General features: G+C 40.9%; 1 protein-coding gene and 1 pseudogene across 1 annotated transcript; one reads left to right on the top strand and one right to left on the bottom strand.

The window, feature by feature from the left end:
- Positions 1–49,754: 49,754 nt before the first annotated feature.
- On the top strand, positions 49,755–65,111 carry LOC113126242 (uncharacterized; annotated as a pseudogene).
- Positions 65,112–71,734: 6,623 nt separating this feature from the next.
- On the bottom strand, positions 71,735–143,411 carry nxph1 (neurexophilin 1). The gene is made up of 2 exons (XM_026300530.1): positions 143,358–143,411; positions 71,735–72,514 (listed from the first exon to the last, which is right to left on the bottom strand). The coding sequence occupies exons 1-2, from the start codon at positions 143,409–143,411 to the stop codon at positions 71,759–71,761; spliced, it is 810 nt and encodes a 269-aa protein (XP_026156315.1). The 3' UTR covers positions 71,735–71,758.
- Between the last annotated feature and the right edge of the window lie 768 nt (positions 143,412–144,179).

The following is a 144,179-nucleotide window of genomic DNA, read 5'->3' as shown; positions in this document are numbered from 1 at the left end:
CTTTTTTGATTTTGGCAAATGGCTGCAATGACACAAAATCATGAGGAGTACACTGAATGGCATGCTGCATATTAGCAGGTGCCCAGACGATTGGGGTGCAATCCGTCTTTCCTGAAGAGTGAGGGTTGATCCCAGAAGAGATTAAAATTATAAATAAATCCAAGACTTGCAGGCAGACAGGAGCCAGGTATGAAGGCTGAGGATTCTGCTGAAGCACCCTATTCCTCTGCCTAAGGTGGGAATTTGGCCAGAAATAAGACGGACTTGCCACAGGACTTTAGAAAGCTAAACAGGGCATTAAAGTGTTTCTTAATCAGTTCAGAGTGCTGATGAGTCATATCAAAGAATCCCACATGAACAATCACCCGGACAACGGAAGAAGGAAGTGAGTCTAACAGACCTGGGAGTTTATCCAGGATGGCCAGGACCGTAGCACCAGGGAGGCAGTGAGCGACCACGTTGAAGAACTGAATGTGTCTGATTATGAAGTCTCCAAAAATAAAGTGGTTGGAGAGAAGAGAGGCTGAGGAGAAGGTGCCGGGCTGCGACCACTGGAGTTGTGTTTACATTCAGACTGCACACCATGCACTTGAGATAGGCACTGTGGCGGAGACACGGGAGAGGTGGAGCATGGAGGGCATCCGGCTCCGACCCAGAGCTCAGGTGCCCTCCGAGCATCTGAGTACCACCTCCTTCACGATTTTCCGGCTTGCAGACGTTGTAGAAGGCTGCGAGCGTTGTGCCAACTGAATGCTAGTGGTGTTTTGGGGTGGGCAGTTTGCATAGACAGCGGACATCAATGCTGATTGAAGATTGAGATCCGATGGAGCTGGGGCCGAGGGAGCATTCACTGGGTGATTCAGAGCATTGGAGTGGAAGATGCCATCATCTTCTTAATGCACAGAGCATACTCCCATAAACCAGTTCTACTTGTCATTGTATACCGTCCACCTGTCCCTTACTCAGAGGTTTTAACTGAATTTCCAGACTTCCTGTCTGATTTGGTGCTTAGATCAGATAAAGTCATTATAGTGGGAGATTTTAACATTCATGTAGATGTTGAAAATAATAGTCTCAGCACTGCATTTAATTCAATATTAGATTCAAATGGTTTCACTCAAAATGTTAATAAACCCACCCACTGTTTCAATCACACCCTTGATCTTGTTCTGACCTATGGTGTCGAAATTGAACATTTAATAGTTTTTCTCCAAAAACCTATTTTGTCAGATCATTCTTTAATAACTTTTGAATTTAAGATGATGGATCATGCAGCATTTGGAAGAAAATTCCACTACAGCAGATGTTTATCTGACAATGCTGTTAATAAATTTAAGAAAATGATTCCATCTTTATCTATGCCATGTGCCAACACAGTGGAGGGCAGCTGCCTCAATCCCACTCCCTATCAAATTGATCATGTTGCTGACAGTGCTGCAGCCTCAATGCGTGAAACGTGTGATACTGTGGCCCCTCTGAAAAAAAATGAGTGAATCAAAGAAGACTGGCCCATGGTATAATTTACATATTCGTACCTTGAAGCAGGCATCACAAAGGCTGAAAAGGAAGTGGCGTTCCACAAATTTAGAGGAATTTTTTCTAGCCTGGAAAAACAATCTATTAACATATAAAAAATCTCTCCGCAAAGCCAGAACTGCATACTATTCATCACTAATAGAGGAAAATAAAAACAATCTCCCAGGTTTCTTTTCAGCACTGTAGCCAAGCTGGCAAAAATTCACATCTCTGTTGAGCCCAGTGTTCCCTTAGCTCTCAGCAGTGATGAATTTATGAGTTTCTTTACAAATAAAATCACAACTATTAGAGATAAAAATTCAGCAGATGCTTCCTATACCTGCAATAAATGAAAATTCTACTACAGTAGCTCTTGAATCACCTGTAAGACCTCAGTTATGTTTAGACTGCTTCTCTCCCATAGATCTCTCTGAATTCACATCAGTAGTTGCTTCATCTAAATCACCAAAGTGTCCCTTAGAGCCCATCCCGACTAGACTGCTTAAAGACACCCTGCCATTAATTAACTCATCTTTATTAGACTTAGAAAATGTATCTCTAGTATCAGGCTACGTACCACAGGCTTTTAAGACTGCAGTAATCAAACCCCTACTCAAAAAGTCTAGTCTTGATCTAGGAGTCTTGGCTAATTATAGACCAATATCAAACGTACCATTTATTTCTAAAATCCTAGAAAAAAGTTGTTGCTAAGCAGCTATCAAACCACTTACACAGGAATGAACTATTTGAAGATTTTCAATCAGGATTTAGAGCATATCATAGTACAGAAACAGCACTGTAAAAAGTCACCAACAATCTTCTCTTAGCCTCAGATAATGGACTTGTTTCTATACTTGTCCTCCTAGACCTTAGCGCTGCATTCGACACTACTGACCACAGCATCTTATTACAGAGATTGGAGCATGTGACTGGTATCAAAGGAACAGCATTAAAATGGTTCCTATCCTATTGATCGGACAGATTCCAGTTTATTCACAAAAGTTAGTTATAGAGTTCCACAAGGCTCTGTGCTAGGACCGATTCTGTTCACCCTGTGATTACTGTAACTCATTACTATCTGGATGTCCCAGTATCTCCATAAAAAGCCTCCAGTTAATCCAGAATGTTGCAGCCAGAGTCCTGACGGGAACTAGCAAGATTGGCTTCCCATTCCCATTCCTCATTGGCTCACTGTAAAATACAGAATAGAATTTAAAATCCTTCTTCTCTCATACAAATCCCTTCATGATCAAGCTCCTTCATACCTTAAAGGGAGTTTTTCCTCTCCACTGTCGCCAAGTGCTTGCTCATAAGGGATTTGTTGGGTTTTTGGTTTTTGTAAGGTGCCTTGAGATGATTTGTATTTGGCGCTATACAAATAAAACTGAATTGAACTGAATTGAATTGAGAGGCAGGGCAACACTATGAGAGTCATGTTCTTTGACTTTTCAAGTGCTTTCAACACTATTCAGCCCCACCTGCTAAGTGCAAAGATGCAGGATATGGAAGTTCCCGCAGACATGATGGAGTGGATCAAAGACTACCTCACTGGGCGGCCACAGTTTGTTCGCCTAGATGGCTGCATATCTGATGTGGTGATGAGCAGCACCAGTGCACCCAAAGGAACTGTACTGGCACCATTCCTGTTTACACTCTACACCTCATACGTCTGCTACAACTCACGAACCTGTCACCTCCAGAAGTCCTCTGATGACTCTTCAATCATTGGATGCATCAATAATGATAACGATGAGGAATACAGACACTTGATAAAAAGTTTTGTTGATTGGTGTAACAACAACTGTCTAAAGCTCAATATCAAGAAAACCAGAGAACTGGTAGTAGACTTTAGGAGGAGCAGGAAGACCCCAGTCCCTGTCTCCATCCTTGGAGACGAAGTAGAGATTGTGGACTCCTACAAATACCTTGGAGTCCACATTAACAACAAACTGGACTGGTCAAACAGTACAGATCCACTCTTCAAGAAAGGACAGAGCCGACTGCTCTTCCTCAGGAGACTCTGTTCCTTTGGCTTGTGCAACAAGCTACTGAAGATGTTCTATCAGTCTGTAGTAGTGAGTGCACTGTTCTTTGCAGTTGTGTGCTGCGGAGGTGGCATCAAGGCTGGTTAGGCCAACAGACTAAACAAGTTGATCAGGAAGGAAAAATCTGTTGTTGGACTGAAATTGGACAGTCAGGAGGTTGTGGCAGAGAGGAGGATGGTGGACAAAATCAACTCCATACTGGACACACACTTCATGAGGAACTTTAGCGATTGGGAAATTTATTCAGCCATAGACTAATTCCTCCTAAAGCCAAGACAGAGATTCAGAAAGTCTTTTGTGTCCACGGCCATAATACACACAAACCCCCCAAACCCTCCTCTTTGCCTGCACCAACACCTCAACATGCTCAGAAAATCTAAGCTAATAGAGCTCAAGCCTACCTCAAGTTCAGACCAACTGTCAAGAACCTTGATGTGACTTTTGATAGTAGTTTTAAATTTGATAAACAGATTAACAGCAAGCTTTTTCTGAACTACGTCTTTTGTGCAAGGTCAAACCATTTTTGAATTGCCCTGATCTTGAGAAAGCTATCCATGCTTTTATTAGTTCAAGAATAAATTATTGCAATGCACTTTATGTTGGTGTTTCACGGTCATTCTTGAGTCGTCTCCAGCTGGTGCGAATGCTGCGGTTCATATTTTAACCAACACAGGTAGACATGAGCACATCACCACAATTCTCTATTCAATCCACTGGCTTCAAGTTTCATTCAGAGTGGATTTTGAATTGTTATTGTTTGTTTTTAAAGCTCTGATTGTCCTCGCCCCACCTTATCTAACTGAGATGCTGGCTCTTCATTGGCCAATCAGGGCCTAGAGGTCAACAAATCAACTTTTACTGGAAGTTCCAATGTCAATATACAAACACTGGGGTGACCGGGCTTTCTCCGTTGCCGGGCACAGACTCTGGAAGAATCTTCTTCCCGATATGCGCATCATCTGGGTCTTTTTAAATCTAGGCTTAAAACGTATTTATTCGTATTGGCTTTTAATACCTAGTAATGTTGTGGCATTTTTATGCATTGTATTGTTTACCATTTTACATTTTTATTATAGTTTTATGATTCAGTTTTTTACTCTTTTGGAAAGAGTGTTCTTTTGAGTGTTGTAAAGGGCTATATAAATAAAGTTTGATTGATTAATTATTAGGTTTTTATGAGCTCCTCTTGTGTTATCTTCTGATTTATAATAATAATAATAATAAATTTTATTTCATGGCACCTTTCAAAGTCTCAAGGTCACCTTACAGGCAAGTAAAAACAACATAAAACATACTGCATGAAATACATTAAAATGCCTTAAAACAACAAAACAACAAATAGCAGCGCAACAAAGTTATAAAAGCAAAAGGTGTAAAGGACATCTGAGAAGTGGTCGATAGATGTAAAAACACAGAAACCACAAAGATAGAGCGACAATAAAATAATAAGCAGAGGGTAGAGAGCATTGCAGACTAATGATCAGTGAGTCAGAAGTTGAGAAAGTTAGGTGTGGAATGCTAGGCGGAACAGGTAGGTTTTGAGAGAAGATTTAAAAGTTGGTAAATCGGGAGATGACCGGACACTGTGAGGGAGAACGTTCCAAAGGCGGGGTGCAGTGTGGCTGAAGGATCTAGAACCCATGGTTGACAGGCGAGCCGTGGGTGTGCAGAGGAGAATGGAACCAGAGGAGCGGAGTGTACGAGGCGGAGAGTAGATATGTAGGAGATTAGTGATGTATGGTGGGGCTAGAGAGTGGAGGGTTTTGTAGGTGAGAAGGAATATTTTATAGTTTATACGGAAGGACACGGGGAGCCAGTGAAGTTGTTTGAGAACAGGGGTGATGTGGTGTGAGGATGGGGTTCTGGTAATGATCCGGGCAGCAGAATTCTGGACACGTTGGAGTTTGTGAAGTGATTTGAGGGGTAAACCAGTAAAGAGTGAGTAATCTAGTAATCTAAACGAGAGGTGACAAGGGCATTAACAAGTATGGCAGTGCTGTCGGAGGTGAGTGATGAACGGATACGATTGATGTTACGTAGATGGAAGTAGGCCGACCGGGCAGTGGTATTGATATGCTGAGAAAAGGAAAGAGTGCTGTCGAGAATGACACCCAGGCTCTTGACTTGGGGGGAAGGGAGGACAGGGCTGTCATCAATTTGTATGGAGAAGGTGCCGGTTTTGGATATTGTGGATCGGGTGCCTACAAGAAGAATTTCAGTTTTGTTGGGGTTGAGTTTCAGGAAATTGTGGGTGAACCAGGTTTTGATGTTGAGTAGGCAGGTAAGGAGCGAGTGAGGGGGAAGGGAGGGAGTTGGGGCTGCAGAGAAGTAGAGCTGAGTGTCGTCCGCATAGCAGTGGAAATTGATATTGTATTGCCTGAAGATACTACCAAGCAGAAGGAGATAGATAATGAAAAGGAGGGGCCCCAGGACCGAGCCCTGAGGCACGCCATAGCTGACAGTTGAGGACTGGGAATGAAAGTTCTGGAGGTGGATGGACTGGGTACAGTCTGAGAGATAAGATGTGAACCATGCGAGACCGGTGTCGGCTATGCCAATGGAGGCAAGGCGATGGAGGAGGATGTTGTGGGAGATGGTGTCGAATGCTGCAGTTAGATCGAGGAGGATGAGTATGGAAAGAAGGCCAGAGTCTGAGGCTGACAGGAGATCGTTGGTGATTTTGACCAGGGCAGTTTCGGTGCTATTGACTTGGCAGAAACCAGATTGGAACTGTTCATATAGGTTATTGGTGGAGAGATGATTATGGACCTGGTGGTGGACAATTTTTTTAAGAATTTTGGAGAGGAAGGGAAGATTGGCGACGGGTCGGAGGTTATTTAAGTCTACAGGATCAAGACCAGGTTTTTATAGAACGGGTGTGATGATGGCAGTCTTGAGTGAGGGGGGTATAATGCCAGAATTGAGGGAAGTGTGAATAATGTGGGTAAGATGCGGAAGGAGGGACGGGAGACAGAGCTTAATGAGATTGGTTGGTTAAGTTTACAAGTAGAGGGTTTAGAATTGAGGGTCAAGGAAGAGATAATAGTAGTGGGTGGGGTGGTAAAACTAGAAAGCAGTGAAGATATGGGTGGACAGGGTAAGGCACAGTGATGGCAGTCCGGAATATCGCAGATGGGGGGGAGTAGCTGATGTATGTTTTCGATTTTTGATGAGAAGTCCATGAAGTTATTACACAAGGTGATGGAGAGTGTGCAGGAGAGCAGAGTATCGGGCGGACGCAATAGATTTTTGAGAGTGGAAAAAAGAGAACGCGTGGAACTGGAGGCAGATTCAATGAGTGAGGTGTAGTAGGCAGTTTTTGTTTCAATAATGGTTTGCTTATATTTCAGCATGTGGTTTAGATTTAAGTCCTTATGGATGGATAAACCGTTTTTTTTGGAGAGACGCTCAAGGTGGCGGGCTTGGGTTTTGAGGAGGTGGAGTTAGGGTGTGTACCATGGAGCAGAGTGTGTAGGAGACGGATCTAGTTTTGAGTGGGGCGAAGGTGTCTAGTAGATTATGTGTCTCACTGTTAAAATTGGATAACATGTTGGGGAGGGAGGGAGAATGATTAATACATGGAAGATTATTAAGTGCAGCTGTGAAGGAGGAGAGGTCGATGTTCTTTATGTTGCGGAAAGTGATGGTACAGGAGAGGTGGGTTTTAACCCTCCGGGGTCGACGCACGCGCCGGCGCGTTTTGACGCATCTTTTTCTGATAAGGCCGAAACAAACTTAAATTACTCCGTCAATTCTGATCGTACAGATAAAAGAAGTATATCATTCAAATCTGTAAAGGGTCTAGTTTTAGTGGTATACCATCATAATAACAACAAAACGTTGTGCTTTTTTAAAATAAAGAAAGCCGACAGGGTGCGCTCTCGGCCTTTTCTGTCTCTGCCATTTCTCTTCACAGACGCGTAAATAAAACAACCAGAATCTCAGCGAATACTTGGCTCATAAAAATAAGAATTATATGGCTAGAAAGCTTGAAATGTTTTCTTTTAAGTGAAACAATTCAAGTGGAAAACAAATCATCACTTTTTATTTAATCCGTATGAACGTAAGGAGAAGTCCGTTTTTTCCTGTCTCACCTCATTACAGGTAATGTGGTCTCGCCTTGTACACTGTCCATTGTTCACATGTAAATAATCTCAGGTGAACCAGGTAAATATGTGCACACCCCCGAGAAATGACATAAAACGTCAAACTTCATCATAGAATTTACTCACTTTTTCTGCGCGTTTGGATGATGGCACGTCACCGGCGTGAAGAAGCGCTTCTTGTATTCCACACAGAGACAAATAGTTTAGCTTGTCCTCAGAGTAAAAACACCGATTTTAACTCAAATGAGGATCGTTTGGCTCCTCATTGTGTTGTATTGTGCTGCACTAATCCGTCCCATCTACATTGACTGAAAGGCTCATTATGCGCGTCTTTGTCAGGTCGTTCAGTGCGTCTTTTGTGTTCTCAGGTAAATCACATGACTATTCATCCTCAGACACACCCTCTTGCATATGGCCTTTCTGGACAAAAAGTGTTTTAGAAAATTTAAATCAGTGTATTGTTTACTGTGAATGTGTGAACAAGATGACATTCACAGCACTCTGAAGTAAACACTTTAGCCTACAACATGCTGGTCTCCAAAGTCTTGTGAACCAATGCTCTGTTTGTGTTTTATGGTCTTATTTCAGTAAAAAAATTGTAGTTTTTCACTAACCATGCATAAACACTTTTTTCTCAAAAACACAATCATGTACAAACTTGCTGCTCACATATTATTGTAGCCAATTTTGTGCTGATTACAGTGTTATTAGACTTTAGACATTAATATGTTTAAAAGACACTAAAAAAAGCACAAATGTCAGGACATGTCAAAATTTGTCCAGGCCCCCAAAACCCCCTCAGACCCCAGAGGGTTAAAGAGAAGTAGTGTGGACTTAAAACAGACTAGTTTGTGATCAGACAAGAAGGTGTTGAGGATAGAACATGACCGAGCAGTGACACCAGAGTAGCAAACTAAGTCAAGGATCTGATCATGAGAATGTGTGGGGGAGGTGATGTATTGTTGGAGCCCAAAGCTGTCCAGACAGGAACTGAAGTCCTTTGTTGCGGTGTTGTTGGGATTATCAAAGTGGATATTGAAATCGCCAAGAATTACATTAGGTGACGTTGAGATGAGGTTAGCAAGAAGGTCAGACAGTTCGTCCAGGAATATCGGGTTGGGTTTAGGTGGGCGATAGATGGTGACCAAGAAGGTTGGTGTGTGACCATGAATACGAACTGTGAGAGCTTCGAAAGACTGGGAGGTGACAGTGGGGTGAATGGATATTTTGTATTTGAGGTTGAACAGTATAGCAATGCCGCCACCGCGTCCCAATTGGTGTGGATAGCTGAGATATGTAAAACCAGGAGGAACAGACTGATTAAGTTTAGCGAAATCGTTGGGCTTCTGCCAGGTTTCAGTTAAGCACAGGATGTCTAGGTTATGATTTAGTATAATATCAAAAATAAAAGAAGGTTTTTGTGTGAGGGAACAAACATTCAGTAGTCCAAACCGAGGGTGTAGAGTCCATGTTTCTGGGGAGGTTAGCTAGCACAGAGTGGGTGATCAGGCGAATACCTGATTTCCTCTGCCGAGGTCGGGAGGCTGACCAGATGGAGGGGATTGGTTGAAAGGAGTCCGGTAGTCAGTCATGTGGGACAGAATGAACAGCATGTTGAATGTTGGTAGAAAGCATATGCGAGCCCAGGCGGTGAGGATGCAGACCATCTCCTGCAAAGAAGGCAGGTCGATTCCAGAAGAGGTTGAAATTGTCGATAAATTGGAGATTGTATGAGACAGACTTGAGCCAGGTGTTGAGGCTGAGGATTCTACTGAAGCGGCCGGAGCCTCTTCCAAGTGTGGGGATGGGACCAGAAATTAAGATGGACTTACCACAGTTGCTTAGGAGGTTGAGGAGAGAGATAAAATCCTTTTTAGTCAGTTCGGACCAGTGGAATGACGTGTCACATGTTCCAATATGTACAATCACTCTAATGATGGAAGACAGAAGTGTTGGCAGTAATCCAGAAAGCATGTCCAAGATGTCCAAGGCTGTAGCTCCAGGGAAACAGTGAATAGTGGCGTTGAAAAAGCGTACATTCCTTATAATTGAGTCTCCAATGATGAACGTGGTTGGAGGAAAAAGGGGACGAGAAGAAGATGCCAGTCGTTGACCGTTGGCTTTTGTTCTGAGATACGGAGCTGCACTTGCAATTCAAAGATCCTCACCTCCAAAGTTACCGGAACCTTACATTTATTACAAGTATCATCACTAAAGGAGGTAGAGGAATAACTAAACATGTGGCACACTGAGCAGGAAACAGAAGGAGAGGGAGAAGCCATGCTACTAGCTAGCTAAGCTAACTGGTAGGTTAACGAGCGCTAAGTCTAGAAAGAGCAAAAAATACTGGACAAAACAGAAAGGTACTTGACTACTACTGTAATATACATAGATAGATAGATAGATGGATAGAATTACTTTATTCATCCCAAACTGGGAAATTCCGTTGTTGCAGCAGCAAATTACGGGCACTCAACAATATACAATAAGTGAGCAGACAATATACAATAATAGAGAGGAGACAGGGGCAGCCTGAGAGCTAAACCAAATAGGTGTTAAGATCGTTAGCTCTCTCCCTGTTACCAGCAGACTGTCTGCCTTGTTTGTTTCATCAATTTGTCACTGACTGTAACTTTAGACATAAAATATAACTGCAAATCAACCAAAATGGTAACGATAATGGTGATTATATCTTACACGAAATTGTAGCCATGTGGTGAATCCTTGACAATTTTATTGAATAAGGTAGTAGGGTTTGGACAATAATATGTCAAAAAGAGACAACGAACATGACGGTTAAAAAGTAACCTTCGAACTACAGCTGAGCTATGGGTAGAATGTAAATCTGAATCCTATAACCCTGTCTTAAATCCAGATTCTTATGCTTACTCGATACACGATTGCTTAATTACTTTTTCAATTGTTAGGCATATGGAATAATGGCGGTGTAAGGTGTCATCGCATTGTAAAGCTGAAATGCAGAAAACCACCATGTGCTTTATGCCCTGTGGAACATACAGTGGGTACGGAAAGTATTCAGACCCCTTTAAATTTTTCACTCTGTGTCATTGCAGCCATTTGCCAAAATTAAAAAAGTTCATTTTATTTCTCATTTATGTACACTCAGCACCCCATCTTGACAGAAAAAAACAGAAATGTAGAAATTTTTGCAAATTTATTAAAAAGGAAAAACTGAAATATCACATGGTCATAAGTATTCAGACCCTTTGCGGTGACACTCATATTTAACTCACATGCTGTCCATTTCTTCTTAATCTCCTTGAGATGGTTCTGCTCCTTCATTGGAGTCCAGCTGTGTTTAATTAAACTGATTGGACTTGATTAGGAAAGGCACACACCTGTCTATATAAGACCTTACAGCTCACAGTGCATGTCAGAGCAAATGAGAATCATGAGGTCGAAGGAACTGCCCAAGGAGCTCAGAGAGCGAATTGTGGCAAGGCACAGATCTGGCCAAGGTTACAAAAGAATTTCTGCAGCACTCAAGGTTCCTAAGAGCACAGTGGCCTCCATAATCCTCAAATGGAAAAAGTTTTGGACGACCAGAACTCTTCCTAGACCTGGCCGTCCAGCCAAACTGAGCAATCATGGGAGACGAGCCTTGGTGAGAGAGGTAAAGAAGAACCCAAAGATCACTGTGGCTGAGCTCCAGAGATGCAGTAGGGAGATGGGAGAAAGTTCCACAAAGTCAACTATCACTGCAGCCCTCCACCAGTCGGGGCTTTATGGCAGAGTGGCCCAACGGAAGCCTCTCCTCAGTGCAAGACACATGAAAGCCCGCATAGAGTTTTCCAAAAAACACATGAAGGACTCCCAGACTATGAGAAATAAGATTCTCTGGTCTGATGACCAAGATTGGTCATCTTTTGGCATTAATTCTAAGCGGTATGTGTGGAGAAAAGAAGTACAGAGATATCCTGGAAGAAAACCTCTTCCAGAGTGCTCAGGACCTCAGACTGGGCCGAAGGTTCACCTTTCAACAGGACAATGACCCTAAGCACACAGCTAAAATAACAAAGGAGTGGCTTCGGAACAACTCTGTGACCGTTCTTGACTGGCCCAGCCAGAGCCCTGACCTAAACCCAATTGAGCTTCTCTGCAGAGACCTGAAAATGGCTGTCCACCAACGTTCACCATCCAACCTGACAGAACTGGAGAGGATCTGCAAGAAAGAATGGCAGAGGATCCCCAAATCCAGGTGTGAAAAACTTGTTGCATCATTCCCAAGAAGACTCATGGCTGTACTAGCTCAAAAGGGTGCTTCTACTCAATACTGAGCACAGGGTCTGAATACTTATGACCATGTGATATTTCAGTTTTTATTTTTTAATAAATTTGCAAAAAATTCTACATTTCTGTTTTTTTTCTGTCAAGATGGGGTGCTGAGTGTACATTAATGAGAAATAAAATGAACTTTTTTGATTTTGGAAAATGGCTGCAATGACACAAAGAGTGAAAAATTTAAAAGGGTCTGAATACTGTCCGTACCCACTGTAGGTACTAGGAATCATAAGTACCGTGGAACATAGGAAGACCCCCAACATATCAGCTTCCAAAAATATTCAGCATTGCATGTTAGCATTCAGCATTTTCTAAAATGCATTTTAGCAATTTTCGGCAAAGCTGGACAACAATTTTTAGCTTTCAGCATTCACATGTATTCTCTGCAGAAAATGCATTTTTCTAGTTAATAATTGAATTTCCTCTTTTAATCTTGATTTAATGTTTTTAACACAAATATTGTTAGACAGCAAGACAGGTGATACAATTCTTATCGAGTCCACCCCAACAAATTTCACATTTCTATCAGAAATACAAGAAAACAAAAAGGGTGGTGGTGTCTCTGCCTTTACAAGTAATTTTAACGTGGATAAGACCTGTGACAGAAATGCCAAAGAACTTTCTGCTGTCCTTGAAACCTTTGGCCATAGTCAACATCTTAGTGAGCCAACCCATATCAGAGGTCACACTCTGGACATAGTCATCATTAATGGTGTTAACATTTAATATGTCACTGTGATTGATGTTGCTTTGTCATCATCATTTTTTTTGTCTTGCCATAAAAAGGCCAAACAAAATGGCGTAAATCAAAGCTCCAAGTTCATTGACATTCATAAACAAATGTTGTGTGTGTTCAATGAAGCTTTGCCTAGAAAAAGAGAAATGTATTTTTTCAGAAATTATCAACAACATCAATAACAACTCCTGGCCTGTTTGGTACAGTGCTAACAAATCTGCCATCTCCATTGCCATCAGAACTAATTTCAACATCTAAATGCAAATTCATTGCATTATTTTTTAATGACAAGGTTCAGGGTATTAAACATGCAATAAACTGCACAAGACAGATAACAACTCTGCAGACACTTGTTAGAACTGACACATTTTATACCTGTGACAAAACAGTTGAAGAGACCATCTCCAGTCTGAGTTCATCCACCTGCTGCCTCAATGAAATCAGTTCTAAGGAGTTTGTTACCACAAGTCACTCAATTATTTAAAAACTCATTACAGTCTGGAAAATTTCCAAGAGCCTTGAAAATTATTGTCATAAAGCCTCTCCTGAAGAACAGCAGTCTTGATGCCACAGTACTAAACAACTATCAGCCCATATGAAACCTGCCGTTTTTAGGTAAAGTACTTAAAAAGTTGTTTACCAACAATTTATTGACTTTCTCCTGCTAAACAACTGCTTTCATGATTTTCAGTCAGGTTTTAGGTCCCATCACAGCACTGAGACTGCACCCATCAAGGTGACAAATGACATTCGGCTGTGGCCCAGGAGGTAGAGCAGGTCGACCATGAACCAGAAGTTTGGTGGTTTGATCCTTGGCTTCCCTGGTCCACAGGCTGAAGTGTCCATGAACCAGAGGGTTGGTGGTTCGATCCTTGGCTTCCCTGGTCCACAGGCTGAAGTGTCCATGAACCAGAGGGTTGGTGGTTCGATCCTTGGCTTCCCTGGTCCACAGGCCGAAGTGTCCTTGGACACTGAACCCCAAGTTGAATGTGTGAGTGAGTGGGTGAATGGAAAAATAGTGTAAAAGTGTTTGAGTACACTTGAGTGTAGAAAAGAGCTATACAAGTATAAGATCATTTACATTTGTCTGAACACCAATGCTGGCAGAGTCTCTGTCTTAGTACTGTTGGATCTAAGTGCTGCTTTTGACACAGTGGACCATGTGACCATCTGGTACTGCCTTTAAATGGTTTAAGTCCTATCATGAAGACAGGAAGTACTTTGTTGAAATTGGTAACTGTGTCTCAGACCAAATGGCCTTGACATGTGGGATCCTCAGGGGTCGATCTTGGGAGCGCTTTTGTTCAATCTTTACACTGTTACAACCCAATAAAGTCTAGGGTAATTTTATGGAAGTAACATACTATGCCAGATGTAAGAAAGGCAAATGATATTTATTTACAGGTCAAGGAAAACAAAGGTACCTATGGTTTCTTTACAATGCTGCACAGAAAACAGGGTCGACACTGGAGATGAATGCTCTAACAGAAACGAAACGTAAACAACAAGGAAATCCAAAAACAAATCAAAAAACTCCAGGTCTTAATAACTACAGTCAACATAAGAACCAACATAAGGGGAGCGGGGTGGCTGACTAGACCGACCCGCATTACAGCAGTAGAACGCTGTGTACGTAACCAAACAGAAATAGTTAAAACTCACACAGTAGTAGTAGCAGCTAAGCCGCCACGCAGTGTACAAACCTAACAAAAGCTAACACACAGAAGTCTGAGGAAGAGCCACCACACCAAAGGTGAACTGACCATGGGTAAGGCACAGCACACCCCGAGCGGTGGACACTACGGGGTCTAAATACGTGATGTGCTGAGGTGTGGATAGTTGATTGGTGGAAGGCTGGAGCGGTTGGCCAATCAGGCGAAGAGGTGCGGTCCATGGTTGATCGTCTTGCAGCTGCGGATTCGCGACTCCATCGGCCAATGACAAACCACAACAGCTCCACCATCCGGTCGGAGGTGGTAGTTACGGATGCCGATCTTCTTAACCATGGCGGCCCCAAACGGAACACACAGGAAAACAACAACACAGCGGAGGGGATGAGAAACATGTAGGCCGGTGGCCGTAACAACATGATTCCTTTTGGCCAGTTAATATGCAACAATAATGTGTCCTATCATAACTATACATATGACACTCAGATTTACATATCACTCACAGCAGGTGAATATGGACCCGTCGATTCACTGTGCCACTCCTTTGAACACATCACTGTGTGGATGCAAAAACCACTTTCTCCAACTAAACAGAGGCAAGACTGAAGTAATCATCTTTGGGCCACAGAAACAAATAGAAACTGTCAGCAGTCACCTCGAGGCTCTTTCTCTAAGGGGAAGGAAATCCAGGGGTAATCATGGACTCAGACTTGAATTTTAACAGTCATATTAAATATTACATCATCAGCTTTATACCACGTCAAAAACATTGCCAGAATCAAAGGAATTATGTCTAAACCGCACTTGGAGAGACTCTTCCATGCATTTATCTCAAACAGGTTAGATTACTGTAATGGCCTGCTCACAGGGCTCTCAAAACAAGCTGTAAGGCAGCTGCAGTACATTCAGAACGCTGCTGCTCGGGTCCTGACTGGAACCAGGAAGTACAACCACATTACTCTTGTTCCCCGATCTCTGCACTGGCTTCCTGTCGCTCAGTGAATAGACTTTAACACAGCACTGCTTGTGTATAAGTCTCTTCATGGCTCAGCACCACAGTACATCTCTGACATATTGGTGCCATATGAACCATCTTGGACTCTGAGAATATCAGGGTCAGGCCTTCTGCTTGTGCCCAGAGTCAGGACTAAACAGGGGGAAGCAGCATTTCAGTTTTATGCAGCTAATGATGTTAGACAAGCCTCAACTCTGACAATGCATGCTTTGTCTTGCCTAGTAAGATCGTCACTGACTTCACCATTCAGATTAAAGAACCAAAGTTATTAATAATTTATTAACTGCTGGTTGACACCCTCCATCAAAGAGTCTGGTCTGCTCCTGAGTTATTAAAAATTTCTTATGATATTAATTTATATTTATAAAGAAAAATTTATTCTTAATGCAACCACAAGGGGGCACAATCCAGTGTCTTCATGTGTCAGTCCCAAGTCCGTGTAAATGCAGACGGTTGTGTCAGGAAGGGCATCCGACATAAGCCAAATCATACATGTGAATCACAAATATGACTTCCATACCGGATCGGTTACGGCCCGGGTTAACAACGACTTCCACTGGTGCTGTTGACCTACAGGGTGCCAGTGGAAATTGGACTACTGTTTGGTTGAAGAAGGAGAGGAGGAAGGCATGTTCGTAAGCAAAGAGAGAAGAGGGAGGGCAGGAGTGTAGGACTTAGAGTAGGGACTTTGAATGTAGGGACTTAGTCAGGGAAACTAGTGAGTTGGCTGATATGATGGAGAGAAGAAAGGATATCTTGTGTGTTCAGTATTCTTCTTACAATGTTTTATGCTGCTGCAAAAAGCTGGTTCAGTGACTAGGATGAGGCTGGACTCACTGGAGGCTATGGTGGAGAAATGCAGACAGAAAAAGGTAAAGGCCATCCTGGAATACATTGATCATCCTCTTCACAACATCCTGATGGAGCAGAGAAGCAGCTGCAGTGGACGACTCACATCACTGAGCTGCAGGACTGAATCCTTCATCACCACTGCCATCAGGCTCTACAACACCTTAGCTAATTGCAGATGACTAACCAACATGAACTGGACTGTTACTGACTACTTATTCACTCTTGATCTGGCAACATGCGCATGGCTTGTCCATCAGGATAAAAAGCCTCTGTCACAAATATTTTCAAACTGGGACCAATTTAAAAACAGCAAGGACTTTCTGATGAAATGCACCCCGATTTCAGCTGTTACAATTTTCTGTAATCTCTTTTTGTTCTAGAGATCTCAAATATAAGATGTACCCAAAGAAAACAAAGCAGAAAAAGAAAGGTGATGGTAATATTTTAAACTAAATATGTGGTATAAGTTGTAAGCAAACACGGGCCTGCAGAAAACAGACCTTTGGGCAGATACCTCGGCGAACCTATGGGTGTCAAAGTAGAGAAGCTATGGTGTGAGTACAGAAGTGGACCAGTTCACCTTAAGACTCAAAATACAGCTTGAGAGCGATTTCTAACCCTGAGTCAGAAGACATCTAATTGCTAATCTATAATCCTTTTAATACGCTTTTGCCTTTTTCCGATTGATCCTTTTCCAACCGGAACAGCAGCACTGAGGGCTACATTAATCCTGTTATTGAAAGCCTGGAGTGTGGCTGTAGAAATCCAAATAGCTCTTTTACCCTTGTTACCCATTCTTCCCACCCAACAGCACCCTGTTATTGACTGTAATTGATAACTCCATCGAGATGAGAAAAAATAAACATGACAAGAAGGCCTTTGTTAAGCTGCAGAAGAAAGATTTTTTCTTTGCACTGTATCTTTTAACATATATTCAATATAATTTATGACACTTGAATACACACCTTATTATGTCATTTAAAGATATGCAAGTTTTCCATTTATTCACTGTGGTTAGGGACTGCAAATTACCGGTATAGGGAGGAGATTGAACCATTGAAAAGGGAAAAACCATTTTCAATGTTAAAAATATTTCTTGCAACTCTAATTTAACTATAACATTCTTGTGATCTGTGAGTAATAGAGCACAAAAAGCACATGCTTTGCATTTGTAGTTCCCTAACTGTAAAAAAATGACACTATGTCATATGAGTCAACAGGTTATTCTGACCAACTATTATGTGCTGTAGTTGGGTGGCACCTAGTTGCAATAATAATTATCACATGAGCAACAGAGGAAGTTTAGTGTCAGGAGTAGGGTTACGATTGTGGATAAGTGGGTCAAAAAATGTAGGACTTTCGCCAAAGAGCCTGCAGTTGTATTCCAGTGTGAGGCTATGTTTAAGCAACTGTAATTCTGTTAATAGTTGTAATCTTGACAAGGTAAACCCCAACCTTGATTTTGTTTCTGCCAGGATCCTGGTATTTCAGACTTTTATTCTGACATTCAATTCCTGTACTCCCTTAGTCTTTGGTAACTTGGTTTTCATTAGCCTGATTGGTTTCAGCTGTGTTGGCTCTGCCCAGTAATTACAAGGATCTGCTTCACCTGTGGCTCTCAGCTTACTATGGCAACTTACACTGTGAAATAAGCCTGGTCCAGGGCAGGCTTACTGTCAGGCTAAGCCATTAGTTGGTATGAATTTCTTGGTTCTCTGATATCTCCTCATGAATCATATCTAGTTTGGAGCAACTGCTCTGCATTGATTGTAGTAGGTAACTTGTAAGGTAACTTAGTTGTTGCTTAACTGGAGTTTGCTAATGTTGATCTGTGTTTTTTTTTTTGTTGTTGTTTTTAATGGAAATGAGTCAAATTAAATCTAATAAATTATTAGAGACAGAGTTAAAAAAAGGTTACATGTGATTTGCTGGTTGACATTTTTAATGAATTAATGATCATAGGTATAAATATAGGGCACTCAACCCATGTCTCAGACTTTAATAAGCTTCCTGCTTCTGAAGAGTGCAGACGCACTTCTGCTTGCTCCTGCTTCTGCCAGTTTTACTTTGCTTTTATTCCATTTTACTTCATGCATTCTTACCCAATGATTTTATAATACACTTTTTAACATTATTTTACCCCTTTTTTTTAACTGCATTTGGAATTTTAGTGAGGATTTTATTTTTACTTTTATTTTTGATCAACCTCCGATGACCATGCCTCCCTTCCCTGAGGACGATTACAGCAAACTCCTACAGAAAATCACTATGCTGGATACTAAAGTGCAAAGGTTAGAGATGTACAAGGAGACACTACTCTACCACTCTACCATAGTAGCAGACAAGAGCATGCTAGTATACAGATAACTAGCATTAACAAGACCGAGCAACAGGAGGGTTGTGTCCGGGTAAATAAAACTACTGGTATCAGTCCTCCTTGGAACACTCTCGGAGCAAAGCCAAGGACTAAATCAGGACAAGCAACAGGTAGAACTCAGCGCCCAGAAATCTGTGATGCGACAGGCTGGCCAGCGTTATCATCCTCGTCAACTCCTGTGCAGAGGAAAGCACAGCCATGGATAACAGCTAAAGGGAAAAGGAGTAACAAAACTCCTAAGGAACTAACTGTACAGCTAGAAAATAGATTCGCTCCACTACTGCAGGACCCTGGATCTTCATCTGACCACTTGGACAATCCCCCACATCCACAGAGAGGGGTAAGGTCTGAAAACACAACAGAAGACTAAGAGGAAAGCTAACTGAGCTTCAGACTCTGATTGTGGGCGACTCTGCCATAAAATATGTGAGACGGATGTGCAGTCACAACACAAAAGTGCTGTATTTCCCAAAAGATATGGTCTCTGACACTACTGACAAAATCCTGAGCATTGTTGCAGAAAATCCAACTGTGAAAAACCTCGTACTACACACAGGGGCAGGTGATATTGTGAAGCAGCAGTCCGAAATCCTCAAAAAGGACTTTAATAATCTGCTAAACACAGTAAGGTCACTAAATGCACTAAGTTTTTATCAGTGGACCTCTACCACCAGTTAGAGGTGGAACCGAGAAATTCAGCAGGCTACTAGCACTGAACACATGGCTTTCAACTGCATGTGATGTCCACTCAGTACATTTTATTGATAATTTTAACCATTTCTGGGATCGCAGGCATCTTTTTAAGGGAGACGGATTGTCTCTAAATAAATCAGGAGTAAAAGCTTTCACCTCCAACCTATTTTTCTTCCTGCACCACAATCTTCCCTCTGCCAAGGACAAGATACGACGGGATTCTAAACAAAATGAAGAAACATCAAAACATCCAAAGCCAACACCCCCCCCCGAATGCTCTAACATGGAGAGAAGTCAGAGCAAAGATGAGGAGGCCACACCCCCTTCACTAGCAGACACTGCCTGTGAGGATTCACTTCCCACAACCCTGCAAACCCTACCTAGTTCACCATCTTCCCGGGGCATCCCATTCCCTATCACCAAGAAGCTCGCCAACCTGATGAAGCACATCACTACTGGGCCCAAACTGACCTCCTCCCCCAGTGTCATTTTCACCCCCAGAAACCCCTCAAAGCGACATGCCCCAGCAATTCCTCAGCAAGCTCTGCTGCAATCATCACAACTGCAGCATCCACCACCCCCTCCTCCATGCCGTCAAAGAAATCATTCTTTGTCTCCACAGCCTGATAACAGCACAGGAAGCTCTAACTGATATGTGCTGGGTCCAGGCTGAAATACTGTTAGCCATGGTTCTCTCCAGGAAAAGCCGGGGCCCAATATGCAAATAGCTGTTTCAATCCCAGTTTTGATAGGTAACAGAAAAAGTTTGGTAAATCTACAGAGAAATAAAATTTACCCAACGCATTCTGCAAATTTATGTATCCCTTGCCAACCACAGTATGTCCCAGAACATGGGGAAGACAGTGTTTTTAACACACTAAATTTAGCTCTTTTAAATGTCAGGTCTTTGGTAGGCAAATCATTTTTAGTCAATGATTTTATTATTAAGCACAAGCTTGATTTTATGTTTTTAACCGAAACATGGTTAGGACAAGATAATAATGCTGCAGTTCTTATTGAATGAACCCCTCCAAATTTCAGTTTCATGAGTGAAACAAGAATACATAAGAAAGGAGGTGGAGTTGCCATTTTATTTAGTGATAGCCTCAAATGCAAAATCATATCATATGGAAAGTTTGACTCCTTTGAATATGTTGCTCTTCATACCAAATCCTCCTGTCGAGCAACATTTGTAACTATTTATAGACCCCCAAAGTACAATGCACATTTTTTTTTGACGAGTTTGCTAAATTACTATCTATTGTATGCATTGATTTTGATTGCATTGTTTTAGTGGGTGTCTTTAACATTCATGTTGATAATCTCAATGATGCAAGTGCAAAAGAACTCTTGAACATCCTGGAAAACTTTCTCAGCATGTAACAGATCCAACACACATCAAGGGACACACACTGGATCTAATAATCTCTAAAGGTTTTAATATTTCTGAGGTGGAGGTGACCGATGTTGCTCTTTCTGATCATTACTGTGTTTTTTTTAAAACAACCACCCCTGCTGTTTTGAACACAGGTGAAACAGAGGTAGTCAAAAAGCGGAATATTAACGAGAAGAGCTGTGCATTATTTATTCAGGCTTTTGCACCATCACCAACCATGCCATCTGCCCCTGTTGATGATCTTGTAAGCAGTTTCAGTTTCAAAGTTATGACTGTTATTGATTCCATTGCCCCAATTAAGACCAAGGTATTGTCAGCAAGAAAAAAGTCAAAGTCACCTTGGAGAAAAGCCACAGTGGTTAAAATTCAGAAAAGAATATGCAGAGAGGCAGAACGCAAGTGGCGAAAAACCAAACTCCAGGTTCATTTCGACTTGTACAAAGAGTCTTCACAGCTATAACCAAAAATTAAAAAATGCAAGGCAATCATTTTTCTTAGAGGTTATCAATAGGAACAGACTCACAACCCAGCACCCTCTGTTCCTTCTGAACTGCTGTCCAAAAAGTCATGCAACGATTTTGCAGCTTTTTTCACAGACAAAATATCAACAATAAGACAAACTATATCTAGCTGCAGTCCAAGGAACATGACAATATCACCTGTGCCTCTCCAGTGAATCTAGAACATTTTGATCTCCTTGATCACAGTGCTCTGGCAGAAACGCTTCTGCAATTAAAATCTACATCAACCTGTTTACCAACAAATTTTTTAAAAAATGTTTTCAACAGCTTAGCTCCAGATGTATTGCAGATTGTCAATAGTTCTCTTCAGTCAGGGCAGTTTCCCCAGGCCTTAAAAACTGCTGTTATAAAACCTCTTCTTAAAAAGCCTAATCTAGATGCTTCAGCAGTAAGTAACTACAGGCCAATATCAAATTTTCCATTTTTGGGAAAAATAATTGAAAACAAATTCACAGTTTTATGTTGCAAAACAATCTTTTTAATGCACTTCAGTCTGGATTCCGCGCACACCACAGCACTGAGACTGCACTTATTAAAATTTTAAATGATTTACATTTGAATAATGATGAATCCAAAACCTCTGTTTTAGTACTACTGGATCTCAGTGCTGCATTTGACACAGTTGATCATGATGTGCTGCTGGATAGACTAGAAACATGGGTGGGAGATACTGGCACAGTGTTAAATTGGTTAAAATCTTACTTACAAGATAGAGATCATTGACTCAGACCTGAATTTTAACAACCACATAAAATCCATCACTAAATCTTCCTATTACCACCTGAAAATCATTGCTAGAATAAAAGAAAAAGATGCAGAAAAACTTGTTCACGCATTTATCTTCAGTAGGTTAGATTATTGTAATGGCTTGTTCACAGGTCTTAGCAAAAAGTCAATCAGGCAGCTGCAGCTAATCCAGAATGCTGCTGCCAGAATCCTTACAAACACCAAGAAACTGGACCATATCACACCAGTTCTCAGATCACTACACTGGCTTCCCGTTAGTCAAAGGATAGATTTTAAAATCTTATTGGTAGTTTATAAAGCACTAAATGGTTGTGGACCAAAATATATTCAAGATATATTAGTTCCCTATGAGATTTCCAAACCCCTCAGGTCATCTGGGACAGGTCTACTGTGTGTTCCCAGAACCAGAACCAAACAAAGTGAAGGAGCATTCAGTTACTATGCTCCTCACTGAACACCTGAGGTCTGCTCAAACTATCAGCTCATTCAAATCAGGACTGAAAACACTGTTGTTTACTGCTGCCTTCGAATAATTGTTCATCTTTGTTTTCTTAATGTGCTTTTATGTTTTATTTTAATTTACTTTACTTGATTTAAATTTATTTTATGTTAAATGTCTTTGTTTTTAAATGCTCTTTTCAATGCTTTTAATGTAATTATATGCCTTTGAATTGCGTAGTGTATGAAAGGTGCTATACAAATAAATTTGCCTTTGCCTTAATAATTAGGGCGTGTCCTTTCTTTGATGAGGTTGTGAATGAGGGAGCTTAAATTGTATGTGGGACATTTCAGAGAGAATAAACTTCAGGGATAAGTCAGACTCGTTGGCTTTTCCTGACAACTACCTGTATGAACGGTATAGGTTTTCTAGAGACGGAATTGTGTATATTTGTAGATTATTGAGCCAAATATTGCAAACAGAATAAAGCGCTCACAGTCCTGCAGACTGTGTGCATTGCATTTCGATTTTTCGCCTGTGGAACTTTTTTGAACTCAATTGGAGATACCCAGAATATCAGCAAAGCAACTGTTTGCCATTCTGTACGAATTGTGTACCTGTCTTTAAAAAGACTACTAAATGTGTTCATTGCTTTACCTGGCCACAGAGTGATTTGTACCATTAAACAGGCTGTCTGTAGGATTGCTGGTAAGTTAAAATAACTCAATAAAAGGCAGAAATATTTTGTCATATTTTATGACCTTTTTAAGGCTCGTGGATGCATAGTAACGGCTTTCAGGCTCATCAACTCAAGATTTGAGTGTTTTAACCACCTTGGAGTGTCACCACAAAAGGTGTGTGACATTGTAGTTGCATGTGTTGTGCCACATAACATTGCCTGTTTGAGGAGAGAGGGGCAACCAAGAGTAGTTGGAAAGGAAGACTGGGGCACTGAGGATCATTTTGAAGACGACACTGGCAGTTATGAGAGACATTTATGCCAATAATTATTTTGGCTAAAAATACACTCCAAACCATGTTACGGCCAGTCTTTAATATAAACTGCACCCCCCCCCCCCAAATTGCCCCTTAATTTACCACAGACACAAGTCACAATAATTTTTAATTTCTCATTTTAAATTGAACAGTTCTACTTGTATTTCTCTCTAGTTGTTTAATTTCAAGCTCTAACTTTCTTATCTTTATGTTTTTATACTGGATGTCCCAATATATGGCTTCCATTTTTTGATAGCGCTTCGACACTCTTTACATTTTCTGGATTCTGTAGAAACAGAAATGTTTAATTAAGTAATTATATGATCTTGGCACTTTGGTGTAATATGTGCATGCTCACTTTGTCACATGTGGTTCAAGACTGAGAGCAGCCAGTAACATTTGGAAAATACAAACTATGAGCACCTCATCACACAAGTACATCTTCAAATATGTAACATGCAGTTTGTGTCTACCTCAGGCCTCCTTGAACATATGGACACTGTCTCCTCATCTTCTTCAACGGTGGATCGGCCTTCACCCTTAAATCATTAATCAAGCTCAGTTTAATAAAATCGCTACTTAACAGTCAAACACTGTCATACTCATGGGGCTCACATCTGGTGGATCCATGAGACACACATCACTATGAAACCGACCATGTTTAGGAAAATTACTTAACAAAAAACATTACTACTAATAATAATTATGATAATAATAATAAAACCTTTTATGTGGTCAGCCCTTGTACTAGGTGGGACAGATTCAGATGCAGTCCCCCCTCTATGCCTTGAATGACCAGCCTCCCTTTGTTTAGCTTTAAGGCCAGTTCCTCTGCTGGAGTAAAGTTGGCTGGTGGTGGCCCTCCCCCAGTACCAGCAACCTGAAATGAATAAACATCATGAGACGTTGGTTATGTATCGTAACAAAAGATTCTGTGAATTGGGTGCAGCCCTCTGTGCTGTCGCTATGGGTCATATCCCCTCTTCGCGCCTGCACATTGAAGAGAAATGTGTTTATGCCCACCTGGGGAGGGCCCCCCTTGCCCGTACCGAGTGTCCCACACATCCGCAGCTCCCAGATATAAGGCGGCGGTTCGGGCAAGCTCTTCCCTAAGAAATGAACTGGTCTTTTCTTCAGCCGGCTCAAGGGACCAGTGGGGCCCACAGTCCAGAGGGCTGTGCCCAATTCACAGATTCTCGGGTTATGATAAGTAACCAACATTCTGTCTCATTGGTGTGCAGCCCTCTGGGCTATCGCTATGGGTCAAAGCGATAGCCAGAAATACTCTACGCCTCACTGGGCCCAGCCACCCAGGAGAAGAGTACAAAAGAAATGCGAGTAACCGCCTGACCAGAAGTGAAGCAAGCACCAGGTGGGATGCGTAAGCACTGGTTTCATATAAAGCTGAAACATACTGCATCCGTGTAACAAAACACACCTCCCGACCTTGCCAATCTAAGAGGAATGAGCTTGCAACATCCTGCAAATAGAAACGCACAAAGGAACACAGGGAGGCCCACAAGGCTGCCACGCAAATGACAATGACACTGAAAACCCATGCAGGGGAGCTGTGGAGGATGACACTCCTCTAGTGGAGTTCAATTCATTTCAATTCAGTTCAATTCAATTTTATTTGTATAGCGCCAAATCATAATACAAATCATCTCAAGGCACTTTACAAAAACTAAAAACTAGGTCCCAACAAATCCCTTATGAGCAAGCACTTGGCGACAGTGGAGAGGAAAAACTCCCTTTAACGAAAGAAAAAACCTCCAGCAGAACCGTGCTCAGTTTGGGCGGCCATCTGCCTCGACCGATTGGGGTGAGTGGATAGAGGAGAGAGAAAAGAACAGCAACAATAAACAACAAATAGACGGGTTACCTCAGGGTTACCTGAAGCCAGCCCTAACTATATGCTTTGTCAAAGAGGAAGGTTTTAAGTCTAGCCTTAAAAGTACAGAGAGTCTCGGCCTTCTGAACCCAGACTGGGAGCTGGTTCCACAGGACAGGAGCTTGATAGCTAAAAGCTCTGCCTCCCATTCTGCTTTTGGAAACTCTGGGAACCATAAGTAGACCTGGACTCTGAGAGCGAAGTGCTCTATTGGGATAATATGGTACTATGAGGTCTTTAAGGTATGAAGGAGCTTGATCATGAAGGGATTTGTTTGTGAGAAGAAGGATTTTAAATTCTATTCTGTATTTTATAGGAAGCCAATGAAGACAAGCTAATATAGGAGAGACATGATCTCTTTAGCTGCCATAAACATTATGTCATTATTGAAATTCTGTTTAAGTAGATTGTTTATTTGGTTCTGCTGTCGAGTATTTTGTTTGTACTATCACCACTAGGAACTATTATTACGTTCCGCTGTGCTATGTTTCACACGGACCTGTTTTGTTATGCTGCTGGTAAGAATCACGTGAAATCGATGTTTAAAAAAAAAGGTTAAAGAAGTGCTCAAGAAAGGTTAAGTCATGGCAAGTGAAGAAGAACTTATTCCCTCTTGGTTATGTGCAGCCAGTGAGGTATATTGTTTGTTATCTTTCTTTTGCTGTGTATATGTGTGAAAAGGTTACCTCCTTTTCATTAGGCCGGGAGTTCCTAAATGTTAATTATGGTTAATGGATTTATTTGTGATTATTTGAGTTATGTGTTTTATAGTTTCAGGAGCAGGACCTGGTGGAGAGGAGTGGAATTTCCCTTGGGGCAGTGTCAGGTGGGATGGTGGTTGAGTTAAGGTAGGGGGTGCAATTAGCCCAATTAGAAGCAGATGTGCATCGGTAGGCAATCGTAGCTGGGAAATACCATTTTGAGTTAAGGTAGGGGGCTTAGTTGTAGGGAAATTTAGAATGTATACATCTAAGAGAGTTGTAGGCATCACACTGTTTGTTTGTGGTAGCTGTATGGAGTAATAGGTGGGAGAGATAGATTGGCTAGTATTGAAGGTAATGGGAAGGGAAAAGGTAACCGAGCTCACCCTAGGGACACCGGTATAGTTGGTATGGTCTAGTGGAGGTGAGGTATTAAGGCCAGGTAGTCTGGATAGGTGGGGAAAAAAGAAAGGACAGCTTGCTGTGAGGCTGCAATTTTAAGGCACTTTTTTTCTTAATGTTTTGTAACCTGGGATTTGGTTTGTTTTTGTTAGTTTTGTTAATAAATGTCACTTTTTGTACATACTCCGGATTGCTGAGCTGTTTCTTCAAACAATCCCTTTTTGGTCATGCTGAGTTTCCTCTTTTATATGGGGAGCGCGGTGTGACAATATGTATATTTAGTTTACAGTTCGTTCATGTCAAACGTATGTGTGCTTATGTGTATTTGGTCATTTGTATAGTTTGATGGTGAATTTGACGGTGAAGTGCAACAAGTGCAAGAAGAGAATATTAAATCCATCAGTGATATCTACGGTGTCGTTTATTTCCTGGAGGGAGTAATAATCTCTTTTGCTAGTTCCTGTCAGGACTCTGGCTGCAGCATTCTGGATTAATTGGAGGCTTTTTATGGAGATACTGGGACATCCAGATAGTAATGAGTTACAGTAATCTTGCCTTGAGGTAACAAATGCATGGGCTAGTTTTTCTGCATCATTTTGAGACAGGATGTTCCTAATTTTGGCAATGATGCGCAGATGGAAGAAGGCAGTTCTAGAGATTTGTTTTATGTGTGAGTTAAAGGACATGGTCAAAAATAACTCCAAGGTTTTTCACAGTAGTGCTGGAGGCCAGGGCTATGCCATCTAAAGTAGCTATAATTTTAGAAAAGCTACTTCTGAGGTTTTAGGCCCAAATACAATAACCTCTGTTTTCTCTGAATTTAAAAGTAGAGAGTTACTGGTCATCCAGGCAGTTAGACAGGCTTGAACTCTGGTTAACTGGCTTGTGTTAACAGGTTTAATAGATAGATACAACTGTGTGTCATCTGCATAGCAGTGGTAATTAATGGAGTGTTTCCTAATGACATAGCCTAAAGGAAGCATGTACAGGGTGAACAGAATCGGTCCTAGTACAGAGCCTTGTGGAACTCCATAACTAACTTTTGTGCGTGTGGAAGGTTCATCATGGAAATGAATAAATGGAACCATTTATTCATAAGGCTTTTATGAATAACTCCTCTACTGTTAACATCTGATTTATATGTTCGAGGGGCAGACACAATCTCTATGTGGTTTGAGGGGGGGGGAGGCTCTAAGGAAACTGCAGAGAGGCGTTTTAGACTCTGCGTCCCGGTCCCCACTCTGGATTGTCAGGCTGTCAGTGTGCACGGATGCCAACCAGAGGCTCCCTGCCCAACGCGGAGTAAGCCTGTGCAATGGTGTCATATAGCCAGTGAGACAAACATTCTGTAGAGAGGGGGGAGTCCAGCGAACGCTCTCTGTAGTGAACAAACAAGCACTCCGAATGGCGTAACTCCGGCATGCGTTCCACATAACATGCCAGAGCGCGCACCGGGTAGAGAAGTATGATCACTCCAGATCTGAAAGAACTAGTGATGCATTTAGGTATGTATCCAGGGTTGGGATGCAGAACAACAACAAACGCCAAGTTTCTCTCCAGTAATAACTGGAGAAAAGACAGAATCGCGGAGAGAGGGCATGCAACGGAAGAAACACGTTCTCATTTAACCCACAAACAATGCTGTAGTGGACCGGGCGCGCGCCCCATGTATGGTGGTGATGACGCCGGGGGAAAACCCCAAACTCTCTAAGTGCCTCCTCTCAGCAGCCAATCCCACAGGGGCTGCCCTATCACCGGAGGACTGACTATCATGCCCCCTGCCTGCGACAGAGCATCCAAGGGGAAGATGCCAGCATGCACTGCAGAAGGGGAAACCACAGGCTTGGATGGAGATGCCAGTCCTCTGCGCAAGGACTGCCACGTGACATGATGTCCGCGGCCACTTTGCATTCTCCTGCAATATGCACAGCTTTCATAGAGAGAAGATGCGTGAGTCCACAGTAACAGGTGACGAGCGAGGGAGAGGAGACGTGCCGAGTGTACACCCCCTTGCCAGTTGATATACACCACAGCTGTCATGTTGTACATTCAGACCAAAATGTGGTGACCCTTCAACAGTGGAAAGGAGTGCCAGAGAACTTTCCACACTGTGAGCAGCTCTAGTTTGTTTATATGCACCGTCTCCCTGAGCGTCCACTCCCCCTTTACTGTCCGGGAGAGGCACGTCCCTCCCCAACTAGACAGGCAAGCATCCATGAACACTGACACGTGATTCGACGGAATGCCCAGGGTAACCTTTTGCGTCAGAGTGTGGGTGGTTTTCAGTAAAGCAGATCTGGGCCCACTGAATGGGGGAGGGATAGTATGCACCGCTGGTGACGTACTAGGTCGAGCCTCAGTCGGATGAAGCAGCGCTGAAACAGCCTTGTATGCAATAGGCCGAGCGGCACCACCAGATGAGCTGCTGCCATCATCCCCAGAAGGCACATCACGGATGGAGCCGTGACACGTCTACATGGAGCGAAGTGACGCAGTAGAGAGGAGAGATCTCTCCTCCAAGAGTCGGGCCCTCATTTGTAATGAGTTCAGTTCCACCGAGACATACACTATGGACTGAGTGGGCTGGGGTGTGCTCTTTTTCCAATTTATGGTAAAACCTAAAGCGCTCAAGTGATCCACTAGTTCCGCTGTCTGCTGCCACGACTCCTTAGGGGAGTGGGCCAGCAGAAGCAGGTCGTTGAGGTAGAACAGGACTCTCATTCCCTGTCTCCGAAAGGATCCAGTGCCAGGAGCACTGTGAAAGTCAGTCCTCCTGTCAAGCCTCATCTCTGAGCTCAAACCACAAAAAAACCCAACAGTTTCTAAACCTAAGTAGTTTTGTTTCCTGCGCCTCAGTAATTTTAGTGCCTAAATAGATTTTATTGAACAGTGACAAAAAACTAAGATCGCAAGGACAATTGATTTCACCCCTTAATAGAACAAGTTAAGAATAGCTGTTCTCCGTGTAGCCATGCAGGTGGGTTACTAAGATGGCAGAGCGGAGTTCTGGAGGGTTACAGAAGGGCTGAAAAACAGTCTGGAGAGGCCCACCAATATCCAAGAGGGAGGACTGTGTTTTATTACTTTCAGATATAAGTCTCTCTTTACAGAAAAATTTCAACATTTTGGAAAAGGAAGGTTTTCTTCTTTCTTCTTAATGGCTCTAAAGGCCATTAATTAACATGTATCTCTGGAGTTTAATACATATAGAACTTGAATGGTAATTTGACCTTTTATGGGGTGGGGAGGTTGTTTTGTGTTTCATGAATGGGAGCAGTTGACAGGCAATCAGCAGGAATTCCAGCCAATAAAATCTGGCACGTCAATCTGTAAAATAATGAATTGTTCTGTACTCAGATTTTTGGACAGATTAAACAAATGAGACACAGCATATTAATTAGTGAGCTTTAGAGATGCTGGTAGGCAGTGTGATGCCTTCTGACTGGCTATTACCTCCTGTTTCCAATCTTTGTGGTAAACTAAGGTAACCAGCTGCTGACTGCAGCCATATATAGCGATGTGTTCTGTTGAACATGAACATGAAGGCACCAGATCCTTTAAATGGTGGATCAACCAATCAATTAATGAGTAAAACAGGATATCAGTCTACAATCTGAGGGAGAGAAGTCTGCCGGTGGGTTTCCAGAAGAGATGTAGGCGCTCCCAGGAGTCCTGGGCTGCAGGCCTGGAGTCCGTTCATCGCCTTTCCTCGCTCTCTGTCTGGCTTCTGCAGGGTCATCCCATGGTGTTGGTTGATGGTCAGCTGGATGGTCAGCTGGAAATGAGCTCTAGGGCAGCCACATGCAGGGAGAATGTCTTTGTTTCTCCTTTGCTGGGCAGTAAAAGCAGTCTCTACCTCATCTTCTCTTTAGAGAGAGAGAGAGGGTCTTGATGTGTCTGGGAATATCTGTCCATTTCTGTTCAGAACTCTCTTCTTCAGGGTTTGTTCATTTTCACTCTTCTTTCCAAGCGTTCTCAGATGTGTCTGTCTTCTGTGTCTTGCTGCACTGGGCGGGGATTAGTCTGATTAGTCCTTCATTGTGCATAACACAATGAGATTGGTCCAGGAAGTGCTCCATATTTGGTTCAGTGATGGGCGGTCTCACTAATCTCTGTGAATCAAGAGATTAACCTATTTTGTAAGTGTTGTAAGTTTTAAGACTGTTTCCTAAGATGGGAACATTATTTCTTTTTTCACACTGCAAATATAAACATATGAAAAACTTAGTAACTAATCAGAGTCAATGTTAATGAAAATCAATAAAACTTCACATAGTTATATGGATTAACTACAAGCACAAATAACAAACAATAACACAGCTTCTATATCACAATGTAGTCTGACAGTGATGCTCTGTATAAATCTGGTCACACGTTACATATTTAGCAATCAAAGCAGAAATATAAGAACAGGATATTAAGACCAGTTCATAAGTCATTGTATAGGTTTCAGGTCTTGCCTGGAAAGGGAGTAGTTTCAAAGTATTTACAGCAGGATATAAAGCACCAAAAAGGGGGTTTCTTTGTGAAGAGCCAGTGATCTGCTCTTTATCAAATGGAGTCTTGATAGTGCAGTACTTGTGGGAGAGGGCCTGTCTGCCCTGTTGTTTACCTTAGTAGGTCACTACCTTAGTAGGTCAGTTTCACAGAGTTTCACAGCCATAACTTTTCTAAAGGATATAAATTCTGCCTCAATCAGGAATGTGAACATATTCTGCTGCTTTAGGTCTGCTACACTATCATCTAAGCAGGTCACTAAAACAAATTTTGAGTCAGTGTGTAACTTTGCCAAAACAATTTGTTGCTGTTCTTTTCTCTCTGCTCTATCCACTCACCCCAACCGGTCGAGGCAGATGGCCGCCCAAACTGAGCCCGGTTCTGCTGGAGGTTTTTTTCTTCCGTTAAAGGGAGTTTTTTCCTCTCCACTGTCGCCAAGTGCTTGCTCATAAGGGAATTGTTGGGTTTTTAGTTTTAGTTTTTGTAAAGTGCCTTGAGATGATTTGTATTGTGATTTGGCGCTATACAAATAAAATTGAATTGAATTGAATTGAATTGAATTTGAGGTTTTAGGAGGTCACTGAGAGGTTCATAGCCATAAATTGTCAGAGGGAACAAGTCTTGGAATGGAACATATTTTCCTGCCTTAGGTCCACTACACATATAAATGCATAATTAACTGTATAATTGGAACTGTATACCTAACTGTCATCATAGTTTATGATATTAATAGTTCAAGATAGTAATATTAATCTGAATCCAACTACAGAGCCAGAGGGAAAATTGAGGTAAAAAGGTAGGATTAACAGTAAACAGAAATGCTACAAATGCTACAAAAAACTAAAAGAATAATGCACAGATAATAAAAAGTAAACAAATTACGGATAACTTATGCGTTTAAGAGTTGGATGGCCTGAGGGAAGAAGCTTCCTTTGGGCCGGGCTGTCTTGATGTTTTGAGCTCTCAAGCACCGGCCAGAGGGTAAGAGCTGGAAGAGGTGGTGGCTCGGGTGAGTGGCATCCAGAGTGATTTTCTGAGCTCTTTTTCTCACTCTGGAGGTGAATAGGTCTTGGAGGGTGGGTAGGGGAACACCGATGACCTTCTCAGCGGTCCGAACTGTCCTCTGGAGTCTTCGGATGTCTGATTTAGAGGCGAAGCTAAACCAGACAGTGATGGAGGAGCACAGGACAGACTCGATGACCGCTGAGTAGAACTGGATCAGCAGCGTCGGTGGAAGGTTGAACTTCTTCAGCTGGCGCAGGAAGTACAACCTCTACTGGGCCTTTTTCATGTTGGAGTCGATGTGCAAGCTCTACTTCAGGTCCTGAGAGATGGTGGTGCCCATGAACCTGAATGACTCCACTGATGCTACATGATGGTGAGAGGGGGGTGGGTGGCTTCATTTCTCCTGAAGTCCACAACCATCTCCACTGTTTTGGGCATGTTTAGCTCTAGGTTGTTGTGACTGCACCAGAAAGTCAGCTGCTCCACCTCCTGTCTGTATGCAGACTCTTCACCAGATCCTTTAACAGTGGATCAACCAGTCAGTTAATGAGTAATACAGGATATCAGTCTACAATCTGAGAAAGAGTTTTCACAATTCAGTGACATATTTACTGTGTGAAGTAACATTATTGAGACCAGTCATAGTTATCCTTTTAAGATTTATTCAGCTAATATATACATGCTATTTACCTAGGGGGAAATGGGGGGAGAATTGATCAGAGAAACCAGCTGAATTAACGAATAAAACATTATAATAGTCTAACAATAGGTTGTTTGCAGTGGTGGAAAAGAAATCTTTAAATGAATTTATGTTCTTTGTTTGAGTCTAAGGTCTAAACACAGTTTAGGAGGAAGCTCTAGTAATTATGGAGCCCAACTGCTCAGTGTGATACAACCATCACAGCCACAAGTTACTTGCTTGTCCCCAGTTTTTACTGAGGACAAGCAAGGTCCTTTCCCGCTGTGGGCTGGTCCTCTGCAGTCTGCCACGGGTTTCCAGGAGAGACATAGGCATTCCCCAAAGTCCTGGGCTGCAGGCCTGGAGTCCGTTCGTCGTCTTTCCTCGCTTTCCTTCTGGCCACTGCAGTGTTGTCTCGTGAATTTGGTTAATGTGAGATGGTCAGCTAGAGATGAGTGTTTGCTGCAGGAAATGAACAGTCTCTACTTCATGGTTCTTCTGTGCGGTGTGCTCTTTCTGAGAGTCTTTCTCCTCAGAGTGAGAGGATCTTGAGAGTCTGGAAATCTCTTAAATTTTAATCTGTCTGGAACTCTGTCCATTTCTGTTCAGCAGGTTGTATTCTTCAGGGTGTTCAGGGTGTGTCTGCCTGTCTAGTGTCTTTTGTCTTGCCAAGCTGGGTGGGGAATCCATCTGATTAGTCCCTTGACTGTGATGGTGCTGCATCCTTGCTGGTGATTGGTTAAATAAAACCACTGGTGTCTCTGAATCAAGAGAGTAACCTATTCTTTAAGCGTAGTAAGTTTTAAGAATGTTTTGCTAAAATGGGAATAATTTCTTTTTCCACCCAGCAAAGTTCAAACACATGCCAAACTTAGTAACTAATCAGAGTCAGTAGTTCAGCAACTGTCATGAGGCAGCAGTATCACCCTCCTGCCACGAGGGGCAATGCCACCTCTCCTTCTCCTTGGGTTTTCTTGTTTTTCATAAAGTGCCTTGAGATAATTGAATTGTGATTTGGTGCTATACAAATAAAACTGAATTGAATCAGTGATTAGCATCAGTGAAGCTAAGCTGTCACAATGTGCAGTCAGGAAATTAATCTTATTCACAAGCATTTTACAGTAGCTGTAAAATGAGATTATTAATTTCACTTCATCCAGTGGAACATGATACTTCTGCTAGTGCTGAGGTTATCAGACTGAAAGTTTGTAATGGGTTCACAGTAGTTAAACCGTGTGCTTAAATAAAGCCAAAGAGAGTAGAAAAGGTCAAAAAAGGTAAGGTGAGGAGGATTGTGTACTTTAGCAGGTAATTGATTCTCCTAGATGCTACATGTTTCATCAGACATTTTACAAAGCCCCAAGGCAGTGATCTTTCACACACATTCAGTCTTAATTAAATTGTTTTCCATAGTATAATTGATCTTTTAATAAGGATAACAAACACCCATTGAGAGCTCCTTATAGATGTCTCTCAAGTCCCTTGAGAAATGTATATTATTAAATATGAGGATAACCTTAATCTCTGTATTTCAGACTCACTGATCACTAGGTCTAATGGAATCTGGGAATGGGGCCAGGTCATAAAATCAAGTCAAGCTGCATTAATTCAGGTTATTCACCATGATGTGCCCCTATTATATGAATCAGAATCAGAAACAGGTTTATTGCCAAATAAGTGAGGGGTTCACATTATAAGGAATTTGTTTTGGTGAGATGGTGTACATAGAGCATAGACATGACGAGTTACATGTAACATATAATAAGTGTCCTAAATAATTAGCATAGATAAAATTAAATAAGTAAGGTGCAGTGAAATTAAAAATACTGTATGTATACTTTCTTATTTACAAGGTGAATTTACAGAAAGAGTAACACAATATGACTAAGTAGTGCAGTGGGATAAACAGCGCAAGAATCGTCAGGTGGATGACGGAACAAGGTACAGTGACTGTGCTAAAGTGACAGAGCAGAGCAGTGTTTGTTGGAGTTAATGAGTCTGATGGCAGATGGGAAGAAGCTGTTTTTATGGCGTGAGGTTCTAGTCCGAGTGGACCGTAACCTCCTGCCTGAGGGAAGTGGCACAAAGAGTCCATGTCCAGGGTGGGAGGGATCAGCTATGATTCTGCCTGCACGCCGCAGAGTTCTGGAGAGGTACAGGTCATCAATTGATGGGAGCTTACAGCCGATCACCTTCTCAGCAGAGCGCACAACGTGCTGCAGTCTATGCTTGTCCCTGGCTGTGGCCCCAGCGTACCACACGGTGATGGAGGAGGTGAGAATGGATTTGATGATGGTCGTGTACAACTGAACCATCATCTTGGCTGGCAGATTGAGTGTTCTCAGCTGCCGCAGGAAGAACATCCTCTGCTTGGCCTTCTTGATGAGGGAGCTGATGGTCGGCTCCCACATGAGATCCTGGGTGATGGTGGTGCCCAGGAAGCGGAAGGAGTCCACAGTGGATACTGGGGTGTCTGTCAGGGTGAGGGGAGTCAGTGGAACTGAGACTTTCTGAAAGTCAATGATCATCTCCACTGTCTTCTGGGCGTTCAGCTCCAGGTTGTTGTTGCTGCACCAGGATTCCAGATGGTCCACCTCCCTCCAGTAGGCAGACCCGTCTCCATTCGAGATGAGTCCGATGAGGGTGGTGTCATCCGCAAACTTAACCAGCTTGACAGACTAGTGGTTAGTGTACAGGGAGAAGGGAGAAGAGCAGAGGGGAAAGTACACAGCCTTGTGGGGTTCCGGTGCTGGTGGTCCGGGTGTCTGAGACACTCTTCCCTAGCCTCACATGCTGCCTCCTATCTGTTAGGAAGTCAGTGATCCACAGACAGATGGAGTCAGGCACGTTCAGCAAGGACAACTTGTCCTGAAGGAGAGCAGGGTGGATTGTATTGAAGGCAGAGCTGAAGTCCACAAACAGGATCCTGGCGTAGGTTCCTGGGGAATCCAGATGCTGCAGGATGTAGTGTAGGGCCAAGTTGATTGCGTCATCTACAGATCTGTTAGCTCTGTAGGCAAACTGCAGGGGGTCTAGGAGGGTGGCCGTGATGGTCTTGAGTTGGAGAAGAACCAGTCGCTCAAATAATTTCATGACTTGAGACGTCAACGCCCCAGGTCTGTAATCATTGAGACCAGTGATCCTCTGCTTTTTTGGAACTGGGACAATGGTGGAGGATTTGAAGCAGACAGGCATGTGACATGACTCCAGTGAGGTGTTGAAAATGTCTGTGAACACAGGAGTCAGCTCACCAGCACAGTGTCTTAGGGTGGAGGGGGAAACACCATCTGGGCTGGGAACCTTGCGGGGGTTCAGTTTCCTGAAAATCCTGTTTACATCCTCCTCCAGGATTGCGAGGGATGGAGATATGGAGGATGTGGTGGGGGGTGTGGGCGGCTTTGATGATGGGTCTTCTGGGTGGTGTGGGGAGGGGGTGTGAGTGACTGTGTTGATGGCTTGAGTGGAGGTGACAGGGCAGCCTGATGAGTCCTCAAAGTGACAATAGAACTCATTCAGGCTGTTGGCTAGTTGAAGGTCGTCAGTGGAGTGGGAGGATTTAGGCTTGTAGTTGGTGATTTGCCTAAGCCCCCTCCACACAGAGGCCGAGTTGTTGGCAGAGAACTGTTGCTGGAGTCTCTCAGAGTACAGTGATTTAGCTCTTCTCACCTCCTTGCTAAACCTGTACTTAGCACTTTTGTAGTTCTCTCTGTCCCCACTTTTAAATGCCAATTCCTTCTGTAGCCTCAGCTGTCTGAGTGCTGTGAACCAGGGTTTGTCATTGTTGTAACTCACCCTGGTTCGTGTTGGTAGAATACTGTCCCACAGAACTGTATATATGACGTTACAGTGTCTGTGTACTCGTCCATCTGTAGCAGCTCTGAACATATCCCAGTCCGTAGAGTCCAAACATGCACGAAGCTCATCCACAGCCTGGCTAGTCCACTTTCTAGATGTTTGTACCACAGGTTTGGAGAGCTTCAGCCTCTGTCTGTATCAGATGGATCATGACGTGGTCAGATTGTCCAAGAGCAGCACGGGGCACTGCGTGGTATGCTCCGCTTATTGTGGTGTAACAGTGATCAAGCGTGTTTTCCTCTCTGGTTGGGAATTTGATGTGCTGTTTGTATTTTGGTAGTTCTTTGCTCAGATTTCCTCTATTAAAGTCACCAAGGACGATAACTAAAGAGTTCGGATGTTCTCGTTCCACACGCAGAATATGGTCCGCGAGTACACACTGAGCCTCGTGCACGTCCCCACTCGGCGGGATGTAAACACAAGCGAGGATGAATGAATGGAACTCACGCGGAGAGTAGAATGGCTTGCAGTTAATGAGTAAATACAGTGGGTACGGAAAGTATTCAGACCCCTTTAAATTTTTCACTCTTTGTGTCATTGCAGCCATTTGCCAAAATCAAAAAAGTTCATTTTATTCCTCATTAATGTACACTCAGCACCCCATCTTGACAGAAAAAAACAGAAATGTAGAAATTTTTGCAAATTTATTAAAAAAGAAAAACTGAAATATCCCATGGTCATAAGTATTCAGACCCTTTGCAGTGACACTCATATTTAACTCACATGCTGTCCATGTCTTCTGATCCTCCTTGAGATGGTTCTGCTCCTTCATTGGAGTCCAGCTGTGTTTAATTAAACTGATTGGACCTGATTAGGAAAGGCACACACCTGTCTATATAAGACCTTACAGCTCACAGTGCATGTCAGAGCAAATGAGAATCATGAGGTCGAAGGAACTGCCCAAGGAGCTCAGAGACAGAATTGTGGCAAGGCACAGATCTGGCCAAGGTTACAAAAGAATTTCTGCAGCACTCAAGGTTCCTAAGAGCACAGTGGCCTCCATAATCCTCAAATGGAAAAAGTTTGGGACGACCAGAACTCTTTCTAGACCTGGCCGTCCAGCCAAACTGAGCAATCGTGGGAGATGAGCCTTGGTGAGAGAGGTAAAGAAGAACCCAAAGATCACTGTGGCTGAGCTCCAGAGATGCAGTAGGGAGATGGGAGAAAGTTCCACAAAGTCAACTATCACTGCAGCCCTCCACCAGTCGGGGCTTTATGGCAGAGTGGCCCGACGGAAGCCTCTCCTCAGTGCAAGACACATGAAAGCCTGCATAGAGTTTGCCAAAAAACACATGAAGGACTCCCAGACTATGAGAAATAAGATTCTCTGGTCTGATGAGACCAAGATTGAACTTTTTGGCGGTAATTCTAAGCGGTATGTGTGGAGAAAACCAGGCACTGCTCATCCCCTGTCCAATACAATCCCTACAGTGAAACATGGTGGTGGGAGCATCATGTTGTGGGGGTGTTTTTCAGCTGCAGGGACAGGACAACTGGTTGCAATTGAAGGAAAGATGAATGCGGCCAAGTACAGAGATATCCTGGAAGAAAACCTCTTCCAGAGTGCTCAGGACCTCAGACTGGGCCGAAGGTTCACCTTTCAACAGGACAATGACCCTAAGCACACAGCTAAAATAACAAAGGAGTGGCTTTGTGACCGTTCTTGACTGGCCCAGCCAGAGCCCTGACCTAGACCCAATTGAGCATCACTGGAGAGACCTGAAAATGGCTGTCCACCAACGTTCACCATCCAACCTGTCAGAACAGGAGAGGATCTACAAGGAAGAATGGCAGAGGATCCCCAAATCCAGGTGTGAAAAACTTGTTGCATCATTCCCAAGAAGACTCATGGCTGTACTAGCTCAAAAGGGTGCTTCTACTCAATACTGAGCACAGGGTCTGAATACTTATGACCATGTGATATTTCAGTTTTTCTTTTTTAATAAATTTGCAAAAATTTCTACATTTCTGTTTTTTTCTGTCAAGATGGGGTGCTGAGTGTACATTAATGAGAAATAAAATGAACTTTTTTGATTATGGCAAATGGCTGCAATGACACAAAGAGTGAAAAATTTAAAGGGGTCTGAATACTTTCCGTACCCACTGTATTCCAGATTCAGGAGAGCAAAAATGGGAAATCACAGTCACATCGGTACGCCAACCATTGTTAATGTAGAAACAGAGACCACCACTTTAGCTGCCATAAACATTATTTATGTCATTATTGAAATTCTGTTTTAGTAGATTGTTTATTTGGTTCTGCTGTCGAGTATTTTGTTGTATTATCACCACTAGGAACTATTATTACGTTCCGCTGTGCTATGTTTCACACGAACCTGTTTGTTATGCTGCTGGCAAGAATCATGTGAAATCGATATATAAGAAAAAGGTTAAAGAAGTGCTCAAGAAAGGTTAAGTCACGGCAAGTGAAGAAGAACCTATTCCCTCTTGGTTATGTGCAGCCAGCGAGGTATATTGTTTGTTTTCTTTCTTTTGTTGTGTATATGTATATTTAGTTTACAGTCCGTTCATGTCAAACGTATGTGTGCTTATGTGTATTTTGTTCATTTGTATAGTTTGACGGTGGATTTGACAGTGACGTGCAACAAGTGTAAGAAGAGAATATTAAATCCATCAGTGATATCTACGGTATCGTTTATTTCCTGGAGGGAGTAATGACCACCTTTTGCCTTGCCGGAAAGTTCCCTGTGAACGATCCGCTCGAAGTAGTTGGAATCCCTCCAGGTGTAGCGCGGAGTCCGGTGTTTGTTCACAGAGCCACGTTTCCATAAAGCACAAGACACAAGATGAAGAAAAGTCCCTGTTTCTTCTCATCAGCAGTGCCAGTTCATCCATTTTATTGCAGAGTGAGTGGATGTTGGTGAGGAAGATCCCAGGTAGCGGTGTGCGCATTCTCCGTAGTCGCAGATGCACAAGCGCGCCGGCACGCTTTCCTCTTGACCAAAACATGAAGCAAATCCGCAGCAGAAGCCAAAAAAACTGGATATAAGTCCGTGGGGGTGGAGTGTTTAGCCTTTAAGAGCTCTTCTCTGGTGTAAGAGCAAGCAGACACACAGTTAGCGCACAAAAACAAACAAAACAGGACGCAGCCACACACCAGGGCGACCGCACTCGGTGCCATCTTAGCAAATATAGTGGTCATTGTATGTTTAATAATTATTATGTCAAAACATACCACTTCCTTAAAGACTTCATATTCAAGGGATGTAAGCGATAATCCACTTGCCTTCATGAGACTAAATCACCAAATGAGATCTTCATAAATTCTGCTATAGGCCTAGACTGCCCGAGGACCATCGGTGCACTGAGCTCCCCTACCCTAACCCCCCCCTTCCCTTTTCCTCCCCTCTCTTCTCTCCTCCCACCTCATGTATATTCCACCATTGAATGTCACTAACCTTGTGCTCTCTCTCTCCCCTAGTTTGTGCTCTCTCCCTCTCTCTCTTTTCTCTCTGTACCTTCTGCAGGTATCCCTGGTCCTGGAGCTGTATATTGCTGATGTGTAGTTACTGGTCCCACCAACCTGCAGTGTATATTTGTTGTTTATTGTTGCTGTTCTTTTCTTTCTGCTCTATCCACTCACCCCAACCGGTCGAGGCAGATGGCCGCCCAAACTGAGCCCGGTTCTGCTGGAGGTTTTTTCTTCCATTAAAGGGAGTTTTTCCTCTCCACTGTCGCCAAGTGCTTGCTCATAAGGGAATTGTTGGGTTTTTAGTTTTAGTTTTTGTAAAGTGCCTTGAGATGATTTGTATTGTGATTTGGCGCTATACAAATAAAATTGAATTGAATTGAATTGAATTGTTCAAGCACTGTTTAGAGCCACAGAACTTTGGACTTTATTCAGGATTTAAATAATTAAGACCAGGAGTTGGAGAAAGGGGTATAAAATGTTACACAGTGGCAGGAATAAAATGATATCAGGGCCGTGCACAGACCTTTTGAGGGGCATGTGCTGAAACTGAAAAAGGGCACCCCCCCTCCCGTTTTTTTTATTGGTCACATCTTAATGACAATTAAATAACACAAAATACTAGTCTCAAAAGTTTTGTATTTATGCACTATTAATAACAATTAGAAATTGTTATACAATTTCAAAAATATAGATAATATATAGATATACTGGGTTTCAGTAAACCAGCAATGAAAAATTAATATTGTGAAAAGTAGGCAGAGACAAGTTTTAATTATGCCAGAGCTTTTACCCAGATGTATATTAGAGCTGTCAAAATTAACACAGTAATAACGTGTTAACGCAAACTCATTTTAATGGCACTAATTTTATTAACACGCGTTTGAGCTGTGGACTAGCCCGTAGTAGGAAAAATCAAAAATGCAGCTATTTACAAAACGATGTCTGCAGATACTTAGCCACACCTGCCACATCCATACCTTGTGAAAGGTAGGGTTTTCTTGTTTCTTGAAAAAATGAGCTGCCCTGTCATCCATCCATCCATCCATCCATTTTCTATACCCGCTTTTCCTGGCTCAGGGTCACGGGGATCTGCTGGAGCCTATCCCAGTTCTCTCTCGGGTGGAAGGCAGGGGTACACCCTGGACAGGTCACCAGTCCATCACAGGGCCACATATAGACACACAAAGACAGACAACCTCTCACACTCACACTCCTGCCCTGTCATGTCATCTGAAAATGTCAACAGGCTTGTCTGTTTGAGCAACTGGCTCAGTGCAGAGAAAGAGAAATAATGGGAACTTTAAGCTGTATGTTTAGGGTGCTCACAATACAAATCATCTCAAGGCACTTCACAAAAAACAAAAAAACCCAACAAATCCCTTATGAGCAAGCACTTGGCGACAGTGGAGAGGAAAAACTCCCTTTAACAGAAGAAAACCTCCAGCAGAACCGGGCTCAGTTTGGGCTGCCACCTGCCTCAACCGATTGGTGTGAGTGGATAGACGAGAGAGAAAAGGTTATCCATCCATGAAAGGTTACCTGTAAACTTTTTTTATATTGAATTACTGGTTGGTACAAAATGTCCACTTCATACAATTCACAAAATGCCAGAAAGTAGAAATGAAAAGAACACCTTCGCTTTACTTTTGCCCTTTAAAAAATATCATGCAAATATTCATGTGTCATTTTCTTGTTCAGTCACAGTCAGGTATTGCTCAGCGACTAAAGCATTCTGCTGATGGAAGAGAGTGGACAAGCCCCTTTTGGGGACAAGTGTGACAGATGCAGAAGGACACAACACAGATGTACAAAGAGCCTCCATGTAGTGAAGGTCAGAGAGCTAGGAGAATTCAGAAATTTTAATCCTTTTGAACTTTCCTGTGGTGAATAGTCCTTCAGGGACCTTTATCACAAAACTTCCACAAACCTTTTTAACTTACCAATCTAATAAAATCAGCCAGCAATAGAAAGTAGAGTTTGTAAATTGCAGCTGTTCATTTTACTCATATCACTCATCATTTTAGTTCTATGAAATTAACAAACATTTCAAGAAATGAGAAATAGTAATTTGTGTAGCCTAAGCTAAAGCTTTTCTTGTACTCTCTGTCTTGGCCTGCATTGTCCTAAACCATCCAGGAAGCAACAGGTAACAGAGGATCTGTAATGTCTGCTGTCTAACTGTGAAGATTCAGAAGTGATTAATGAAAACTAATATTTCATGCAATTAAAATGATTAAAGCTAGAGGGCTTTTTGCTGTTAGTCTAAATTGCTGGAGGAAAAAGGTGGCAACAAAGCTGAGAATGAAATTTCATTAGCACGTTGAGGAGAACTGTATTAAAATGCAAATGTACAGCTGTTAATTGTTCTTCAAAAACCAATAATCCCCCACAGTCAGTCATGTGTCAAAATGGTTAATGGAAAAATATCCCAGAGGCACGCAGGGTCCTTTTTCCATTCCACTTTTGATTAATGCAGAAATTTTGTTAGGGGTAAAACCGCAGGTTAGGTCAGGTTGAGATTGGCAATGATGGCTTGATGTGGGCACAATCCCAGTCCCATTGTTCTTATGTTCTGATTTTGTAGACATGTCTTCTCACGGGAGGAACCCTTATCATGAATGAAAGGACACTGGTCTACATATTAGATCTGCAGTTATTACAGGCATTTATCACACAGCTGAGTGGGACACTTTCACAGCCAAATACTGACATGAAATAATGTTACATGATGTGCTGCCGAATGGAGAGGGTTAGAATGTGCAAGTGGAAGGACCGTTACTTTTCTTAGTTATTGTTACTGATATAAGTCATAAATACAGCTATAAGTCTTGTATTTTGTATCAGGACCTACAGACCCTTATTTTTTGGGTTATTCCTGTGTTTTCGGTATTGGTTATCTGTAGCTTTATATTTTCATTGACTTTTATTGCTTTCACCTGGTTCTGGTTGGTTTCCATGTGCTCTATTCCTTGTTTCCCCTCCTTTCTCTGTCTCCATGTGTATGTATGTGTTCTGTGTGACTGCCAGCGAATGAGACACAGCTGGCTCTCACTGAGCCATAAGAGGGAGCTGTTATAAGACAGCACTTTACAACACATCTTTGCCAGATTGTACTGTGACCTTGGATGGTAACAGTGGTTTCACCATGCTCCCTGTGTTCTCCAGAAGGTTCTGTTGTTTTAGTTTCCATGTTCCTGTTTCCCAATGTGTGCTACTCACTGATTCTCTGTGTTTCCTGGATCCCTGTTTCCCAGCTAGCACTACTCTCTTGCTTCTCCATGTGTCATGGGTCCCTCTCTCCCATTTCATGCCACTCACCTGTTTCTCTGTGAATCCTGAATTCTAATCACTCAGCTCATGCAACTTACCTGCCTCTCTGTTTTCCTGGATCCTTGTGTGTGTATATTCCCGCCTGTGTGAAAAGACTCTACCCTGCATATACCTTAGTTCTAGTTCTGTTTTTCTGTTTAGGCTAGACAGTAGTTTATACATACACACATATCACACATATACACACACACACACACACACACACACACATATTCAATTCAATTCAATTCAATTTTATTTGTATAGCACCAAATCACAATACAAATCATCTCAAGGCACTTTACAAAAACTAAAACTAAAAACCCAACAATTCCCTTATGAGCAAGCACTTGGCGACAGTGGAGAGGAAAAACTCCCTTTAACGGAAGAAAAAACCTCCAGCAGAACCAGGCTCAGTTTGGGTGGCCATCTGCCTCGACCGGTTGGGGTGAGTGGATAGAGCAGAGAGAAAAGAACAGCAACAATAAACAACAGATAGACACTGCAGGTTGGTGGGACCAGTAACTGCACATCAGCGATATACAGCTCCAGGACCAGGGACACCTGCAGAAGGTACAGAGAGAACAGAGAGAGAGGGAGAGAGCACAAACTAGGGGAGAGAGAGGGCACAAGGTTAGTGACATTCAGTGGTGGAATATACATGTGAGGTCGGAGGAGAGGAAGAGGGGGGGGGGTTAGGGTAGGGGAGCTCAGTGCACCGATGGTCCTCGGGCAGTCTAGGCCTATAGCAGCATAACTAAGGGATGGTTCAAGGTTGCCCGAGGCCAGCCCTAACTATATGCTTTGTCAAAGAGGAAGGTTTTAAGTCTAGCCTTAAAACTACACAGAGTGTCTGCCTCCTGAACCCAGGCTGGGAGCTGGTTTCACAGGAGAGGAGCTTGATATTCTGCTTCTGCTTCTGGAAACTCTGGGAACCACAAGTAGACCTGCACTCTGAGAGCGAAGTGGTCTATTCGGATAATATGGTACCATGAGGTCTTTAAGGTATGAAGGAGCTTGATTATGAAGGGATTTGTATGTGAGAAGAAGGATTTTAAATTCTATTCTATATTTTACAGGGAGCCAATGAAAAGAAGCCAATATAGGAGAAATATGATCTCTCTTGCTAGTTCCTGTCAGGACTCTGGCTGCGGCATTCTGGATTAATTGGAGGCTTTTTATGGAGATATTGGGACATCCAGATAGTAATGAGTTACAGTAATCTAGCCTTGAGGTAACAAATGCATGGACTAGTTTTTCAGCTCCTAATTTTGGAAATGTTGCGCAGGTGAAAGACTGCAGTTCTACAGATTTGTTTTATGTGTGAGTTAAAGGACATGTCCTGGTCAAAAATAACTCCAAGGTTTTTTACAGTAGTGCTGGAGGCCAGGGCTATGCCATCTAAAGTAGCTATAATTTTAGAAAAGTTATTTCTGAGATTTTTTGACCCAAATATAATGACTTCTGTTTTCTCTGAGTTTAAAAGTAAAAAGTTACTGGTCATCCAGGCCTTTATGTCAGTTAGACAGGCTTGAAGTCTGGTTAACTGGTTTGTGTTAACAGGTTTAATAGATAGATACAACTGAGTGTCATCTGCATAGCAGTGGTAATTAATAGAGTGCTTCCTAATGACATAGCCTAAAGGAAGCATGTAAAGGGTGAACAGAATCGGTCCTAGCACAGAGCCTTGTGGAACTCCATAACTAACTTTTGTTCAAGTGGAAGGTTCATCATGGACATGAACAAACTGGAATCTGTCCGATAAATAGGATTGGAACCATTTTAATGCTGTTCCTCTGATACCAATCACATGTTCCAGTCTCTGTAATAAGATGTTGTGGTCAATGGTGTCGAATGCAGCACTAAGGTCTAGGAGGACAAGGATAGAAACAAGTCCATTATCTGAGGCTAAGAGAAGATCGTTGGTAACTTTCAACAGTGCTTTTTCTGTACTATGATGTGCTCTAAATCCTGATTGAAAATCTTCAAATAGTTCATTCCTGTGCAAGTGGACTGACAGCTGCTTAGCAACAGCTTTTTCTAGGATTTTAGAAATAAATGGCAGGTTGGATATTGGTCTATAATTAGCCAAGACTCCTGGATCAAGACTAGGCTTTTTGAGTAAGGGTTTGATTACTGCAGTCTTAAAGGCCTGTGGTACGTAGCATGATACTAGAGATAAATTTACCAAGTCTAATAAAGATGAGTTCATTAATGGCAGGGTGCCTTTAAGCAGTCTAGTCAGGATGGGGTCTAAGAGACACGTTGATGATTTCGATGAAGCAACTACTGATGTAAATTCAGAGAGATCTATGGGAGAGAAGCAGTCTAAACATAACTGAGGTCCTACAGATGATTCAAGAGCTACTGTAGTAGAAGATTCATTTATTGCAGGTATAGGAAGCATCTGCTGAATTTTATCTCTAATAGTTGTGATTTTATTTGTAAAGAAACTCATAAATTCATCACTGCTAAGAGCTAAGGGAACACTGGGCTCAACAGAGCTGTGACTTTTTGTCAGCCTGGCTACAGTGCTGAAAAGAAACCTGGGATTGTTCTTATTTTCCTCTATTAGTGATGAATAGTATGCAGTTCTGGCTTTACGGAGAGCTTTTTTATATGTTAGTGGACTGTTTTTCCAGGCTAGAAAAAGTTGTGGAACGCCACTTCCTTTCCAGCCTTCGTGATGCCTACTTTAAGGTACGAATATGTAAATTATACCATGGGGCTAGTCTTCTCTGATTCACTAACTTCTTTTTCAGAGGGGCCACAGAATCAAGCGTTTCACGCAGTGAGGTTACAGCGCTGTCAACAATATGATCAATTTGGTAGGGAGTGGGATTGAAGCAGCTGCCCTCCACTATGTTTCTACTTGGCATAGATGTAAATAAAGATGGAATCATTTTCTTAAATTTATTAACAGCGTTGTCGGATAAACATCTGCTGTAGTGGAATTTTCTTCCAAACGCTGCATGATCCATCATTTTAAATTCAAAAGTTATTAAAGAATGATCTGACAAAACAGGATTTGGGGGAAAAACTATTAGATGTTCAATTTCGACACCATAAGTCAGAACAAGATCAAGGGTGTGATTGAAACAGTGGGTGGGTTTATTAACATTTTGAATGAAACCAATTGAATCTAATATAGAATAAAATGCAATGCTGAGGCTGTTATTTTCAACATCTACATGAATGTTAAAATCTCCCACTATAATGACTTTATCTGATCTAAGCACTAAATCAGACAAGAAGTCAGGGAATTCAGTTAAAAACTCTGAGTAAGGGACAGGTGGACGGTACACAATGACAAGTAGAACTGGTTTTTGTGTTTTTCAGTTTGGATGCGAGAGACTAAGAGTATATAGTATACTATATATATACATATATATATATACTAGTATAATATATAGTATAGTATAGTATGTACATTATGTATTTACTGTTATAATTATTAATGCTTCTAAATAATAAACAATATCACACTCAAGGTCATGCTGGTGAACTAAATATCAGCACAGTCTGCAGCCTCCTTCCTGCAATTGCATCACAGCTATGCTGGTTTCAGTAAAAGTGTAGTATTGCTTTTATACAACAGTTCTACAAACACCATTTGTTAGTTGACAGTAATAAGAATCACAATTAGATTGAAATTTATTGTCAAGTAAGCTGGACACAATGAAAACAGATTGATTTGGTTGTTTATTTAATCTGTTTTAACACAAATAGTGTTGTAATCAGACCAGGATATGAGTGTTGCTAAGGAACACAAATACTGCCAAGTCTGCAAGCAGGTTAAAGCCCATGTTGTTTGACTTACTGTGTTAGCTTCATTTTACCTCTTCTCCAATTTGTCATTGTCAGCTAATGTGATATAAGCACACCTGGAGGCACGGCAGTATCCTGTCCTTCGGAACTAGCTGTGTATAAACTCATATTGTCTTGTTAAGCTTATAAGATACACAAATTAAAGAAACAACATTTAGTAGTCCTCCATCTTAAACAGAACATGTAGGTAATTTTTCCCACACCTCTGATATGAGCCACAGGCCAATCTTGGTGAATTATCAGCCTTATTGGTACCTAGACAAATGCTGCAGTCAAAGTACTAAAAATCTCTTTGCAAAACTAAGTAACTAGCTTTTTTAGGATTTGACATTGTTACAGTAATGATGTGATTATGTTTAAAGACAAAAAAACAACTTGGTTAGGTTTAGGAAAAGATCGTGATCTGGATATTACAGTAAGAGCTTGTTTAAAGAATTATCATGGTCATTAATTACAAAATTTTAGTATGCTTTTGTGAGGAATGAAAATGTAATTATACACAACAATACCTGTTAAGTATCAATGTGTAAACATTACATCATAGTACTTTCTGTTTTGATTGTTTTCCAGAAATCCTAAACATAGGAGAGAGGAGGGGGGAGGGCAGGGCAGGGCAGAACCGTGGAGGAAAGGAGAGAAGAGGCAAGAAGTGTGGAGGAGATGAGAGAAGAGAAGTGGAGAGGAGAGTGGCGACAAGGAGGGGAGAGAGAATAGAAGCTTGGTGCATGATGTGAAGTCTGTTCCCTGCAAACTAAGCCTGTAGCAGCATATCTAAGGGATGTTTAGGGTCAGTACAGCCAGCCCTAGTTACCACTATGCACTAAGGACTGTGCCAAGAAATGAGTGAGCATTCTTAGGGAAGCCCCTATCTCGATTCTAAAAAATCTGTATGTAAGTGAGTAAGTAAATAAAATTAATTTTTTATAGCACCTTTCTCAGACAGCTGTCACAAGGTGCTTCACATATAGAAGACATAGTAAAATACAGGAACATTATGGAATACACATCATAACAAGGTAAAGTCAGTCATAACAACCCTGAGCCTATTTTGGCTTAAATGCTTGATTAAAAAAGACGTGAATTTCTAGGAGACAGAGTTGTCACGATGCATCCCAATATGATTACATCAGATTTGTCAACCATAGCATTTTAGCCATTTTTTCACTTCAATCTTTTTCTTCTCCTGAGAACAAAATAACAAGGGCTGACAAAATCAGCAAAAGTCTTTTATGCCAGCAACATATTATGACCAACAGTTGTACAGTAGAGTTCTAATTAGAAACCTTCTAGTAGTTCTATAACACTATGAAAGACGGACATTATGTATGTTATTAGTTATGTGTATCAATGTGTATTTTGTCACTATGTACTATATCATAGAGTGACAAAATACACATTGTGACGTAGCAAAGGATTTTCCCATAGGAGATCACATTTTAGTTGCTGCAATTTCTGTGTCAAAATTGTGTGTGCGTGCGTGTGTGCTTTGTTTTTATCCATAATTGTTTCATAACCTTGCAGGTCCTATAACATTAATAAAATTGTTAATTTAACTCAACATGCATATTTTTCTTAAACCTAAACATTATACAATTCCAACAGAGATAAACTACAAACAAGTCAGTCTTTTCTTTTAACTTTAGTACACAAAGTAAAACCTTCCCTTAATAGAAACTGCATGGCTGTTGTGTGGTCCAGTATGGGCTCCATTATTGAAATATATCATGAATTTAAGTGTTATACACATGGTGGCCTATCATACATTATGTCATTATGTAAAAAAATATGTTCAATTGTAATAATAATAAACTTTACCTATAGAGCACTTTTCAAACAATGTACAACATGCTTTCCAACAACATACAGCATGAAAGATCAAGGCACAATAAGAGACAGCGTAAAATACATTAAAATATATACATACGAGTCAACCCACTAGCATTACCCGGCTCGACTCGATTTTGTGCTATTGGTTTTCCATTAGGAAGCAGGTACTTTTTTATTACCAAGTGAGCTGGGCCATTACTAAAATGTGACATCAACAGACTGCGGGCCATGAATTGGCCAGGGAGTGACATCACTGGAGGAGTCATGAGCACTGTCTGACTGTGTCAGACGCAAATTTTTTTAAAAACTTGCAACAGCAGTCATTTGTTTTTCCATTTTTATCGTCTTTATTAAGACAAATGGCTGACAACCACACCATAGGTGCTGCCAGGGATTTGGGTCAAAAAAAATATCACTTTGGTCGCCACCACTTGAATGGTGAAATTCATGCAAACCCTAAAAATATAACACTGTGCAGGAATGGATCAATATTCTGCTTACAATAGATTTTACAATATAAATATTTACAATATTACAAGATTTCGAGATTGATGAGAAAGGTGCAAGCCATCTTTCACATTTCAATAATATTGTTGTGTTTTGTAAATAATGATAGGACTGCACCCAAAGTTGCAGTTGGGTGTTGCAGTTGGAAGGCTGGAGACTCTGTCGAGCTAGCTGAGGGTGAGGATGGCCTTTTTTGGCAGCGGCGTCTCTGTTGTCAAGATGTCGGAATGGAGTTCCGGAGAAATTTGGCCGAGTTTATTAGCCGACCTAAAGCCTGACAATCCAGAGTGGGGACCGGGATGCAGAGACTCAGTCTAAAACGCCTCTCTGCAGTTTCCTTAGAGCCGCCGCCCCCCTCAAACCACATAGAGATTGTGTCTGCCCTTCGAACATATAAATGAAATAAATCAGAAGTTAACAGAAGAGGAGTTATTCATAAAAACTTAATAAAAATTAAGACCACTCCTCTTATTGAACAGAAAAACAGAACTGTCAAATGTGGACTATTAAATATTAGGTCCCTTTCATCTAAATCTCTGTTAGTAAATGATTTGATAACTGATTTGATTCTGATCACGAAATTGACCTACTTTATCTTACTGAAACCTGGTTACAGCAGGATGAATATGTCAGTCTGAATGAATCAACCCCCCTCAGTCATAAAAATTATCATGTTCCTCGAAGCACAGGTCGAGGTGGAGGAGTAGCTGCAATCTTCCACTCAAACTTATTATTAAACTTTCATCCTCAGAACAGTACACAAACTCAATACTGACCACAGGGTCTCATTTGAGAGCCTCACTCTTAGTCTCTGGCATCCAAACTGGAAAACACAAGAACCAGTTCTACTTGTCATTCTATACCATCCACCTGTCCCTTACTCAGAGTTTTTAACTGAATTCCCAGACTTCCTGTCTGATTTAGTGCTTACAGTGGGTATGGAAAATATTCAGACCCCTTAATTTTTCACTCTTTGTGTCATTGCAGCCATTTGCCAAAATCAAAAAAGTTCATTTTATTTCTCATTAATGTACACTCAGCACCCCATCTTGACAGAAAAAAACAGAAATGTAGAAATTTTTGCAAATTTATTAAAAAAGAAAAACTGAAATATCACATGGTCATAAGTATTCAGACCCTTTGCAGTGACACTCATATTTAACTCACATGCTGTCCTTTTCTTCTGATCCCCCTAGAGATGGTTCTGCTCCTTCATTGGCGTCCAGCTGTGTTTAATTAAACTGACTGGACTTGATTAGGAAAGGCACACACCTGTCTATATAAGACCTTACAGCTCACAGTGCATGTCAGAGCAAATGAGAATCATGAGGCCGAAGGAACTGCCCAAGGAGCTCAGAGACAGAATTGTGGCAAGGCACAGATCTGGCCAAGGTTACAAAAGAATTTCTGCAGCACTCAAGGTTCCTAAAAGCACAGTGACCTCCATAATCCTCAAACGGAAAAAGTTTGGGATGACCAGAACTCTTCCTAGACCTGGCCGTCCAGCCAAACTGAGCAATCGTGGGAGAAGAGCCTTGGTGAGAGAGGTAAAGAAGAACCCAAAGATCACTGTGGCTGAGCCCCAGAGATACAGTAGGGAGATGGGAGAAAGTTCCACAAAGTCAACTATCACTGCAGCCCTCCACCAGTCGGGGCTTTATGGCAGAGTGGCCCGACAGAAGCCTCTCCTCAGTGCAAGACACATGAAAGCCTGCATAAAGTTTGCCAAAAAACACATGAAGGACTCCCAGACTATGAGAAATAAGATTCTCTGGTCTGACGAGCCCAAGATTGAACTTTTTGGCGTTAATTCTAAGTGGTATGTGTGGAGAAAACCAGGCACTTCTCATCCCCTGTCCAAGACAATCTCTACAGTGAAACATGGTGGTGGGAGTATCATGTTGTGGGGGTGTTTTTCAGCTGCAGGGACAGGACGACTGGTCGCAATTGAAGTAAAGATGAATGCAGCCAAGTACAGAGATATCCTGGAAGAAAACCTCTTCCAGAGTGCTCAGGACCTCAGACTGGGCCGAAGGTTCACCTTTCAACAGGACAATGACCCTAAGCACACAGTTAAAATAACAAAGGACTGGCTTCGGAACAACTCTGTGACCGTTCTTGACTGGCCCAGCCAGAGCCCTGACCTAAACCCAATTGAGCATCTCTGGAGAGACCTGAAAATGGCTGTCCACCAACGTTCACCATCCAACCTGACAGAACTGGAGAGGATCTGCAAGGAAGAATGGCAGAGGATCCCCAAATCCAGGTGTGAAAAACTTGTTGCATCATTCCCAAGAAGACTCATGGCTGTACTAGCTCAAAAGGGTGCTTCTACTCAATACTGACCACAGGGTCTGAATACCTATGACCATGTGATATTTCAGTTTTTCTTTTTTAATAAATTTGCAAAAATTTCTACATTTGTTTTTTTTCTGTCAAGATGGGGTGCTGAGTGTACATTAATGAGAAATAAAATGAACTTTTGATTTTGGCAAATGGCTGCAATGACACAAAGAGTGAAAAATTTAAAGGGGTCTGAATACTTTCCGTACCCACTGTAGATCAGATGAAGTTATTATAGTGGGAGATTTTAATATTCATGTAGATGTTGAAAATAACAGCCTCAGCATTGCACTTAATTCTATATTAGATTCAATTGGTTTCATTCAAAATGTTAATAAACCCACCCACTGTTTCAATCACACCCTTGATCTTGTTCTGACCTATGGCATCGAAATTGAACATCTAATAGTTTTTCCCCCAAATCCGGTTTTGTCAGATCATTCTTTAATAACTTTTGAATTTAAAATGATGGATCATGCAGTGTTTGGAAGAAAATTCCACTACAGCAGATGTTTGTCCGACAACGCTGTTAATAAATTTAAGAAAATGATTCCATCTTTATTTACATCTATGCCAAGTAGAAACATAGTGGAGGGCAGCTGCCTTAATCCCACTCCCTACCAAATTGATCATATTGTTGACAGCGCTGTAACCTCACTGCGTGAAACGCTTGATTCTGTGGCCACAATAACAAAAAGAATTGTGTCTGTGAAATATAAGTAGAGTCTCTCGGTAAGAAACACAGGAGCACTCGTATCTTTCTCCAGATTGCATCTAACAGGAAACGGGAAGTTGGTCCGCATTAGGCAACCAGGGGTGGACGACTACAATGCCAAAGGTTCCACTTACAGTTACACTACTTTACTTACCCATACTCACACAGGATTACATATAATAATGGCAAAATACTAATCCTCACAATTTTTAGAGCATACCTGCACTGTTAAAGTGACCACAAAAAAAGCTTGATGTATTGCTTATTACTTACAACACCAAATGTGGTTGCACATATTTGGGTGCACCACACGCTCTCCAACAACAAAAGTGACTCCTTACACTTCACTTAAATAACTCAAAGGTCCCATGAACCATAAAAGTCTTTTAAAACTAAAACTTTTCTACTTCTAGAATGGCGCCTGTTAAGTGGCAGCCTGTTACAGCAGCTCCTCTTTGTTTTTTGTTTTTTGCAGCTTTCTCTCTGATAACGAATGAAAGTGGATGAGTTGGGTTATTGGAATTCCTGTGGAAAGACAGATGGGGATAATGGAAACTGCATCAGAAAATATACGTTTCTGTGGCAACGGCATCTATACAAGGGAGCAACTGTTAGCTCTCAAGGGAACAAGTCTGCTTCTTGGTATAAAACCTGACATCCCCCAAGACCTGAGGAGGCGTAGGAGGGGCTGCAGAGCAGGAGTGAAGCATCGAGAAAAACGTAGGAGATTTAAACCATTTCTCCCAAAAATTACTATGGGGAATGTGAGGTCACTCTGCAACAAAGTGGATGAACTTACAGCTTTAGCTAGCAGCCAGCGAGAGTACAGAGAGTGTAGCTTGCTTTGCTTCACCGAGACCTGGCTGAATAAACATATACCGGACAGCTCGCTTGAACTGTCTGGGTTCTCACTAGTGCGAGAGGACAGAGGCAAACAGAGCAGCAAGAAAAGAGGAGGTGGTCTCGCAGTTTTTGTTAACTCTATATGGTGCAACCCTGGACATATAACAGTGAAAGACTGTATCTGTATTCCAGACATTGAGCTGTTGGTGGTTGGACTGAGGCCATACTACCTGCCCCGTGAGTTTTCACACGCCATTGTTGCAACTGTTTACATTCCTCCATCAACTGCAGCACAGAGTGCATGTGACATCATCCACACAGTTGTCGCTGGTCTCCAAACAAAACACCCCAGTGCCCTTATACTAATTAATGGGGATTTTAACTATGTCAGTATTTCGGGAACTCTGACTAACTTCAAACAGTATGTGGACTGTGCAACACGAGAAAATAAGATTCTTGATCTCCTTTATGCCAATGTGAAGGAGGCATACAGCTCTTCAGCCTTACCCCCACTTGGTGGATCAGACCACAACTTAATATATTTAGTACCGACATACAAGCCTGTAGTAAGACAGCAGTCTGCTACCAAGAGATATGTGAAAGTTTGGTCAAAGGATGCTGAGGAGGCCCTGCAGGAGTGCTTCAGGGTTACAAACTGGGACCTTTCCATGGACGCTCCAGGTGAGGACATCGAAGGCATCTCTCACTGCATCACAGATTACATCCACTTCTGTGAGGACAATATTGTTCCATCCAAAAAAGTTCGTTGTTTCCCCAATAATAAACCATGCATAAATAAGGACATTAAAGGCCTCCTCAATAAGAAGAAGAGGGCATTCATGGCAAGAGACAAGGAGGAACTCCGAGCAGCACAGAAGGAACTCAAGAGGAAGCTGAGGGAGGCAAAGCAGCTCTATAGAGACAGAGTAGAGCACAAGTTGAGACAGAAAAATATCAAAGAGGTGTGGAATGGGTGGAAAATAATGACTGGTTATAAGAAGTCGCACACTGCTGTGGAAGGAGACTCAAAGTTTGCTAATGAACTTAACCTGTTCTTTAATAGATTTGACACCACCTCTGCATCTTACTCTGATCCATTGTCCTTATACACCATCCCTCCTCCCTACACCACCTTAGCTGATTGCCTTGGGGTCTCTTCACATCACCACACCCAACACCTCTGCCAATGCTGCCTCCTCATTGCCCATTGAAAACCTCTCCTCTATCAGCAGCCATACGACATCGAAGTGTACTTCACCTCCAATAACTCCTCCCCTGCCCTCATCATCTGACTCCTCATCAACACAATACACAGGCCCAGCCTTTGCCACAGAACAGGTGAGGAAGAAACTAGCTAACCTAAAGGCCAACAAAGCAAAAGGACCAGATGAGATCAGTCCCAGAGTACTTAAGGTGTGTGCTGGACAGCTTGCAGAGGTTTTTCAGAAACTCTTTAACCTCTCTTTGAGGCTCAAAAAGGTGCCTAAGTTATGGAAAACTTCCTGTATTGTCCCATTACCAAAAAGAACCCGTCCCAGTACCCTTAGTGACTTCAGACCAGTAGCGCTAACATCACATGTCATGAAAGTGTTTGAGAGACTGGTCCTGCAACACCTGAGGTCCCAAGTGTCTGAATTTCTGGACCCCCTGCAGTTTGCATATCAAAAACACATCGGAGTGGAAGATGCCATCATCTTCTTAATGCACAGAGCATACTCCCATCTGGAGAGGCAGGGCAACACTGTGAGAGTCATGTTTTTTGACTTTTCAAGTGCTTTCAACACTATTCAGCCCCACCTGCTAAGTGCAAAGATGCAGGATATGGAAGTTCCTGCAGATATGGTAGAGTGGATCAAAGACTACCTCACTGGGTGGCCACAGTTTGTTCGCTTAGATGGGTGCATATCTGATGTGGTGATGAGCAGCACCGGTGCACCTCAAGGAACTGTACTAGCACCATTCCTGTTTACACTCTACACCTCAGACTTCCGCTACAACTCAGGAACCTGTCACCTCCAAAAGTTCTGTGATGACTCTTCAATCATTGGATGCATCAACAATAATAACGATGAGGAATACAGACACTTGATAGAAAGCTTTGTTGATTGGTGTAACAACAACTGTCTAAAGCTCAATATCAAGAAAACCAGAGAACTGGTGGTGGACTTTAGGAGGAGCAGGAAGACCCCAGTCCCTGTCTCCATCCTTAGAGACGAAGTAGAGATTGTGGACTCCTACAAATACCTTGGAGTCCACATTAACAACAAACTGGACTGGTCAAACAATACAGATGCACTCTTCAAGAAAGGACAGAGCAGACTGTTCTTCCTCAGGAGACTCTTTCTTTTGGTGTGTGCAACAAGCTACTGAACATGTTCTATCAGTCTGTAGTAGCAAGTGCACTGTTCTTTGCAGTTGTGTGCTGGGGAGGTGGCATCAAGGCTGGTGAGGCCAACAGACTAAATAAGTTGATCAGGAAGGAAAAATCTGTTGTTGGACTAGAACTGTACAGTCAGGAGGCTGTGGCAGAGATGAGGATGGTGGACAAAATAAACTCCATATTGGACAATCCTGCCCACCCACTTCATGAGGAACCGTGGCGAATGGGAAGTTCATTCACCCACAGACTAATTCCCCCTAAAGCCAAGACTGAAAGATTCAGGAAGTCTTTTGTGTCCACGGCCATAAGACACTATAATTCCTCAATATAAACAATAACGCACACACACACACACACACACACACACACACACACACACACACACACACACACACACACATATACACACACACACACACAAACACAACCCCCCCCAAATAGATAGTTAATTACTTTATGAATTACTATTAATCAATATAATTTAAATAATCTCAAATTTAATAACTGCTGTAACAACTGAATTTCCCCTTGGGGATTAATAAAGTACTTCTTCTTCTTATATAATGTCTCTGGAATGTCTTCCTCAAGTGTCTTCTCAGTTCAAGAGCAGGGGGCTACAAAGGGGACATGTAGGTAAGGGTTTAGCATAAGGGATGGGGGGTAAAGGGGGTGAGAATAAAGGGGAGGGTAATACATGAAATGGTTCAGGCTGAACGCTGACTGCGGATGATACTGATAGGTTGGCTGACCCAGGGATGGGTAAGTGAAGATCATATTTGGTCGTCTCTGCCTGGTGGACTGCCTCAACCGGGGTCGCCACTCAGGCTGGAGGTCCTGCTCTGGCTCAGAACAGGGTACTGGCCTAGAACAAGGCTCCGGTGCTAATTGGGGACTGGGTCCCGGGATGTCCACCCCCTGGTGGAGCTGGAGTACTCCCCGATCGTCATCTGGTCGAAGTAGGTCCATATCTTGTCCATTTCCCATGGCTACTGCTTGTTCCTTTTCCATCCCAGTGTCTCTTTCTTGTTCAGGTTGAATGTGGAGTCTCTCTACTGGATGTATCTGACTTGGTTCAGGTATACTTTGCATCTCACTGTGAACTTGCTCAGATGCACACTGGATTTCAAGTTGTGGATGGGTACTGGGTACACGAAACCAGTATTGGGGTGCATCTTCTTCTGAGTCACTTGCTTCTGGACTTAGTGTCTGTTCTGGAGTCTTTGGTCTTTCTGTGGACTTTTTGTCTTTCCTTTGTGGCTTAACAACAGGATTTTGGACTATATCTACTGGCAAGTCGTGTACTTGTAACAGCAGGTTCCTGTGTAGAGTGCGAACAGGACGTTCTCTATCATTTTCCCTTTCCATTTCCTGGCATATCCCTGTGGTGTTTCCGTATCTTCTTTTGTCATGAGGCCAAAGAGAAAATCTACTAGGAGGCGAGGATGTCTGCCATACAACAGGTAGTATGGAGAAAAGTCTGTGGCCTCATGCTTGGTACAATTATAAGCATGGATCACATGGGGCAGATGGTCCTTCCAGTTTTGTTTCTCTTTCTCTCCCAATGTTCAAAGCATTTGTAACAAAGTGCGATTCGGTCTTTCAGCGGGGTTGCCTTGTGGGTGATCGGGCAAAGTTCTGGAATGACTTAAAAATTTTGTTTTCAAATTCCCGACCCTGATCATGATGGAGCTTGGAAGGATATCCAAATCTGGGAATGAAATCACTGACGAGACGATCTGCTGCTGTTTTGGCTGCCTTATTCTTGGTGGGGTGCAAATCTAGTGAAATGGTCCACCACAACCAGAATGTACTCAAACCCACCTTTGCAGGGCTCTAAGTGTACTCTAAGTCGATACAAACAAGCTCGAGTGGGGAGTTGGATGTTATACTGCCCATGGGTGCTCTCTCATGCATTGCTGGCTTCTTCTGCTTAATGCACGGGCACTTCCTTAAAACATACTCCTCAATCTCCCTCTTCATGAAATGCCAATAGAACCGCTCTCGGGCTAAACTCAGGACTTTCTCCACACCAACATGGCCCATTTTGTTATGAAGGTGTGTGAGAGCTGCCTGTTTGTAAACAGCAGGCAAGACTAGCTGTTTTCATTCTTCTGTCTTCCTGTAGAGGAGGCCATTCTCTATGTGTAACCGACTCCATTCTCTTAAAAGTCTTCTTGTGTTTGTGTCAGCTTTACCTCTATCGTCTTCTGTTGGTGTAATGTCATTCTCTTTCATTTCCAGGACTTTCCAGATAGCTGGATCCGTTATTTGTGCTTGGACTAGTTCATCATGGCTGATCATCGCAACCCAAGGTACATCTTCCTGCTTAGCGCTTCTGCTCCCGTCCCATACTGCACCAACTGCTTCCTCTGACAGTTCCTCTGAACAATCTTTCATGAAGGCATCGATGTCGAGTGGACAGCGGGATAGCACATCATCGTCAATGTTGACTTTTCCTGGACGGTACTTTATATCAAAATGAAAATCTGCGAGTTTCCCCACCCAACGATGTCCAACCGCTTTGAGCTTAGCTGTGCTTAGGACATATGTTAGGGGGTTATTGTCCGTAAAGATGGTGAAATGTGGGGCATAGAAAAGATAGTCCTTAAACTTGTCACAAACTGCCCACTTGAGGGCTAAAAACTCTAGTTTGCCGCTGTGGAAGTGGTAGTTTTGTTCGGCTGGTGTTAATGTACATGACCCATACCCTATGACTCTCATCTTGCTGTCCTGGTGCTGATAAAGAACCGCTCCGAGGCCTTTCTGGGACGCGTCTGTGTGAAGTATAAAGGGACGGGTAAAGTCGGGGTAGGCTAACACTGGTGGCTGGGTTAACCCTCTGGGGTCGACGACGCGCCGGCGCATTTTGATGCATCTTTTTCTGATAAGGCCGAAACAAACTTAAATTACTCCGTCAATTCTGATCGTACAGATAAAAGAAGTATATCATTCAAATCTGTAACGGGTCTAGTTTTAGTGGTATACCATCATAATAACAACAAAACGTTGTGCTTTTTTTAAATAAAGAAAACCGACAGGGTGCGCTCTCAGACTTTTCTGTCTCTGTCATTTCTCTTCACAGACGCGTAAATAAAACAACCAGAATCTCAGCGAATACTTGCCTCATAAAAATAAGAATTATATGGCTAGAAAGCTTGAAATGTTTTCTTTTGAGTGAAATAATTCAAGTGAAATCAAATCATCACTTTTTATTTAATCCGTATGAACGTAAGGAGAAGTCCGTTTTTTCCTGTCTCACCTCATTACAGGTAATGCGGTCCCGCCTTGTACTCTGTCCACTGTTCACATGTAAATAATCTCAGGTGAACCAGGTAAATATGTGCACACCCCTGAGAAATGACACAAAATATCAAACTTCATCATAGAATTTACTCGCTTTTTCTGCGCGTTTGGATGATGGCGCGTTATGCGCGTGAAGCGGCGCTCTTTACATTCCACACAGAGACAAATAGTTTAGCTTGTCCTCAGAGTAAAAACACCGATTTTAATTCAAATGAGGATCGTTTGGCTCCTCATTGTGTTGTATTGTGCTGCACTAATCCGTCCCATCTACATTGACTGAAAGGCTCATTATGCGCGCCTTTGTCTGGTCGTTCAGTGCGTCTTTTGTGTTCTCAGGTAAATCACATTCATCCTCAGACACACCCTCTTGCATATGGCCTTTCTGGACAAAAAGTGTCTTAGAAAATTTAAATCAGTGTGTTGTTTACTGTGAATGTGTGAACAAGATGACATTCACAGCACTCTGAAGTAAACACTTTAGCCTACAACATGCTGGTCTCCAAAGTCTTGTGAACCAATGTTCTGTTTGTGTTTTATGGTCTTATTTCAGTGTGTAAAAAATTGTAGTTTTTCACTAACCATGCATAACCACTTTTTTCTCAAAAACACAATAATGTATAAACTTGCTGCTCACATATTATTGTAGCCAATTTTGTGCTGATTACAGTGTTATCAGACTTTAGACATTAATATGTTTAAAAAACACTGAAAAAAGCACAAATGTCAGGACATGTCAAAATTTGTCCAGGCCCCAAAAACCCCCTCAGACCCCAGAGGGTTAACATGTCGATTAAGCGTTCGAGAATCTTTTGGTGTTCCTTGTTCCATCGTATTGGAGCTCGAGAAGACTGTTGGGGGTATTTTGCCCTGCCTCTGGTTGGGTTGAGTTCTGGAGTGTCAGACTTAGCTTGGAGCAAGTTGTACAGCGGTTTTGCAATGCGTGAGAAGTCCTGCACACACGTGCGATAATAGCTAAGGAATCCCAGGAGCTGTCTGACGTCTCCAACTGTTTGGGACCTTTTGTGTTTGAGTGCCTGCACAGCCTCAATGTCCTTAGGGTCCACTTTCATTCCATCTGCCGACACTAAGCGGCCGACATATCGGACCTCTTTGCGGAACAACTCACACTTCTCAGGCTTTAATTTCACACCATGGCACTGTAAGGCTCTGAGAACTTTACACAACACTTGGACATGTTCATCAAATGACTTTGAAAAACAGAGCACATCATCAAGGTAGGGGATGCAACACTCATCTCGGAGCGTGTCGAGCATCTCCTCCATGCTTCGTTGAAAGGCTGCCGGCGCATTCGACAAACCGAAAGGTATCCTCACTCACTCGTAGAGGCCCCACGGAGTTGTGAATGCGGTCAGGTACCTTGATCCTTCGACAATGAAGCCTTGATGGTAAGCTTTGCCCTGATCCAGGATTGAAAACCAGCTGTAACCTCCGAGGGAGTCTGTGAGGTCCTGGATTCGGGGAAGCGGGTGTTTGTCTGTCACTGTCTTGTTGTTAGGCGATAATCAATACACAGACGTAAAGATCCATCCTTCTTTCTCACACAGATGACACAGGGCTGCATAGGGTGACTGGGACTTTACAACCCATCCTTTAACTAGTAGCTCCTGGATATACTCTTTTACTTCCCTGTAAAGAGGCTTTGGGATGGAGGCATAGGCCCTCTGGACTGGTGTGTCATCTTTAAGTCTGATTTCCATTTGTAGTGAAGGAATACATCCGATGTCACTACTGTCACGGAAGAACGCCATACACTCTTCAATCAGCACCTTTTCCACAGACTTTTGCTGGTCTGGACTGAGGTGACTAAGATCGACTGGTGGCAACCAGGACTCAGCAGGGGTTGCGGGGTTCTGGAGTGTCTGTCTCGATCACCTTAGTGACATGTTGGATGATACCCAGAGTTGTTCGTTTCGGTAGGAGTATCTAATGGTTTGAGTGATTAGAGATGGGAATCTTCACATAGGGTCTTTGCATGTTGCTAAGAGTCCTTCTCCCACACTTAGATGTCTTAAAGCAATATTCTCTTCTGTAGGTTCATACAGTACAAGGGGGTCAGAGGTGTCAAAATTCTGAGGTACCCTGCACCATACTTGAACCGCTTTCCCGGCTGGGATAGTTACATTGTCTTTGCCAACTCTCACTGTGACTGGGTCACAGTCTATTTTTTTGTGCCACCTGAATGAATTTGACTATGGCCAACACTTGCTCCTCATCCATTCCAAAAGCTCTACGTAGGAGGCCATACAGCATAGCTTTGGCGCCTTCATCTGATTCCTGTCTTTGGATAATCGCTCTGAGCACATTGGCTCCAACTAATGGTTGGGGAAGTGATAGTTTACTAACTAGGAATGGAGCTTGTACTGTGAGATTGGGGTCTGTGTGACCAGCGAGGGTGACTGTGAGTTCGACCCAAACGTCATCAGGAACTGCTTGGCCATTGACTGCATAAACTTCAAGTTCATCATCTAGCAACTCTTGCAGTGATCTCACTGGGTAGTTGGAAATGTACTTTTTGGCCCACTGTCTGTCTACTATGCTCACTTGTGAACCAGAGTCAAATAATACTGTCACTGGGTAGCCACTAATCAAACAATGAAGGGTACTTTTCTTACCGACTAGGGGAACTTTGCATCCTGTAGTGCTTTGACAGGAGGATATGCAGGGTTTCCTCTTGCTGCGTTTAGACGACTTTCTTGACTGCTTACCTTGGTGTGTAGTATCCTGTGTCGCAGATTGTGCAGGGGTGGGCTTTACTTGCTGGGACTGAGGCTCCGTGCTGGTCTCTGGCTGTCCCTTGACAGAGACCAATTCCAGTTTCCCTGTAACTCGGTCCACTTTAAGCATCCAACTGCCCTGTGTCCTAACTCACCACACACAAAGCAATGGCTACAGTCTTGGAGGTCTTGTTCTTTGCACTTTTTACAGAGAAATGTTTTTTTTTCTGGGACTGTGGATTGGTTTCTTGGAGGTTGAGGGGGTTGACTGGATAGTGGTCGGGGGGGAGGATGCTCATTGGTGTAAGGGGGAGCTTGTGTTGGTGGTGATGGGTGAAAGTGATGAGGGTTGGCAACTTTCAGTTCCATTAAAGTTAACATGGCTACCATGTTGGTTAAAGTCTCTACTCGGGCTGTGAGTTGTTGGATTGTTTGGGAAGTTTGTGTCCTTGTTTCTTTTGCTTCAATTACAGCGCTTTGGGTTTATAAAGACTTTTGGCGAGTGACTTGGCCTAGTCTCCGCTGATGTTCATTCTCATCACTGATTATTTTTGTGACTTCTCTGAGTATCTCTTCATCTGGGACATTGTTGTCCAAAGTGAGGGGTCTTAGTCTTTACCGCAGGTCTGCATACTTAACTCCCAGGCCTTGGTAGACCATGTGAAGAAATACTTCCTGTATAGTCTTAGGATCATAGGAAATGTTTGTGTTGGCCTGCTTTGACTGGAAGATGAGTTTTTGTTTGAGTCCAATCATGAGACTCTTGCTCGTATTGCCTAGCACACATTAACTCCTGGAACATCTCAGTTGTTGCCTTTTCTCCAAGGTGGGACCTGAGGAAGCCCTGAAGTTCAGGAAGAGACAGTTCTTGAACATGAGCATGTCCATGAAGGTGCCAGGTTTAACAATTCTGAGTACACCTCTTAATCTGTTTTGTGAGACTGTTGTAGCTGATGTCAGAGCTATTGTCTCCAATTTGTCCTCCAAACACTTTGAATTCCCTACGAGGCAGATAGGAAAGGTCTTTTAAGGTGACCGGTCTCTCTGGACTGAGTTGTGCCCTGGGATTTGAGTGTGAGTGACTTTGACAGATGAGTGTAGCAGCAGGTTGGGGTGCTCTTCTATTGACTGTGATTCAGTGTTAGCTTTTGCATTGGTATTCGTGGTTGGTGAATTATCAGACGATGGTGGTGGGTCTGATATCATATTGGATGGATGGGGACTGGGCATGGTAGGTGTTGCAGCTTCCGTGAGTCCATCAGCTGATGGTTCAGCAGAGTCACTTGTTTGAATAACCTGGCATAATAGATCATCCAGCACAAGCAGCTGACTCATCCCCTCATCCTCGAGCTGTTGCAATGTGTCTGACTGAATGTAAGAGGTGATATAGTCTATGCAGCTCTCTTCGTCAGCCTGGTTGAACTGCACTGGGTCGTTATTGCCTGCAGCAAGGTTCTTGGCTAGCTCAAAGAGATGTGTGCAGGAGAGTATAAACAAGCGTCTCCTGATGCTCCATGCCAGTTCCTTCCGTGCTGTTGACATGTTGCCTGTGTAGTTCCGCAGTGACTAGTGTGCGTTGTCCTTCCCTTCCAGCAGTGCGGCTCCCTGTTGAGGCGAAGATCCTTTTCCAATTTGATCTCCCTCGGTGGACTCCCACTGGCTGGCTTGGCTGAGGTAGTGGCCTAATCGCTGTACGAAGAGCACTCGTATCTTTCTCCAGATTGCATCTAACAGGAAACGGGAATTAGGCAACCGGGGGTGGACGACTACAATGCCAAAGGTTCCACTTACCGTTACACTACTTTACTTACCCATACTCACACAAGATTACATATAATAATGGCAAAATACTAATCCTCACAATTTTTAGAGCATACCTGCACTGTTAAAGTGACCACAAAAAAAAACTTGATGTATTGCTTATCACTTACAACACCAAATGTGGTTGCACATATTTGGGTGCACCACACATCATTGCCAAAATTAGGAACATCCTGTCTCAAAATGATGCAGAAAAACTAGCCCATGCATTTGTTACCTCAAGGCTAGATTACTGTAACTCATTACTATCTGGATGTCCCAGTATCTCCATAAAAAGCCTCCAGTTAATCCAAAATGCTGCAGCCGGTCCTGGCAGGAGCTAGCAAGAGAGATGATATTTCTCCTATGCTAACTTCTCTTCATTGGCTCCCTGTAAAATATAGAATAGAATTTAAAATCCTTTTCCTCACATACAAATCCCTTCATGATCAAGCTCCTTCATACCTTAAAAACCTCATAGTACCATATTATCCCAATAGAGCACTACTTGTGGTTCCCAGAGTTTCCAAAGGTAGAATGGGAGGCAGAGCCTTTAGTTATTAAGCTCCTCTCCCATGGAACCAGCTCCCAGTCTGGGTTCAGGAGGCAGACACTCTCTGTACTTTTAAGGCTAGACTTAAAACCTTCCTTTTTGACCAAGCTTATAATTTAGTTAGTCTTATAGCTTATAGTCCCTTAGTTATGCTGCTATAGCCCTAGACTGCCTGAGGACTCTCCATCAGTGCACTGAGCTCCCCTACCCTAACCCTCTCCTCCCCTTTCTTCCCCTCCCCTCCTCTCCTCCCCACTCATATGTATATTCCACCATTGAAAGTCACTAACTTTGTGCTCTCTCCCTCTCTCTCTCCCTGTACCTTCTGCAGGTGTCCCTGGTACTGAAGCTGGATATTGCTGATGTGCAGTTACTGGTCCCATCAACCTGCAGAGTATATTTGTTGTTTATTGTTGTTATTCTTTTCTCTCTCCTCTATCCAGTCACTCCAACCTGTCAAGGCAGATGGCCGCCCAAACTGAGCCTGGTTCTGCTGGAAGTTTTTTCTTCTGTTTATGAACAATTAATTTGTATGGTTTCATTTTTTTCAGACTTATTTGACTGTAGATAATTTATCAATGTGTGTGCAAAGTGTAACTTTGGGTCCTCATAGAAATCAAGTTAAAACATTCTCTCCATGGCTTTGCTGTAAAGTTGAAAAAGAGAGAGGAAAAACAATTAGTTCTATGTTTATTACATTCAGAATTAACAAGAATTGTTAAGTTATGTATTTGTTTCTACATGGTATGCTGTGGTATTTAGCCATATACTATCACATACTCAAGGAATCCCTGCTGGCTTGTTAAAAGTGAGCATTGAGGGCAAACTTTTGGAGGCAGTTCCTTAATGAGGACAGCTATAAAAGCCCCTTGTGGACCACCAATGAATACACAAACTTGGCATCCATTTTAATTACTGGTAAGTTGTGAGCCAGTTAAAGGCAGCAGATTTCCCATCCCCAGAGGCTCTAATCTGTTTAAAGCCAACTGCTGATCCTAACTGCAGTCGGAGGATTCAATGGCAGGTGCCACTGTGAAGTCCCAGAACAGACGCTATCAGTCTCGCATCCCAATCTCCATGTCTCCTGGGGACTGAAATGCAAGTTCGCGTCTATGTGTCCAAGTTTTTGGCATGCCTGATTATTAGGTGATCTGCTCTGTCACAGAGCACACATGGTGTGAGATCAGAAAAGGTACCAAGAAGTAATTATATCCAGGCATGGAGCTTATGTGTTCTGGGTCCCTTGAATGTGGGGACAAGGTTATTCCCCACAATGAGGAAATTGCATTACCCACCCAACGTGCACATACACACTGTGAACAGCAGTTGGGGGTTCAGTGCTTTGCTCAACAGTCTCACCTCAGTCATGGTATTGAAGGTGGAGAGAGCACTGGCTATTCACTCCACCCCACCAACGATTCCTGTCAGTCCTGAGGCTCGAACCTACAACTTTCAGGTTAATAAGTCCAACTCTCTATCCATTAGGCCACAACTGCCCACAGACATGTACCACAGATTGTTTACACTTTGTTGTGCACTATGTGAAATATGCTTTATTAATCATAGCATGTAGCAAGTACTTTTTTTCAGCCTTAAGCAAAACATAATTTTCTCTAGTGGTGAAATGTATTATATATTCTAAATTATTATTAACTTATTAGAAATTATATAAATCATCATGAGGTAAGCCAGGCTATTAACTGATAAATAACCATTCTGAGTTCTGACCAAAATGTGTCTCAATTGTCAGTAAGTCTGGAAACTGTGAAACACAAATAGACGCACAGTGGACCACATTATTGTGAAGCTGTGCTATTGTTTTTTTCCTGTCTTTTTCCACACTTCTTCATGTTTGAGTGCTGAGTGGTTGCAACATGTTTGTTCTTGTTCTTAGTTTTGTTCAGTGTGGTGGTTTGATATTTATTGATGGATTCAAAAACAGACAGTTTTTAGTTGGGGACTGGGCATGGTAGGTGTGCCAGGTTTAACAATTCTGAGTACACCTCTTAATCTGTTTTGTGAGACTGTTGTAGCTGATGTCAGAGCTATTGTCTCCAATTTGTCCTCCAAACACTTTGAATTCCCTACGAGGCAGATAGGAAAGGTCTTTTAAGGTGACCGGTCTCTCTGGACTGAGTTGTGCCCTGGGATTTGAGTGTGAGTGACTTTGACAGATGAGTGTAGCAGCAGGTTGGGGTGCTCTTCTATTGACTGTGATTCAGTGTTAGCTTTTGCATTGGTATTCGTGGTTGGTGAATTATCAGACGATGGTGGTGGGTCTGATATCATATTGGATGGATGGGGACTGGGCATGGTAGGTGTTGCAGCTTCCGTGAGTCCATCAGCTGATGGTTCAGCAGAGTCACTTGTTTGAATAACCTGGCATAATAGATCATCCAGCACAAGCAGCTGACTCATCCCCTCATCCTCGAGCTGTTGCAATGTGTCTGACTGAATGTAAGAGGTGATATAGTCTATGCAGCTCTCTTCGTCAGCCTGGTTGAACTGCACTGGGTCGTTATTGCCTGCAGCAAGGTTCTTGGCTAGCTCAAAGAGATGTGTGCAGGAGAGTATAAACAGACAGTTTTTGAATCCATCACTAAATATGAGTGAAATTGTCAATATAACACATCTATAAGACGGAAATGTATAAAGCCTTAAAGGAAACCTGAAGTTTGTTAGAAACTGGCCTTTTTCATCTGGCTTTCAGAAATATCTATTATAATATCACAATCAATAGAAATGAAGCTCAAGCTACAAATAATTAAGTAGTGATAAACTGTTTATTATAAATCTGTTTATTCAAGGGACCCAGAACACATAAGTGAGTATTTTACTAACCTCTTGGGAGGCCCATCTCACTGCACTACAGAACTTAGAGGTTGGGGAGATCCTTTGTCTGCCCCAGCCATTAGACTTTTTAACAGTAACTCTTGATATATTTATGCAATATGTTATTCACTGGGTGCCTTTACCTGTTTTTTGTATATAGTGTAATTTCTGTGTAAAAGTAAATATGAGAGCTGCTGGACAATCTGAATTTCCCCCATGGGTGATGAATAAAGTATCTATCTATCTATTGCAACTGAAAGGGAATTCAATGTCTGAGTCTTAGAGGTCCTTGTGTCTTCATGGTATATCTGGCATTACATGTTGGATATTGTGCAGTTTTGGTGGGAATCATTTACAAAACAGTTCAGGGTTGTTATTAGAATCAGACAGAAGTAGTGGACTCCAGGTGTTTGTTTACAGAGTTACACAATAGTGCAGACATAGACAAGTAGGAGGCAGAGCCTTTAGCTATCAAGCTCCTCTCCTGTGGAACCAGCTCCCAAGTCTGGGTTCAGGAGGCAGACACTCTCTGTACTTTAAGGCTAGACTTAAGAGGTTTTTCCTCTCCACTGTCGCCAAATGCTTGCTCATAAGGGATTTGTTGGGTTTTTTTCTTTTTTGTAAAGTGCCATGAGATGATTGAATTGTGATTTGGCGTTATACAAATCAAACTGAATTGAATTGAATTGAACTGAACTGAATTGAATAGACAAGTCAGTAATGCCCTGGCAGCACTGGCTTAGCCAGCCAAGTTTGATCAAAATACTTTTGATAACAGTAAATGGAAATAGAAAAGGCAATGTATAAGGAACTAAAGATACAAAGCTGATTTAGTGTTGACGTGTGTGTTGAATCTGAATTTTGTGTGTTCCATAAGCACTATAAACCAAGTATGATTAGGAATAGTTGAAAGCATAGACGTTTATGTCACAAAACTCAAAGTACTAGGACAAGTGATTTCAGTGACATCAGAAATTCACAGGGAGTAAGCTTAAGGCTTAGTAGTTTATCAACTCCTTTACAAATCCAAATTCAATCTAGACAGTTAGAATATCGCTGGCAAAGTGTCTCAAGGGAATAACAAGATGATTTGTACAATAGCAATGGAAGCCATTCATGCAATGAGGACAGCAGAGCAGCAGCTGTCCGCAGTCACACTGTTGTAGGCTAATTCTATGGGAAATCATGTCACGACAGCCACTGTTCATTAGTAAGAATCTGGATCTTGTGAAAGTGGTGTAGCGTGTGGATATTGTATTTTGTGCCAAGTCCCTAACATGGACAAAGAAATTACTGATGCTGTCAATGAGCAAAACTTTATAGAGCTTTTCATTTTCAAACAGATCCAAAACCATTTAGAGTAATTGCCCAGAAACAGAGCACTGGTTACCCCAGATATACAAAATGAGTTGCTGAGTCAGCAGCTTATTTATTATAGTGTAAGACAAAAGATGCGTTAAGGACAGATGAATGTAAGCATAAGTCAAAACATGGACTTTTAGCTGTGTGCGATATATAGAGGAAGTAAAAGAAAAGGGAATCAGGTTTGGGGCCTGGTCCTGGAGCTGTACATTGCCCCCATTATTGGCCCCACCAACCTGCACAGTGTTGAATTGTTGTTTATTGTTGCTGTTCTTTCCTCTCTCCTCCAGCCACTGACCCCAAACGCCCAAACTGAGCCCGGTTCTGTTGGAGGTTTCTTCTGTTAAAGGGAGTTTTTCCTCTCCACTGTCGCCAAGTGCTGCACATGTATTTCCTATATTACTCTTTTTCAATGTACTTTATATGCTATTGAAAAACCCATTGACAAATTAAGTGATTGAATCTAACATTACTAATTGAAAGTTTATGTGGTATCAATTAATAGGCAATGTAGAATATAACCAAAGCACACAAGGAAAAAACAGTAATGACTAATACTTTATTATTACAAAATTAATTCAAGCAACTAGTGTCTGTCTCCTGTTTCTCTGGCCTTTCAAACTTAACGTGGAGTTGCTCAGGGATGGGGATTTTCACTGTATATAGTGCTGGGTCCAGAAACAACTTCTCAAAGATCAGATCCATAAGGGCATCCACCTACTCTGCAATAAAAAGATTTTCTGCTTTTAAAATGGTCAAATATGAGTATAAGAACAGACTGTTAGACCTTTTTAATATTTACATATTTACTTGATTTTATGTGCATATTGTTCTATAAATGTTCATCTACTATGTTATTATTTACAGTACTGTGCAAAGGTTTTAGACACGTTGGTTGTTTTAGATTCTTATCACACAACCAGTAGGGTGATTGATCCCAGGTTCATTGTGCAGCCCATTGCACAGGACAAGTCCATAAAGAACCCACTAGAGTTCATGAAGAACTATTTTCAGAGGCAAGAAGAACCAGAAGTCTTGCAGCAGATGGTTTGACCCCCAAAGAGCCCAGATCTGGGCAGTATGAATCAGTCTGGGATCACATGAAGAGACAAAAACACTGGGACAGCCGGAATCTACAGAACTGCAGCAGATTCTCCAAGGTGCTGCAAAGTACCAGGAGAAACTGTGTGCATGTCAAACCAAAGAGAACTGCTGCTGGTTTAAGGCCAAAGGGGAGTGCTACAAATACTGATTAGGTTAGGTCAAACACATCCTCTGTTTTTTTACTGCCTAAACCTTTTGCACAGTACTTAGCCTAGGAAGCTAATTCAGTTAGTGTTCTCTCCTTTGCTGTGGGTAAAGGTGAGCACTGTGGGACTTTGGGGGATCATCAAACCCACTTACTTACTTAAACCAGCCCAGTTTTTCTGCTGCTGAGTAGGCTGTCCAAGCCGACAGCAATAGTAATATTTTCTAACAAATAATAGTGTTAGTAGGATAGCAAAGAGAGGACAGAAAGCAACATAGGAAATATGTGACCAAGTTTAGGACTGGGCACGTATGTTTACAGAAGGGTATGCATATAATTGGCAAGATTAGTTAATTAATAAAAAAATAAAACACACTGAATGCATGCAGAGGCAGAAACATCCATCCATCTATTCTGCTTATCCTATCAAGAGTCAATCCCAGCCAACTTTGGTAAGAAGCAGTTACTGGACAGATCACCAGCCCGTTGCATGGAAGGGTAGAAACAACTGCCATAATTTAGGCAAAGGGGCACACTCACTCTATAATTGGGCACATCAACATAATTCACCTTCCTGATATCTGAGGTCCTGTTTATTAATATTTGAGATGTTTAGTCTTTTAGAACTTCACCATGTCTCGGAATGAGAGGTACTGATTTGATTTGCCATTGATGAAGCCTGACCTGCCCAGCTGCTCATAATGCATTCCTCCCACCAATAGTATTGTCAGCCCCTCTTCCATGTTGTGTCTGGCTGTACCCTGTATGTGCTAGCACTGGTAGTCAAAACAACTTAAAAAATTGTTGGATGGGCATTTGTGTCTGAAGCCTTTTTCAGGAAATAAAGCCCTTTCAGTCCTAACACAATCTGTAATTGGATAATGTGGCCATCCACAACCCAGTACCCAATACAGCAAATTTACTTTCTTTGCACTAAGTCATTTTCTTTGTACTAATTCTCCTGTTGAGCTTTTCTTGTAGTTCACTGTATTATTACACACTGGAATCTGGTGGTGCAGCCTATTCTCTCTACCCAGCTGACAGGTGTAGTGATAGGTAACCAGCTTTTAGCCAGTCTGCTCATACATTGCAGCAACACTCACAGAAAGAACTCAAATGCACCAGCATTCAGCTGATAAAATTTATCATATTCTTTAATTCATGTGTACACTTTTAACACCCACACCCCACCCACCTTCAGAAAGATCATTTAATGAACACTGTTAATATATTTAGTCAGCTTCTGTACAGGATTGCTGTTTTCATGAAATTCACATCTAGGGCAGCAACATTATTTTCTTTGCTTGAGGAACCAAGAACGAGCATAAATGGAATGAACACAGAGGACTTAGCGGGAAGGGTGTTCTACATACAGCTAAGGGTGGGCATGTACTGAAGCAGTGCATTTAGGATAAACTATGTACAGTACAAACAATTCATACAAATTAGACTGTAAGATATATAATTCAATACATTACATTTGATATAATAAGTGACAATGAGCAAGTCTGATCTCCCACAAATAAACCATTGATCAATCAATCAGGTAATCTGACATTCTGACAGGAATGTTCTGTTGACAGCTGAGGATTGACAGTGTTACATTATCAGAGCATGTTAACACATTTTCTCTCCTGACTTGCCTGAGAAATAGCCTGCTCAGTTCAATCCCAACAGCGGGAAAAGACCATCTCACGTTTCTAAAAGTGTCAAATTTACATTTGAATTTTCACTCTGTTGCCTTTCAGGTTATGTAAAATCATCTGAGCTAACTATTCTAATTTTTATTCTTTTTTTTTAATGTAGAGTAATTTTGAACTATAGAGTGTGAATAGCACAGCAAGGGCAAAAAGTTGATATGTTGTAATGTTGTATTCCAGAGTTAATGTATAGGAAATATTAGAAGTTATTAACATTTATTTTGACAAGTGTAAACTAAACATAAAGCTACCAGCAATGATCAGAATTTAATTAAAATTTAACTAAAAACTCCAAATGCACCAATAAGCCCTTGCTGTCTACACATGGTTTAACAGAGGAAAAACATAATTCTGAGTATTTCATTAAGCACATTACAGTCCTTCATCCTGTGCGACTTTCTTAAGTAGCTAAAAATAATTGCTCCCTCTTTAGAATTCATACCATTAAACTGAGAAATCATTTGAAATGTCTAACATTCGGGTATGGACATGTTTAGGATCAGAACAACTAACATACACATTACCATGGGACAGGTAGAAGTCCCAGTTTGTTCTCATACAGTCTTATCCACCGTACTGTAAGTGAGTGTATGGCACTGTCACCCAGAAGGGAAGTAGGGAGTGTCACTGTGGTAGTTATAGTCTGGACACACTTTCTGCACCAGTTTGTAGTCAGTGCTGTAGAAGGAAATGAAGATGCAGATGACTTTGAAAGGTTTGGAACACAGCCAGGATACATGGCTCTGGGTTTGCTCCTGGTAGCAGGTCTTCGACGGGTCAAAGTTGCAGAGTGTGTTCTTGGCACCCTTCTCCACCTTCTCGTACTCGATACGGCAGTTAAAGGACTTTGAGTCCTTGGCATCTATGATGGACTGCTGTGAAGCTACGTCAAACTCCACTATCTTTGTAGGAGGGACCAAGCTGACTGATACATTGCCCTGGCCTGTGGAATTATGGCGGAAGTAAACACTGAAGGTGCCATTGCCATGATCCACAATCTTACCAGTGATCAGCAGGTTGAGTTTGACCGTCTTGATGTTGGAGTGGAAGTCCCCCCAGCCGAACATTTTCTTGAATTTTCCTGTCTTGACCATGGGCCGCCGTTTAGCCCGTGGCCGTGAGTCTTGCATGTCTGTGGAGTTCCTCAGCCAGTCCCACAGATCCTGTTCTGAGTAGGGCTCTGGAGTGTCATAATGAAGGTCTAGGGCTGTGCTGTTTTCTTTGCCATGCAGAGTTTGTGACAGCAGCCTACTGATAGACATATCCTTACTGCTTTCCGTCCATATATGCTTTAGTGTTGATTTGGGGCTTCCCGACTTGACAATATTTGACTTTGAGGCATGGGCACTTGTAACCTGGGGAAGAGAAAACAGGCATCCATCAGATGATATAGAATGTGTTTCACCTGGTTGGGTACATTTCTGTTTTAGTCTGTTAGTGTTCTTTTAGCTGTTAGGGTCTTTGTAGCTTTAACTGTTAGATCTCAATACTGTTTATGGACTTTTTGGTGACACCGGTTAGAGTTAATGTGTTATGGTGTTTGTTACTTTAACTCAATGACGTATTATATATAACTAACAAATTGTTGAATTAATGTCCTTTTTGCAAAGTCAATTGACTATTTTAAAATCTTTATATTATAAAGCTCTGATAAATACGTATCAAATAAAATTATGTACATATAAAATAAGCATTAATTGTTTAATTTCATAACATTTACTGTTGTATTCCTACATAACTTGACAAAAACTATTGCCAAAAACTGCATTACTGGATAAAACATGGAGTGTGCAATATTTCATCTATATGCATGTGCATACTTCTGTGTATGTTATTTGAAACGGCATAGAGCAAGAAACACATCTGCACAGGGCCACCAATGGCCCCAGCACAGGTACTTCTACCTTCAACCTGAGGACCGGTCTAATCAGCCAGAACAAGTGAAAGGGTGTAGAGATCCTTTAAGAAAGCTGTCATTGAATTTCTTATTATGCCCAGTAGGACCTCTAAGTGTACAAATCTCCTTACAGGTCATGGTTAATATCATGGAATTCTATCCTACATGTAAAGGGCAAAAGCACTATAACAAAAAAAAAAAAGGTTTTGAAGACTTGCATACTATTAGGAATTTTGAACTGAACAGGAGCACTTAATACTGTTAGTGTCACTCTGTTTTCATATATAATTTTAAAGAATTGTGCAATCTCGTGGAGTTTCATGGGTTTTTAGTTCCAACCCTGAAAAAGAACATACTTTTGTAATGGGTAAAATGATGATGTGTCATATGTATTACTTTTTTATATCAGCTATGTCAGTCAGGAAATATTGATTCATGTATGCCATTTTCTTTAAAATTCAACTGTATTCGATTGGGGTTAGAGATAATCAATCTTTGGTTCAAGCTTCAGTTTCAGTTCATGATAGCTGACAGCTCTAAAATGGGAATTATAGTACAGCAAGCTGAGTGAGAAAGAGAATACAGCAAGCAAAGTAAAACATATTGTTCCCATCCCCTCCCTCTGTCAGATATAGGGAGTATCTGCTTACACAGATAAAGGCAGTGGCTGTTCAGCAGGCAAAGAAGAGACTATTAAGAGTGCTCCTACAATTGATGATTAATGAACCCAAAGCTTTTCACTATTTAGCACCAATGGATGGAATTAGGTTCATACAGGCTCCACTGGGGGTATCTGACATTGATTGCCTGATTTCTACTGTAAGATGCGACAGCAGATTCATCTTGGTGTGGTTTTTGCATTTTGTGGGTTGCTCCCAGAATCAATACTTGGAAAATAAGGTTTCACTTCCAATCACTTGGCCCTTCGAATTGAACTGCATGTCCCTCAGGACCACAGGGACATACTGTTTCAATGAGAATATACCTGTGCTGTAAAGTGTGTCACAGACTGGGTGGCAAAATAAAAATCAAGATATGATTTTAAGTTTGTTCTAAGTTTTAAAGGTGTAACAGACTTTGATAATAGTGAATGTAAATTGATGTAGATTTGCATGTGTCACTTGTCTTTCTTCTGCTCAGTCCTAACCTTCATTAAAATGTTCCATATTTGAACATGCATATAATTAAGTTATTAACAGAGAAAATGCTAATGGAAAAACATGTTTGGCAAATTATAAATCAAAACTATCAATCATGATTTAAATGTGACCATATTACTATAATGTATGTTTTAATGACTAAAACTAGACCAAAGTCAAGTGACAAAAATACGCAGTAAGAATTCATTACCAAGCTATGGATTTCCAGATGCAATAAAGAGTTCATCTTAAAAACTGTAACATTCAAAGCACATTCATCACAACAAAACACTCAGTAATTCCCTCCATCAATTCATCCATCCATTATTTATACCCGCTTATTCCTAACGAGGGTCACAGGTATATGCTGGAGCCTATCCCAGCTCTCTTTGGGTGAAAGGGTACACCCTGGACAGGTCACAGGATGAAATGAAATTATTTTGCTTTCGAACATTAGACATGGGAAATATAAAAAGTGCAGAAAGAAAAAGAAGCTGACTGAAGTTAACAGCCCGCTCAGTAGTGCAGAAGAGGATCTTAGGATCTATCTTTAGTCTTGAAGGGTTAACCTTAGAGAGCACTTGGCTCCGTGAGGCAGAAACACTCAGCAATCATTTCCTATTCAAACAGGTGAGGTGGCCTTCTCAGAACGAAGAATATCACAGCGTGGTGAAGGGTGCAGATTACGTTGGAATGGATTTATGATAATGTTACACCTTATGAAGTGGATCTGAAACAGTCTCATTTTTCACAGTGCATTTGATGGAACTTAATAAAAAATGAATGTTAAAACTCAAGACAAGGTGCTTGAGATGCACCTAATTTGAGCAGAATCATTTTTTAATCCTGACAGAAATTCAATTTGTTTACTCATCTGGAGAAAATGACAAAAACTGATACAGTTAACAATAATATCTGCTTTATTTCATTCTTTTCTCATTTAAACCAGTATTAATACAAAATATACAGTCCTTCACTGAAATAAAATTATTGCATTGTAAGAGAAAAACATTCAATGTAATTTTATATGAGTGCTGGTCATCATCATTTAAAAACTGTGTTTTGTATTTACTCAGGTTTTGTATTTACTCAGGTTATGTTTGTGTAATATTAAAATCTGTTTAATTATCTGAATCATTTAAGTGTGACAAATATACAAAAATACTTTTTTACAGCACTGTAAATAATCACCTTAAAATTAAACTACTATAAATGCATACAGTCATAGCAGGGCCAGATTAATTTGCTAAGAACCTAAGGGTGAAGGAACAGTAACTACAGTGCCGTTCCACAATTATTGGCACCCCTGATTAAGATGTGGTAAAATTGGTCGTTATTGGGTCTTTCAGCAGGATAATGACTGCTGAAAGTGACATGTGGCAAAATCTACTACAAAATGGTTCAGCAGACATAAAATCAAGCTCCTCCAATGGCCATCTCAGTCCCCAGACCTCAACCCGATTGAAAACCTATGGGGTGAACTGAAAAATCCAATCTTAATCAGGGGTGCCAATAATTGTGGAGGGCACTGTACAGTCTACACTTAGTACAGAAGATGATGCCCTGTTTCTTACCACATAAAACTCTGATTTGTAGTTTAAGTGTCTTTTAACAACAATCTTAGCAAGCCAAACAGCCAGACATGGCTTTTTTACAACTGTAGAAAGTTGTCATGGCAGCATGACAGCTGTATTTCTGGTTGTGATGCAGTGCTACTCAAGGCAAAACAACATAAATGCAGTATCAAAATCTTCCAGCAGGATAACTTAGTATGTATGTGATTGACCACCTCAGTGCCTTGCTGGATGATGTCATGTGTTGAAAAAAAACCACCCCTGATACTTTTCGGCATGACGGTGCAGTGCTTCGCCAGAGCCCTTCATGGTGCACTTTCACCATTCAAATTTGACTTTAACGAGTGTATAGGGTCTTCTACAGTCATTGGTTTTAGAACAACCTGGAAGCTGTTTCCTGGGTAAGTGAATTAAGTTCTTGTTGCTAACGTATTGTGCTGTGTGTTTTTGTACAGCTTGTTAACAGATTAGCTCTAGTGTAACACACCTAAAAACTAACTTGAATCTCTGTACAACTCCTAGAACCTTACTAGTCAAGTACTGTCTTTCTTGTCCAGCACCTCTTGGTCTTTCCAGACATATCTTGTTACTTCTGACTTGCTAGCCTACCAGTTTGCTCAGCTAGCTGCTAGCATGGCCTCTCCTGCTCGGTGTGCTACATATTTAGTTATTCCTCTGCCTCCTTTATTGATGAATGATACTTGTAATAAATGTAAGGTTCTGGTAGCTTTGGAGGTGAGTTGGAAACATGAGTAGTGCTATTTAAAATAAAATGAAGGCAGGTGGTATTTTAAAAGGGTACAGAACAAGGTTGGTGTTCACTACTGGGACCAGTCTATTACTGTCCACCCATAACAGCCAGCTAACCTTGCCCCATTAGCAGGTGTGGAGCCACCGAGCACAGGACTTGTTAGCTGTCCAAGAGCAGCTCCAGAGCAGCCTGGAGAATTAGCCTGGGTGACGGTCCGACGGAAACATCCTGCTAAGCAGAAGCCCAGTCTGTTCACGTTTCTAATAGATTTTCCTCAATGAACAACACACCCACTGAGAAACCAACACTGATAATTGGTGATTCAATAGTCAGAAACAGTAAGTTAGAGACTCCAGTGACCATAGACAAAGGCACTCCTGGGGCCAGAGCGGGCGACATCGAGTTGAGAAATTTGAAGCTGCTGCCTAAGACTAAGTGTAAATACAGTCAGATTGTTATTCACGTCGGCAGCAACGACTACTAACTTTGCCAACACAATGTTGGACTCCATAATTTTCTCTGGACCTCTTCCCATTCTGACCAGCAATGGCATGCTTAGCCGCATGTTGTTCTGTCGCTGGCTGTTTAGGTGGTGTCCAGCAAACAATGTAGGCTTCATAGACAACTGGGCAAGTTTCTGGGGAAAACCTGGTCTGAAAGTGAGGGACAGCATCATCTCACTTTGGATGGTGCAGGTCTCATCTCTAGAAATCTGGCTGAGTTTATTAGCCAAACCAAAGTTTGACAATCCAGAGTGGGGAGACAGTGACAGACACAGAGACTCAGTCTAAAATGCCTCTCTGCAGTTTACTTAAAGCCATCACCCCCCTAACCCCATAGAGACTGTGTCTGCTCCTTGAACATCTAAATCATATAAATCAGAAGGTAACAGAAGATGAGTTATTAAAAAAAAATTAATAAAAATTTAGACCACTCCTCTTTCTGAACAGAAAAACAGAACAGATGTGGATTATTGAATATTAGGTCTCTTTTGTCTAAATCTCTTTTAGTAAATGATTCGATAACTGATCACCAAATTGACTTTCTCTGGCTGCAGCAGGATGAATATGTCAGTCTAAATGAATCAACCGCCCTAAATCATAAAAAATGTCATGTTCCTCGAAGCACAGGTCAAGGTGGAGGAGTAGCTGCAATCTTCCGCTTAAAGTTATTATTAAACTCTCACCCTCAGAACAGTTACAACTCCTTTGAGAGCCTCACTCTGAGCCTCTCACATCGAAACTGGAAAACACAAAAACCAGTTCTAACCCTAACCCACTGTTTCAATCACACCCTTGATCTTGTTCTGACATATGGCATCGAAATTGAACATTTAACAGTTTTTTCCCCCAAATCCTATTTTGTCAGATCATTCTTTAATAACTTTTGAATTTAAAGTAATGGATCATGCAGTTTTTGGAAGGAAACTCCACTATAGCAGATCTTCTGACAACACTGTTAATAAATTTAAGAAAATTATTCCATCTTTATTTACATCTATGCCATGTGCCAGCACAGTGGAGGGCAGCTGCCTCAATCTTACTCCCTACCAAGTTGATTATGTTGTTGACAGTGCTGTAGCCTCTCTGCATGGAAAATGTGGGGGTTTTACACCAGGTCAAAGGGTCACTGGACATATTTACTTAACCCATACATGGTGTGTGATTTCTTAGTGTTTTATGGTTGTAGAGGGTTGTAAATAACTGCCAACAATTTGTTTAGTGCTGGTAGAGGCCTGAAGATAGAGGACACCTGAACAAACATGTAGAGTCTTCTCCAATATGAGCCCACCCGTCTTGACAAAGATATATAAACCTAGTGTTGTAACACTAAGTTAGAGGATTTTCTGCAAGGACTTCCTCTCCAGGCCCGTGATTAAACCTGAGATGATTCATCACACTTGTGGTTGTTTCTGAGAATTAGCAACTCTCAACTTAAAGAAATTTCCATGGCAAAAAAACACTTGATACTGTGGCCCCACTGAAGAAGATAGTGAATCAGAGGAGATTAGCTCCACAGTTCAAAAAACAGCAGTGTTAAAAGTCACCAACAATCTTTTCTTAGCCTCAAGTAATGGACTCATCTCTGTACGTGTCCTGTTAGATCTTTGTGCTGCATTTAACACTATCAACCACAGCATCTTATTACAGAGACTGGAGCAAAGGAACAGCACTGAAGTGGTTCAAATCTTATTTATCACACAGATTCCAATTTGTTTATGTTCATGATTAACATTCCATACACAGAAAGGTTTGTTACAAAGTTCCACAAGGTGCTAAGACCGATTCTGTGCTCTGCAATGTGTTCTACCATAACTATGCAGATGACACTCAGATTTACATACAGTGGGTACGGAAAGTATTCAGACCCCTTTAAATATTTCACTCTTTGTGTCATTGCAGCCATTTGTCAAAATCAAAAAAGTTCATTTTATTTCTCATTAATGTACACTCAGCACCCCATCTTGACAGAAAAAAATTTTTGCAAATTTATTAAAAAAGAAAAACTGAAATATCACATGGTCATAAGTATTCAGACCCTTTGCAGTGACACTCATATTTAACTCACATGCTGTCCATTTCTTCTGATCCCCCTAGAGATGGTTCTGCTCCTTCATTGGAGTCCAGCTGTGTTTAATTAAACTGATTGGACTTGATTAGGAAAGGCACACACCTGTCTATATAAGACCTTACAGCTCACAGTGCATGTCAGAGCAAATGGGAATCATGAGGTCGAAGGAACTGCCCAAGGAGCTCAGAGACAGAATTGTGGCAAGGCACAGATCTGGCCAAGGTTACAAAAGAATTTCTGCAGCACTCAAGGTTCATAAGAGCACAGTGGCCTCCATAATCCTCAAATGGAAAAAACTTTTTGAACTTTTTGGCATTAATTTTAAACGGTATGTGTGGAGAAAACCAGGCACTGCTCATCACCTGCCCAATACAATCCCTAAAGTGAAACATGGTGGTGGGAGCATCATGTTGTGGGGGTGTTTTTCAGCTGCAGGGACAGGACGACTGGTTGCAATTGAAGGAAAGATGAATGCGGCCAAGTACAGAGATATCCTGGAAGAAAACCTCTTCCAGAGTGCTCAGGACCTCAGACTGGGCCAAAGGTTCACCTTTCAACAGAACAATGACCCTAAGCACACAGCTAAAATAACAAAGGAGTGGCTTCGGAACAACTCTGTGACCGTTCTTGACTGGCCCAGCCAGAGCCCTGACCTAAACCCAATTGAGCATCTCTGGAGAGACCTGAAAATGGCTGTCCACCAACGTTCACCATCCAACCTGACAGAACTGGAGAGGATCTGCAAGGAAGAATGGCAGAGGATCCCCAAATCCAGGTGTGAAAAACTTGTTGCATCATTCCCAAGAAGACTCATGGCTGTACTAGCTCAAAAGGGTGCTTCTACTCAATACTGAGCACAGGGTCTGAATACTTATGACCATGTGATATTTCAGTTTTTCTTTTTTAATAAACTTGCAAAAATTTCTACATTTCTGTTTTTTTTTCTGTCAAGATGGGATGCTGAGGGTACATTAATGAGAAATAAAATGAACTTTTTTGATTTTGGAAAATGGCTGCAATGACGAAGAGTGGAAAAAGGGGTCTGAATACTTTCCGTACCCACTGTATCACTCATAGCAGGTGAATATGGACCAGTGGATTCACTGTCACTGCATTGAACAGATCACTGTGTGGATGCAAAACAACTTTCTCCAAATAAATAGTGACAAGACTGAAGTAATCATCTTTGGGACACAGAAACAAAAAGAAACTGCCAGCAGTTACCTCGAGTCTCTTTTGCTAAGATCTAAAAATCAGGTTAGAAATTTATGGACTCAGACTTCAATTTTAACAGCCACATTAAATCTATAACATCATCAGCATTTTACCATCTCATCTTGTCAGAATCAAAGGGATCATGTCTAAACACGGAGAAGCAGCATTTCAGTTTTATGCAGCTAAAATCTGCAGTAGTCTTCCTGATGATGTTAGACAAGCCTGAACTCTGACAATGTTTAAGTCCAAGCTAAAAACTTTTCTTTTGACCTCTGCATATGACAACGGAAAGTCTTTTATCTGCTCTCATTCTCCTTTAATTTTATTTTAAGTCAATTTTCTATACTATTTGCTGTTTATTTTAATTTTTGCCTATGTACTTTTAACTTGTCTTTTATTTCTGTAAAGACTTTAAATTACTCTGTGTATGAATTGTGCTGTATAAATAAACTTGCCTTGCTTTGGTTCCCAGAGTTTCCAAAATAGAACTGGAGGCAGAGCCGTTAGCTATCAAGCCCCTCCTCCTGTGGAACCAGCTCCAAGTCTGGGTTTAGGATGCACACACCCTCTCTACTTTTAAGGTTATACTTAAAATGTTTCTATTTGACAAAGCTTATAGTCAGGACTGGGACCAGTCAGGCTGTGCAAACTGCAGGCTAGTAATGCTTGCCATCAGACAAGGCTAGTAACAAGATCACATTAGATAGACAATGTTGAGCTAAACCAAGAGTTGACTGAACTGTCCGGGAACATTTTGAGGTGCTTCATAAAATTAGAGGTGGTCGTGCCTTTTCATTTTTATACTGCACAGCCTACATATTGTCATTCATTTGTTTAGGCTTTGTGTGACGTCTTAATGCCCAAATTTCATAACAAACTGGACCGCACTTGCCGGGATGCTGGCCATATTCATGAGACTAATTCAATTCTTTACAGTCACCAGTTGCAAGGCATGCCACATATGGGTTGTGCTCACTACCAATAGAGGGCAGCAATACGTTTTTGCTGTGTCTATTCTGCCATAAGTGTGACTTGAGTTTAAGTCCATCTGTGGCTCAGGTGACCCTGAACCATCCATTAATTATGTTGCTATAACCCTAGAACCCTAGAAAGAAAAGCGGAGAGAAGAGCTTGGTGTACTGATAGGAAGTGCACCGAGCTCTTCTCTTCTCCTTTCTTTCTTCCTCTCTCCTCTTCTTTCTGTGCTTCTCTCTTCTCTTTTATTGTTGCAGCCTGATATTAAAAATGTTTTTAATTAATTTTTTTTCTCCACACTTAGTCGGTGTGGATTAAAGTGTGATTAAGTGTGTGTGCTGTGCTGTCTTGGCATCCAGCCAAGACAACAGGAGTGGTTTAGGGACAACTCTGTGAATGTCCTGGAGTGGCCCAGCCAGACCCCTGACTTGAACTTTGTCGAACATCTCTGGAGAGACCTGAAAATGGCTGCCCATCAATGGTTCCCATCCAACCTGACCAAGCTTAATTAACCCTCTGGGGTTTAACTTTCCCTCGGTTTTCGGTGGCGCTTTCTTTCTCTCAACACGGCTGTCTGGTTCCAGTTGTGGGACTTTTGGAGGACAAGGCACTTCGGTTTTGGTATCTGGCGGCTCCCCGACTCCGCCTTCATGGAATAAATCTTCGATGCCTGAAGCTACTGCCCCGTGCCCCGCCAGCTGTTGGATCTCAGGCCCAGAATCTATTTCCCAACAGGTTTGGTTTGCTAAATATCAGATCATTGACTAATAAATCTTTCTTACTCTGACACTTTGTCACTTTTCATAACATGGATTTCTTCTGCCTGACTGAAACATGGCTTACAGTCGAAGACTCCAGTGCTCTTTTTTTTTTGCCACCTGGTTGTGGCTATTTTAATTTTCGAAGGACTTCAGGCAGAGGAGGAGGTATGTCGATTGTTTTTAAGCAGGAGATTAAATGCAAGCAGCCTTGCTTTTTATCTACATTTCACAGTTTTGAACTGGCCGTGATTGAAATCAGTCGGTATAATCTTGTGTTGTGTGCTGTCATCTATTGGCCTCGTAGATATAATAAGGATTTTATTAATGACTTTTCTGGCTTCTTGTCTTAGATTATGCCGAATTACGACTGTGTCCTCTTTCTTGGAGATTTTAATATTCATGTGTGTTGCCCCGATAAACCCTTGGTGAAGGAATTAATTTGTGCAGTCTGTTATTGGCCCTACTCACAAACGAGGCCATACGTTGGACCTTGTTTTTTCATTTGGCCTGCCCGTGCTCAACCTAGAGATTGGTGATTGAGATTGGACCTTGTGCTCTCTCCCTCTCTCTCTGTTCTTTCTCTCTGTACCTTCTGCAGGTGTCCCTGGTCCTGGAGCTGTATATTGCTGATGTGCAGTTACTGGCCCCACCAACCTGCAGTGTCTATTTGTTGTTTATTGTTGCTATTCTTTTCTCTCTACTCTATCCACTCACCCCAACTGGTCGAGGCAGATAGCCGCCCAAACTGAGCCCAGGTCTGCTGGAGGTTTTTTCTTCCGTTAAAGGGAGTTTTTCCTCTCCACTGTCGCCAAGTGCTTGCTCATAAGGGATTTGTTGGGTTTTTAGTTTTAGTTTTTGTAAAGTGCCTTGAGATGATTTGTATTGTGATTTGGCGCTATACAAATAAAATTGGATTGAATTGAATTGAATTGAAACTTTTTGTTGCTGTCTGGAACGTGTAACTTGTCTGTGAAGATTCTGAGTCGTCCATGGGAAGTTACCTAAAGGTTGAGTCATGGCAAATGGACTTTCAGTTTTAAGGCCAAAGTGTTTCACCACCCATCCAGGTGGCCTCATCAGTCGAAGAAAAAGCTGGACTGGAACCTCCAGTTTATCTCACAGGTTGGTTTCACTCCACCCCTAGACCCCTAGGCTCACTAGGTGAGCTATGTAAATCAGGTGAGAGTCGTTAGACCCACGCCCCTGAGTTGGTTTCACTTCACACCTGGTCTGAATAGGCTTGTGAGGTGAACAAAAGGAGTGAGCTCAGGTGAGGGTTGTTAGGATGTAATAGTGGGATCATGTGACCCCTTTGATTCACAACTGGCTGCAGAGTGTGTCCTCCCTGGGAAACATTTGATTTGTTCCTTAATTTCCTGGGAACCAATGAAGGGGCAGCCTGGTAGATTGAAGAGCCCTCTACCCCTGTTGAGGGAGGGGTTTTCCACTTGGACATAAATAGCTTCCCTGACCCGTCTCTCAAACCATCTATATTCTCTGTCCAAAATGTGTACATCACTGTCTTCAAAAGGGTGCCCTGTTTCCTTTAAATGGAGGTGCACAGCTGACTGGTCCTGAGGAGCTGCTCCTGCTGTGCTGGGTCATCCTCCGTTTAAGTGGTTGTTTGGTTTCTCCGATGTAGAGTTCTGAGCATTTTTCCTTACACTGGACAGCATACAGTATATTGCTCCTCTTTTGTTTCGATGTCTGGTCTTTAGGGTGAACCAATCTCTGTCTCAGTGTGTTGGTGGGTTTGAAGTGAACTGGTATCTGATGTTTCCCAAAAATCCATTTCAGCCTGCTAGCAGAAACACCTGCTACATTGGGAATGACCAGGTTTTTCCTCTGTGGCTCTTGAGGCTCAGCCATGTCTCTTGTTTTTTTGTTTGTTTTTTTTTTGCCTGATGTGGATGTTGCCTTGTTGAAAGCCCATTTGGGGTAGCCGCAGGTTTGAGGGCTGTCTTCAAGTGTGTGTCCTCCTTTCTCTTGGCCTTCTTAGAGGTAGGGATGTTGTTTGCTCTGTGGCATAAAGTCCTGATGACTCCTAGTTTGTGTTGCAGTGGGTGATGGAAGTCAAAAAGAAGGTATTGGTCTTTGTGTGTGGGTTTCCTGTAGACTTCTATCTCTAGGTTACCATCAGACCCGATGACGACCTCACAGTCCAAAAAGGCCAGCCTTTCAGCACCACACACCAAAATTCGTAGGTGTATGGAACCCCCCCAGTATGAACATTTTTTGCATATACATCGCTATAGTCACACCCAACAGAGAGGTAGAGGAAGAGGTATTGGGGATTTTGTGTGTTCTGACATATAATAGAATTTAACATACTCCTACACCATACATAAGATGAGTAAAATTTGGTCTACATGATGTCAAGATGTTGCAAGGATTTTGTTGATATGTTGAAATATGATGAAATGGCGTTTCAATGAATTTACACGTCTCACCAAATAAACAGGAAATGTGTCATAAATTCAGCATGCATTACTTGACATCCAGCAAACTTCACAGGTTATTGATTATGATGATTATGAACTCATCCACATGTGTAAAATGGCAGTTCAACATAGTGCCACTGTCTGGTAACAAAAAGATGTGCTTTTTAACCTGTCTTGTCTATTGATGTTGACATACTTCTCCTAGACCAGAGGTCACTAACAGGCGGACTACTTTCTGTCCCATACAGACCCGGACCTACAGCAAAAAAAAGGTTTTGATGTAAAACCTGGATGCTTCATTTTTAACCAGCAGAGATTTTGTAGTCTTTATGGTAGTAGTCTAGCAGATGAGGAAATGCACAGACCAGTTGCATGCGAGTTAAACATTGTGTCTGTGTAGTGTAGACAGATGAGAGAGTTATAGAGGCAAGTAACACCAAACTCGTGACCTATAGACTACAACTACTACTTTGGCCATTTTCACTCTGCAATATTTTATATGATTTATATGAAAGGGAGAGATACAGACTGGGCCAGAGAAAGTTGACAAAAGGACAGTTGAGACAGAGAAAGGGATGGAAAAATAAGGAACAAATGGTGATCTCCAATAAAAGAAAAGTGGACAGTGAAAATAGAGCATTTAATTTGGAGTGTACAGACTCATTTTTGTTCATGCTTCCCACTGGGAGCACTAAACCAGTGTATTTTATATGTTCAGAAACCGTGGCACTTATTAAAAGTGGTAATGTGAAACGCCATTATGAGACAAAACAAAGATTTTCAACAAACATACCCACTCAAATCTGAAGTAAGATCACAGAAAATAAGTAGTCTCAGAGCCCAATTTGACCAGTCTCCCTGGCAGAGGCAGACTTACCATTAGGCAAAGGGAGGCAGTTGCCTAGGGCGCCGAACTACCATACTTTATAATTTATGGTTAAGGCTAAGTGGTTAAGGGTAGTATGAATGGAATTTGGACGTACTACAGCCGCCATGTTGATGTTGTCACGTGTCATGCGTTGTCACAACCGCGCAAATAAGAGCCCACTGTACTGCATGACAATTTTTAAATTCCATTAAACTTTCTATTCTGTTTAACAACGAAGGTCTCCCTTAAAAAAGCTGTTAGCAAGTTGGTGTACATCACTGACGTTAGCTTGATCTGCTCAAAAATAATATCTTTTTACAGCGGATTCGCAAAATCATCTCATCGATTTACATTGTTTAAACATTCAATAAGTCAGCCATTTATTTAGATTATGTTAAACAAGTGCAATTTAACCATGATGAACAACGTTTTTCCCTGGGGTACACTTGGAAAAAAAAACGCATTGGTGCTCTCCACCATTTTCCGGCATATGACGTCTCTTTTCCTGTGGCCTCATGCGATAGCAAAATTGTCCATTGTATAGATATTACGGAATTCGGGCAGAAGTAGTAGGTCATCCAGGTACTTCTGGCCTACTGTTTTTCGCACTACCAATTGGAACATACTACTTGCCTGACATACCAGTTTTTGTATACTATATAGTAGACAAGTATGCGATTTCGGACGCAGCCAAGGTGCGTTTGAGATGAGGAGGGTGGTAATACATTTCAAAGAACAAATCTCATAGTGGTGGTAGTATTCCTTATATATTCTATAACTCAAGAAAACATTTTTACACACATCCTCAATTGATCATTTATTATTTGTTAGATAATTCCAGCATTTTCTCAATTAATATATGATATGATATCAAGGGGGCAGCATGGTGGATGAGTGGTTAGCACTGTTGCCTCACAGCGAGAAGGTCCTGGGTTGGAAACCCAGCAGGGGCCTTTCTGTGTGGAGTTTGCATTTTCTCGATATGCTTGTGTGGGCTTACTCCGGGTACTCCGATTTCCTCCCACAGTGCAAAAACATGCTGCATGTCAGGTTTGATTGGTGACTCTAAATTGCCCATAGGAGTGTGTGTGAGGTTGTTTGTCTGTGTGTCTATATGTGGACTTGCGATGGACTGGTGACCTGTCCAGGGTGTACCCCTGCCTTCCACCCGAAAGAGATCTGGGATAGGCTCCAGCAGATCGCTGCGACCCTGGTTAAGGATTGAACTGGTATAGATGATATAGATGGATATCATATAGATGATGGATGGATGGATGATATCTAGGCCTAATAGTATGAATCCACACACAGGGCGCAGTTTCTCGATCAACTAGCTACACACATTACTGGCTGCTCAATTCAAAGCAGCTGTGGTAACAATTTGGCTGTCGGTATAAAGGTACAGTTTAATCCATTAAAAACCTGAACTCAGCAAAAAAGGACATAGTTCCCATCAAACTCAAAGAGGAGCAAGGAGTGGTTGTTTTACGTGTGAGCAGGGAGACTGCAGAAAGGGTGCAATCTGTATAGTGCTGCACTCTATATTTATTGAGGGATTAGGGACTAGGGTGGACACTGTTGAGTTGGACACGCAGTTCATCTCGAAAGCACCTACAGTTACAACCATGAAGCGGCGCTACCCACGCGCTGCTGAGAAGAAGAGAAAATGAGAGGAGAGCAAAAAGTTAGTAGGATCTTTGGCAAAGGTAATGTCATATTTCAGAGACAAAAGAGGAGAAAAAAGAAAAGACATGAAAATAACTTTTGAGGAGAAAGAAATAGGGAGAAAGAATGAAAACTGGAGGAACACAGTGACAAAGGAAGGGGGGCGTAAAGGAAGGAAAAGGAGGACAGACATGAAAATGATAGAAGAAGAAGAAAATATAGGGATGACATAGAAGAAACGGTGTAAGACATGAGAAAAAAGATTCAAGAAAGACAAAATAAATGGTCAAAGAAGACCAGGAGCAATACAAGGGTAATAAATTGCTTTGCGAGGTTGAAGAAGTTGAAGTGAGAAGAAGTTAAAGGCATGAATAAAAAAGCCCTGGATGTGGAGGGCCCCATAGCGATGTTCGCCTTGGGCCCCAAATTGCTAAATCCGCCACTGCTACTAGGATCCTGAGCCACACATTCACTTCCCGACAACGTGCTCATGAGTGAGGATGTGAATATGTGGCAGATTTTAAATTGTGAAAGAAATTTTTGATATGTCATACTATAATAAAATGAATGCATGATGAACTGAATTGAATCCAACCCAATGAAAAGCTGTTGGTGAGTGCATTTAATAGAAATGCAGAATGCACCATTTTTTTTAAGCTGCACCCAAATATGGACTAACAGTCATGTACAATAAGTGAAATGGCAGGATAAAGGACTCTTTAAGAATGATAAACTACATAGATGAACTGACTTATAGTATTTTCATGTGTAACTTGCATAGCTTAGGTTAAATTTGGCCTGGAATCACTGGCATAGTTCCAGTACAGGAATTTACTTATGTGTGTACTCATGGCTCTTGCTATATGATCATTATGCAGGTACAAATCCATCCATCAACCAAAAAAGCCCCCACAGCAGGTGCTCCTATTTAGCTGTTGTCTGAGATGCAACATGCAACTGAGACCTGCCAGGCTGATACTGGGGGAAAACTCAGCCCTGTGCTCTCACCTCTAAAATGCTGAACTGGCAGATGGTCTGCAGTCCTGATGCAGAGGCAGCAGCACTCACAAATGTGAGTGAGGGACGTTTTTAGAAAAGATCCAATCAGAATTAATCTTCTTAGACGCACACGCACATTTGAAAAGTAACTGATCCACCTAGTGACGCTGGATGCGTGAGTACACAACATCATCATAGCCTGCACTGGGTTTGTGTCTGACTTAAACTATAATGAAATGGAAACAGCTGGAGAAAAAGAGAAGATATATGGGTCAGTTTCATGTTTGATGCAATGGCATTACTGCTAAATACAGTTTTTCTTTTAAATATTTTGGAGTTGCACTTTTGCTTTAAAAGAAAAAAAGGAACATCTTGAGTTTGCCAAAAGGTACGTGGGTGACTCCCAAAACATCGAAAAGAAGGTACTCTGGTCAGATAAGACTAATACTGAACTTGTTGCCACTGGGAAGGAGGTTCACCTTCCAGCAGGACAATGACTCTAAACACCTTGCTAAAGGAACACTCAATTGGTTTGGAAGAAACATTTAAATGTGTTGGAATGGCCCAGTCACACCCAGACCTCAATCTAATAGACAATCTGTGGTCTGATTTAAAGACTACTGTACACCAGCAAGAACCCATCCAAATTAAAGGAGCTGGAGCAGTTTTGCCTGGAAGAATGGACAAAAATCCTAGTGGCTAGATGTGCTAAGCTCATAGAGACATACTCTAAGAGACTTGCAGCTGTAGTTGCTGCAAAAGCTGGCTCTACAATGTATTAACTTTGCCTTATTTTTTGTTTGCTTCACAATAAAAATTTTTTTTGCAGCTCAAAAGTAAATCAATCCATTTCCCAGGTTGTAAGATAACAAAATAGGAAAATGGCAAAGTAAGTGATAGAGGTGTATTTTTTCAAGGCACTGTATAATTACAATGATGCTAAAGTTCATCACTTCCACCCTTGTTTCAAATTACACATGTAGATTTCAAAATTAACACTGAGAAAACCATTGTTTTACTAAAAGGTTATGTTTTTTTTTATTTTATTATGCTCCTTAGTATTTCCCATGCAGATGTCTCTATAAAACATTGGTTTACACCTAATCACATTCTCATTATACATTTTTCTTAATAAACTTTTCTTTATAAATATAGTATAATTCCAGTTAATGTGTGGGAAATGCTGTATGCATGCATTTTGAGCATGCATACAAGGTCCAAGGCGTCCAAGGTGTTCAGTACAGCACTGTGAAAATGTCTTTATGAAACGGCAACTTAATCCCTCAAGTTCATTCATCCATCATCTATACCCGATTATTACTATTACTTACTAAGGTCACGTGGATCTGCTGGAACCTATGCCAGCTCTCTTTGGGTGAAAGGCAGGGGTACACCCTGGACAGGTCACTAGTCCAAACAACCTCACACACTCACACTCACTCCTATGGGCAATTTAGAGTCACCAATCAACCTGACATGCATGTTTTTGGACTGTGGGAGGAAACCAGAGTACCTGGCGAAAACCCACACAAGCACAGGGAGAACATGCAAACTCCATACAGAAAGGCCCCTGCTGGGTTTTTAACCAGGAACGTTCTTATTGTGAGACAACAGTGTTAACCACTAAGTACCGCGCTGCCCTGTACTCTAATAGTTTACCATATTAATATTATCAACATTAACAATTGTGTTTACACATGTAGTTATAACTTCAATTAGTAAAAGTCAATCTTCCCATTAGGTTTGAGATAAATCTATGTTCACAATTTTATGACAGGTCAGTACCACCATCATGCGTGGGAAATGCTGTATGCAAAACCTACTCCACCATATTAGCATTACACCAATATTAAGTTGCTGGACCCATGATTGGCATTTTGGAAAGATCAGCATTAATGCTGCAGAACCAGAAATATATATTTTTCTTATTCCTTGTCCAAAACTTTTTTCTACTTTAACCAAAATGCAATTCAACCTATCACATTTCCATCAAAGAGGCAGGTGGGTTATGCTATTAGCTAGTAGTGGCCAATGAGACCTGAATCTTTTTTTTTGTAGCGTATGTGATGTAATGTGATGTAATCACTAAGGATTAATATTTTATTTTATTTTTAATTTTTAACTGTCATCTCACAGTGGAATCTGCATCTATGGCAACATGCATGGTTGTTCCACTGGGCCTAAAGAATTCTTACGTGATAGAGACACAAAAACTGCTTTGGTGAGTTGAGATAGAAGCAAACCTTACAGGCAGCTTGAATGCATACAATGTCAAAGTCAGTGGAAACATAAAAGCTGAAACTTTCTCAACTGAAGAGACTAATTCTTGCCGTCCACAGAGACAAAATCTCCTGAATGCTAGGATTCTTCTGTTGTAACTGGACTTGAAAAATAAGACAGAATAAAAGGTGAGGGCCTAGAGGTAAGACAGGCAATAGAAATTTCTGGTACATTCAGTAATTTGATTCCAGTTTGTTTGACTAACTAGGATAATGATTTGTGAATAGTTTAATCTTTATATGTGTTTCGTGCCAGAGGTGATATGTCTCAGCAAGTGGAAGGGTGTCAGTGACATATATTTAAAGGAATGAAGAAAAGAGATAGAAACGAACTGGATCAACTGCAGGGCCAGAGAGGAAAAATGAACTGTGCTGAAGGTGACAAAAACAGTACCATGGGTTTGGGGGTCAAGGAAGTCAACCCCCAGGTCAGCTTTGCGGATGTGGGACCAATCTGACACATGCACCCAAGAGGTTTTCTTGTCTGATATTGACAGTGAAAGTTGGAGCTTGCTGAGATCACAGCAATCACATCAGTGAATTCAGCTTGTACTGAAATAAACAGAAAGCAATGCTAGTTGGTAAGATTTGTGACATGCATTTAAAAATCCTAAATTTGCTGTTGCCTTTAAAAATGTATGTTCAGCCTGTAAATGCAAGTGTGCTGCTGAAGTTGGTCTGGTTGCTGAACAGAGCAATACTTCACTGAGCAGTGGTGCTATATAGAACAAGATTCATGACAAAGGATTAAAAAAAATGTTATAAATGTTTGGACAACTTTTATAAACTTGGGGCGGATTCATGCTTCGTTTTTACACTTTTTAATCATATTGCAGAATATGCCATATGCATGTACCACAACAAGGCAATTAAGCACATGAGCTCCAGACATAAGCTAGTTGCAGATCCAATGCTGTCTTGGAAGGTTGCACTCAAAGAATAGCCCCATGAGTGTAAAGGCCCCTCTAACATATGGGTGTGGTTTTTGCAGTCATCTCTGGGTAGTGGTAGGTCAACAGAGTTTGAGGGAGCCAAATCTGAGGGTTGAACCAAATGTCGACATTATTCACCCCAAAACAATACTGGACATCAATATCTACGGAAAATACTCCCTTGTGCAAACTGACTGTCCTAACTGGACAGGGGGCATTCAGGACCAGGACATAAGTCTATTTCTGACACATGAAGTCTGTCAAGCCCTGAAGCTTCCAAGCAGTCTCAGGCATTCTTCAATGTACATCAGGGGTCTGAAACTCCAGTCCTCGAGAGCCACTGCCCTACTTCTTTTTTGAACTGTCCCTGCCCTTCCAACTTCCACATCTGATCCAGGTAATTCAGCAGTGGGTAGGGCAGGGATAGTTGGAAGACAACCAGGATAGTAGACCTCGAGGACTGGAGTTAGAGACCCCTGATGTACAGGTTGCAGTCAGTCAATAGGTGAGCTATTATCAGCAGCAGGTAAGTCAACTGGAGTATATGGATTTGTACTGGTTTGCAATACTGAACAGCTTCAGTGGAACACATACAGCTACCGTAAGCCCTGTTAGTAAGACCTGATTCAGTCAGAAATTCTGGAAGCTCTTTCATTTGCTCTTGTAATTAACTTGGCTGTTTTTGCTGAACACACAGGTATTATTGATGTGGTCATGTTACTGCCAGCAGCTGAAGAGAAAGACAATAAATCAAATCACAACACTTGCATTGCAATCCATGCTGTATTGTGAGCTCTGTGGTAATTTGGTCCTCAGTGACTGGAGAGAGAAATGGCCTGAGAGCACAGATTATAATACTTTGCACCTTACATAAAGGTGCGTAAGGTGATTAGCAACAACATATACCCAAGGTACATACACCCAGTAACCATATAATGTTAATTTGAGATTCTCCAGCTCTTTTGAAAATTTCAGTCACAATACTCATGCCGAGGCAGCTGCAAAGCAGGGCCACAAAAGTTTTTTTTTTCATGAAGAATTCAGGCCTGAGCACAGTGATGTGCTTGAAAGGAGCCTTATGAAAGCTCCAGGGAAAGAAAACGGAAGGAATAAGAGATGAATATTTGAGAGTGCTGGTTTTACAAAACAGCAAGATGAGGATTGAAGAAAAGAAAACTGATCCTAAACATACAAACTATTAACATTCATCCAGTAAAGTGTATGGGAAAACTGAGCTTTTACAGGCTTGTACACTCATAAAGGAACACACTTGGAGATCTTTTAAGATGTTAATTTCACAATTTGAGCCATGCATGTGTACTACCAACATTTTGTCTATGGTATCACAGCTTACTACAAGCCCAATTCCAAAAAAGTTCTGACGTTATGTAACATCTACATAAAAACAGAATGCAATGATATGCAAATCTCATAAACCCATATTTTATTCACAATATAAAATGGAAACGTATCAAATGTTTAAGAGTAAATATACCATTTTAAAAATAAAATCATTTTGAAATTGATGGCAGCAACAGGTCTAAAAACAGTTGGGCAGGCCCATGCTTACCACAGTGCAGTATCCCCTCTTCTTTTAGCAACAGTCTGTAAACGTCTGGGAAGTGAGGAAACCAGTTGAGGGTTTTTGGGAAAGGAACGTTATCCCATTCTTCCCTGATATAGGATTCTAACTGTCAAATATTTTTAATTGGACTGCAGACCAGTTAAGTACCAGGACTCTTCTTCTATGAAACCATACTGTTAGATGCAGTATGCAGTTTAGCATTGTCCTGCTGAAATATGCATGGCCTTCCTTGAAAAAGACTGCATCTGGATGGGAGCACATGCTGCTCTACAACCTGGATATATCTTTCAGCATTGATGGTGCCTTTCCAGATGTGCAAGCTGCCCATTCCATAGACACTAATTAACACCCATACTATCAGAGATGCAGGTTTTTGAACTGAGTGCTGATAACAAGCCAGAAGGTCCCTCTCCTCTTTAGTCTGGAGGCTACGGTGCCCATGGTTCCCAAAATGTCAAATGTTGATTCCCCTGACCACAGAACAATTTTCCACTTTGCCACAGACCATTTTACATGAGGAAGACAGTGGCTGTTCTGGATCATATTCATATATGCCTCAGTGATTCTTGGGATATCTTACATAACATTTCCAACAAATTTGGGGTTAAAAAATGCACACAGTATTACTTATAAATGTTATCAAAATCTTAACCAGGATAAAGGTAGCAGAACAAAGTATGAAAGGAGTGTTAACATGAAACATAATAATTATTTCTAAATAAATTAATGAGCATCTAAAGTTACATTTACAATTTTTTAATGTACTTTCTTGTCAGTTGAAATTGTGTCTGGAGTTTTTGTCAACACTATGAGACCTTTTTTAATTGAAAAAAAAAAGAGGCATCATTTTGGGCAGGTATAATTCAGAGGACCCTTTTACCACTTTCTTATTCTTCCTCATATCAGGGGACCATTCTAGCTCTGGTAAGGTTTTAATGTTTTTTTAATTTCAAAGCTATTAATACCTTATGTGTCACAACCAAAGTGTGTCAACAAAGTGCATATAATTCAATATTTGTGCAAAAATATTATGCAATCAATGCTTAATTTATTAAAATCATAGAGGTCACAAGCAACAGATGAAGAACAAAATGGCTACTATGAGAAACCTGATTTAAGGACAGGCTTGAAGTATGGCATTTTGTCAACTCCGTCAGGTGTTAATACCATCAGAATTTGTGTCTGATGGTGCTGCCATTTCCTCTGATGGTGTAGACAATTTCTCATTCATTTGGTACTAAGAAACAAATATTCGGGTCTTTCTTCTGAGCAAGGGAAAACACAGGTAGAATGGAAGCAGTGGAAACGTATTGAGGAGCAAACAGAGAATGAAGCTCACTTTCACGCCAAACCTGAAAAACTGGTACTCTTTCAGATCTGATGATTCACTACCAAGACAAAGAGAAAAATGAGACAACCACCCATGTCCACATCGTTAAAAAGCAAACCAAAAGAGTACAGGAACATGATAACAAGTTGTAATGAAACCAGTTATCGTGCATGTTACCTAGGGATTTAACTCCAATTGCTATGAGAGGTCCAACTTAAATATATCATTTTTTTAATGTCAGTTTTATTTGGATTTTTAAAGATGCGGAATCAAATGAATTAGGTTATTTTTGTAGTGTGAGTTGTCAAATGAAATATTTAGTTTGTTGCAGTTTTATCACCCTTGCCAGTCTACTGTTGATCCATTGTCAACTCTGTCAGATGGACTCCATGTTAATTCTTTTTAAAAAATGTCTGTTCCCTCAAGGACATTTGTCCATTAAACCAATACATTTTCAAAATTGTTTCTAAATATAACTGTTCATTATGAAGTTTAAAAATATAATCGTTTGATCTATATAGTCTCACCTCCATTCAAGAAACACTGATTTTTCTTATTTTAAAAAATGTAATTTGATTTGTTTAAAAACATGTTTGTATTATTTATGTAACCATGAAACTAATTAGCCAAAGTATTTGTGGTAAGTTAATTCAACATAATTTTATAGATAATTTAATGTGTATGACGGTGTTGACAACATTCAAGTGCGCATCCAACAAACATGCAATTTATTAAGAAAATATACAGCCAGGAGGTTGTACCAAAACATGTTTGGATAGCCAAAACCCTATTTAACAAAACATTTCATAGATGTTGAAAATAATCCCCCAAAACGTTTTTTGAAACAAAAAACCTGTTTTGTCCCTATTCTTAAGAATCACTGGCCTGTTATTAATCCAGTGCCATTTTAGGGCCCAAAAATCCCAGGCATCCAGTATTGTGTTTCAGCCTTGTCCCTTGCGCACAGAGATTTCCCCAGATTCTCTGAATCTTTTGATGACATTATGTACTGTAGATAATAATACATTTAGGAACATTATTCTGAAATGATTTGACAATTTGTTGAAGCAGCTTTTCACAATTTGGTGAACCTCTGCCCATCTTTACTTCAGAGAGATTCCGATTTTCTAAGATGCTCTTTTTATACCCGATCATGTTACTGACCTGCTGAAATGTTAGTTGTGATTCAAATGCATATGCGTGTTTGTTTCAGTTCTTATAGATTGCTATGAATGTTGTCAATCTATGGATTGTGATCCCTTGAAATAAAGAGTCTGAGTCTGATTCTAAAGGCTTATTCACACCACTTTAGTAGCCAGGGGCCTTTGTACACTTGTAAACCGCCAACAGGCACCTGAGTGCTACATTGATCATACAAAAAATATGTCACTGTATCATGGCATCGTGTTCCCAAAGAAATGCTTAGAGTAATGAAATGAGTATGTATGATCATTAGCTGTGTTTTGGCCTTGATTTTAGGCTATGGTAACCAACTTAGGACACACTGCTTTAATCAATGAAAGATGTCAGTGAAAAAAGTTTTTTTTCCTGAAAGGAAACATATACATAATCATATTTGAGTAGTATGACATTACACTAATGCCATTTGCCACGTACTGAAATAATTTATGTTAACTACTACAAATCACTACCAATTTTTGTAATTCCCTAAATAGACAAAAATGAACAATACTAAAAACAGTAACCCTCACACATTTTGACCTGTTTTTACATTGATAAAATCAGTGGCACCATTTCAATTTACATTTTTATATTTATAACTTATAGATTATGTTTAGAATTTCAATAATAGACCAACACCAAGAGACTTAGGATACCCAAAAAGAAAAATTATTCATAGCATCATAGACCACAATTGCAGTTACATTCAGAATTATTGATAATAGAGACAATGCATAAACTATCTAGAAACACAATAACAAACAATAAACAAAGCAAAGCTAAATAAAATTATGTAATAAATATTTTCAATTTTAGAACACAATGAACACTTGTAACTAGGGTAAATTCTCTTTGAAATTCATTTAGACGTTGTTCACACACAAATATTCTGCACCTTGGCTGTTTTCCACAGATGCCATAATTTCATGCTTAAGTATCTGTGTGGAGCTCATAAGTCGTCTTCTTTTATCCATTATAAGATCAATATAGACAAATTTATGACAAATTTTCCTTGGTTTACTGTCTTCTGTAAATGACAGGCGTTGCCTAGTAACAAACGCTGAAATATGAGCCACAGGATTAAATATTGCAAAAATACTGTAAGCTGTTATACACTGGGTAGGGAAAGTATTCAGACCCCTTTAAATTTTTCACTCTTTGTGTCATTGCTGCCATTTGCCAAAATCAAAAAAGTTCATTTTATTTCTCATTAATGTACACTCAGCACCCCATCTTGACAGAAAAAAACAGAAATGTAGAAATTTTTGCAAATTTATTAAAAAAGAAAAACTGAAATATCACATGGTCATAAGTATTCAGACCCTTTGCAGTAACACTCATATTTAACTCACATGCTGTCCATTTCTTCTGATCCTCTTTGAGATGGTTCTGCTCCTTCATTGGAGTCCAGCTGTGTTTAATTAAACTGATTGGACTTGATTAGGAAAGGCACACACCTGTCTATATAAGACCTTACAGCTCACAGTGCATGTCAGAGCAAATGAGAATCATGAGGTCGATCATGAATCATGAGCACTCCAGGTTCCTAAGAGCACAGTGGCATCCATAATCCTGAAATGGAAAAAGTTTGGGAAGACCAGAACTCGTCCTAGACCTGGCCGTCCAGCCAAACTGAGCAGTCGTGGGAGAAGAGCCTTGGTGAGAGAGGTAAAGAAGAACCCAAAGATCACTGTGGCTGAGCTCCAGAGATGCAGGAGGGAGATGGGAGAAAGTTCCACAAAGTCAACTATCACTGCAGCCCTCCACCAGTCGGGGCTTTATGGCAGAGTGGCCCGACGGAAGCCTCTCCTCAGTGCAAGACACATGAAAGCCCACATAGAGTTTGCCAAAAGAAACATGAAGGACTCCCAGACTATGAGAAATAAGATTCTTTGGTCTGATAAGGCCAAGATTTAACCTTTTGGCGTTAATTCTAAGCGGTATGTGTGGAGAAAACCAGGCACTGCTCATCACCTGTCCAATACAATCCCTACAGTGAAACATGGTGGTGGGAGCATCGTGTTGTGGGGGTGTTTTTCAGCTGCAGGGACAGGACGACTGGTTGCAATTGAAGGAAAGATGAATGCGGCCAAGTACAGAGATATCCTGGAAGAAAACCTCTTCCAGAGTGCTCAAGACCTCAGACTGGGCCGAAGGTTCACCTTTCAACAGGACAATGACCCTAAGCACACAGCTAAAATAACAAAGGAGTGGCTTCGGAACAACTCTGTGACCGTTCTTGACTGGCCCAGCCAGAGCCCTGACCGAAACCCAATTGAGCATCTCTGGAGAGACCTGAAAATGGATGTCCACCAACGTTCACCATCCAACCTGACAGAACTGGAGAGGATCTGCAAGGAAGAATGGCAGAGGATCCCCAAATCGAGGTGTGAAAAACTTGTTGCATCATTCCCAAGAAGACTCATGGCTGTACTAGCTCAAAAGGATGCTTCTACTCAATACTGAGCACAGGGTCTGAATACTTATGACCATGTGATATTTCAGTTTTTCTTTTTTAATAAATTTGCAAAAATTTCTACATTTCTGTTTTTTTCTGTCAAGATGGGGTGCTGAGTGTACATTAATGAGAAATAAAATGAACTTTTTGGATTTTGGCAAATGGCAGCAATGACACAAAGAGTGAAAAATTTAAAGGGGTCTGAATACTTTCCGTACCCACTGTATAATGGGGTAAATTTGACCCTGCTGGCACAATCTTTATTTTTAATCTGATTTTATCTAAATTGTTTTTAACAACTGAAGATGCTGTAAAATACAATTTCAGAAAAGTCAAAAACAGATAGACTTTAATATCTTATTGAAGCCCTATTGTGCATTTCAAAACAGTCAGGGCTAAATTTGACTCACTGATTTAGTTCTAGTGCTAGATATTGTACCGTGCCAGAGCATGCTTCTTTTTCCACACTGAGCTGAAAATACATGGACATTTTGTGTTGAAGAGAAAAGTTCTTGCGCAGCACAGTCGAGTTCATGATTCTATTTACCTTGTAGTTTATATGGCTTGAGTTGTTTTGTGATACACAACGCTCATATACCGTATACATTTATTATTTATGTAATGCAGTGATTTTCAGTAAACCATGGTGTTGAGATAAAAACATTTTATTTGAGTCCAACTGAACTGTTACTGCCACTACACAGTCCGCTGAACTATGCCCCAGTAATCACACGTCTGACTAACTGGACTTTGAGGTCAAATGTGCCAGTGACAACTTCTGATTATTAAAAAAAAAAAAAAAAAAATTCCCTTCTCACCCCTATGGGTGGTGTGTGTGTTTTCCTCAATCTCGGGTCCTCTACCAGAGGCCTGGGAGTTTGAGAGTTCTTCACAGTATCTTAGCTGTTCCTAGCACTGCGCGCTTCTGGACTGAGAGCTCTGATGTTGTTCCTGGGATCTGTTGGAGCCACTCTCCCGGTTTGGGGGTCACAGTCACGAGGGTGCCAATTACCATGGGGACCACTGTTGCTTTTACCTTCCACATCTTTTCTAGTTCTTCTTTCAGCCCTTGGTATTTTTCAAGCTTCTCATGTTCCTTCTTCCTCATGTTGCTGTCACTTGGGGATTGTTACCTCTACCACTATGGCCTTCTTCTGCGGTTTGTCCACCATTACTATGTGCGGTTGGTTAGCCATCACCTGTTTGTCAGTCTGTATCTGGAAGTCCCACAGGATCTTAGCTCGATCATTCTCCACCACCTTTGGAGGTGTATCCCATTTTGACCTTTGGACCTCCAGCCCATACTCGGCACAGATGTTCCTGTACACTATGCCGGCCACTTGGTTATGGCGTTCCATGTATGCCCTGCCTGCTAGAATCTTACAACCTGCTGTTATGTGCTGGATTGTCTCGGGGGCATCTTTGCACAGCCTGCACCTGGGGTCCTGCCTGGTGTGGTAGACCCCAGCCTCTATCAATCTTGTGCTCAGGGCCTGTTCTTGTGCTGCTACGATTAGTGCCTCTGTGCTGTCTTTCAGTCCAGCTTTTTCCAGCTACTGGTAGGACTTTTCGATATCAGCCACTTCTTGTATCTGTCTTGCCATGATGTACATTCTCAGGATGCTGGATTTGGGGTGAAATCTTCCATGCATTGTGAAAGAGCTTCCTTGTTTTGACATCAGTGGCTTCTATGTCCTCTTTTGGCCAGCTTATTATGCCAGCGGGGTATCTGATGACTGGCAGGGCGTAGGTGTTGATGGCTTGGACCTTGTTCTTCCCATTTAGCTGACTTCTTAGGACTTGCCTTACTCTCTGTAGATATCTGGCTGTGGCGGCTTTCCTTGTGGCTTCTTCTTGGTTCCCATTTGCCTGTGGGATTCCAAGGTACTTGTAGCTTCCCTCAACATCCGCTATGCTGCCTTCTGGAAGTTTAACTCCTTCAGTCCCGACAACCTTCCCTCTCTTTGTTATCGTTCAACCACACTTGTCCAGTCCGAATGACATTCCAATGTCGTTGCTGTATATCCTGGTGGTATGGATCAGTGAGTCAATGTCTCGCTTATTCCTGGCATACAGCTTGATGTCATCCATGTACAGGAGGTGGCTGATGGTTGCTCCATTTCGTAGTCGGTATCCAAAGCCAGAAAATATATAAAATATATAAAAAATAAATCAGATAAATATTTTTATCAACTTTTTTTTTTACAAAACTTTTAATCAACTTCTGTTCTGATCAAAACTACTAAATGTTAAAAAAAATCCGGAATTTTAACCCTATAAATGCCAATTTCATAAGTGATGTCACAGATTTGGGGAAAAAAAACACAAAATGACTTATTTTCAATATAAAAAGTGATTGTGGACTGGATATTTTTTTACCCCCTAACACAGTCTCGGATATGTCAAAGATTAGTAACAACACAGATTTTGATGCATTGTTAGTTTTTGTGCAGCACCAGATGTTAATTTTTTCTGACTACTTTACTGTTCGTGGATGTTTTTGCCCCATTGACTGCTATTATAACATTTTTTGACTGCACAGCCATGACTCTATATAATCATGCATTTTTGATGGTTGGTGGTTTCCCCTGTTGGGAAGAGGTAAAATTTGTGATTTTTACTGTTGACAACCAAGTGGCCCCATTAACCCTTTACACAGGCCTGTGCATAGCAAGTTTAGTTTCTGGCTTTTATATGGAGTTTTATATGGACTATATCAGCATATTATAGTGTGTGTGTGTGAGAGAGAGAGAGAGAGTGAGAGAGCTTTGCATGTTGACCCTGAGGTGTCTGAGAAAATCAGAATATGTACCTTAGCTCTCAGAGAACAAAGACTGAGTAAACAAAAGTAAAGTAAGTGTATTTATGCACCTGCTGCCTTTTGCTAGAGAGAAGAACAGACTAAACAAAAACAAGGTAAGTATATTTAAACACTGGCATGCCATCCTGCTGGTCATTTCATGGTGAGAAGAGCAGCAAGCACCATGAGTAGTGGATTCACTCATATCAAAGTTTTGGAAATGATTATGCAGCCTGACCCCTCCAGCAAGCTGCAGAATATATCGTTTTCTCCCTCTGACACCACTGTTTCAGAGAGTCCTGATTTTGTCACCCTCAGCGTCCTCTTCAGCTTTTTCAGTCTCAGAAAGCAAGGAGGATTCAAAGAATCCTGAATCTGAGTGGACTGGGAGAAATGGAAAAGTGTGGTTTCCCACCAACACGGAGACAACTCCCTTTTTTCAGCCTGACAGAGGTGTGACTTCACGGCTGATGCGTTGCGCCATCGTGAGGGTCCAGAACGTGGATACTTCACTCACAGAGATGGTGACAATGGGCGCCCATGAAGGCGCTGCACAGTGAGAAAGAAACTGGACCGGGGGGAAACCACAGATCACCATGATTACATTGAGCTACTGATTTTGGCCGGAGGCTACAGGTCTAGAGGGGAGTCTACACGCTGCCTGTGGAATGATCGCAGTGGTCGTCAGAACCACCATATCCCTGTCAAGATTTCATAAAATCAGTAGAGCTCTGTGCTTTGACAATAAGCTGCAGAAACCAGCTTGTCACAGAGAGGACAAGCTTGCACCTATCAGATCCCTGTGGGAAATGTGGACACATCACCTTCTCCTCCTATTCAACCCCAGCAAAGATATCACAGTGGATGAAAGGCTAAATATGGACTAAAAATCTGGGTGACTGCTGATGTCATCACATCCTATGCCTGGAGGTGTGACATCCATACATCCATTATCTATACCCGCTTAGTCCTAATTAGGGTCACAGGGATCTGCTGAAGCCTACCTCAGCTCTCTTTGGATGAAAGGCAGGGGTACAACCTGGACAGGTCACCAGTGGAGGTGCAAAAACTTGTGATGCTGCAGAGGTGGGCCAGGAGGACCTTCTGTCATGGAGATGTTGTTGATCGCAGGAACAATGTTCATTATGCGATCCAAAAAATGGTTATAGCCATCCAAACTTTGTATGATCCAATATAAATCCAAGAAAATAAGGATAAATTATGAGATAAACTGACACAAACATAGCTCTGAAAGCCACAATAGCATAGTGTACAGGAACATCTGTGCAAGTATGGGCTGGAGGTCCCAAGGTCAAAATGGGACACACCTCCAAAGTTGGTGGAGAATGACCGAGCTAAGATCCTGTGGGACTTCCAGGTACAGACTGACAAACTGGTCATAGCTAACCAACCAGACATACAGTAGTAGTGGTGGACAAACAGCAGAAGAAAGCCATAGCGGTAGATGTAGCAATCCCAAATTATAGCAACATCAGAAAGAAGGACCATGAGAAGCTTGAAAAATACCAAGGGCTGAAAGAAGAACTAGAAAAGATGTGGAAGGTAAAAGCAACAGTGGTCCCCGTGGTAATCAGCATGCTTAAGGCTGTGACCCCCAACCTGGGAGAGTGGCTCCAACAGATCCCAGGAACAACATCAGAGCTCTCAGTTCAGAAGAGCGCAGGAACAGCTAAGATACTGCGAAGAACCCTCAAACTCCCAGGCCTCTGGTAGAGGACCCGAGATTGAGAAAGACACACACCTGAGGTGAGAAGGGAATTTATACAGTGGGGCAAAAAAGTATTTAGTCAGCCACCAATTGTGCAAGTTCTCCCACTTTAAAAGATGAGAGAGGCCTGTAATTTTCATTATAGGTATACCTCAACTATGAGAGACAAAATGAGGAAAAAAAAATCCAGAAAATCACATTGTCTGATTTTTAAAGAATTTATTTGAAAGTTATGGTGGAAAATAGGTAATTGGTCAATAACAAAAGTTCATCTCAATACTTTGTTATATACCCTTTGTTGGCAATGACAGAGATCAAATGTTTTCTGTAAGTCTTCACAAGGTTTTCACAAACTGTTGCTGGTATTTTTGCCCATTCCTCCATGCAGATCTCCTCTAGAGCAGTGATGTTTTGGGGCTGTCACTGGGCAACACGGACTTTCAACATCCTCCAAAGATTTTCTATGGGGTTGAGATCTGGAGACTGCCTAGGCCACTCCAGGACCTTGAAATGCTTCTTACGAAGCCACTCCTTCGTTACCCGGGCAGTGTGTTTGGGATCATTGTCATGCTGAAAGACCCAGCCACGTTTCATCTTCAATGCCCTTGCTGATGGAAGGAGGTTTACACTCAAAATCTGACGATACATGGGCCCCATTCATTCTTTCCTTTACATGGATCAGTCATCCTGGTCCCTTGGCAGAAAAAGAGCCCCAAAGCATGATGTTTCCACCCCCATGCTTAACAGTAGGAATGGTGTTCTTTGGATGCAACTCAGTAGCTCAGTAACTCAGCCTGGTGCAGGTCTACAATTTTGTTTCTGGTGTCCTTTGACAGCTCTCTGGTTTTGGCCGTAGTGGAGTTTGGAGTGTGACTGCTTGAGGTTGTGGACAGGTGTCTTTTATACTGATAACGAGTTCAAACAGGTGCCATTAATACAGGTAACAAGTGGAGGACAGTGGAGCCTCTTACAGAAGAAGTTACAGGTCTGTGAGAGCCAGAAATCTCGCTTGTTTGTAGGTGACCAAATACTTGTTTTCCACCATAATTTGCAAATAAATTCTTTAAAAATCAGACAATGTGATTTTCTGGATTTTTTTTCTCATTTTGTCTCTCATAGATGAGGTTTACCTATGATGAAAATTACAGGCCTCTCTCATCTTTTTAAGTGGGAGAACCTGCACAATTGGTGGCTGACTAAATACTTTTTTGCCCCACTGTATATATATACTGGGGTGGGGAAGCATACTGTTTAATCAGGTCCCACTGCAGGGAGGGGCCCTCAAAAAGCCTGGAATGAAAACTGTGTTTTGTGTTGCATTTTTTAAATTTGTAATTTTCAATATAGCATTTAAACTAAGATCATATTTATTATCTTTGTCTTATGTCTTATATGATGGGAAAAATATGCTTGAGAGATACTAATGAAGTGAGCATGGGGGTTCACCAAGAGGGTTTATACATAGGGCCCAGAATTTCGGGCTACACCCCTGTATTCATGTACTGTATGGTCATGCGGTAACCATGTTAACACATAAGATCAACACCACAATTGTTTGGATTTCAAAAGGCAAAAGCTGTTCAGAAACAGTTTGATGTGCTTGTGTTTTACTATAGATATTTTAGAGTGGAACACGGTTTCTTTCTTTATATGCATTTGTTACTAATCATTACATAAGAGCCTATTAGAATCTGAACTAATAATCCTTATTATATATCATTTATTTTTTTAAGCTCTTTGTGACAGCAGTGAAGATAACCACAAAGGTTCAGTAAAGTGTAGAATGACCTACTCACAGTCAACAGAAAAAGATTTTTCTACAATACACAAGCCCATCCAGATGATGCAGGATGACATTAAAATTTTTTACATTACGTCTGTTACATCTCAGTCTGTGTGACTTTAAAGTCATGAGTCTATCGGTCCCCCAGCGTGGATTTCAAGCACACTCTTCTTTAATTTAATAGTTAAAGTTAGTCTCAACGGGGGCTGGCAATAAGAATGTATTTAATCTAGTTTGTGTGTTTTCAGCAGTCCTGTATGTGCACGTTATTGTTTACAATATCTTTATTGTTATCTACAATATCTGTATGTTTTTTACTGACTGGCAATCACAACAATGACAGTGTCTTCAAGCTTAGTGATATTTCAGCAGCAGGCTGAAGCAATGGAGAGTGACAATATAAAGAATGCACCAGGCAACATCATGGACATTTCACTTTTTTGTTAATAAAATGAAGCCCTCTTTACTTTAATCTCTGTGATGTATTGCATGTTAATACTGCTCAGTATCAAAGTGCTATTGCACACTGTTAATTCAATATAAGTGCTGTTCACATCTTAACAAGAGTATTGAGAATATGATTGTATAGTATGTTTGCATTAAGAGGTGTGAGGTGTGCTGTAACAGCACAGAAAGAAGGTGCAAAACATAAATGAAAATGTAGAAATACCTAATCTAGAGGTTGAGTCATGGCGATTGGACTTCCTAGTTTTTAGGTTGAAACGCTTCACCACTTATCCAAGTAGCTTCATCAGTCTAAAAGAAAACTGGTATGAAACTCCAATTTATCTTTCAAATTGGTTTCACTGCACCCCATTGGCTCACTAGGTGAGCTATGTAAATCAGGTGAGAGTCATTAGACTCACACTCCTGAGTTGGTTTGACTTCACACCTGGTCTGAATAGGCTCGTTAGGTGAACAAAAGAAGTGAGCTCAAGTGAGGGTTGTTAGGATCTAATGGTCGACTCATGTGACCCCACAGATTCACCAAGAGTGTGTCCTCCCTGGAAGACATTTGATATATTCCTTAATTTCCTGGGAACAGATGAAAGGGCAGCCTGGTAGACTGGTGATAAGTTATATCTGAGCCCTCCACCCCTGTTAAGGGAGGGGTTTTCCACTTGGACATATATAGCTTCACTGACCCCTCTCTCAGACCACTTATATTCTTCGTCCAAAATGTACATCACTATTTTGAAATAAGTGTCCTGTTAGGTAGGGATGTTGTTTGCTCTGTGGCGTAAAGTCCTGATGACTCCTAGTTTGTGTTGCAATGGGTAATGGGAGTCAAAAAGAAGGAATTGGTCTGTGTGTGTGTGTGGGTTTCCTGTAGACTTCTATCTCTAGGTTACCATCAGACTCAATGATGACCTCACAGTCCAAAAAGGCTAGCCTGTTCTCTTTGGTGTCCTCTCTGGTGAATTTGATGTTTGCATCTACTGCATTGATGTGATCTGTGAAGGCTTGAACTTCCTAAGTCTTGATTTTCACCCAGGTGTCATCACTGTGAAGGAGCTGAGAGCTTTCTTTTCCACTTCTTCCATGTACAGATTCGCAACAATGGGTGACACAGGGGAGCCAATGGCACATCCATGTTTGTGTCTGTAAAATTCAGCTCTGTATAAGAAGTATGTGGTGTTCAGACAAAGGTCCAATAGCAGGCAAATTTAGTCTGGATTGAGGCTGCTCCTGGTAGAGAGGGGTGCTGTCTTCTTTTAGTCTCCTCCTAACAGATTAGAGCCTATTCAGTCTAAGGGTGGAGTGAAACCAACCTGAATGATAAGTTGGAGTTTCCATACCAGCTTTCTCTCAGATTGATGAAGATAGTTAGATAAGTGGTGAAACGTTTCAACCTAAAAACTAGAAGTCCAGTTGCCATGACTCAACCTCTAGATAACTTCACCTGGACGACTGAGAATCTCCACAGACATAATTACCTAATACAAAAACATTTAGGGTGAACTGGCCAAATAACTTTTGCATTTAGGAAAAGCTTTTGTGATTAACAGATTACCTGTCCTCTGCTGTGTTTTCTACTCTGCTACATTGAGCAGCACATTCAGACATGATCGATGCATTCAAAGGCAGCTCTTATTTCCAACCTTCATATCATAAAGTGTTCCTCAGAGAGAATAAGGTATGAAATACACTCACTAACAGCTATTGACACTCACACCACACAATATGAGTTAAACTATTGGTGCTTGGCAGCAGAGTGTTGCTAAGTGGTACTGGAATATTACAGTTTGCCCATGTACTGGAGCTGTCTAATGATCGAATAAGCAGAATGCTAGACACATAATTAGAACAGGCTTTTCTTGATCTGTGTGAATGTGTGAGCATGTGTGTTTCTGGTTTCTCTCTTTTATGCTCTTGCGCTTATATTTTTGCCTCTGTGTGTTACCTCATGTCTATTACATTCAAGCACAGTCACAGACTTTAGCAGGTGCAATAAATCAGCTCATAAAGTATGGCATGTCAGTTGGGCTTCTTTTTATGTTTAGCACCTGGAGCTGAAAATCCCATCACTGATCCTCAAGGATAGCTATGTTTCTAAAAAAAAAAAAAAAAACTCACAAAATCATAATATAGGCTAGTTGACAATGGAATATGAATAAATAGTAATATATTTACATCACCCAAGACAAGACAAAGTCTCCATCATTTAATTGTAGCTTCTAAATTTTGTATCCAGTACTACCAAATTTTAAGCTTCTTAAATGTTTAGATTCTTGCACATCATGCATCAGACAATTCATTTTGGAGAGTTCTTCAAGGAGACAGAAGACACTGGGACAGCCTACAGTACCTTGCTTGTGTACTGTGTATTTAGGAAAATTAGTGCTGTTTGAAAGTATGGTAATATACTGTATGCGTGTAGTCTAAACAGCATGTCAAGCATAGGTATAGTGTAAGAGATTTGTTTTTCCATGGAATTTAAAGTAGCTGGCTATTTCAACAACTTGGAACCAGATCGAAAATGAAAGCAGCTATAAGTTACTATTTTTTTAAAGAATACTTTTAGTACCTACAGGTTCTGCACATTATTACACACTGTGTAATGCCCTCAAACACTCTCACACATGACACTAAAGAAACTAGTGTCTATTGCCTATATGGCACTTTTTGCTTCAACAATGCAATGTGAACAACATAACAGTTGTTTGAAACATTTGTCAGTGATGATGCAAAATTATCATAATTCACAATTTTCTGAAATGTCCTTTCACGGGTCATTGCTTAGCATTACATACAGCATACTGAACAAGGGAACAATTTCAGGCTCAGCTATAGTGTTACTGCTCTTCATGGGAATGTTTACATAGAAGTTATGAAAATTTATTTTAAAGAGTTATTCATTTCTTGAGTACAAATATATAAACATGCTTTTTGCAGCTACGTCAATTCTGGATGAAGCAGTTTGGTAGATTGTCACATATGCTCCACAATTCATTTGACAAAATAATCTTGGCTTAAGGTCACTAGTACAGTCAGTGTACAATCTCTTATGGGTGCTGCAAACTCTAAGATGAAATTCCAGCTGTGAAAAAGCTTCTGCTAGATTCTTGAATCCAAATTATTTTAAGGATAAAAAATATTTTTTTTAATGACCAGTTCCTGTAAAAATGTAGATTTAGAAAATGTGGTTGGTCTATGTAAATAATCCGTATTTCAAAAAATTGTACAAAATTTGTAAAACACTTTCCGAGAGGTGAGTAGCGTTCTGGCCTGAATGTTAAGGTTTAAAAAGATAATTATGCATTTCATGTTACCATTGTACAAGTTGTCCTTACAATTGTGACAGCATTGCTTCATTAATGTGGTAACAGAGTAGACATTGTATATATACACACAGACAAATATATATGTAAATATTAAAAAATTGAAAAACTTGTCCCTTTCATGCTGTCAGTAGGTCATGCCTTCATATTTTTTAAGCAATCGCATTCAGCTTTATGCAATCACATAATTTCTGAAAACTGCCATTTCTTTTTACAGATTAATTGGTCTTTTGTTTTGGCATGTCATTGTTTCTGAACATGCTGCAATTTTTGTTGGAAACCAATAGAAACTGCAGTGATTAATACTTGTATATAAGTTTTAGATACTGTGTTCTATATTTGTACATCAGCTGTCACATCTGTGGTCAAAATGTTTGCTAGTAAAAAGATAAAGCATTCTTCCACAATTGATCTTCTGTATAGGATTTTATTTTTTAAACTTCTAAAAGGTACGGTAGATCTCTGCTTTTTGTCTGACATGAAAAGTGATCTTGGCTGACAAAAGGTTGGTGACCACTTCTATATATATCACATCCCCTAATTTCCTTATTTGTGCATTTTTATAAATACTAAGCTATAGATCATATAACTAGCATATTACTGTTAGATCTAAGAACTGCTGGAACAAAGGACATATGGATTCATTTTTACAGGAAAATTTCATTGATAGCTTGATTCTAATTTAAAGAAAAACACCTCGATGTACACTAATCTGTAAGAGTGCAAACCATGTAATCCACATTTATTAAAAAAAAAAAAATCACCATACAACTCATTCTTTTACTCAAATTCATTCCCTGGATTTCCTCACACATTAATAGAGTTTATCTTATCTTCATTTTTGCTGTATGAATTATAGTAAAGCTTAAAAACATTCCCCACACATTATCAGAGTTTACAAGTAGAATTGGAATTCTTTAGAAATTCAAAAGCTAATATGTCCTGGGGAACCCTAAATCAAACATGGCTTTATTTTGTCAGCAAGCAGATGGCCCAAATACCCAACTCACCTCAATTAAGACCTGAGGAGGGGAGCTGAAAGGGAAAAGCGTTTGGAGAGGAAAAGGGCACCTGTTCGCCTTTCATATCCACAGCTCTTCTGATCAGTGGCTTGAAGCTTCCCCCCGAGCTGTTTCAATGCTGAATTAATGATGGCAAACAAAGTCAAAGCCTCCACACAGCCCCTTTGTGAGTTCATTCTCTTTCCACTTTGGTCCCTCTCAACTAATCTTCAGTGTCACGCTTAATGAGATTTTCGGTTTGTAAAGTAAGTGGAGCAATAACTCCCCCAGCACACAGTATCATCGTCATTCCCACCATCCCCTCGATTGCTTTTAAGCAACTACAGCCGCACCTTTCTCTCCATTCCTCCTCTCAGCAAATGATGCATTATGAAGGATTATTACTTATACAAATCACATTAAAATTATTCACACTGCAAATACACAGCTGAAATTACAGTATGAATATAATATGTGGTGCTATTATTTATGAGCAGTTTCTGCAGCTTCTTCAGTTCTGAAAAACAACAAACAATGAGTCATTAAACATCATTAAATATGCATATCAATATTAGCTGAATTAAGTAGAAATGATCTGTTATTTCTGCAATCTGCCATCTGCAAAGGCTGTTTTATTTCAAGTAATTAGGGTTTTGATTAGTGTGATGTTAAATAAAATATCTCAAAATACTGAGAGGATCTCATAGAGAACACCACATTAATATATTGAGTATAGCGCATATCTGAGCATAGAGTTACATTTTGTGTTTATGAAGTTAATGAGATCCACATACTAAATTAACCTAGGCAATTGGGTTTTAGTTCAAAATTCCTTGGTTGTTTTCACTGGACAGAGTTGTGAGGGTACAGAAACAAAACGACTGGAAGATACTAACTCAAACTGCTAAAGTCTCAGATTAGCTTCAGGTTCACGTTTGACCACATTTTTTGCACAAAATGAGGGTTCACCTACAGTGAAAGTGTAGAAATAGATCTTTTAATGGTCTTTTAATTGCATTTAGTACATGTACAGGAGGACCAAAACTCATTTTGTTTCTTATGTGCCGCCTTACTATTGTTTTAAGATAGCCTTGATAAATTGTGAAGCCATTCTTCAATGTGTTTGATCATTTTGTTAAACACTGACATATTAGCCTATATTAGAATTTTCCAAATCTATCTTACCTGATGTCCATGTTACCGTGGTAACCATATTTGGTAAAACATTGACCCCTGTGGCATATCTGATTTTATTTCTTCTTTAATCTACAGACTCTGAGAGGATTTTTATCTTTCACGGTTTGGAAGTGAAGATCCAGTTAGTTCAAACTCTCATTTAAAAGTGCAACATTTGATTTATGATCTCATGCTTGTGAAAGGTGACGATAGTGCAATCAGACAGAACAGTAACGCATTTGTCTTTGTAAGTTGCTGGTGTTCTTTTGTGTGATCAGTCTGATGTGGCACCTACAGCATTGTCACCTGTAACTAGAGCATAATTTGTTTGCAAGTCAAAGAATGTGCCATCACATATTCATTATTAAATCCTACTTCAATAAATTCGAATTATCCATCCATCCATTTTCTATACCCGCTTATTCCTTAACCAGGGTCATGGGGATCTGCTGAAGCCTATCCCACCTCTCTTTCAGGTGGAAGGCAGGGGTACACCCTGGCCAGGTCACCAGTCCATCTCAGTAAATTCAAATTATCTTAAACTAATAACAGAACTGACAAGTAATATATAGAATTATTCAGTGGGTTCAGAAGCTTGGTCTTCAGAGGATTAGTTGGTTAGTGGTCTACAGTTGATTATGTGACAGATCTTGTGTGATAGATCTTTTAATGGTCTTTTAATTGCAGTAGCTCTTGAATCATCTGTAGGACCTCAGTTATGTTTAGACTGCTTCTCTCCCATAGATCTCTCTGAATTTACATCAGTAGTTGCTTCATCGAAATCATTGACGTGTCTCTTAGACCCCATCCCGACTAGACTGCTTAAAGGCACCCTGCCATTAATGAACTCATCTTTATTAGACTTGGTAAATTTATCTCTAGTATCAGGCTACGTACCACAGGCCTTTAAGACTGCAGTAATCAAACCCTTACTCAAAAAACCTAGTCTTGATCCAGGAGTCTTGGCTAATTATAGACCAATATCCAACCTGCCATTTATTTCTAAAATCCTAGAAAAAGCTGTTGCTAAGCAGCTATCAGACCACTTACACAGGAATGAACTATTTGAAGATTTTCAATCAGGATTTAGAGCACATCATAGTACAGAAACAGCACTGTTGATAGTTACCAACGATCTTCTCTTAGCCTCAGATAATGGACTTGTTTCTATACTTGTCCTCCTAGACCTTAGTGCTGCATTCGACACCATTGACCACAACATCTTATTACAGAGACTGGAACATGTGATTGGTATCAGAGGAACAGCGTTAAAATGGTTCCAATCCTATTTATCGGACAGATTCCAGTTTGTTCATGTCCATGATGAACCTTTCACTCGAACAAAAGTTAGTTATGGAGTTCCACAAGGCTCTGTGCTAGGACCGATTCTGTTCACCCTGTACATGCTTCCTTTAGGATATGTCATTAGGAAGCACTCTATTAATTACCACTGCTATGCGGATGACACTCAGTTATATCTATCTATTAAACCTGTTAACACAAACCAGTTAACCAGACTTCAAGCCTGTCTAACTGACATAAAGGCCTGGATGACCAGTAACTTTTTACTTTTAAACAGAGAAAACAGAAGTCATTATATTTCGGCCAAAAAACCTCAGAAATAACTTTTCTAAAATTATAGCTACTCTAGATGGCATAACCCTGGCCTCCAGCACTACTGTAAAAAACCTTGGAGTTATTTTTGACCAGGACATGTCCTTTAACTCACACATAAAACAAATCTGTAGAACTGCAGTCTTTCACCTGCGCAACATTGGCAAAATTAGGAACATCCTGTCTCAAAATGATGCAGAAAAACTAGTCCATGCATTTGTTACCTCAAGGCTAGATTACTGTAACTCATTACTATGTGGATGTCCCAATATCTCCATAAAAAGCCTCCAATTAATCCAGAATGCCGCAGCCAGAGTCCTGACAGGAACTAGCAAGAGAGATCATATTTCTCCTATATTGCCTTCTCTTCACTGGCTCCCTGTAAAATATAGAATAGAATTTAAAATCCTTCTTCTCACATACAAATCCCTTCATGATCAAGCTCCTTCATACCTTAAAGACCTCATGGTACCATATTATCCGAATAGACCACTTCGCTCTCAGAGTGCAGGTCTACTTGTGGTTCCCAGAGTTTCCAAAAGCAGACTGGGAGGCAGAGCCTTTAGTTATCAAGCTCCTCTCCTGTGGAACCAGCTCCCATCCTGGGTTCAGGAGGCAGACACTCTCTGTACTTTTAAGGCTACACTTAAAACCTTCCTCTTTGACAAAGCATATAGTTAGGGCTGGCTTCAGGTAACCCTGAACCATCCCTTAGTTATGCTGCTATAGGCCTAGACTGCCCGAGGACCATTGGTGCACTGAGCTCCCCTACCCTAACCCCCCCACCCTTCCCTTCCACTCCCCTCTCTTCTCTCCTCCCAACTCATGTATATTCCACCATTGAATGTCACTAACCTTGTGCTCTCTCTCTCCCCTAGTTTGTGCTCTCTCCCTCTCTCTCTGTTCTCTCTGTACCTTCTGCAGGTGTCCCTGGTCCTGGAGCTGTATATCGCTGATGTGCAGTTACTGGTCCCACCAACCTGCAGTGTCTATTTGTTGCTTATTGTTGCTGTTCTTTTCTCTCTGCTCTATCCACTCACCCCAACCGGTCGAGGCAGATGGCCGCCCAACCTGAGCCCAGTTCTGCTGGAGGTTTTTTCTTCCGTTAAAGGGAGTTTTTCCTCTCCACTGTCGCCAAGTGCTTGCTCATAACGGAAATGTTGGGTTTTTAGTTTTAGCTTTTGTAAAGTGCCTTGAGATGATTTGTATTGTGATTTGGCGCTATACAAATAAAATTGAATTGAATTGAATAGATCCTGTCCATAAAATAAATCACCTAGATTCTAGCTCTGATAGCTAGACAGTCAAATTTGGCAGTTTTATTTTTATAAATCAAAAGTAATATTCTTTTAGTCTTAAGAAATACACTTCTATTCCGATCGCTCAAACAACATACAGTAAATGCTCCTGAAACTGGAGAACATGTTCAACATGAACTGACTTGAGTGCAGGTTAAACTAATATTTGTTCTTTTTGGTAAGATAATAGTGTTTTAATAGTATTCCCACAACATTTTTTGCTGAACTCAGAGGTGAAGGATGCACAAGTTTTTTTGTTCCCTAGTTAGTCTGCTGCTGCTTGCACCCGCACACACACACATGCAGGAATGCTGTTCAAACAATTTGCTGTGGGATTAGTGTAATTATTTTAATTAGTAATTTAACATTTGTGTAATTCAGTAATTCACAAGTCAGTTCAATACAGCAGGCATGTTGTCTTTGCTCCTCATTGAATAAAATATTTTGGCATTTACATAGTATATGCATATATACATCTTCTTCATGTCATACAACATGTGGAGAACAAAACAAAATCATTACAACCCATGTGGTGACAAAGGAGGAAAATCTAATCTAAAAAACATTCTGCATTGTTCAAACACTTTTGTGTCAAATGTGTGCTGGTTTATTTAAAATCTGTATTGATTCATGAACCTTGTAACTCACTGACACAATGTTTTACATGTTACAAAAAATGTAATATAGTAATAAAAAATGTAGACTAGAGCTTTTACTTGATGTAATAAAATTATAGCTGCACTACACATTTACAAAAACTTCTATTCACAAGTCAGGTAATTTTAAAGGTTAATTGAATTAGAGTTGCTCAAGTCTATGTAGCTACTGATGGCTTGGTAGCTACCTGACTACTATCTATTAGCTGATAATTTCAGGAGCAGCAGTTTCAGGCATCAGCAGTGGCTATTAAGGCAAATCAATTGCTTTGCATGACGGACACTCCACAACCAAAAGATATTCTATTTACAATCATATAGAAACAAAGTAAATTTTGAGAAGATCCATTGGCAAGGGTGAAAATCACAAACATTAAGACAAAACTACAAATACAATAAATAGAAGAAGAAGAAGAGTACTTTATTAATCCCCAAAGGGAAATTCAATTGTTATAGCAGTTATTCTTTTTTTTTTTTTTGTGCTCCTGATCACAAATTTGCACTTCCCCAAATGAGGCATATAAAAGTAACAAAAACAGCAACTTATGGAAGATTATATGATCTCCTGCACTAAATTGCACTGGCTGATAAATTTAGACCTGGGTGCAAAGTTTTGCAAGTGTTGAATGTTATCAGCTTTGTTTTATATTTTTATCATAGTGTGATTCATACGGATTTATGGGAGGAAAAACTAGAACATGAAACAAATTAACTATTAATAGGACTACTTTGTCACCTAATTATTTTCCCAAAACTTTAAATCAGACTTATATCTGAAATTAATGTTAAATTATAGACGCTATTTCAACATTAAAATAATCAACTTCAACATTCATGTAACCATCATCTATACTCGCTTATTCCTAACCAGGGTCACAGGGATCTGCTGCAGCCTATCCCAGCTCTCTTTGGGTGAGAGGCAGGGGTACACCCTGGACAGGTCACCAGTCCATCTCAGGGCTTTTTAGTTTTTTTAAGGGCCCATGGAAACATTGTTAGGAATGCAAGTGGAAGTTATATGGTTCTACTGCTCAGGGCTTAATGGATGGAGAAGGCAGACTCAGACATTTTTGACCCAGAAGTTTCCAAAAGTTTTATGCCATCTTTACCCCACTGGAGCTACAGCCGGAGCCACAGTCAGTTACACAGTCAGTTCTACAGCCAGCTTCACCTGTGTTTGAGGTTTCCTCTACAAAATCTTGGAGAAGGTTTTGTCTCCAGAATACACCTACAGGTAAACCCCCTGCTTCGCCAGAGTGTCCGCCTCCTCCTGAATCCCCTGCTCCACCAGTGTCACAGTCCTCACCTGACCCACAGCCTGCTTCACCAGAGCCACAGCCCCAGTCTTCTCCACAATATCCTGCCTCATCACATTTCCCAGCACTCAGATCCTCGTCACCTGTCACCTGCCTCTTCTTAGCTGTCAGAGTCTTTGTCTCTGTTTCCTGCCTAATCATCCCTGTCACCTGCATCTTCGGCCCTGTTGCCTTAGTCACTGTCTACACCCATGTTCCACCTGCACACTCAGTCAGACTGCATACCTCAATGCACCAACTAGAATGTCCCCTCTAGAAGCAACAACATCCCCTGCCAGGTGCTTTAAAGCTCAGGATGCCAATAACAGTCACCCAGGAGCTTTAAAGCCCAAACATGCCAATGATACTGATGAATGATAACCGCTCAGGAAGCAGTGAAGTCAGGTGTCAATCAATCAACCTTTATTTATATAGCACTTTACAACAGGTTGACCAAAGTGCTTCACAGCATTAAAAACTGACTAAAAAAATGCATATATATACAATAGAAAATATGTATGCCTCAGCCCCTAATATGCCTCAGCAATCTCTGCTGAAACCACACCCATTCATATTCCTCCTCATGGTTTGCTGTTCCTGCCAAGACCAAATATGCTCATATTCCTACCCATGGTTCAGATGAACTGTCCAAGACCACTAGAACTCTGGTCCTGTTGTCTAGAACTATACCCAATTTGACTGTTTTAACCATAAGACACTACTGTAGGAAAAAAAAAACAATTTTGATATGTCATTTAGTTAAGGATTTGTCTTCCACATAGAACTGACCATGACTTAAGCTCTTCCAAACCATAACAGTGTCATTATGATGTAATATATGGCTACTTTACTTTATGGCTTTGTACAAAGAAATAAACAATGATAAACACATGCAAAAAGAAAACACATTAAAAGCTGATCCAGATCCATGTGACCCTAAATAGGAATAAGTGTGTATAGAGCATGGATGGATGGAAGTATATATAAACATATACATGTTTAACAGAGACAGTCAAATCAGTATCTTCAAAACTAGGACTGATAAAAAGAAGCACACATCTAATGTTGGCCAAAACCAAAATGATCTAATTTTCATATCTATCCAGACAGCAAATAGATTTATTTCTTAACATTGCTTAAAAAATATTTACTTGTGAAGTTACAAACAACTCACTAGCATTACCATCATCTAGGCCACGTACGCAATATTCTCAAAGCCTCATAATACACTACTTGCAGTCTTCCCATGCTAGCTTTCTTAATAGCTTCTAGCTTTGTCCACATATGTGCAGTATACAAAGATTTAAAAATGCTTTAAATAGGGATATTTTCACAGGATCAGATCACATACTACCTGCATGTAAGAATGTTTGATTAAGCATACATCTTTCAGCATTGCTTGTAAATATCATGGTCATCAGTCAAATTGTCTGTAATAAAAAGCCCAAGATATTTTACTTTGTTACAGACATCAAGGGCATTGACTGCCAATTAAAAAAAAACAGTGAACAGCAGTATAAGTGTAGGATATAGGATGTCAAAATGTTAAGTTTCCTCCCACAGTCCAAAAACATGCATGTTAAGTTGAATGGTGACTCTAAATTGCCCATAGGAGTGAGTGCCTAGCCTTAAAAAAAATTAAACACATAATTTAATAAACTACCATCTTTGCTTTCACTGACCCCAGAGGATCTCATCTCAAACCTATGACAAGCTATAATCAATATGGTACAAAAGCTGATCTTAGCTGATACAAAAAAAATGTAGTTACAGGGTCACTCCAGTTCATCATATTGGCAATCAGTAATTACATCTCAAAAATGTTTTTTTTTTAAGTTTGTTATTGTTCCTCATTGATTTTCAGGTCATAAAGAAGAAGTAGAAGAATTCAGTACATTTACATTAAACAACATTCACTGTTTCAGCGGTTCTCATTATGTCTATCTGAATCTGCAAAAACAGTGGAACAACCAAACTGACTAAATAAGGACTGAAATTATTGATTTCACATAGGCAGGAATTCTACAGATTATTCATGGCCAGATTAACTTTAGTGGGACTTGGGGCCTAAATGAATAAATAAATAAAGAAGTCTGACACATAAATGCTGCATTTTTTGTTACTCTCCAGATGAAACATAAGTCAGTACCAATAAATATATGCAACATATCTTAGCTTATTCTCTTGTTACTGCTCTATCAGTAATTAGGCATGTTCATTGCTATCAAAAGAGAGAATACTAGCAAGCTATGCCCTGAATAGATGATTATTATACTGAGTAATATGAGGAAGCAGTTTATTAAATTAAATTTTACAACACATTAAAAATCTGTTTTAAAGTGTAAGAGAATCACAGGTGTAAAATAATAACTTGCCTAAATAAAGTACATAATGATGGCTCAGTTCTGTTTAGGAGTTTTATTTTAAGAGCCCTGGTGTTATACTAGTTAATTTTATTAATCAAATTACTTTGGTTTGTTAGTCTTTTTAGTTCAAAAATAAATGCTATAATTGAAGGTACCTACAAGGACTTGCCTGGAGCAAGTCATGATTAAATATGTAATGCTGCTATCAGCAGTCACCATAACCAGAAGCCTTAACCACAGTAACTACAGTAACATTTGAAAACAAACAAATAATTGTAACCCTCACATAATAGCTATTTTTTTCAGATAACTATAAATGGCTTTATAAGATATTAGAACAGCAAATTGCAAAACAAATGAAATGGATAAGTTTATCCTGATAACAGAAAACAAAGCTTAGTTTATATTACTTTTAGCTACACTGGCAGCATGGAGCTGGGAACAGCAAAGCTGATCTAACTCATAGCTAATAACTAAAAAACTATTGCTTGGACCGAACAGCAATACACAAACACCGGATGGCTTACAATAGAAAGCAATAATTGTACATACATATATACATATATATATATATATATATATATATATATATATATATATATATATATATATATATATATATATATATATGTGAATTGCTTAGAAATATGCATAGATATATCTAAGAATTTGAGAGTTTCCTCTAGAGAGTTCAATATAATTAAAACATTTTGGCTTTCCTAACATCACACATTACATATATATATATATATACATATACATAACATTATATATATATATATATATATATATATATATATATAATAATCAATATATATATAATACATTGTTTGTATATATGTATTATACATAAATATTATTATATATATAATGTTATATGTATATATGTATATATATAATAATCAATATTTATATATAATACATATATACAAACAATGTATTATATATATATATATAGAGAGAGAGAGAGAGAGGTTTTCCTCCAAACCAAAATGATTTTATTATATTGAACTCTCTAGAGGAAACTCTCAAATCACTTCTCAAATGAACTTAAGGTATTCAAACTGCTTTTTTATTTTTTAAATAGAATTAAAGCGATGGCCAATAAATGGCTTTGCTCCAGTCTTAATATTCCATTCCAATTAAATTCACACCAGCTGCTTCGTATTCAAAGCATGTTGCCCAGCTGCTCTTCTTAAAAACACTGCTGTAAGGGGGAGTTCATTTTTATTCCAGTGAAGCTAACCAAGTGCTCACCTGCATCTCGGAGCTGCAGCAGTCTCTGAGAGGGCAGGATGAGTGGATATGAGGCTTTCCACACAACATTAATGTGGAATCTCGATAAGCTCAACTGTAAATGAACAGCAGCTCGACTGAGATTACCCTTTATCAGCCTGATTGAAGCCTCTCTGTGAGGACAGGTGGGGAGGGGATGTAGGGTTAGGCTAACAGTATAACAGCTCATTTTTGAACATTATAAGCCCAGTAGGTTTAAGCAGTAGTTCCTCTGTTCTGGCTGCTAATGGGAAAATCAAAGGCCTGTGTCATTTCTGAACCCAGAGGGTGGAAGCTGCTAAGTGAACGCCATGCTCTGGATTTCATGCCATGCATGTCTTTCTCTCTCCACCTCATCAAAGTATAGTAGCAAAGAAATGTAAGCTGTTATCTGTTACCTGGGAACTAATTGGCCCTGTAATTCCATATCAGATCTGTGCTAACTTCATTGATTTTAAACTGGCTGAGGTGTCACGCAACAACATTGTATCAAATGACACTGTCGATGTATGGCATACAGCAGACCTGTTAAAAAGTCACCATCCCTTTCAAATGGTTTCTGGGCTGCCAGCATATGTGCCTGGGGGCAGTAGAGTTGGTCATAGGAGACAAGCTGTCAGTATGACATAATGTATAGTAAAAAAGCAACAAAATGACCTGGAAATGAGACAATCCAAAGATCAAAGGGAGGCATCTGAAACTGTCAAACGGTATATGATCTAGGCTCGAATGTGTTGGTATGGTAATATGAGGTTTGTGTTTCATTTACTGTAACCGTCTTTCAATAAACTAATGCCAAATTGCTATTTCTTACCAAAAGTGTGTTATGAATGTAACTACCTGAATATTAAGAGTAGGCTATTATGTAAAGTGTTACCTATTTCACAAAGCAGCAAAGTAGGATGTTACAAACTGTCTGAATTTGAGAATCATAAGAATCTCCACCATGATGAAGGATGTCCCAAAACTCAGAGGAGTGAGAAGGCTGCCTCAAGGAGATATGGCTGATGAGAACCAACTGCATCCTTCATGGAAGTCTGTTACATCTCTGTTACATCTTGCAGCACAACAGCATGGATATCCTTGAGAAGCCTGATTCAAACAATTAATTTTATCAAAACTACAAAGATGCAAAAGACCATTCACGCCCATTCATATTCCATGGCCAATTAGATAACACGATCTTGTGTACAAAGTAGATCGTTTGCCCACTGGTGAAGAACTAGAAGAGGTCAAGAAATGAAAGGGGTTTTCATTTGCTTATTAGAATTTTATATATCTCTTGTACAATTCAACCTTTGGGCCCAGGAAGGACCCTCTATGTGACACCACTAGAGGTCACAAAAATCCATTCATATGCTCAGGTTTTCAAGAGATCACTATTCATTCAACAATGTTGGCTAAAGGATTGTTTGACATGAAAGAGGTAAATTCATTAGCACTTTTATTCCATCTCAGCCTTTGTTCAGGCTTTTTGATACCAAAGATCATTGTACACATCATGCTCTTGAATGTTTAAAATTTTATCTGAAAGAACACTGTGGCTTGACTACAGCAATATACTACAACAACAGTTTTTTCTGATGTAAAATACAGCGTATCCTCCCACTCGTTTTTCTCTCTATATATTTCACCTGTCGGACTATTTATACTCACAATACTTAACATATAAACTCAAAACTTTGTCAGTTGTCAAAGTCTGAGAGCCAAGAATATCAGTGTTACATTTGACCCTATGCTTTCTTTTGATCAGCACATTAAAGATGTCACCAATTCCTGAATTTCCCCTGTGGGTTTAATTAAGTTTACCTCATCTAATATCATTTAGTCAGACTGACTTTTTCTATTACATTACATTACAGGTGGTCTTTTCTGTCCTCGACAGATGCAGAGATTCTAGTTGACAACTTTATGCAATCAAGACTTGTTTATTGTAACTCTGATCAAGTCCTTTAATATCAATACTGGTTGCTAAGGTTGCTAAGCCTCACATTGCATAACAAGCATCAGAATAAAAATTCATTTGCAACACCATCATATTTCTGTGATCCAATTTATAGAGCCCAAAAACAAGGACTGATATTTGAACAAAAGATACACAGGTTGACTTTGACTGTGTCAAGACCTAGCCTATTGTTCAGCAGCACGTTGGGGCTTTTGTAGCAATAAAGTCCATTTAAAATGCTCATTGTCCTCCTATTGTGTCTTTCAGCCTGATGCTATGTACCATTAATCACTGTCAACAGCAGCCAGCTGACATCCTCAGATTGATGGTAGAGGCAGAGTTTAATCGCACAGGCCAGAGAGTAGGAGGGTGTATATGCATGGTTGTGTGTGAGAGGGGGAAAAAGTGTGTGCCACTGCATGTGTATGTCAAAGTATGTTTGTAACCCATCCATCCATCCATTATCTATACCCGCTCATTTTTTAACCAGGGTCACAGGGATCTGCTGGAGTACATCCCAGCTCTCTTGTGGGTGAAAGGCAGGGGTACACCCTGGACAGGTCACCAGCCCATCGCCAATCAACCTAACATGCATGTTTTTGGACTGTGGGAGGAAACCAGAGCACCCGGAGTAAACCCACACAAGCACGGGGAGAACATGCAAACTCCACACAGAAAGGCCGGGTTATGTTTGTAACCTGATTATCTAAATGCACTGTTGGACTGCCTCCATCACTACCTCCACAGATCGCCACAATTAACTTAGTGTAACAGTATAGTCACAATGGACAATATAAAATATATATGTTTTTGTTTATAACTGCTCTTGTGGCATTCATGTCATACTGTAAATATTGCCATTACAATTTTCTGAATTGTAAATACTGTTAACATTAAAAAGAGAAAGAGAAACACAGAGCAGCAGGACAGTAAGCATAATATGACCTTTGTTGTAGGAAACAGTCTTATAAAAACAACGAACAAGAAGTACTAAAATAGTCTCACTAAAAAAGGAAAATTGGGAATAATGAGGACTTGTTTAAAACAATAAAAAACGATTCCATCTGCAGATAAACAAATATCCCAACCACCATTTCAGAATTAACTGTTGTCATATTTCATCATTTGGCACCCAAATCTGCTGCGAAATTAATTACCCCCCTCAAAGAAAAAAATAAAAGAACCCTTCACATATTATGCACACTACACTGCATGCTTGTCTTTCCAATACAAAACTATATTGTCTCTCATTCCAAGTGAGACACATACTAATCCATCAAAAAACAGCTGTCTTTATTTGGCAACATCTGTGATTTTCTCGGGTCAAACTAAACTGTGTCGTATCACATTGCTTTCCTGAGCCTCAACTCATTGTGGTTGATGACATACACATACACACATATACAGTCAGACTGGCTGTCCCCTGACAGTCCAAATCAGACAAAACTGCCTGATTTGATGCTGCAGATTTAAACTGTTAGATTCTCGACTGTATTTCACGGTCATTTGAACTGCTGTAGCATTAGTTTCACACCGTATGTTTTACTGGTGACTAAGTGCTGTTTATGCTCACTGAGGGTTAATTCCAATTTTTTTTAAATGGAGGAAATCAGAGAGCTGATTCCATCACTGCGTTCTCTTCTATTGGCCAGCGTGGCTCTTATGAGGTGCGTGTGTCTGTGGTGTTTGTGCATGTGTGTTCATTCTTCTTTATCGTTGGTTGGAACAAGCTAAGTAAATCCAATAACAGAGAATTGACTGAATTTCAATGCATGAATCATTAGACACAATCCACAATACAGTAATTTAAATATTTCTTTGTGTAAAACATTCAACCAAGCATGTAAATGTTCTTTTGGGGCAATGAATACATTAGTAAAAGAACTAAGGATACTTTTAACAATGATAGGATTTAATTTATAATTGGTCGGTGCTTTTTATGTCAGGGAGTAAGAGCAGGCAGGTGAGCAGAGCTTGTAAGAAATGACCCTCAGGTGCCAAACATGATGAGGAGATTCTTCTTTCTTCAGTTGTTAAAGACGCATTTGGTCTGTCAATCATGGTGGGATGGCACGGCAAGCTGGTTATCTGGCTGCTCATGACACTACAGCACAGTGTTTCCTGTCCCATGCTCTTCCCCTGCTCTGCTACACCCACTCTGCATTTATGCTGACCGTGAAAAATCTGCACAAGCAAACATATTCAATTAACTACGCAGCATTTTTTGGGCGGATTGCTTTACTGTCTGATCCATTAAATTGAGACTTTAAATTGAGCCAAATCGTTTTCAAATTTTAGCTGAGTCGAACTGGAATTTTATTGGGGGAATGTGCAACTACAGGAAACATTCTACAGCAGCAATACTGTGCCAAGCTCTATTCAATGTCAGACTCATTAGTCAAACAGTAATTTTAATACTTATTACTGTCTAGGAGGAGTAATTCATTACACCTGATTACATTTCTGCTTTACCCTCTGAAACTGGTGAGTATATCTGTTGACATCAAATCAGTAAGGAGAATACGTCAGTTCAGTCAGTTTCATCTGCCTGTGCCACAATGTAGAATCCCTGGCTTTCTTTTTAAGTTCATACTCATATATAGAAGTGCTTCTCGCAGTTTTGTTTTATATTGTATATTTATTTATTCATAGATATGTCAAAAGACTACTACAAAAAAACCCACTAAAATGTATCAGAATGCTCTTGTGTTAGTTACTGCTGTATTTCAAATGGCTGTGACTGGACCGGCTCATTTGAAGACAGAGAAAAAGACTCCCTAAAGCAAGGGGTCCAGACCCACATTCTTTAGCTAAGAAAGGGAGTGGGTCTGGCTGGCCAGGCTAGCTTTTTTCTTTTTTATATATTTGAAAACAAGGGAAAAAAACATTTTTTTGCAAGAGCATCCAACCTTTCATCTATTCTTCAGAGTGATAAGGGCATACATATTCTAATACCTATGTCAAATACCTGATGTACCTGACATACCTACCTGAACTGATTTTAATCTGTGACTCTACAGTCTCTGTCCACCTCCAAATTCATAGTGGTCACACAGAAATCTCTGGAACATAATCATGGCGGAGCAGCGCTCTCTGTCCTGAGTGCCTAATGTTTTAAGTAATGGCCTGTGAGGCCCAACAGATCAGCTGTGTTACCCCAAGCTGCAAGCCTGATGCTCACAGAGTTGAGCAAATCCATCAACGCGACATGATGAATTAGTGCTAGGCCAGTTCACTACCTGTTAGGAGGAACTCCCATCAGTAGTAATTGATTTGATAAATGCTCAAGCATACACAGAGTGAGAGACAAGGGCAGAGACCCAGAATCACACAGAATAACGAAGAAAAAGTTCTATACTCAACTTAAGTTAAAACAGGATATCTGTTTCCAAAACCCTGTCAACTTCATTCCTCTGATCTCAGACTTTCAGGAATTGTTCAGAATTTCAGAATAATAATCGACTCATCCAACTCATCATCTTCGTGAGTGTTCACTTAAAGCCTTAGTATTTCTGAAATCCTGCCAAAAACAGTGGTAATAGCTGCAAACACTATTCAGACTCCACTTTATTCGTAGCTTTGTCCACAATGTTTGATATTTTTCATTCAAAAAACCTGTAATGCTTAAATACTCCTTCCAGTATTTTCCCATTGTTAATATTTTTCTTACCCTGTAATCATATTGCTGTATTTCATGGTACAGTTCATTTATGTCTACTTGTAAAACACTTCGTATGGTTTTTGAAATGTCCATACAGTTATTTGCCTACTCTATCTGCATCCGTTTTTAGAAATAATTTTCAATATATGTTTATTTGTCATGATCTACGTTTGTGCATTCACTACACTCAAATTAGAGTAGAGATTAGGATTGCATATGAGGACTGAACAGTTACTGCAAATTAATAAAGCTTGAACTTGAACTTTATCTATACCATTATAACTTTCTAAGTTTAGCCTCATTTCATGTCTCTGTTGCTAACCGATTCGCAACTTTCTTTAAGCAGGGCTTGTTTTCTTTAATTAACTATTTGTTTCTCTGAATTCATTTAGTTCACATCAGTTCCTGGTGTTTGCATTCACCCTGTTCTCAAAAACATGATTTAAGGGAATTCCAGGAAATATAAAGATATTAGAGAAACACAGTAATTCTTAATATAATTTCCACAGTAATTGGAAATCATAGTAAATGAACCTTGAGTTAAAATGATCAAATCACTGGTAGAGTGAAATTCATTTAGTTTTCATGCAGTGATGAGACATGATTGAATTGAAGAACTAACTGCATTTCTGTCCTGTACTGGTGCTTACATTGTCACACTGAGAAAACACTGATAAATAAACCAAACAGGCTTTATGTTAGCAGGTAAACACACATATGACAGGAACATGCTGATTTAAAGATGCTGATGATTGAACATTAGCTCACTTAGAAATAGTAATTGCTGCCTGTTTTCTGAGGTGTCTCAGTCACCTGCAATACTACCACAGCTTTAATCACTCTTCTATAGCACAGATGTCAATTCAGTCGGTTTTAACGGAAATGGCTGAGAGTAAACAGGCAAATGCATGTGAGCCTGTTTACTCTGCCTATTTAAACAATGCCCTGCATGGAATTCATTTTCTCTGCCTGAAGCAGAAAAACATGAATTGATGGTATTGGAATGATAAGGGGGGGCAAATATAGAAAATGGCAAAGAATATGGAGGAGTACAGAAAGGAAGGCAGTGTCTGAAGTCAAGGGTCAGGTAGATAAGAAGAGTTATTCATGTGAGTCTGAAGAGAGTGTGGAAAAAAGAAAGCCAGAGAGAACGCGATAACCAGACAAGGAGACACAGAGAAAAAGTAAATGAGAAAGAGAGATAAGGGAGAAATAGAAGGCCACCTCCTTCTCCTCTTTATCTTCTGCCACTGTAACACCTCTCTGAAGGATGACCCTCATTTCACTGACAGCTGTCAGTGCAGACACAGTCAGTAGTGAACATTTTTTTCTGTTTTTTCTGTCCTTTGCACCTCTGCTGTGACAGCAAACCATCCATAGGCCAAAATAAAAGAATAAGAAGAAGAATTCTGAAAATCAATGCAGCCACAATCTCCAGGGTTGCTCTAAGTAATGAAGCCCTGTCATTTGGCACATTGGGGAACTGATAACGACTCCGATTGGTCTATTGCATCATCATTGCAGCCTGTGCTCAAGACAGGACAAAAGGGACACAAAGGTCTGTGCTGCAATGTATTGATTATTGAGGTTAAGCTACATTAAGCTGTGTTTGCAGTGAAATTAAATTTGTTATCATTAAACTTACACTTTACACTATAATTTGGTGCACAACAGCACCCCCTGGGGTCTGTATTCTGAACAAAAAAAAAACCCGTAACTCAATTTATAACAGATGCAGCCCATTTAACCCAATGCAGTGTAGCTGATTGACATGTGGCAACTTATGTCTAATCAATAACACCAATTATTCACTCACTTTTAGACCACGTAATTTTATAGGAAATGGAAAATTACTAGATTGACTATGCTGCCACACCACACTACACTGTTTTTCTATCTAATACAAGGTATCTATCTGTCTTTCTGTATATCTATCTATCTATCTATCTATGTCTTGAACTGATCTCTGTTTGTGGACTCTTTTAAAAGGACTTAATTTTGTCACTTTCTGTTTTATTTTGCAGTCTTTACCATCAGTATCACAAATGTCAAATTACTTCTGATTTACCCATTTATCCGCATGCAGTTTGTCTAATTAAGGTCATTAAGATCAGCAGTTTTTTACACTGCCATTCAAGACCAAGGACAGCAACTTGCTAGACATGAGGAGCAGCTACAACAGATCTCGTGGAGAAGTCGCTGAGTTTACCGGGAAACAAGAAGCCATTGTTAACGGCCATCAGCAAGCAAATCAGTCAGCTGGTGTGTCCTACAGATAGTCAATAAGTGACTCCAGGCAAAGAAGCCGCTCGCAGACTATCCAGTCTAAGACAAGGTACCAGACACATGTCATAGTATGCAATTGAATTCCAGGTCCTAGCGACCGAATTTGGCTGCAAGGAACTGGAGTTGTGTGATACCTTTTTCCAAGGACTGTCGCCCCTTGTCAAGGATCATTTCACACTTAACTACAGATCTAAATTCCTTAATCGCTCTGTCAGTTCAAGTGGATTAACAGCTACAAGACAACGACAAGGAGTGATGCCGAGAGCAGTGCATGGATTGGTATTGAAACCAGAGTTTCAACCATAAGCATTCAAACCATTACCAGACAGGCAGCAGGTCTTTGGAAGGCGACTGCGCACTCAAACCAACGACAGCAAGTTTTGAGGTGGGTAAAGAAAAGGACACGTAAGTCCAACCCATGCAACTTGGATGCCCCCGAGTGTCGGGAGTGGAGGGGGAACAGAGACTCCATCAGGGCTTGCAGACAACCAAACCTCCAGGTCACCAAGTGCCCGTCAAAAGACAGGGCTCACCAGTAAAGGAGAGGATACTGATGGACTCTGGCCTCATTCGGCAATTGGGACTGGACTTGGTGGCCATTCCCCAACCCATTGAGGCTACAGCTCTTGATGGACTAGTTCCTATAGAAAATCACACACCACACAGGTCCTGTACAATTGTCTTTTCCAGACCATCATCACAAAAAAATCTCTTTCCATGTTATAGACTGGCTACAGCAATCCTTAATTTTAGGATTTCCCTGGTTCTTACAACATAATCCCAGGGTGGACTGGGCCTCAGGCCAGGTTTCCGAGTGGGGAGTGAATTGCCGGTAGCGTTGTTTCACTACAGACAAAGAGGAGTTTAACACCGGGAGTAAGCTCTCGAACGGCCTGAGAGAATCAGGATCCAACATTACCATGGAAGCAGGAAGAAGAAATTTATCCAGACCTTTCTAAGGTACCCCAGTGCTACATGGATTTAAAGGAGCTGTTAACAAGGTAAAGGCTATGAATCTACCACCTCACAGAAATTATGTCTGTTCTATAGACCTATTGCCTGGTAGTGTTCCTCCCTAGGGACGATTCTACTCCTTATCCCCGAAAGAAAGACAAGCTATGCAGGAGTACATTGACTCTTCTCTGGAATCCAGCATCATCAGACCCTCCACCTCTCCATCAGGAGCGGGGTTCTTCTTTGTGGAAAAAAAACCTGTATCGATTGTCATCGTTCAGCCTTCAAATAGTTACAGGGGGCTCAAATTTTCACAAAATTGGACATACGCAATGCATATCACTTGGTGCGTATTAGACATGGGGATGAATGGAAAATGGCTTTTAATACCCCTTCAGGTCATTATAAATATTTAGTCATGACTTTTGGGTTAACAAATGCTCCCGCAGTTTTTCCTGCCATGGTTAATGAAGTCCTAAAGGACATGGTTAATGACTTTGTTTTTGTATATTTAAATGATATCCTAATTTTTTCTCCATGTCAAATGAGTGCTTAAAAGACTGCTACAGAATGGTCTCTATGTTAAGGCTAAAAAGTACAAATTCCATGTATCCAGACTATCCTTCCTAGGAAAGGCAAGGCAAATTGATTCCTTGGATTCACCGACTTCTACAGACAATTCATCAGGAACTTCAGTTCTATTGCTGTGCCCCTGCACGCATTAACATCTTCCAAGAACGGGTTTAACTGGTCACCAGTGGCAGAGAAGGCATTCCAACATCTCAGGCTCAGTTTTGTCAGAGCCTCAGTGCTATCACTTTCAGATCCTGCCCATCAGTTTGTTGTGGAGGTGGATGCATTTGACACAGGAGTGGGAGCGGTGCTTTCGCAACAAAGCACCAAGGATGGACGACTACATCCTTGTGCCTTCCTGTTCTGTGAGCTGTCTCCTGTGGAAAGAAATCGAGAATCGAGAACTGTTGGCTGTCAAGATGGCGCTGGAAGAATGGAGGCACTGGTTGGAAGGGACTGACCAGCCATTTCTAGCTTACACAAACCATAAAAAACTTGAATACATCGAAACAGCTCAGAGACTTAATTCCTTTAACGCATGGTCATTGTTTTTTAATCGTTTTAACTTTTATTTGTCTTAAAGACAGGGTATAAAGAACATCAAGCCCAATGCCTTGTCCAGACTATTAGATTCAGAAAACACACAAGGAACTGGAACCAATCATACTGTCATCATTCATCATTGGAGCAGTTAACTGGGCTGTCAAAGGACAGGTAAGAGGCCACCCAGGGTCACCCTACATCCAAGGCATGGCCTCCAAACAGACTGTATGTCCCTACTAAACTGAGAGGGGATGTTATCCACTCAGCTCACATCTCTAGTTTCATTGTGCATCCCAGGGCAGCTAGGACAACCTTTGTAGTTGGATGGCATTACTGGTGGCATGCACGGTATGTGCACAAAACAAGTCATCTCGGCAGAAACTACCAGGATTCCTTCATCTTCTGCCAGTACCACATCGTCCATGGTAACAAAGACCAGTGGACTCCGTCACAGGACTACCGCCCTCGTGAGATAATACAACCATATTTACCATCATAGACTGATTCTCATGTCTTCCTCATTTTAATCGGTTACCTAAACTTCCTTCAACTAAAGAAACGGCTAAAATCATGTTACACCAGGATTCACAGTTTACTTCCGAGTTCTGGAAAGAGTTTTGTGCTCTATTGGGGGCACAGGTTAGTCTCTCATCAGGATATCACCTGAGAGAACTAACCAGGAGTTGGAGACTGGACTCAGGCTACTAGCATCTAATCATTCGAGCACCTTGTCAGAGAAACTTACAGTGGGTACGGAAAGTATTCAGACCCCTTTAAAATTTTCACTCTTTGTGTCATTGCAGCCATTTGCCAAAATCAAAAAAGTTCATTTTATTTCTCATTAATGTACACTCAGCACCCCATCTTGACAGAAAAAAACAGAAATGTATAAATTTTTGCAAATTTATTAAAAAAGAAAAACTGAAATATCACATGGTCATAAGTATTCAGACCCTGTGCTCAGTATTGAGTAGAAGCACCCTTTTGAGCTAGTACAGCGATGAGTCTTCTTGGGAATGATGCAACAAGTTTTTCACACCTGGATTTGGGGATCCTCTGTCATTCTTCCTTGCAGATCCTCTCCAGTTCTGTCAGGTTGGATGGTGAACGTTGGTGGACAGCCATTTTCAGGTCTCTGCAGAGAAGCTCAATTGGGTTTAGGTCAGGGCTCTGGCTGGGCCAGTCAAGAACGGTCACAGAGTTGTTCCGAAGCCAGTCCTTTGTTATTTTAGCTGTGTGCTTAGGGTCATTGTCCTGTTGAAAGGTGAACCTTCGGCCCAGTCTGAGGTCCTGAGCACTCTGGAAGAGGTTTTCTTCCAAGATATCTCTGTACTTGGCCACATTCATCTTTCCTTCAATTGCAACCAGTCGTCCTGTCCCTGCAGCTGAAAAACACCCCCACAACATGATGCTCCCACCACCATGTTTCACTGTAGGGATTGTATTGGGCAGGTGATGAGCAGTGCCTGGTTTTCTCCACACACGCTTAGAATTAATGCCAAAAAGTTCAATCTTAGTCTCATCAGACCAGAGAATCTTATTTCTCAAAGTCTGGGAGTCCTTCATGTGTTTTTTGGCAAACTCTATGTGGGCTTTCATGTGTCTTTCACTGAGGAGAGGCTTCCGTTGGGCCACTCTGCCATAAAGCCCCGACTGGTGGAGGGCTGCAGTGATAGTTGTCTTTGTGGAACTTTCTCCCATCTCCCTACAGCATCTCTGGAGCTCAGCCACAGTGATCTTTGGGTTCTTCTTTACCTCTCTCACCAAGGCTCTTCTCCCACGATTGCTCAGTTTGGCTGGACGGCCAGGTCTACGAAGAGTTCTGGTCGTCCCAAACTTTTTCCATTTGAGGATTATGGAGGCCACTGTGCCCTTAGGAACCTTGAGTGCTGCAGAAATTCTTTTGTAACCTTGGCCAGATCTGTGCCTTGCCACAATTCGCTCTCTGAGCTCCTTGGGCAGTTCCTTCGACCTCATGATTCTCATTTGCTCTGACATGCACTGTGAGCTGTAAGGTCTTATATAGACAGGTGTGTGCCTTTCCTAATCAAGTCCAATCAGTTTAATTAAACACAGCTGGACTCCAATGAAGGAGCAGAACCATCTCAAGGAGGATCAGAAGAAATGGACAGCATGTGAGTTAAATATGAGTGTCACTGCAAAGGGTCTGAATACTTATGACCATGTGATATTTCAGTTTTTCTTTTTTAATAAATTTGCAAAAATGTATACATTTCTGTTTTTTTCTGTCAAGATGGGGTGCTGAGTGTACATTAATGAGAAATAAAATGAACTTTTTTGATTTTGGCAAATGGCTGCAATGACACAAAGAGTGAAAAATTTAAAGGGGTCTGAATACTTTCCGTACCCACTGTATGTGGGTTGTGTATGCGCACAATACCCTACCTTGTTCATCCTGGGGCTGACACCTTTCCGGTGTGCTTATGATTTTCAACTTCCACTATTCCCCTCTGGAGAAGGAGATCCTGATGCCGTCGGGGGGGGGGGCTCTGTCATGAACTGATCTCTGCTTGTCGACTTTGTTTAGAAGGGATTTAATTTTGTCACTTCCTGTTTTATTTTGCAATCTTTACCATCAGTATCAGTTATGTTAAGGTCATTCGGTCATGTATATATATGCTATCTCGGACTCTGAGAACATCAGGGTCAGGTCTTCTGCTCGTGCCCAGAGTCAGGAATAAAAATGGAGAAACAGCGTTTAAGTTTTATGCAGCTAAAATCTGAAATAGTCTTCCTGATGATGTTAGACAAGCCTCATCTCTGACATCTCCCCCCCAATCTGACCAGCGATGACATGTTTAGCCGCATGTCGTCGTTCCGTTGCTGGCTGTCTAGGTGGTGTCCAGCAAACGATGTGGGCTTCATAGACAACTGGGCCACTTTCTGGGGAAAACCCGGTCTGGTAGCGAGAGATGGCATCCATCCCACTTTGAATGGTGCAGCTCTCATCTCTAGAAATTTGGCCGAGTTTATTAGCCGACCTAAAGACTGACAATCCAGGGTGGGGACTGGGATGCAGAGACTCAGTCTAAAACGCCTCTCTGCAGTTTCCTTAGAGCCGCCGCCCCCCTCAGACCACATAGAGATTGTGTCTGTCCCTCGAACATATAAATCAAATGAATCAGAAGTTAACAGAAGAGGAGTTATTCATAAAAACTTAATAAAAATTAAGACCACTCCTCTTATTGAACAGAAAAACAGAACTGTCAAATGTGGATTAATAAATATCAGGTCTCTCTGTTAGTAAATGATTTGATAACTGATCACCAAATTGACCTACTCTATCTTACTGAAACCTGGTTACAGCAGGATGAATATGTCATTCTGAATGAATAACCCCCCTCAGTCATAAAAATTATCATGTTCCTCGAAGCACAGGTCGAGGTGGAGGAGTAGCTGCAATCTTCCACTCAAACTTATTATTAAACTTTCATCCTCAGAACAGTTATAACTCATTTGAGAGCCTCACTCTTAGTCTCTGGCATCAAAACTGGAAAACACAAGAACCAGTTCTACTTGTCATTCTATACCATCCACCTGTCCCTTACTCAGAGTTTTTAACTGAATTCCCTGACTTTCTGTCTGATTTAGTGCTTAGATCAGAGAAAATCATTATAATGGGAGATTTTAACATTCATGTAGATGTTGAAAATAACAGCCTCAGCATTGCATTTAATTCTATATTAGATTCAATTGGTTTCATTCAAAACGTTAATAAACCCACCCACTGTTTCAGTCACACCCTTGATCTTGTTCTTACCTATGGCATCGAAATTGAACATCTAATAGTTTTTCCCCCAAATCCTGTTTTGTCAGATCATTCTTTAATAACTTTTGAATTTAAAATGATGGATCATGCAGTGTTTGGAAGAAAGTTCCACTACAGCAGATGTTTATCCGACAACGCTGTTAATAAATTTAAGAAAATGATTCCATCTTTATTTACATCTATGCCAAGTATAAACATAGTGGAGGGCAGCTGCTTCAATCCCACTCCCTACCAAATTGATCATGTTGTTGACAGCGCTGTAACCTCACTGTGTGAAATGCTTGATTCTGTAGCCCCTCTGAAAAAGAAGTTGGTGAATCAGAGAAGACTAGCCCCATGGTATAATTTACATATTCGTACCTTAAAGCAGGCATCACGAAGGCTGGAAAGGAATTGGCGTTCCACAAACTTAGAGGAAATTTTTCTAGCCTGGAAAAACAGTCTACTAACATATAAAAAAGCTCTCCGTAAAGCCAGAACTGCATACTATTCATCACTAATAGAGGAAAATAAGAACAATCCCAGGTTTCTTTTCAGCACTGTAGCCAGGCTGACAAAAAGTCACAGCTCCGTTGAGCCCAGTGTTCCCTTAGCTCTCAGCAGTGATGAATTTATGAGTTTCTTTACAAATAAAACAACAACTATTAGAGATAAAATTCAGCAGATGCTTCCTATACCTGCAATAAATGAATCTTCTACTACAGTAGCTCTTGAATCATCTGTAGGACCTCAGTTATGTTTAGACTGCTTCTCTCCCATAGATCTCTCTGAATTTACATCAGTAGTTGCTTCATCGAAATCATCAACGTGTCTCTTAGACCCCATCCTGACTAGACTGCTTAAAGACACCCTGCCATTAATGAACTCATCTTTATTAGACTTGATAAATTTATCTCTAGTATCAGGCTACGTACCACAGGCCTTTAAGACTGCAGTAATCAAACCCTTACTCAAAAAGCCTAGTCTTGATCCAGGAGTCTTGGCTAATTATAGACCAATATCCAACCTGCCATTTATTTCTAAAATCCTAGAAAAAGCTGTTGCTAAGCAGCTATCAGACCACTTACACAGGAATGAACTATTTGAAGATTTTCAATCAGGATTTAGAGCACATCATAGTACAGAAACAGGACTGTTAAAAGTTACCAACGATCTTCTTTTAGCCTCAGATAATGGACTTGTTTCTATACTTGTCCTCCTAGACCTTAGTGCTGCATCCGACACCATTGACCACAACATCTTACTACAGAGACTGGAACATGTGACTGGTATCAGAGGAACAGTGTTAAAATGGTTCCAATCCTATTTATCGGACAGATTCCAGTTTGTTCATGTCCATGATGAACCTTCCACACGAACAAAAGTTAGTTATGGAGTTCCACAAGGCTCTGTGCTAGGACTGATTCTGTTCACCCTGTACATGCTTCCTTTAGGATATGTCATTAGGAAGCACTCTATTAATTACCACTGCTATGCAGATGACACTTAGTTATATCTATCTATTAAACCTGTTAACACAAACCAGTTAACCAGACTTCAAGCCTGTCTAACTGACATAAAGGCCTGGATGACCAGTAACTTTTTACTTTTAAACTCAGAGAAAACAGAAGTATATTTGGGCCAAAAAATCTCAGAAATAACTTTTCTCAAATTATAGCTACTCTAGATGGCATAGCCCTGGCCTCCAGCACTACTGTAAAAAACCTTGGAGTTATTTTTGACCAGGACATGTCCTTTAACTCACACATAAAACAAATCTCTAGAACTGCATTCTTTCACCTGCGCAACATTTCCAAAATTAGGAACATCCTGTCTCAAAATGATGCAGAAAAACTAGTCCATGCATTTGTTACCTCAAGGCTAGATTACTGTAACTCATTACTATCTGGATGTCCCAATATCTCCATAAAAAGCCTCCAATTAATCCAGAATGCCGCAGCCAGAGTCCTGACAGGAACTAGCAAGAGAGATCATATTTCTCCTATATTGGCTTCTCTTCACTGGCTCCCTGTAAAATATAGAATAGAATTTAAAATCCTTCTTCTCACATACAAATCCCTTCATAATCAAGCTCCTTCATACCTTAAAGACCTCATAGTACCATATTATCCCAATAGACCACTTCGCTCTCAGAGTGCAGGTCTACTTGTGGTTCCCAGTTTCCAGAAGCAGATTGGGAGGCAGAGCCTTTAGTTATCAAGCTCCTCTCCTGTGGAACCAGCTCCCAGCCTGGGTTCAGGAGGCAGACACTCTCTGTACTTTTAAGGCTAGACTTAAAACCTTCCTCTTTGACAAAGCATATAGTTAGGGCTGGCCTCAGGAAACCCTGAACCATCCCTTAGTTATGCTGCTATAGGCCTAGACTGCCCGAGGACCATCGGTGCACTGAGCTCCCCTACCCTAACCCCCCCCCCTCTTTCCCTTCCCCTCCCCTCTCTTCCTCTCCTCCCACCTCATGTATATTCCACCATTGAATGTCACTAACCTTGTGCTCTCTCCCTCTCTCTCTGTTCTCTCTGTACCTTCTGCAGGTGTCCCTGGTCCTGGAGCTGTATATTGCTGATGTGCAGTTACTGGTCCCACCAACCTGCAGTGTCTATCTGTTGTTTATTGTTGCTGTTCTTTTCTCTCTGCTCTATCCACTCACCCCAACAGGTCGAGGCAGATGGCCGCCCAAACTGAGCCCGGTTCTGCTGGAGGTGTTTTTCTTCCGTTAAACGGAGTTTTTCCTCTCCACTGTCACCAAGTGCTTGCTCATAAGGGAATTGTTGGGTTTTTTTGTTTTTTGTAAAGTGCCTTGAGATGATTGTATTGTGATTTGGCGCTATACAAATAAAACTGAATTGAATTGAATTGAATTGAATTTCAGATCCAGAGAAGAAACATACGGATTTGAGAAAGATGAGCTATGACGTGACATAGGTCCAGAGTTGAAAGCAAAAAATGCAGCTACAGTTCTGTAACTGCTAACAGGGTTCTCTATATAACTTTTTAATATTCATTTATTGTCTGTATGTTAAAGGTTTCTTCTTGTCAGAGAGGTTTTCTTCTCCACTGTCACTAATTGCTGCTCAGTACCACCCTTCTTTTACTGTTTCAGGAAATCTTATTTTTCCATGAAAACAGCCATGTTAGATTAAAATTTTGCTAATAAATCTTCCTTTCTGTCATATTTGATTTTGTCACAGGTCCTGCTATAGCCCTGAGCTGACCAGTGTTCATCAAAATAAATCAGTCAAGAACTACTCTTTCTGTGAGCATTTAAATTAAAAGTTGTTATCTCTAGTTTTTCTTCACAGTACATCTCTTATTGTATGAATACATTTTCTGTTACCTTCATGCTGAGAGTTGGTCATGTTCAATGCTCTACCTTTCCCACAGTCTATGAGAAGGAAGCAAAAAAAACATGCGTGATGATAATTTGCAGTTTGATTCTCCTCTGCTAGGTTATATATCACCCTGTTTACTCTGAGTGACAGCAACAGGACAAACAGCCCAGCCAGACAGACATGTGGATGTTGACAACAAACTGGTGTACTGTACTCATAAAGCAGCTCAAGCATAAAAGCCACTGATGCTTCCCTCCGTCCACTTCCCTCTTTTCTTTTCCTGTTTCTTTTACTTCTTCTGGCTTTGCATTACACAGGTGTCAGTGTGACTTTCTACTTTGAAGAGTTAATGCCAGCATTTTGCTGTGTTCTGATACAAAGAGGGAACAGATAAAGCACATGGATAACAAACACCCCACTTAAGAGTAACCAACTCCACCATCTCCTTCTTGCCTCACTGATAAGAGCAGGTCAAAGTAACTGAATTTACATCACCCACTTTGAATGACTGTTTTTATGTGATCTGTTGCAAGAACTCAGTCAGACACAGTTGTGCAGGTCAATGGTGGGTAAGTATTCATAGTAGGTAGTGTGCGCAGATACATTAGGTGGCCAGTATGTTAAAGTCGAAAGGCCGGTTAGGACCTGAATTCAGTCTGTCAGGCAGTGCTTTCCTTTGCTGTGCATGTCAGTACAGAGCCTTTTGCAATGATTGTTTTCTGAAACCAAAGTTTGACTTTATTTAATTTTGGCTTTGAATTTGGTATACTGGTATAATTACTTTTTAAACACTGATCAGAATCTTTCATTAGGATGCAGAGGGGGGGTGTTAAGGTTCAGAATTTTTCTACTGAAGTTGTGACAAGTATCTAGTCCCCACACATTCAACACAAGTTACTACAAGTCTGGACCCTTAACAACTTTTCACTGTAAACTGACTAAGAGTGCATTACTATCAAGTCACCTCGCATTTTTAGGCTAGTAGTTGCATTTGATACAAAACCTCTCCAGTGACTTTCAGACTAATAGAATCCTTTAAGAGCTTTTTCGACAGGCTGAAGTTCATTGCAGGTTTTGAGTAATACTCATTTACATTCTACTGTCACAATTTCTCTGCTACAGAAATAGTCCAATCTTGCAGTATATGGGTTTAAACCCTGGTTTGGAAATATCATTACTCATTGATTTTTTATATGTCATCCATACATGTCTCTGGAATGGGGTGACAGGACCCACATTGCCAGTCACTGTAACATAACAAGATGGAAAGCTCTAAAGGAGACGACAAGGGACATGCCTGGCAATTCCCACCAGTGAGCCTGATGACTGTTGGACTGTACAGTAAACCCAAGCATATCCATCACTGCTGATGAAGCAGAGGAGAGCATTGTTGTGTTCCTCCTCCTCTTCCTTTACATTACCAACATTTCCACCATCTCGTCCTCCTGCCTCCCTGAGAAGAGCAGCATCTCAGCCTGCTCTGTTTCACTGGTCAGTCAAGCCCATCGTCATGTTAGAAAGCAAGACAATTCATCATTATACTATTCCAAATGCTTTCAAGTCTGTATCACCACTGTATCTGGTAGTATCAGCAACAGTGTTGTCAGTCCACTGTATTTCTACCACAGTTAATCACTAAATCCAATTCTTGCTGAAACCAAAACATGTTTGTTCTGACATTGGTCCTGCACTGCGCAAATCTCTGCTTCATATTTTTATAACATAATTCCGGAAAACAAGAGGTTACTTTACAAAAAATGAATTCATAGAGGACCTTGAAATAAAAAAGTCTAATAATGAAAATCACAGTGCAAAATTGTCCACATAGTTTAAGACATTTTTGAAACATGTTAGCATTAAAACTAGTTTGTACAAATCTATTTGCCATTTTTTGCAAAATTTAATAAAAAAAAAAAATCACAATTCAATTCAAAAAAATTCAAGCAAGAATGCAGGCAAGTCTCAAAATTGTTTATCCTCCATTATGTGATTCCCTATACTCCACTATATCTACTTCCAGAAATGTATCAGAGGAAGCACAGGTGCTGGGCATTCCAGACTGGTCAAAAAGAGTGCTAAAACAGGACGGAAGAAACCTTAAAAGAGCAGTTGCCAAAATATCACAGAAGAGTGCGGGACAAACTGTGAAGCAGCTTTTATGGAGCATTCTGGAAAGGAATCAGCAAGGATGAGCCAGACTCCGGTCAAATCTGTCACATGGACCCAGTCGCCAGTGAATCTTTTGCTATTGCATACATTTATACACATTATGTAATAGCAATGATCATGTGGAGTGTTTGGATCATTTGTCAATACAACAGGAAAATCTCAAAGTAAGTACTTTATCAACACTATTTCTCCTTGAAATGCAGTGTTTTGATGCTTTGGAACTTAATAGTTCACAGTGAGAAAGAATTTGGGAAATTACACAACTCAGTATGGAGCTGTACTTCTGGATAAAAAATCAATATTTTTTCCTGATTGTGAATTCTAAATGTTTCTATAATAGAATAAGTCACAAAAAGGAGAGATACAGGGGCATGAAAATATAAGACCGGCGGATCAGCTCATGTGAATGCAGATATCAGTTTGAATGTTGGAGAGGTCTGCTCTATCACTTCAGTTGTGGTGAGCTGAGTTTGCTGCAGACTCTGCAGGACACAGGAGTACCTGGAGATGTAAAGCAGGTTGGGCTAGGTTATCTAGTTGCTTCCAGGCTTCAGAGACACTTCTCTCCCTGGGCTGCTTCAAAGTGCTGCAAGATGCCACATGCTTAAAAGGATTGCCATAAAAGGATTGCTCTATGCAGAGAGGGAGTCGAGGGAGACAAGGCTTCCCTAAGGATCAAACCTTGGTCGCAAGAGTGGCTGGGTTTTCTCAGAACAACACCCTTCAACGATCAGCTGCAGCTTTGACCTGTGAACTGTGAACACGATTGAAAATCTAGAGCAGTGCATGGAGAGGAGAACAGAGGCTGTGGTCATTAATCACAGATGCCTACCACCTCAACAGACACACACACACACAAACACTCACACTGCTGCTGTTCAGGCTGCAAAGTCAGACTGGATGCTTATTCTGGGAATATTTGACAGAGATTCCTATCCAATTTAATGCCATTAAAGACCCAAATCCAAGGCAGATTTCCCTTATTTACCCTCTCTGGATCTGAATCATCATCCCTGCAATGACACATGTGGAGAAGTAAAATAACCAGAAGCCCAAAGTGCCAAATGCCTAGGTGGTATTATTTTTGACTTTACAGCCCAACACCAAGGTCAAGATTTGTTTTGGTTATTTGTGGGGGCATGCAGCAGCCTGGGGAGGCTGAGCTCAAATCAGGCAGCCTGGGACTCACAGGAAGGATCACAGAGGTTGGAGTTCAGAGCATAACCCACTGCAACAAGACCAAGTCACCTTGATATGTCAGTTTCAAAGTTACACACCACCACAGCAGCACTCTGATTGGAGATCAAAGGTCAGCTCCATACAATCCTCCTTTGAAACTATAGTTAAATATACATACGTCAATGTTTTTTAAATGCTTTTTGGTGTTTTCATTCTATGAAATCCTAAATGCAGATCTCGAATTTTGAATGCGTTATCTGAACAGTGTAATTCATTTCTTAATTTATTTCCTTTTTCTCATCAAACACAATAAAATATATGCTATATATATTTTATTATAGCTGAGGGACCATATCATTTTCCATCCAGTGGTGACTCCTACTAGTTATTAGGGTAACTGCATGGACTGATCTGTGTTGGTGTAAAACTGTGTGCACATTGTAGGCAATCATTAAAATTCCTGTTAATTAGGTAAATAACAGTTATCACTTTGTGTCAGTCTGTGGACCTTCAATATAGGATTAAATTGGAGTGTTAGTGTAGGTACGACAATACTAGCATTAAGAGTGATTAAAATAATAATAATAATAAAATAATTTTTATGAAATGAATATTAGGTAAATTTAATTTTTTTACTCTTCATTTTACTCTCGGTAAATCAGGGTCACCCTGTCATCACAGCACTTGAATGACTCCTCAAACACTCTGAACATCCCATGCAACCTGTTAAATACCTCTGGAACACCTAAAACACCCTTTAAAACCTCATTAAAAACAAGACAAACTCTTTCAGACTCAATTGGAGCCTCCTCATCGATGACCCCCTCATCGCCCAGCTGACAGAGCTGGGTAACTGGGACACTAGAAAGGGAATTGGTGTTTAATTCACTGAGGTCTTTCGTACTCCACTCTCCCCGACAGCTGGGCTTGAGTAGCTCTAAAGTGACACCTCCATGCTGCTTTAAGAACTAAGCAGCACAAAGGTTAAACAAGAAACTGGGAGAAATGTTCACTTAGTGAACATCTGTGGAGAAAAATGAAAAAAGAAAACATAACTCCCCACTCTTTCCACAGCTCCTACTCGATGTCTACACAGTGCATTTGTCTGAGTGTGTGTAGCCTGTGTGTGTCTTTAGTTGCACAGCATGTACGCATTTGCATTAATTTCTTTTCTATATAATTGAATTAATACTGCCCCGCTCTTGATTTCAGCTTCAAACAGCTTAGTGAAAGCATATTGCTTTTTTATTATTATGAGCTAATTTAGAAGTCTGTAGACTGAAGAGTGGGTGTGGTGAGATGAGTGTTGGGAGGTGGAGGAGGTGGCGGTGGGTTCACACTGTGTGAGCTGTGCTGTAGTGATCTCAGTGGGACTTTCTTTCCTCCCCACAGTGCAGACTGCTTGACACTGCAAGCCCCATTTGCACTGTTTGATAATCACACTTTAATGTGACTGCTATGACTGTTGCCAATGGGACCACTGCATCTGTTATTCCCAGGGGAGACAAGAGGGAGGAGTGAGTTGGGGAGGTTGGTGTTAGTGATGGGCAGTGGTATCCAAGAGCCAGAAAGCTTTCACTACTTGACTTTAAGCATAACGGTGCATCAAAGACCAGGCAGGAAGCCCTTCTGTCAAATTTTGAAAATCTCTGCCACCAATTCCATCATGGCTCAAATTCTCCGACCCTCACCCACTGTCATAGCTGTGACAATAGGAAGAGGCCCAACCTTGTAGATTAAATCTAATGAGTTCTCTACAGAGAAAGAGCCACTACAGCAGCAAATAGTAATACAAGGGAACGTTTTGAGGAAATATAATGGAGGATTAAGACAATGTGCAAAAATACCCTACACAAATATGGATAAAAGATGTAGAAATAACAACTGAGAATAAAAAAAAACATTTTAGTAAACATAACTTTTTAGACAAAATATTTTATTTTTTTTTGGTTAAAAAAAGGGCAGATCAAATAGCTGTTTTCCAATTTTAGAACTGAAATCTCTGCTTTTCAAAATGTTTGAAAGTGTTAATCTGTCAAAACCCCATACTGTTTTAATTTTATATACAATTTGTAGACCATTTGTTTACATTTTAAAAAGAAAAATCGTATGTGATAGCAATATGGTATTACAAGATGAAATGAAAACAAATACACTTTAATTCACTAATAATAATAATATTTAATTTAATGATATGGTGATTATACATTACACGATGACAATGATGTGTAAAACAATAACCTGAAATGAACCCAATACCTTTATATTTTGTCCAGGAATAATATCAGGTGTGCTAATTAAACAGTGGGCCCACGGAAATGGCCCCGCTCAGTCTTGTATACTGTAGTCTGCCTGGGCTGTGCTGTTATCAGGGTCAAGGCGCGGCTCTCAGACAAGAGGCTTAAGAAGAGACAAGAGTCTTTAACACGAAATAAAACCATCAAAGTTCAGCTCTAATCCTCGCTGCTGTGGGTAATGCTGACTGTTAACGGCTGCACAATAAGCTCGCTCTACTCGGCCGAATGGCTTTTTCCCAGCTACACTATTTAACTCAGACGACGCGGCGAACAGGATTTATCGGGAAACCCGAATAGATTTTTATTTTTAACAGTGCACTGCAGTTAAACAAAACTTTTACCCTGACAGTAAGAATTTTATTATTATTACAGGAGTGTGTATGATGTTTGTAAATGACATCTTTTTTCAGAATTTAATTCGGATCACAGCGGAAATATTTCAGAAGAAGAAGAATGGCCAAAATTTGGATTCTTTCGGTAAAAATATAGCAAGCATAGAGTTGTGCCAAAAGACGTACAGGTAAAAATAAATTCGGTTTTAAGCACTCGTTTTTAATTTTAAACCGTAAGATGTACTTTAAAAAGGGCCTGGCAATAAACCCGTTATGGGTGATTTAACATCCTTCGTATATGTGAAAACATTACGTGTGTGCAAATACTTCCAGAACCTTGGAGAGCTCCACATCCGCAACCTCTGTTTTCTTTAGTGAGTTTTTCAGATGAACAAATAAAATCCCACACGTTTATACGTTAAACCAACTGCGGGTATAAGCTACAAAACTGCCTCAAACGATTTAAACACATATATACGTATGCATGGTTACATGAAGGAAATGTAGCGAAATGTGGTATGTTTCATAAATACATTTGACACAACTTTCACTGGCATCTAAACCCATTTTCAAGTATAAAATCATTCCAATTTGAATGAAATTACACCTGTTGGATTTCTATCACATTTGCGCTCAGATCTGTGTCAGTTCGAACATTAGAATATGTCACACATATATCCCCTGACAGTAAAATAAAATAAAACACTGCCTTTGTGAACGGGTGAATGTGTGTGTCCACTAACAGAAGAGGAGAATGTGAACTTTCTTTGTGTTCAGGCCTGGGACGTACATGATTTAATTATCTAAAAAAAAATAGGCTAAGTGTAAAAATGAGCGTGGAATTGTAAAATGCTGAAAATAATAAATTTCCGTTCATTTCTCTTTTTTTGCGCCTGTTTATGTCTGAAGACAGATGTAAAGTATTATTTCCTATTTTTACTGCGTCAACATTATGGTAACTGGTAATATGCGCACGCTTCAGTAAAGCCTCATTGTGTGGAGTTTGAAAACTACTTACGCTAAACTGATAAACTAAAGTCTGATTTGGAAGAAAATGTTTCTAACCAAGAAGAAATGAAGCTCACTGGGGAAGTTTGGTTTGATGTGTAGCTCTTTTCTGTGACTGGTGCATTTAAACACCGTGGGCAGCTGAACTTCACCCGAAAAGCGCATTTACCAAAACTTATATTTCTTTTTCACGTGTTGCCTAGTTAAATACCCAGTGTGACAAAGCTCGAACTGCAGCCTGTCATCAGGACCCATTGTAACCCGCTGCACTCTGCACACATCACAGACTGTCTACACGGGGTTTTGGTTTGTTAGGGCGCCCCCGTGAGACCACTCCTTTGCCTGTTCCGGATGATGATCGCTGTTTTCAGGAACCTGAATTCTTTAGTATGAGTAGTACACCAAACTAGATACATTCTAAAAGGCATAACTCATCTTCACATCAAGCATGTTTCCCTTACTTCCCCAGTATGGAAAAATAAACCTGATTCAAGTTGCATTGCCACGCATTTACAGACAAATATATGGCTGAAGTTGAATAGCTACCTGAGTTACTACCATACTGTTCGGTGTGCCACATGATGAAATATTCAACCAGTGTAGAACATGCACGGATGAATAGTTGTATAAAGTCGTCTCAGGAAAATAAGCAATAACTGCCATCAGCTGTCAGGACAGCGTGGAGTGGAAAAAGTTGAGCTAGAAGTACAAAATTCGAGGAAACACCTAACTCACCAGGCAAAGTGCAGGCGTCAGGAGGAACACGGCGCACCAACACGTCACCTGCATGCTCCCGGAGCTCAAACTTCCACAAATTTCCCGTAGCTGGTAGTTGCGGCGTTGCGGACCATAAATCCACCTGGTATCCGCCTCACAGCGCGGTCAGGTCCCTCATCAACCCAGGCAAAAAGGACACCACGCACCCCATAACAACAGAACAGAGCTGAGAGTTGAATACTGGGCGGACAGAGGAGCCGGTGAGGCAGCTACTGCTGCTGCTGTGGGTGCGGGTTGTAGTGGGGAGGGAGGGTGGGAGCGACAAACAGGTTAGCTGAGAGTTAATCCAGGTAGAGAGATCAGCAGGGTCATAGCTGTGAACAGGTTCGGGTCCTGATTGTCTGATACAGTGGCTGACACGCGCAGCGGTCGGAGCGTTCCGATCTGAAGGGAACGGCGGGGCTTTCCGCTTTATAAAGCGTGCCCACAACACAACCGGGGAGAGTGTCGCTGTGGGGGGTAGTGGGCGAGGTAAGGAGGGGAGAGAAAAGGCAGGAAAAGACTAATAAAACGGGAGGAGATTGGTTCAAGGCACAAGTTTTTCCCCGTTCCCCCCGCCCCCTCTCTATTTCTTACACAGATGCTCGTGATGAAAAAGCGTTTCACCTTGGCTGCTGTGTTGTGCGTTTGATATAGATGAATGAGCTGACATTCACAACTCCTCTGCCAATAACTCCAGCCCTCAACACACACACACACACACACCTCCCCAACCATTCATTCAGCCCCAAACAAGAGAGCCTCAAAATTCTGAGCAAATACAGAACAGCAGCTGGTGTT

This window comes from Mastacembelus armatus, chromosome 11 (genome assembly GCF_900324485.2).
Source record: "Mastacembelus armatus chromosome 11, fMasArm1.2, whole genome shotgun sequence".
NCBI lineage: Eukaryota > Metazoa > Chordata > Actinopteri > Synbranchiformes > Mastacembelidae > Mastacembelus > Mastacembelus armatus.
The sequence above is the reverse complement of the archived record's forward strand: the minus strand, read 5'-3'. Positions and strand labels throughout refer to the sequence as shown.

What these genes read in the sequence shown, in the direction of transcription:
- nxph1 (XM_026300530.1), bottom strand. Translation starts at nt 143,411, where the DNA reads ATGCAGGTGACGTGTTGGTGCGCCGTGTTCCTCCTGACGCCTGCACTT. An exon ending in TGACGCCTGCACTTTGCCTG is followed by an intron (nt 72,515 to 143,357) that starts GTGAGTTAGGTG and finishes TCTCTTCCCCAG; the next exon opens with GTTACAAGTGCCCATGCCTC.